This window comes from Brassica napus, chromosome C9, assembly GCF_020379485.1.
Source record: "Brassica napus cultivar Da-Ae chromosome C9, Da-Ae, whole genome shotgun sequence".
In the NCBI taxonomy this organism is placed as follows: domain Eukaryota; kingdom Viridiplantae; phylum Streptophyta; class Magnoliopsida; order Brassicales; family Brassicaceae; genus Brassica; species Brassica napus.
In genome coordinates, this window is record NC_063452.1 from 15995450 (window position 1) to 16139187 (window position 143738).

A 143738-nucleotide genomic window follows, 5' to 3' on the forward strand; every position below is an offset into this window, starting at 1 on the left:
GTCTCTTTACAAGCACAAATGGCATACATTGATCTTTCAAAACAAGCAAGTTATAAAATGACCAATTGAATTTTTTTGTTTGTCAATATGAACTTAAAACCATTTGGAGATCCAAACTGGTGACTTAGCATTTACATGAGCACTGTATTAACTTGTACTAGATCCTGATCCGCGCGCCAGCGCGGATTTAAATTTTTGGTTTTTAGTTATTTATTTAACTAAATAATGTATTTGTAATATTTGATGTATTATATTCACCAAGTAAATAATTTTTTTTGTCATCTTAAACCATCTATTTACGATGAATATTCGATATCATATAAAAAATTGAACAAATAGACGTAATTAGAGAATTGTAGACGATATATAAAAACAATGCTTATTAATGTAAAATATGAAGAAATATTATATCATGACTTAGTATGGCATAAAAGATTATAAATTAGTTATACATGTTTAAAGAAAATAAAATAATTTTTAAACTTCTATGAAAAATTTAACATATAAAAAAAGGCGATGAATTAGTCATCAAATTCTAAATAATTTCATAATTTTATTAATAATAAATTATTTATAGTCTTTGTTTTTTGTCAAGATAATTATTAAATGTCCATAACATTAATATGTTAAAAGACCATATTATGAAAGCCCATGTTGTAACCGTTTTTTTCCGGGAAGTGTAACAAAAAAAAATTACATTTAACTCTTCGTTTTGTTTAAGTTTGTGTCGGTAAAAGATTAAAAAATATCTCTCTATCTTTTTCAATGTTCAATTTGAAGCTTATTATGCGGAAATCATACGCAAATATAGGCAATTGGTTGAAATCTCTATATCTTTATATTCTTATAAATTTTAAATTTATTGTTTCCTCTTCTGCAAGCAAATCAATTACCGAAGTAATAGATCAATTGGTTAGAATCAAATCTATTCTTATAATTGGTGTAATTATGGTTACAATTTCTATATTTAATAGGCACATTAAAGATACGACATTGAAGATATTCTGTTTTGATTAATAGAAGATATTGGATTTTGAGTTTGTATTTATTGATTTATTTTTTTATAAAGTTTAGAAAATCAATGGGGTGATTGGTTGGTTGATACATCCTATAAAGAAAATGAAAACTATATGTGGTTTGAATATTGTACATCTATCGATGCATGATGTAAGTTGACTATATAAAACTTAAACATGATCATTTCAAACTAAAGTATAGGTAGGTTATATGCATTTGTTATATTGTATTTAATATATTTTAAATATTACATAAGTCAAGTGATTCACGTTTTCGTAAAAATAAAATTCAAGTTGATTATTGGGCCGTACTCGTACGTAATAAGCTACGTTAAATATGATGTATTTTTAGGTTCATTTAATGACATTAAGTTTAAATTTGATTAAGGAAAACTCATTAATTTAACTGGAAAAGACAAACATTAAAATAAGTAGGTTTATTTAATGACATTAAGTTTAAATTTGATTAAGGAAAACTCATTAATTTAACTGAAAAAGAGAAACATTAAAATAGGTAGTTTAATTTAATTCTCAGTGGCATGGAAGCGTAAATAAGTTAGAAAACTTAGGGGTATTTTTTAATGGGTGCTTCTCTTTTAATAATAGAGATTATGTCCAAATTTATTTAAGGATATTTCATTAAGGTAACTAAAAAAGACAAACAATAAAATAGGAAGTTTAAATTCATTTAAGCATATTTCATTAATGTAATTGAAAAGATAAGTAATAAATTAGGCAGTTTTATTCGTTTTAGGATATGTCTTAATGCAACTGAAAAAGACAAGCAAAAAAAAATAGGGAGTTTAATTAATGAAGTAAGAACATTTTCAAATGGGTATTTATTTTATTAAATGATGTATTTGTAATATTCGTTTATATTATATTTATTAAGTAAATATTTTTTTTTGCATCTTAAACTATCTATTTTTTTACGAATGTATGATATCATATAAAAAATATAAAAAAAATGAGCATAGAGTTATTTAGATAATTTTAAAAACAGAAATTTTTCTTTCGTGTGCGGTATCAAATTTTACCTTTTCCTTAAAACTATATTAAATTTTACATATTTTAATTAGAATATTTTTAATATCTTTATCTTTTTGTTTGAAATGCAACTCAATAATTCTTTTTAACAATTATAAAAAAATATTTAAAAAATATTTTTAGAATTTGTTTGAAAAATATGAAAATTACATTTTAAATTAAAATTATCCTAAAATATGATAAGTTTTGATGTAAACAAAAACTCAAATTATGTCAAAAATAATGATATTCAATGATAATAACAATTTTAATTGATTATTTTTAAAAAATACATTTACAAAAATATTGTTTGAAAGAAAATTCATTTATCTTTCAAATATAAAATGAAAATATTATAATTAAATAATAAAAAAATATAAATAAAAACCATAAATTTAGCAAATGACAACTGAGTTATATTATGCTAAAATTTTCTTTCTAACAATTTATCAAATGACAAATGAGTTATGAGCAAATAATACCATATAATTTTTAAAAATATAGCCATTCTTAAATATTTTTTGAATAAATAATTATTTTTAAATTTAATCAACTGAAAATAATATCCGTACAATTGTGTGAGTCAAATTCTAGTTTTATTGATGCATGTTATATATTAGTGCTGCATGTTTTAGTTAACATTTTAATGATACACGTTTTTAAAAATCTCCATTATTAAAATTATGCGCGTAAGGATAACTCATGAGTTTTTTTGGTTGATTAAATGACATTATGTCCAAATTTATTTAAGGATATTTCATTAAGGTAACTGAAAAAGACAAACAATAAAATAGGAAGTTTAAATTCATTTAAGCATATTTCATTAATGAACTGAAAAGACAAGTAATAAATTAGGTAGTTTTATTCGTTTTAAGATATGTTATAAATGCATCTGAAAAACACAAGCAAAAAAAATAAGAAGTTTAATTAATGAAGTAAGAATATTTTCAAATAGATATTTCTCTTTTAATAATATAGACGCGCTTTTATGTTGTCTACATATAGATAAATGAGTTTGTGAACCGGTTGAGAAATATTATATACTTTTGGAATTCCTCATAAATTGAGAAAGTATGCTATCAATATGGTTAAGATATCAGCTTCACCAACTCCCACACTATTGCAAAAAAAAAAAATCATGTTTGCTGGAACGTAATCATAGATTTACTTTCTCCAGTTCACACTTCAAATTGAGAATGAATGGTGCTTCCAATGTTATTTTCCTTCACCAGTATTCCGGCAAAAAATCTTTCTGCATACTGAACAGTGAGCTAGGTAACCCATGCAAATCGAACCCAGATGCCGGAAATTACAGCCAGAACTTCTTTACCGCTTGAATCAACACGGTTTGGTTAAATCTACTTCTTTTTATAAACCATCTATATATAGATGATACAAGTTTGGATCAAATAAATGATGGTTTTGGTGATACTATGCTAGAATCAAGAGATCAAGAAAATCAAAGTCATCGTTTTTATTGATTTTAAAATAGGAGTATAGCGTGTAGAGTATAAAATCTTAGTTTTAGCTGCTATTTGTCACATGAATTGCTTATCTTTTTTTTTTTTTTAGAGTTTTGACCTTGTTTATATAGAAGATTATTGGTAAACATGATTTACAATATTTTTCTTTCTTAATTATTCAATTTTATTAAATTTTAATTTACACAATTCAGAATTTTTATATTTACATGATTTCAATTTATTTCCTTGAAAATAAATTTTAAAATCTTACAAATTAGTTATAAAATTAAATTCGAAATTTCTTCTAAAATTCTCAAAGTTTTCTATTTGGTTATAAGGTTATAGTTTAATTTCACTATCCATTAAAATTACATTTACATTTGATTGAATAAGATGCTTATATTTTCCTTCAAACTTAAATTTTGGGTTATTTTGGTAAAAACTATATTTATTTCATGATTTTAATTATTTAAATTTTGTATGATTAAGTGATTTTTTAATAAGCTTGGGAAATACTTCTATTTTTATGCGTTATTTTCATGTTCTTTATATTAGGCCATCGATGTTAAAACAAAATATATTTATCAACTCCTAATGATTTGAGTAGTTGCTATTTGTTTAATTTTATATATTTTGTTTGTGTTTTCACAGTATAAATATTATAAATAATAAATTTTTATATTGGAAAGAACAAATAAAATAAAGTTTTTACCTTTATTATCAACTGGGTAGCTTTTCTTTAAGAAATAGTTTTCTAAGCTTTTAGAAATAAATCTATTTTTGTTGACAAAAGAAAGTAAGAAATCTATTTTTCAAGGCCGAAGTCAGCAGTGACGTCAAAGTTTAAAGACTATTTTTAATTTATTTTGTCATAATTAAAATTAAACAATAATACAGTCATGTCCGAATAGAAAATCCTAGAAAGACTACAAATTTGTTTTGTCCTCTTAATTTTCAGTTTTAACTTTGAACCCTTAAAAACTGGCCGCTGACTCCAGTGCTATAAATACCACTCGCTTCTACTGCTTCCAAATGCTCAAAAAACCCTTTTCTTTTCTGTGTGTTAAGTGTTAACCCATTTTCGCTGCATCTTTTTGCTTAATCTTCAAAAGATTGATTCATCAATGGCCGAAGAAGCTTTCGGAGTTCGTAGGATGAAGCTGGGGAGCCAAGGGCTTGAGGTTTCGGCTCAGGGACTTGGTTGCATGGGTCTCTCCGCTTTCTACGGAGCTCCGACACCTGAGACCAACGCCGTCGCTCTCCTACGTCATGCCATTACAGCTGGAATCACATTCCTTGACACCTCCGACTTCTACGGCCCTGAGACAAACGAGCTGCTCCTCGGCAAGGTAACAAACTGGTGATATGACTTGGGATTGGGGTTTTATGCTGTGAATTAGAGTTTAAGGCTTAAGCTGCATGCCCAATCATCAAACACTTGATCTGTGGATCTGTTTGTGTTTTTTTTCCCCTTGACAGGCTTTGGAAGATGGTTTGAGGGAGAAAGTGGAACTGGCGACAAAGTTTGGGATCACTGCTTCTGAAGATGGAAAATTTGGTTTCAGGGGAGATCCACAGTATGTGAGGTCGACTTGTGAGGCTAGCTTAAGGCGTCTTGGTGTTACCTCCATTGATCTTTATTACCAGCATCGGATTGATACCACTGTCCCCATCGAAGTCACGGTAATGTCTTCTTGGTTTCAGTTTTACTCCAAACTTGTGTCCCAAGTTACTGATATATTTCATAGAGCAACCAAAAATCTGATTAGTAGTAATAATAAGTCTTATGAGAACAACTTAGAGTTTGAGACATGCATTTTAATGTGATGATTGAGAAGACTATTATTATGCTCCTTGAGCTAATTTTTTGTTTATAAATTTTTATTGTTAAACTTATTTTTTTTTTTTTGCTAAAAAGTTAAAAAAGTTAAACTTATTGTTTTGGCAACTTTGTTTTCAAAGATGGGAGAACTGAAGAAGCTTGTTGAAGAAGGTAAAATAAAATACATTGGCTTGTCTGAAGCCTCTGCGTCAACTATCAGAAGAGCGCATGCGGTTCACCCACTAACCGCTGTGCAGATAGAATGGTCTTTATGGTCGAGAGAGGTGGAAGAAGATATCATTCCTACCTGCAGGTGTGTGAGGAGTCAGAATCAGAATCAGCCATTACATTTTTCTCTTCGTTTACATGTTTAATATCTCATCTCTTGTAACATCTTTAGGGAGCTTGGGATTGGAATTGTAGCTTATAGCCCTCTAGGAAGAGGCTTCTTTGCATCAGGACCCAAACTTGCTGAGAATTTGAAGCAAGGTGATATACGAAAGGCAAGTACACGATTGATTCAGTTCTCTCTTCAAGATTTGGAGTCATCGTAGTTATGTTCTGTTTGTTACTATTTTCTCTGTTCACAGAATCTACCAAGATTCCAAAAGGAGAACCTAGACCACAACAAGATTGTCTTCGAGAAAGTCCAAGAGATAGCAAGAACGAAAAGCTGCACTCCTGCACAACTAGCTCTTGCATGGGTTCACCACCAAGGAGATGATGTCTGTCCCATTCCAGGAACCTCCAAGATCGAAAACCTGATCCACAACATTGGCGCTTTATCTGTGAAACTCACTACTGATGAGATGGCTGAGCTTGAAGCCATTGCCAGACCGGATGTAGTGAAAGGGGAACGACATTGGAACATAATGGCTACTTACAAGAACTCTGAAACTCCACAATTGTCTTCTTGGAAAGCAGCATAACCATATTTGGATTGCACAAGTTTATCATATGTTTGGTGACTGGTTTTGAGAATGCATGTGACTGGAGCGCCGCTAAGTTTTATATACCTTTGGTTTATGCCGGTTCAATAACTTTATGAACAAGAAAAATTTTAGACCCTTCAAATTTACTTATAGTTAATTTCTTATAAAAATTTCTATTTTGGAACATTATAAGTTTTGGAAAAAATTTCGGATGAAAATATATTTTTGTATAAAAAAATATGTATTTATAAAAACGATCCCTTAGACAAACAGTGCCGACAAAAATGTGTCTCAAAATAGGACACAAAACCGGAAAAATAACCGATCAAATGGTTTTAAAGAACCATTAAAGCCCTAACCAATCGGTTGGTTACTGAGATATAGGATCGAAACAGTCGGTCGTCGGATCTGATTTGTAGTAAATTTATCACATTGGATGGTAAACCAAATTGTAAACCGCGAATTACTACATAAGAGTTAACAAGATCAAACCAACCGGTTTGGTTACTAATTATAGGATCGACAATCTCGGATTATGTAGTAGAATATCAAAATTGGTGAGACAGTAAAACTAGTGTAGATAGAGATCCAATCTAGAAACCCACCGAGGATCCGAAGATTGGTGAACACAGGTCTAGAAGACGATCTAAAAGGGAAGAGATATCATCTCGAAGATGCTGGATTCGTGTGATGATGATGATGATAGATGTTGAATGATGATTATGATAGAGAGAAGATAAAGTTTATGTTTTTATATTGATTCTTCCCAAAGGGATAAACGTTTACATATAGTTGTTTACTAAACCATAAAGCTAAACCAATTATTAAAGAACTAAACCAAAGAGATTAAATAACTAAACCAAAAGGATAACCAGTTTATCCTGTCACAATTGGATAGTAAATCAGTTTTGTAAACCGTGAAGTTGTCAAATTTAAATTCGGACATATTCTTCATTCACCAACAAAACTACAAATGTCCAGCAATAGCCGAGCTTCAGAGGCTAGACACGATCCAGAGAGAGAGAGAGAGAAAACCATGGCGAAAGCTTGCGAAGTGAGGAGGATGAAGCTGGGAAGCCAAGGCCTTGAGGCCTCGGCTCAGGGCCTCGGTTGCATGGGGATTTCCTCTTTCTACGGTCCTTCCAAGCCCGAAAGTGACGCCATCGCTCTTCTCCACCACGCCATTGATTCCGGCGTTACGTTCTTCGATACCTCCGACGTCTACGGTCCTGAGATCAACGAGTTTCTCCTCGGCAAGGTTCAGATCCGCGATTTTTATCATGTTTTGTTTTGGAGAAATGATTTGTCATTGTTGAGATGTTTGAATCCTCCTCCGTTAGGCTCTTAAGTATGATGGAGTGAGGGAGAGAGTGGAGCTTGCGACCAAGTTTGGAGCCACTTATGCAGAGGGGAAGAGAGAGGTGAGAGGAGATCCTGCCTACGTGAGGCTTGCTTGTGAAGCAAGTTTAAAGAGGCTTGATGTTGCCTGCATTGATCTCTATTATCAGCATCGGGTTGATACCCGTGTACCTATCGAGATCACTGTAAGCCTTCTTTACAATGTCATCCTCCATGACATGCTGTTGCAAAGTTTCCAAGTAGGTCTATCTTTAGTTCCGTATAGAATTGAACTAATAAAAACATGTTTTCGCTTCTGTCGCATGGGTTCGGAACCGGTTCCGAACATAGGTTAGTGAAACATTGGCCATTGGACTCCAAAATTTTAGAAACAATTTACATATATATAGGCCCCAAATCCGTAGAAAAAAAAATCTATAAACAGTTTTTTTTTTGTCACAAAAATCTCTAAACAGTTAATAAATTGTCTTATATCCCCCAAAATCTCAGAACCGGGTCCATTCCTCTGTTTTTGATACTGCTGGGTTATTGTCTGAGGGGTTTCTTCAGTGAGACTCATGAGTTTCTTTCTCTATAAATTCCAAGATGGGAGAACTGAAGAAGCTAGTTGAAGAAGGTAAGATAAAGTACATCGGTTTGTCTGAAGCCTCTGCCTCAACTATCAGAAGAGCACATGCTGTTCACCCAGTTACTGCAATGCAGCTAGAGTGGTCTTTGTGGACGAGAGACGTGGAAGAAGATATTGTCCCGGCATGCAGGTATATTGATTACATCGTTGTTTCTTTGTGCAATATTCATCAATATTGATGTTCATTTTCCTTCTTTAGGGAACTTGGGATAGGGATTGTTTCCTACAGTCCTCTAGGAAGAGGCTTCTTTGCATCAGGACCAAAGCTTGTTGAGAATCTGCACAATGATGACTTCAGAAAGGCAACTACTACTATCTGCTTTGAAAGACTTGATTGATGATGAATTACACCGACTGTACATATGCTCAGAATCTGTTTCTTGTTGCAGACTCTACCAAGATTCCAAGAGGAAAACTTAGACCACAACAAGATTCTATACGACAAGGTTTGTGCAATGTCGGAGAAGAAAGGATGCACTCCTGCACAACTAGCCCTTGCATGGGTTCACCACCAGGGAGATGATGTTTGCCCCATCCCAGGAACCACTAAGATCGACAACCTCAATCAGAACATTGGAGCTTTATCAGTGAAACTCACTCCAGAAGAGATGTCTGAGCTCGAGACCATCGGACAGCCAGAGTCTGTAAAAGGAGAAAGATACACGGCCATGGTCCCCACCTTTAAGAACTCAGATACTCCACCGTTGTCTTCTTGGAAAGCCACCGTTTGAGAGCTCCTCTGGTTCTGGTAATAATATGTTGAAGTTGTGATATTAATTAATTAAATGACGTTGTAATAATGTGTAGCCACCCCAATACGAGATAGGTAATAATATGTTGAAGTTGTTGTGCTGCACTTATGCATATGAGCTTCAACAGGACATTGTCTATGGTTTCAAGAATAAATTATGTGTATAAAGATTAAGAATTTTTTACCCTTTAAAACACATTTCCACTTTCTATTTACACAATGAGACGCATGTTGATGGAGACACACTTTCTGTGTGTCAATTATCTCTTATACCCTTAACTTTGTATTTCCTTGATATCCTTTCTTCCGTATCTAACTTTTCCTAACTAAACAACAATTTGTCCGATTGGACACACATTTCAATTAAAAGTAAAATTAAATCCATCTTTTATTTCTCATATTTCGAGACAAAAATTGAAATCACTTTCGTAATTTCTGACGATCCCCTTTCATCTTCTACCCCCAAACCTTGTTCAGGTTCAAAAAACCGTGGCGAAATCAAAGTCAAAGAAGAAAGGGAAGCTCAATAGTCAACCTTCTTCACCGCATATCGACATTGGGGGTTTGTATTTCGAATTCCTTAACTCTTTTTGACTTGTTGTAATTATTTATGCTGTAATTTCCCAATTGAATCAAATCTTTTAGATTTTGTGGACGGGAGAGATGACGAACAGATCCGAGCTCCGGTAAGGAGAGGACGATGCGACGGCGAGCAGGTCCGAGCTCCGTTGTGGAGAGGACGACGGGACGGCAAGCAGGTCCGAGCTCCGGTGTGGAGAGGACGCGACGACGAGCTCAATTTTGAAATTTACAGGTTCAAATATCAATTTCTTTCTTCGTATTAGAATGTCAATAGGGATGGTCCGTATATTTTGTTAAGAAAAGATATGAGAAGTTGGTAAAAGCTTCTGTTTTCAAATTAGTAATTGTTATGGTTTTGTTCACGAGGTTGTTCATCGTGTCTTGTTGACTTTGTAGTTTCTTAAAGTTTTAAGTTTTAAATTAGTAATCGTTTTGGTTCCGTTCATGAGGTTCTTTATGGTGTCTTGTTGACTTTGTAGATTCTGGTGAAATAGACTACGCCCTTGATGGATTTGGAGTAATATTGCTTGCCCCCACTTATATTTGTTGTAGTTTCATTATTCATCTGAGTCTTTATTGTTTCCCATTGTTTGTTCATGGAACTCAATTTTTGATGAAGGATTTATTTATACTTGTCTTTAATGTTTCCCATTGTTCATGGAACTCAATTTTGATGAATGGTTTATTTATACTTATTGGTCGAGAATGCTTTCTTTCCGCCTTCTTACCTATTTAATCACTATAGATTTTCTTTAGTTCATGAGTTTGAGAAGCCTAATGATGAAACAGCACTCAATCTGATGAATTCATGTCCTGCTGCTGTTTTAGAAGAGTATCCTAATATCAACTTTGCATATGGATACAGTTATTTTCACAGGTAATAGTTGTCCACAAAAAGAATTTTAGGAGATTATAAATTGTATATAAGATTTTTTCATGTTTTTCTCAATCCATCCATGTCCACATCTTTTCTATTAACATTAGTTAACAAGGCTAGCATTTTTGATCTAGTATTACTTGTTTGGCATTTTAATTGATTGTTTGTATGTCGTGTCAATACTCCTTTGTGTTTGGTTACTAGTGGCTCTATTCACAGTTTAGTTTTTTCAATGTCTTGTAGGAGCTCGATCATACGCAAGTGAAGGACCTAAAGACTACAATCTACTTGGTAATGTGAAACCACGTTTCTCAAATCAACATTAATCCTTGTCCACATTTTCTTATATACATTAATTGTGTCCATGTCTACAGCTTACACCTACTTCTCCTGAACTTGATGTGACGAAACCCCAAGATATGGTTCGTCCTGGGAGTTTGAGTTTGCTAGCTGAAGCTTATGATCGATGCGTTCAAGTGTGTGCTGAATATGCTAAAAAAATTTATCTTGGTTAGGATCTTCTTCTTCTTTCTTTGCTGAGTTTTATGTTCACAACATATATGTCCACTTTTTATTTGTCCACATTTTTTGGTGTTAACAGAAATGCACACTGTTTTATTTCAGAGAAAGCACACTTACGAGATGAGAGCATCTTTCAGTACTCATATTTATACACTGGGCAGCTTCAAGAGTTCATATACAAGATGAGAGCATCTTGCAGTACTCATATTTATACACTGGGCAGCTTCAAGAGTTCATATACATTTGATAAACCTCATTCACGTGTACACAACTTTCTCATCCACGTTTTGTTCGACCGCTAAAGCTTTTATCCATATGTTTTATGTCCACGTCCACGAAGACATATTCAATAACTTATACTTTGCAATATTTAATAAAATATTAAAATATAAAGTATATGGATATCAAAATATATATAAAACTCATTTTATACATATATTACATTTGAATTTACATATTAGAAAACAAATAATAAGGAACATAATATGATGGGATATAAAAGATGATCTCCAAATGTTAGCAAAATAAAATAAAATAAAGATAATCTCTAATATGAATTTATACACAACTCTCTTATCAAACATTCCATAAGTCACATCCACATTTTTCATGTACACATGAAACCATTAACTAGTAAAATAAAATTCGAAAATATAATAAAATATTAAAACTATATATATATGGATATCAAAATAAAAAGGAAAAAAAATTAGACATTTATACAGTTATTATATATTTATTTACATATTAGGAAATGAAATAATAATGAATTAAATATGATGGAGGTAAAAAAAAATACTACAACCCTTAGATTATTTTGTATACCCACCATCTAGGTTGCAATTTGTCACTTTTTAGTATACCTACTTTTTTTTCCTCACTAGATTACAAACAGACTTCCCATCGCTTAACTAAACAAAAGAAAATCAATTACACTATCTTATTTCATGTGGTTGGGCAAAGGGTATTTCTGTACAAAAGCTGTCTGGGAAACCGTGAAAGTATGCCTCCATCGTGTTGTGTCTTATAATGTCAAAAAGATAAAAATGTGTCCTATAGAGAAATCAACTCAAAGATTAAGTTATTGGACAAATTTCCAAAATAGCACATTTCTAAGTTTATATCACAAAAATATCACAAAAATAGCACTCAAAAACTAAAATGACCAAAATAACACATTTCTAAGTTTATCCTTTGAAAATTTTAATTTTTTTATTTTTCAAAATTTGAAATCTTATCCCCAAAACCTCATTTCTCAACTCTAAACCCTAAACCCTAAACTCTAAACCCTAAACCCTAAACTCTAAACCCTAAACCCTATACCCTAAACCCTAAACCCTAAACCCTAAACCCTAAACCCTAAACCCTAAACTCTAAACCCTAAACTCTAAACCCTAACCCCTAAACCCTAAATCCTAAACCCCACCCTTTAACTATAAACCCTAAGTTTGTGATTTTTGATAAAACATTAAGTTCTATTTTTGTGACTTTTGACCTTGAGTGCTAATTTGAGAACAAAAACTTGATTTAGTGCTATTTTTGTCTTTTTCTCTAAGTTATTTCACTATGTTATATAATATATTACATTATTTAAATATTAACTTCCAAAAGTTCTACAGTATTTTGAGATGAGTTTGAAGCATATCTGAATGGAATCCAATAGAATTTTTGTTTTCTTCTTGCCTCTTGGAACTACCAAGATACTTAAAAAGCAATATCAATTTCATTTTCTCATTAAACAAAGAAAAATGGCAATCTCTTTTCTGTGTCTCTTTCTCATCACCTTTGCTTCCTTAATCTTTGTCGGAAAGAAGATCAAACGCTCTAAATGGAATCTTCCTCCAAACCCTCCACAGTATCCGATTATCGGAAACTTACACCAAGTTGGAGGGTTGCCTCACACAGGTCACTTCAACGTCTAGCCGAAAGAATGGGACATGTCATGCTTGTTCACTTAGGTTTGGTCCCTGTAACGGTAATTTCATCGAAAGAAGCAGCTGAAGAAGTGCTCAGAACTAGGACAAAGATTGTTGCACCAGGCCTAAGCTTGTCGGGTCGAGGCTAATCTCTCGGGGTTTTAAGGATATCGGCTTTACGCAGTACAGTGAAGAGTGAAAAGAGCGGCGTAAGTTCTTGGTGCGAGAGTTTTTCTCTTTCAAAAAGGTCCAGTCTTTTGGATATATCAGAGAGGAGTGTAATATTAGGGAAACCAATCCATATATGTAAAGGACCTTAGTGTCATTAGAATCATTAGACCTCTAACCTAGTTTCCTACTGTGTATATATATCGTGTACATTTCTAGTGAATATAAGATAAGCTCTCATAATCTCTTTATGGTATCAAGAGCAGCAGATCCTAAAACCTAGAAATCAAAATTTTTCTTTATCAAAATTCTCATGGCCGCCAACATCACTCCCATTGTTCTCAACGACAACACCGTACCAAACACACCAAACCTCCTTTCTATCAATATGGCGAATGTTACCAAGCTTACATCCGATAACTATCTCATGTGGAGTATCCAAACTCAAGCCTTGCTTGATGGTTATGGTCTTGCAGATCATCTTGATGGATCCATTGCTTCGCCTCCACAAACCGTGACTGTCAATGGTGTGGTTACGAAAAATCAAGAACACATTCTCTGGAAGCGTCAAGATCGCCTTATATTCAGTGCTCTCATCGGTGCTATGACCACAAACCTTCAGCCGATTGTGTCCAGGGCTTCTAATGCTTCTCAGATCTTGCAGACTCTATCACACACCTACGCAAAACCGAGCCGTGGTCATGTCAAACAACTCAAGGAACAACTCAGAGTGTGGAAGAAGGAGGATAAGACAATCGACACTTACATTCAGGGCTTTACCACTCGCTTTAACCAGTTGGCTCTTCTCGGTAAGCCGTATTGATCATGAAGATCAGATCGATGCTATTCTAGAAGGATTACCTGAGGAGTACAAGCCTGTGAAGGATCAGATCGAAGCCAGGGACACTCCTCCTACCATCACTGAGATCCATGAGCGTCTTATAAACCATGAAGTCCGTCTCCAGTCTCAAGCTCCATCCCCTGCAGCAACCTTTCCTGTCACCGCAAATGTGGCTCAGCAGCGCTCCAACAATAACAATCGTGGCTATCGCAACAACAACAACAGTGGCTATCGCAACAACAACTCCTCAAACTGGCAAAATCAACAATACAACAACAACAACAGGAACACAAATCGTTCACCAAGACCTTATCTAGGTCGATGTCAGATCTGTGGAACTCAAGGTCATGGTGCTAAGAGATGTCCACAACTTCATTCGTTCCAGTCAGTTCAGACGCCTCCAACCAGCTCTCCTTTTACGCCATGGCAACTTCGTGCTAATCTTGCAAGCAAAAAGAAACACTGCGTACACGGCTGATAGCTGGCTCTTGGACAGTGGTGCAAACCATCATCTCACTGCCGATTTGAACAATCTGTCACTACATCAACAATACCATGGTGGAGATGAGGTTATGATCGCAGATGTATCAAGCATGGCTATAACACATACTGGTTCTAAGATTCTTCTCTCTAATCCCCGTAACTTGTTATTAGATAAAGTCCTTTGTGTTCCTGATGTGCACAAGAACTTGATATCTGTCTACCGCCTATGCAATACTAATAATGTTTCGGTGGAATTCTTTCCTGCCTCCTTTCAGGTGAAGGATCTCAGCACGGGGGTTCCACTTCTTCAAGGCAAAACTAGAGAAGGACTGTATGAGTGGTCGATTTCAAAACACCAGGCGACAGCAATGTTCACCTCCACAAGATCGTTGTCTAGCTTGGCTATTTGGCACTCGAGGCTCGGCCATCCCCATACTTCAGTTCTAAACACAATTATTTCCCAGTTCTCATTACCATTGTCGCATGCTTCTCAAACTTCTTTTTCTTGTTCTGTTTGCCTCTCAAATAAAAGTCACAAACTTCCTTTCTCACAATCCTTCATTGTCTCAACTAAACCTCTGGAATATGTCTTTTCTGATGTCTGGTCTTCACCAATAACCTCAACAGACAGCCACAAATACTATCTTCTTTTTGTAGACCATTATACTCGATATTCTTGGCTCTACCCTATCAAAAGAAAATCCCAAGTTCAAGATATCTTCCAAGCCTTCAAACCACTCGTTGAGAACCATTTCAACACAAAGATCAAAACTTTATATTCTGACAATGGAGGGGAATACATAGCTTTACGAGCATACCTTGCAAGCCAAGGTATTTCCCACATGACGATGCCACCTCACACTCCAGAGCATAACAGTCTCTCGGAACGCAAGCATCGGTATATCGTCGAGACTGGTCTCACACTTCTTTTGACAGCTGGTATACGAAAATCGTATTGGCCCTATGCTTTCTCCATGGCAGTTTATTTGATCAATCGTATGCCAACACCGGTTCTTGGTCATCAATCGCCATATCAGAAACTGTTTGGAGCAGCACCAAAGTACGAGAAGCTCAAAGTTTTTGGGTGTATGTGTTTTCCATGGTTGAGACCTTATAACAACCACAAGCTTGAAGGAAAATCAACTCCTTGTGTCTTCTTGGGATATTCAATCACTCAGAGTGCTATTATTGCCTACACAGGGCGACATGACGAATCTTCACGACACGTCATGTTCAGTTTCTGGAACATGAGTTCCCGTTCAAGAAAGATAATAAATCTGTCTCTGTTGCAACTGAAACGCCTCCGGTTCTTTCTACTACACCACCAGCTTCAGTCATTCCACTGACGTCTCTACAGATGCCACCGCCGCGGAACCCCTGCGAGATTCTTCACCAGCCATCGTCATCAACAACTCCAGCACCGCCATCGACATCTCAGGTATGTTCTCTAAATCCGTCAAACTCTCTCCCTCTCCACTCTGGGCCTTCTGCCCAGCACAATAATGGGCTTCAACCCCAAGCCCAGCCATTAAACCCACAAACACAAGCCCAAAATAACCAACCCATACCCTATTTCTCATGCCCAAAACCCGGCCAACACTTTCTCACAAAATCCAATTCCTCCCTTACAAACAAACCCACCTACGCTCTCTTCTTCACAAACAACAGAAACTCCGCAAAATCCTCCCCAACAAACCACTTCAACTCCAGCGACATCCATCATACCAGATCAAACCAATGCTCCAAATCGTCATTCTATGCAAACCAGATCCAAAAACCAAATTCACAAACCAAACCACAAATTTGGCTACCTTACCAAACAAACAAACCAAAACCGACATCTTTCCCCTGAACCAACTTCTGTAACACAAGCGTTGAAAGATAAGATCTGGCGTGGTGCTATGTATCTTGAATATGATGATCATGCTCGTAATCATATGTGGGATTTAGTTCCGGCTCACCCATCTCAAAACCTTGTTGGATGCCGACGGGTATACACTACAAAGTATCTTCCGAATGGTGAGGTTGAACGACCTAAAGCTCGTTTGGTTGCGAGAGGAAACACAGAACAATATGGTGTTGATTATGCTGAAACTTTTAGTCCCGTAATCAAGACAACTACAATCCGGCTTGTTCTCGATATTGCAGTTCACAAAGATTGGGAAATCAAGCAACTAGATGTCAACAATGCTTTTCTCCAAGGTGAACTCCAAGAAGAAGTCTACATGACACAACCACCAGGTTTTATTGATCAGGATCATCCGTCTCATGTTTGTCGTTTACGTAAGGCGATTTACGGTTTGAAACAAGCCCCTAGGGCATGGTACATGGCTCTGAAACAACATCTTACATCAACGGGGTTCATCAACTCACGAGCAGATGCGTCTCTCTTCAGAAGGAACGTTGCCTCAACATTCACATACGTCCTGATTTACGTAGACGACATCATCGTGACAGGAAATGACTCGTCAACAATTTCCAGAGTTCTTCAGTCGCTTGCGGACAGGTTTTCAATCAAAGACCCTGTTGATCTACATTATTTTCTGGGTATAGTGGCCATCAGAACACAGCAAGATTTACATCTCAATCAAAGGAAATGCATCGTTGATTTACTCACGAGGACAAAGATGCTTGATGCTAAACCCGTTTCTACGCCACTGCCTATAACCCCGAAACTTACTCTGCGTTCAGGTACTCTTCTTGCGAATCCACAAGAGTATCGTTCGGTTGTCGGTAGCCTTCAGTATTTGGCATTCACACGCCCTGACATCTCCTTCGCAGTCAACAGACTATCACAATTTATGCATTCTCCTACGACTGAGCATTGGCAAGCTACAAAGCGAGTTCTGCGATATCTGGCTGGTTCTCATACTTCTGGGATTTTTCTATCCAGGCAGTCTCCGCTTACACTTCATGGCTTCTCCGACGTAAATTGGGCAGGCGACACTGATGACTATGTCTCTAAAAATGTGTATGTTATCTATCTTGGCAGTAACCCGGTTTCATGGTCATCTAAGAAACAGATAGCTGTGGCACGCTCGTCTACTGAGGCAGAATACCGGTCTGTCGCCAATACAGCATCTGAAATATTGTGGCTCTGTTCTCTCCTCCAAGAACTTGGCATCCGACTTCCAAAGCTCCAGTGATCTACTGTGATAATGTGGGTGCTACCTATCTATGTGCCAACCCGGTTTTTCACTCAACGATGAAACACATTCCGCTCGACTATCACTTCATCCACAATCTGATCAGTTCAGGGGCTCTCCGAGTCTCCCATTTTTCCACTCATGATCAGCTTGCTGATGCGTTAACAAAATCATTACCAAGATCAAAGTTTCAACAAGCATGTTCCAAGATTGGACTGACTACACCCCCTCCATCTTGCGGGAGAGTATTAAGGAAACCAATCCATATATGTAAAGGACCTTAGTGTCATTAGAATCATTAGACCTCTAACCTAGTTTCCTACTGTGTATACATATATCGTGTACATTTCTAGTGAATTACATAAGCTCTCATAATCTCTTTATGTAACTTGCTAGCCAAGAAACTGCCTGAATCCTCGGTGGAGCAATCTCCAGTTGATTTGAGCAAAACCCTCTTTTGTCTAACCACGAGTATCTTGTTTAGAGTTGCTTTTGGTGAGAGTTTCCACGAGAGCAAGATTATCGATCAAGAAAAGATCGATGAGCTTGTGTTCGAAGGAGAGACTGCCCTAGCTAGTTTTGCTTTCTCTGATTTCTTCCCCATCGCGGGAGTTGGATGGCTCTTTGACTTGCTTTCGGGACAACGCAAGAGGCTCAATGATGTTTATCTCAAGCTCGATGTCCTGTTTCAACATATGATCGATGATCATTTGAGTCCTCAAAGATCAAAAGATCACTATGACATTATAGATTTAATGTTGAAAGTGATACATAAACAAGGAAAAGATGATTCCTTGAGGTTCACGGTAGATCATATCAAGGGGGTTCTCGCGGTAAATCTAAGAGTTGTTTAAAAACGTTAGTATTCAAATTTAACATAAAGTTTTAATTTACTTTATTGGTTTGTTGGTAGAATATATTTCTTGCTGGGATAGACACTGGGGCCATCACCATGATATGGACAATGACGGAACTTGCAAGAAACATGGAAGTGATGAAGAAATTTCAAGAAGAGATATGTGACCGCCTTGGCAACAGTAAGGAGAGAATCACCGAAGAAGATATCGGTAAATTTCCGCACTTGTACCTCGTGATCAAGGAAACATTTAGATTACACCCAACAGTTCCTCTTCTGCTTCCAAGGGAAACTATGGCTCACATCAAGGTTCAAGGCTATGATATTCCTCCAAAGAGACGAATCTTGGTCAACGCTTGGGCCATAGGACGAGATCCCAAACTCTGGATAAACCCAGAAGAGTTTAACCCCGATAGGTTTATTGATAGTCCAGTGGGATATAAAGGACAAGATTTCGGGCTCTTACCATTTGGCTCTGGTCGAAGGATATGTCCCGGGATGGCTATGGGGATGGCTACTGTTGAATTGGTACTCTTGAACTTACTTTACTTCTTCGACTGGAAGTTGCCTGATGGGATGACGGATAGAGACATCGATATAGAAGAAGCTGGTACTCTTACGGTTGTCAAGAAAGTACCTCTCAAGCTTGTCCCAGTTCTTCATTCACTGGTTACACCAAACTCCAGTTTTAGAAAATGAAGAAGTTTCATATGCACTTTCTCTAAGTAAAAAAGGAAATCTGTGGCTAGTATAAAACTATCAGTAAGATTATGTGTAAAAGCCTGAATAATGGCTCCGTGGAGAATGGAGTCTGTGTTGTAGATATGCTTCATTCACACTCTCAAACTTCTTTAAACCTTACGAATCTTTGATATGCCATCCGATTCAGCTGTGTGACTGCATTGATCACTAAGAGAACATAAAGCAGATAAGAGTTTACCATTTCAAAACGATTATATTCTAAAAAGGAAAAGGACAGAAGAATCTCGTACCTGCGAGGTAACAAAATGATATTTTGTATACCTGCACTCAAACATGTTTTCAATGAACATCTGAGCAACATGATGATCATATTGTAACATCCCGATTTCTAGTGGAAAGACTTAATAGACTTGATTTTACTATCTATGTCACCAAAGTTGACTTACTTTTTCCGTCACACATCCGTTTAGAACTCTAGATTTAAGCGTGCTTTGGATGGAGTAGTGAAAGGATAGGTGACCTATCGGGAAGTGATTCGCGATACCGTGTGAATGAGGCCAAAGCACGGGGAAAAGTCATGTGGTGATTGCAGGGTCAGTAAACAAGACTTTCGAGCCGCCCGTCAGATGGGGTGGAGCCCACGGGCCGAGAGAGCAGATGTGGGTGGCCTATTAGCAGTGGGGGGTCGGGCGTTACACATATGTTCTCAACTGATCACACAATAATCATAGTAGTATATAATACGTAGACATGGGCGTTCAAGAGGCTGTTGGAGAGAAGATCCCACATTGGAAATATGTAAGGCACTTGAATAATATATAAGATACTTCAGCCACTCTACTTCGTCAATTGATTTTAAGTTGAAAGTCCACGGAACTTATCATGGTATCAGAGTGTGTCCACACCCTGACCCATTAATCCGGCCCTGAAAGTGCCCGATCATCCCACTAGCGGACAGCCCATAGAAGACTCAGTTCCGCCGAAATTGCTAGAAAAAGAGCATTGTCTTGGAGGGAATATGATGGATTCTGCGAGATTAATGATTATACGTACCATTGTCTCGAGAGAGAAGATCTCACATTGGAAATATGCAAGATACTTGGGCCACTTCACTTACATTCCCAAATGGAACTTATGACCAAGTTGGAAGCCCAAGAAACTTATCAGGGGCTACTAATTGGAAAATGAATTGAATCTTTCACCCACCTCAGTCACCCTAGCACTCTTGTGCCTCATCGATCTGCCTTCTCACTCCAGGAGAGCCATTTCGCCATTCAAAAAGAACTGTACACGCGCGTATGGATCATCCATCAGAATCAATCAGTCTTTCAGAATAGTCATCAAGCAAGCTATAGAAGTATGTGTAAGGAAAGAGAAAGAAGTGAGTTGGTATGGCGTCAAAGTCAGAAATCAAAATCGTGGTCGATCTTTTTCAGGCTATCGAATCAGCAAGGGTTTTTGAATAGTCAAGGCTACTCGATAAAGGATGGCTGGCATTCATCAGTACGTGGATCCGCCTTAGGGGTTGGTTCAGCCACCCGACGACCGGCACTTGCCATTGAAAAACCGCTTAATCGTGCTTTCTATTCCTATGAATAAAAGAAGAAGATAAGGTAACAAAGTTAGCCCATATTCACTCAACGCCAAATAAAGCTTCTAAAACAAGGTAAAAACTTCACGGATTTCATCAGGATTAATAGTCATAGGAAAGGTATACTCAAACGAAGAAAAGATCTTTTTTGCAAGGTCACCATAGTTCTATTTGAAATTCGACTGTTTACTACATTACTTCCTGAAAGTGTGCCCGTGCCCTCAGAGGGTAAGGGGGTTTTAGAATAGGGGTAGGAAGGACCTTTTATGGGTATAATTCATGTTCGGTCCCCCGCTCAACAAGCACTGGATTAGCTTCCGGCGGAATCCGCTTTGAAGGCCATGGCCTTCCATTGAGACAAGAGATGATGCACGCTGAACTAGGATGCTTGGAAATTGCGTACTTTTTTTCTGACACCTGGCACAAAGAACTCGAGTGCCACCTGATACCACAGTGTATTAGAGTTTGAGCAACAGATCAAGGTTCGAGCTAAAGCTAATTCCGATTTTTCGTGGGAAGAAGTACGGTTTCGGACAGCGCATGATGAACTATTGAATCCTTCTCCATCCGAATTCGTTTCAGTTCCAGGTATTGAAGCGAAAGATGACTCAACCGTAGGAAAAAGCCACTCGGGGATCAATTTTCCACATCAGTCTAAGTGGTGTAGGAGGAACCCCTGGCATAATAAAGGCCGGAGATTAGAATAGAATGCTGACTTCTAGTTTTTAGCCGGGTAGGAGATCGAGGAAGTCTTAAAAGTGAGTGCATCAGTCTTATCCGATTACTTAATAGAAGTCTGTCAGTCTCATCTTTGAATTGCTGAGAGGACTTAGGAGAAGCTTATTCGTGACTATGAGCAAAGACCAGCGGTAGTGATGGCTACAAGTGGGCTACGAGACCAAGGTGGGGTTGCTAGACTGAGTCAGGGGAGAAAGAAGTGGAATCAACGGGAAGACTTCATTGCGAGAATCAATCATATGGAGGCTTGCAGAACTTCTTCCTATGGGAAGCAAGTTAATAATGTATCAGGTAAGGCCGGTCTAGGTACATAGTTACATCATAAATGAATGCTCTTCGTTGAGTTCTGACTTTACAGGCAGTTAGAGGAAATATGTTTTCATTGCGTAGATCGAGGCCGTGATGCAAGAAGACAAGGACTCCTTGGAAGGAAAGAGATTACAAAAACTGGCGCTTGGCTGTCAGGCGCAACCCTTTGACTTGGTTTCCTTGTCGAGTCAATTCGTTCTTCCAGTTCTGCAAGACTGGTTATGTCGCAGAGCTGCAGTTTTCCTTTTTCTTGTTTTTCGCATAAAAGCTGTTGCTGTAATAGAAAGCGCATACAAGCCAGCACTGACAAGTAAGCCTGCTCACAATCGCATCTATTATTAAAGCTTTCTTTCGTATAGAAATATCAGCTGTGACTATACTGGCTAGTTAGAAAAACAATCTGGCACGTAAGCAAACAGTCCTTTCGACGCTTAAGCATATCAGCTTTTCTCACTATCTTTGTATCAGCTGTTCTATCATTCCTTACTGAAAGTCCGGAATAAAGAAAGCGGTTACTGGCGCTGTTACTACTCTTCCTAAAAGCCCTGTTGGCGCATATCATGGGAATGAAAGTTGTTCCTAGTAATTCCTTACTTCGACGACTGAAGGCTGTTGTCGATGTTGCAGTTACTGTCGCAACATCCGCTGCTGATCTATATTCAAAAAGATTGTGTACTAATAGAAGCTGTTCCTGAATCTAGCTTAGTCGCATTTCTCTATCCGCATGTCGTCCAGTGGGAGTGAGAAATTAGGGAAAAAGCCGAAACAGAACTAACGGAGATTGAGGTATACTCCGTGCTGCGAAACGGATTAGTCCAGTACAATACTGAGTATTATTGAGGCCATGAAGACGGACAGCGCCGAGGAACACCTGCCTATAGCGTTCTTTTCGATCTTGTACTCTACCAATTGATAGGTTGATTTCGCACTTTAGAAAAAGTTCGGAAGGCCGGAACGACACCTGCGAACTCGGATAGCATTGTGGCATACCTTTTCATCTGAACTAGGCTACTTTCTTTCTTCTCTTATGAAATTGATAATTTCAGATCATTCTTAAAAGAATCTCTCTCTTATATATGATACCACCAGATGTGCCCCCTCCATCCTCGTCCAATCTTTCTAAGTGCCAGCCTAGCTTCATAGGAAGCTGAACAATACGTCCAGCTCCTTAAGGAATGAATACTTGGGCTTGGACCATCAACGGGCGAAGCAGGTTTCCTGTTTGCATCACCTTTTCTCCGGTATTTTTGAAACTCGATCTTTAAATCATTCAATTCGAAATAGCTTATATAACGAGAAATTGGAATTCGATTGAAAACTCTCTCAACTCAATTGGAAGATAACATAGTAGCTTTCGCCCCAAAAAGCTTCGCCTAGAGTGGATCAGGTCCTTATACGTAAGGCGATCCCGCGAAGCAGGTCACCTCCTGCTTCCTTTTCTTTTTGAGCAGATGTTGCTTGCAAATAAAAAGATAATAAGTGTTTTCTTATTACCCATTTTTTTAAGAGAAAAGATAGTCTAGAATTAGCTCTTAGATATTCCAAGGAAGCTTTTAGGTCAAAATAGATATGATGATATCAGACAGCAGTGAACCCCCTTATCCCCATCTGCATGGACTTGGCTAGTGAAGCACAACCACTCTTCTTTCCATAGAGAGTGCTACCCTAGAGTAAGATGAGCGACCCCAGTGGCAACGTGGGCCTAAAGAGTCATATGACCTTCACTAGTCAACGAAGTGCATCAACGGATGTAGGCACGTTCTTGCTTGATCATTTGCTCTCACTAGACCGCCTAGAGTACGATACTGGTTCACCATAGGTCCGAAGGGCTGTCTCTTGTGTGCGATGGTTGGGCATGAATGGAGCTTGCTCGGTAGAAAGGAGAGTAACCTTTCGGGGAGTAGAGATCTGGCAGAAGGACCAGTAGTTGTAGCCACAGGGAGCGAGATCCCGACGTTCGTAAGCGTGATTCTGACCTCCAGCGCATGGGCGCCCCGTAACACTCCTTCCGATTCGAGAACAAATAGCCCCTCTATTATATAGAAAGCCGGCAGGCGTTCCTCTCAGTCGAGAGACTGGCGTTCCTCGAGGTGAAAGCTAGAAGCAGCCCCGCCTACGAATGAATGGGAGATTGGAGGCCCCCTTCCGTGCTCGTTAAAGCGCACGCCTATTCAAAGTCAAAGAAGAGGTCCCGGGCTTGGTTGATTCATTTTCCTGCCGAACACGATCTACATTAACCAGCACCCAACCTTTAATGCGCTTAGACTTTACTTTTGACCCCCCCCCCTTTTCTTCCCTGTCCACAGCATTCAAACCCTGAACCAACAAAGGCGAGTGACCAGCCACCAATGAGGGAAGAGCTTTCTTCTGTTAAAGAGCTGAAATTTCGTAATGAAAGAAGTCACTCCAGAATCATTTCAATCCAGTGTACAAAAGTCGGACAGAAACAGAAAGATGATAAGACCCGAAGTTGGCTCCGGCGATCTGCTTAATGAATTGAAGGGTGGAACCAAGGAAGACAACTGAATAACCAGAAAATGAGTCCTTCAGGCCACCAGCAAGTTTAGGATTACGTTTTGTCTGAGTTGTTTTTGGGTGGGACGCACTCAGTGCTTTTCCAACCCGGCAGGACAGTCTTCCCACGCGCCCGAGTCAAAGAGAATATGGCCTCAAAGGATGGCTGCTTCCAAGCCCACCTCCTGGTTGTCATCGTCCTTTTCCCATTTTGCGCCAGGAGCCTCCGACAGCCTGGCAGACTGCAAAATCATTGCACTTCCTTCTCACGATGGATGGAACCAGGAGAGCTAGGCACGGGAAGGGAAGCTAGGCTCACTCCCGACAATTATATACCTGCATTCCAGACAATGGTCCAACCCTTTGATATTCCTAAGGTAACAGAGTACATAGGTGAGAAAGGAGCGCTTTTTTAAGCTCAGCAAGACCGAATGGAATTCAAGTATATGGCACTCTAACTACGAAAGGAATGCCAACAAGAAAGCTAATAGGGATATGACTACTAGCTGCTAAGATAGAAATCGAAAAGAACTCCTAATAGCATTGGTTGCCGCTCTATCTATTCTGTTAGTTCCATAGCCGCGCTTCCTACTAGTCGGATAGGAACAGCTAACTGCCTAGCTACAAGAAGAGAGATATGAGGAAAGAAGAGCTACCAGCTAGCAGCTAGGATAGGAACTCTAAACTAGCTACTAGAGGAAGTCAAGCTACTAACAGAGCTCAAAGCGGATAAGAAATCGGAAGAGACAGACGCAAGGAAGATCAGAGGCGTTCCTCGGTGCTATTTCCCTCTTGTCCTAGCAGCCGATCACTCACTAATAGCTACTACCAAGAGGAGAGGAATTTTTTCGAACAAGATCCTTTCCAGTGGATTGGAATTTGACTCAGATTTGCTTAGTCCCCAAGAAGCTCAATCCTCGGTTAATGACAGAGATGCGACCCATTAGTCTTTGCTCAGTCATGTATAAGATCATATCAAAGATCATGGTGGCAAGACTCAAACCGATTCTGCCTTCCCTTGTGTCTCCTACACAGTCTGCATTTGTTTCGGAAAGGCTTATATCTGACAACATTTTAATAGCCCATGAGTTGGTTCACAATCTGCGTACTCACCCCTCATTTCATCAGCTACTCTCCTCTCATTTCATTGGTCACTGGCTTAGTTGCGGAGGAACCCTTCTTCAGCGAAGCTGGAGGAACCTCTATGGCTAACATTGTTCTTGCTTCACTCACTTACATTCCCTTCATTCAAACTTCTTCTAATTCATATTCACTTACCCGGGCTTAATCACCTGGGCATTCTTTCTTCAGTTACCGAGACCTGGACATACAAAGATCTAGGCAGCTCATCTTCTTCTAACGAAGTCAGATCTTTTTCCATACTATAACGTATATAGAATCGATTTTCTTTTCTGATCGCTAGCCTGCCGGGCCGCCCCCGCGATTAAACTATCAATCTCATAAGAGAAGAAATCTCTATGTCCCCTTTTTCTTGGTTTTCTCCCATGCTTTTCATTGGTCAACAATCAAACCAACCACTAATTCTTCCTTCACTACTAATACAGGAAGAAGTCTTGTCTTCTTCTGTTCGGAATCCAATTTTTTTATCAAAAGAAAGACTCAAAAATAATATAAATAATAATATATAGAATATAGAAAGAATTGCTTAAATAACTCAGCGATCTAAAATCATAGTCACGATCTACTAAAAGTCAAGTTGAGCACCCGGACCAGAGGTGGCCGAGAATCTTATGTCAAAAGGACTAACGACGATGAAAGAGGAGAAGGAGGAGTAGGAGGAGTCAGACGGAATCAAATGATTACGAGATAGACAATGAGACCAGGGAGAGCAAGAGCACTTAGACAATTCACTTTGAGAACATGAAATTCTGCTGGTAGGAATTCCTCAGGGCGTATTACGGTTTTTCACCGAGGGGGTGGCTCGAAGCGATTGCTGCGAAGAATTGATCTGAAACGAAGCACTTCCTCTATGGGCATTGTAGAGAGTATAGAATATGACCCTAATCGTTCTTCTCAGATTGCTCCAGTACGATGCATCAAGGGGGGCTGCCAAAAAAAAATGAACACGATCGAGGAGTTAGCTCCGCCGCGCAAGATCCTCGAACCTACCACGAACACCATCAGTGGCCTCTTTTCGTTCTCTTTCCTGCCTGGGAAGGTGGATCAAAGAAAGGTAGCTTGCATCTCTCCTGGACTGATGGCCCGCTTATGTAGTGGTCGGCCTTCCTACCGGAATGCCTCCTTTGTCTTCGTATAAGAGCGCCTTTGCTAGTAAGGGCACAGGAAGCACAAAAACTTTAGTGAAGGACGTCTTCTTCTCTGCCTTCTCCTTTCCAAAGGCCAAGAGAGAGACTGCATCCCTTGCCTTTGCTAGCTCTTTTGGTTTCCCAAGGATAGCGGTAGCTGGGGTTCCTACCGCTTTCTTCGCTCCGCGAATGAGACAGAAAGTGAGAGGAAAAAGCACGTTTTCTCTTTGCGAGGTCCGAAAGTGGAGAACGAATAGCATTCTTTGGGCACATAGGATCAAAGGTAAAGCAGGGCTTTCTTGGCAGAGTTTTAGGCGGCAAGATACTTTAGGGCTTGTTGGAGCTGCTGGGCATAACAAATCGAAGCCGAAGATGGATCAAGGTAGCTTGCCTGCCAAGCCGATAGGCGAAAGGGCGAAGCAACTCAAAGCTCTTCGGGGTTTGAAGGCGAAGGATGGAGCGTGCAAAGTCGATCGTGAACCTGTCGTGTGACCCGTTGGTCCCGCGCGAAGCGACCAAAGAGCTCTCCTTTATCTGGGGGCACTAATAAAATGAAACTTCGATCAGATGCGGGTATCAAATCCCGCCGCTGAGATGTCCAGCGGATTCCTGGGCTTTGATGAAAGGCCGGCCACCTTTTTTTACGGAGAGCAAAAGGCCCGGGGCACAGCAGGATGAACCAATGTGAATGAGTGTAAGCTTCGTTGCCCGAACACGATTGGTGCTGACCACACTAGGTGCTACCGCGGTAGCAAGAGAGGCCAGGCAATGACAACTGAGAGGTTGTCACTGAACATTTCTAGTCACACGGGAAGAGAGGTCCAATGGCAAGGCCATACGCCCGTTTGGCTCCTCGCGGAGTATAGCTCACATCCAAATATCATATCTGATTGGGGAACGGGGCAACACCCATGAAGCTCCGGCAGAAAGGGAAGGACTGCCAGGCCGTATGCCCATGGGTGCAGGATTCTTCGAAAAAACGGGGGCTGACTCGGAGACCTGGGACCTTGGCTTAGCAACGAATGAATATTTCTCCTCAAGCTTTCTTTGCCAGCGGCTTATGTAGTGATCGGCCAGCTCGCTAAGCTTCGCTTCGGAGGAACTTAGCTTCTTCGGCGAAGCTGGAGGAACGGAGTTGGCTTCTCCCGTTGGTCAAGCAGGCTTCGCTCCTTGACTTATTTCATAAGTTCCATTTGGGTTTTACTAGTTTTCAGGTCGGATTCGGTTTGGTTCTTTTCCGGATTCGGTTCAGATCGGATTATAATCAGTGTCTAAAATCGCCTAAAATATAGTTAAAAAGTTTTAAAAATTAACAATAAACTACTTAAAATATATAAATTATTTTAAAATCTAACTAAAAACTTGTTAAACCTAAACTAACTCAAATGTATTTAAAAGAACAAATAAAACAAACTAGATAAATCTTTAAAAGGCTCTAAAATATCTAAATTACCTTAATATATATAGAAATATTAACATATTTAACTATTTTCGGATTCTAATTTGGATTTCGGTTTGGTTCGGGTTGTACGAAAATCCCAAGTACGAAGCTCTAATTAAGTCCCGTTCGGATATTTTTGTATAATGGTTCGGATGAGATATTGGTTTTTTGGTTCGAGTTAAGATAGGGATTCGGTTTAGGATAAAAACGCATAGGCATAATAATACGTCTTCAAGGACACAAGCATGCTTCCAGTCCTTAGATTTCAGCATTGGTTGTGTTTGTCTCCCATTTACTTTTCTTGGACTGCAAACATGTTCTCAGAATTCCTCATGTAAATCTGCCATTAGCACGGCACCATACCACCACATAGAGTCAGAGGTGTCAATTGGTCCGTCCAGCACCCGGGCTGTCCACACATGACTATTATTTTTGAGCCATAATCTGCCGGTCTCTCTTGGACAATGATCCAAAAATGTCTAAATCTAATAAAGACCATGTTCAAAAAATGCTCACGGACCCCCCAATGATATTTATATTTAATTTTTTAATCATTAATGTATCATTTTCCACTAAAATGAGATATTCTATTTTTCCATCAAAACCGCAAAATTATACTGTTCCACAAAAATCCGAAAATTGCATTTTCTCGCCAAAGCTGAAAAATTACGTTTTTCTGCTAAAATTCGAAAGTTGCGTTTTTCCAAGACCTGAATTTTGTTTTTCCGCCAAAAAAAAATGTTTTCTTGTCAAAATCGTAAAATTGTTTTTTCTGTGAAAAACAAAAAATTACACTTTCCCGCCAAAACTGAAAAATTACATTTTCCTGCCAAAACCAAAACATTGCATTTTTCCACCAAACCCATAAAATTATGTTTTTCCACAAAAACTAAAAATTGTGTTTTTCCACCAAAACCAAAAAATTGTGTTTTCACACCAAAACTGTGAAATTGGGTTTTCCCAACTCGAGAGGGATTCAACTGGATTCTACTGGTGTCCAATGTGCTGATGCGGCTGATACAATCTTCCATATTTTCTTCCTTTGTCTTGTAGCCTAAGAAGTTAAGAGACCACAAAGGCTCAGCCATTTTACATAGCAGAGGATCATACGTTCTAAAACTTACGTTCTATCCATGTGGGGAACGTAATCTTTGAATCACCTTATGTGCTTGTTCGTGAAGCGCTGCTGTCTCCACATATTTTTTTCAACTGTCCTTTGTCATTTGGAGTTTAGAACATGCTTGTGAGGATCGTAATGCTGTTGCCACGGCTATAGCTTTCAGCGTCTTCATCTCTCTAAAGCTCCTTAATACTAGTGCTTCGTATGTTGTCGTGTTTGTATCTTTTGATATCATTATGTTGCTCATAATTTGTGTTCTCCTCTCTCTGAGATTAGAGGTTATTACTGCCGTAAGACTCCTCCGGTTGTGGAGATGTAGCATGAAAACTCTGTTTTTTACTTCGCTTGATATAAACAAATTCAGCGTTAGAAAAAGACAGAAATAAAAATATTTTAGGTTACTAGCAAACGGAGTAAGTATTTTGGCAAGTGATAAAAATCTGTTATATATATATAAATTTTTGACCCTAGTCAAGAAACAATTCTGGCTCCGCCTCCGCCACTGATCTCCATTGAAGTGGTGTGTAGCCACCCCAGTACGAGGTAAGTAATATGTTGAAGATGTTGTGCTGCACTTATGCTTTTTTTTTTTTTTTTTTTTTTTTTTTTGATTAACCTGGGGGTATCCCAGGCCGAGGCCCAGACTAATCCCCAAGGGGAGGTGCAGCCCACGGATAGACCCTCTCTCCGGGTTTTCAAATGGGTCCTAAAGCAAACCCATATCCGCGTGGCCACCTAGTGATTTAGCCGTAGTGGGGTGCCTTCGAACCCGGGTCGCTTAGCTCGCCGGTATCCGCCTACCACTAGGCCACCAAGAGGTGCTGCACTTATGCTTTCATGAATAAATTATTTGTATCAAGATAAAGTTATTCACTATGTTATATAATAAATATTTGAGAAATTGCATCTCATATACAAAACTAACTGCATAATTTGCGAGAATGAAAGTTTACCTTTTTTGCTGATCTGTTTTTTATTAATGGCCTTTTTATCCCTACGCTCTCTACAAAACCTATATCGTATACGCTTTTTCAAAACCCCTATATCTCCTACAGCACGCGTGATTCACTATAATCGATGCCTCTTCGGTTTCTCTTCGACCATATCACTCACCATTCGAAAATCACTTTGTGTTCTCCGTCATAACCAAAATTTCTGTTAGGCCGGGGCATAAAATCCGGAACTCGAAATCCGAACCGAATCCAAACCGAAAAATCTGACCCGTTATCTGACCCGAAACGTAAAAATACCCGAACGGATCTTGTAGGGTGGTACAAAAAATATCCGAACCCGAAGTGTTATTAACCGAACCCGAAAAATCCAAAATTAATAGTCAATATAAATATTTTGAAATATATATATAAGTATTCCAATTATTAAATTTAATATTTGTGGTAATATTATATATAATAATAAATATTAAAATTCTAATAAATGCTTTAAGTACACAATTAGTTATAAATAAGTATTTTATAATTTGTTCATTGAAATAAAAAGTCTACTCTCTATAAGGCAATACATATTGTTTACAAATGATGTTTGTTTCCATGCTTGATTTAACATTTTATTGTTATTTTATATGTGACAGATTAATTTTTATTTAATTTAGATGTTTTTCTTTATGTTTTACTTCAAAAATTTTGTTTTTTACTTTGGTTATATCCGAACCGAACCGATATAACCCGAATCCGTACGATATATGATTACTTTATGGGTTTTATAATGCAATACAATTGTGAACCGAACCCGAAGTGTTATTATCCGAACCCGACCCGTACTAATAAAATTTTAGTATGGGACCTAGAAGCGTAAACCCGAAAATCCGAAAACCCGAAAAACCCTATCCGAATGCCAACGGGTACCCGAACGCTCAGGCGTTCATGTACCATTGACACCACCACTAACAGTGGTTAATCTAACAAAGACGGCATCTTCTTATGATTACAGTGGTTAATCTAGCGGAGACGTCACCTTTGGATCCACAACGGTGGACAAGACGTTGATGGAGTCTTGCCACCGGTCCACCGCCTTCGGGAGTCTGATGAGGGAACTGCTCTCAGATAATGGAAAAGGTTAGATCTATCTCAAAGTTGATTGCTTTTAGTTTGAATGCTAATAAAATAATTAATTCTACTGTTAATTTTTTAGCCAGCTAACTCGTTTTTTTGTCTAATTGCAGTAAGTTGCAGTTTATTTCAGGTTCACATAGCTAGTTGATATTTTGAAGACCACTCAGTGAGTTATCTCATAACTCTTTATTTACTTATCTTTGTAGCTGGATACGTGTTATAGTGACCGGTTAAGATAAACATTATACGGCCAAGTAATATTAATACCAACCGAAGCTCATGTACGTTTTGTTTCAGGTTCGGTGGCATTTCAGTTTCCAGCAAAATATCTTGTAGATATTGCAGAGAGAAACCAGGCCCGTTTCAGCCAAGGTATGGGTTTATTTACTTATCTTTATGGCCGGATACGTGTTATAACGACATGTTAAGATAAACATTATACGGCGAAGCAATATTAATACCAACCGAAGCTCATGTACGTTTTGTTTCAGGGTCGGTGGCATTTCAATTTTCAACAAAGATCTTATAGTATTGCGGAGAGAACCAGGCCAGTTTCAGCCAAGATATGGGTTTATTTACTTATATTTATGGCCGGATACGTGTTATAACGACATGTTAAGATAAACATTATACGGCCAAGCAATATTAATACCAACGTTTTGTTTCAGGGTCGGTGGCATTTCAATTTCCAACAAAGATCTTATAGTATTGCGGAGAGAACCAGGCCAGTTTCAGCCAAGATATGGGTTTATTTACTTATCTCCGTGGCCGGATACATGTTATAGTGACCGGTTAAGATAAATATTATACGGCCAAGCAATATTAATACCAAGCAAAGCTCATCTATGTTATGTTTCAGGTCTATTACCGTCGATGGCATTTCAGTTTCCAGCAAAGATCATCTTATAGATTGCGAAGAGGACCAGGCCGAAATTTATACCAATAACAAGTTTTAGTTTAGCCGTTTTTATCTCAAGATATCCGTCTTAGGTGCTTCTGGTTGTAAAGCATAAATTAACCGGCTCCAAATGTATTTATCCAATCATAGTATAGTTTAGCTTCTTATCACATATTCGTAATTACTGGCTAACATTGGATATCATTAAGAGATAGCCTCTCCTTGTATTCAGTACATTCATCTTACAAAATTATCCGGCTATTTATAATTTTATCATGAAGAGATTCAGTGTAGAAATTTTCATTACTCTCATCACCAATATAACCTTTCTATAACTCAGGTATCTTTTCCCATTATCCGGTATCGAACAACATTTAGCAATATAATTATAAAACGTATTAATCAATAAATACTATTATCCATACAATTTGTATTTTAGCCGCTTTTTCAAATCTTTCTAAGTTGTAAAAACTCGAAAGGCCAACTTAATCCAATAAATGTAAGTTAAAACTCACCTGAGTTTTTCTTTGAAAATAAAAAGCGAGAGACGATTTTTAGAGATTCACCTAAGACGATTTAGTGAAAATGTGATGGATAAGTTTTGTGTTTTCTAAACCTCAGAACACTTTGTTTTATAGAACATAATCGATAAGATATATCGATTGTATAACATGTATATTTGTATATGTACATGTGTAATATCAAAAAGATATCGTCGTTTAACGCTGCCGGATTGGTCAGATTTTGGTGGCTATTCTTAGATCTGTAGATGCTACACAAATACTTGCGTGTTTGTATATATATGTTAAGTCATGTAATCATACATGTAATCATTACAAAACTAAAGAAGGAATAGGGGCACCACGGTCATTGTAACGTCTAGAGATGGGCCTGACCTTTGGGCCATCACTTTTTCCAGTTCTGCAAATTTTCTAATATTCTACTATTTTCGGTGCAAATCACTCTAATATTTTGGCAAGTGATAAACATTACAATTTTGACCCATGTTATAAAAAAATTCTGGCTCGGCCATTGACCCTTCGAAATGGTTTGTAACCACCTCAATATGAGGTAGGTAATAATATGTTGATGTTGTTGTGCTGCACGTATGCATTGGGGGGCCTTGGGGGCTTCAACAATGTCAGAGTGTCTATGCTTTCAAGAATAAAACAGTATTCACCGTTATAATATACATTATTTGAACACTAATTTCTAGAAGTTTCACTGTATTTTGAGATGAGTTTGAAGCACATCTCAGTGGACTCCATTCAAGTTTTGTTTTCTTCTTGCCTCTTGGAATTATCAAAGTACTTAAGAACATTTATCAATTTCATTTTCTCAGTCGAAACAAAGAAAAATGGCAATCTCTTTGCTCTGTCTTTTCCTCATCACCATTGCTTCCTTAATCTTTGTCGGAAAGAAGATCAAACGCTCTAAATGGAATCTTCCTCCAAGCCCTCCACAGTTTCCGATAATCGGAAACTTACACCAAGTTGGAGAGTTGCCTCACAGGTCACTCCAACGCCTAGCCGAAAGAACAGGACATGTCATGCTTGTTCACTTAGGGTTGGCCCCTGTAACGGTAGTCTCATCAAAAGAAGCAGCTGAAGAAGTGCTCAGAACTCATGACCTAGACTGTTGCACGAGGCCTAATCTTGCCGGACCGAGGCTAATCTCTCGGGGTTTTAAAGATATCGGTTTTACCCAATACAGTGAAGAATGGAAAGAGCGGCGTAAGTTTTTGGTGCGCGAGCTTTTCTCTTTGAAAAAGGTTCAGTCTTCAAGATATATCAGAGAGGAAGAGTGTAACTTCATGGCCAAGAAACTGTCCGAATCCGCAGTTGATCTATCTACAGTCGATTTGAGCAAAACTCTTTACTGGCTAACCGCGAGTATCTTCTTTAGACTTGCTTTTGGACATAGTTTCCACGAGAGCAAGTTTGTCGATCAAGAAAAGATCGATGAGCTCGTGTTCGAAGCCGAGACTGCCCTAGCTAGTTTCACTTGCTCTGATTTCTTCCCCGTCGCGGGAGTTGGATGGCTTGTTGACTTGCTTTCTGGACAACACAAGAGGCTCAAAAATGTTTTCTTCAAGCTCGATGCCATGTTTCAAAATATGATCGATGATCATTTGAGTCCTGAAAGATCTTCAAAATATCACGATGACATTATAGTTTCAATGTTGGATGTGATCCATACACAAGAAAAGGATGATTCCTTAAAGCTAACAGTAGATCATATGAAGGGGGTTCTCACGGTAAATCTAAGACTTCTTTAAACACATTATTATAGTATTCAAATTTAATCTAAAGTTTAAAACTTATTTTATTGGTTTGTTGGTAGAATATATTTCTTGGTGGGATAGACACAGGGGCCGTCACCATGATATGGACAATGACGGAACTCGCTAGAAACATGGAAGTGATGAAGAAAGTTCAAGGCGAGATCCGTGACCGCTTTGGAAACAGTAAGGAGAGAATCACCGAAGAAGATATTGGTAAGGTTCCTTACTTGTACCTCGTGATCATGGAAACATTCAGGTTGCACCCAGCACTTCCACTTCTGCTTCCAAGGGAAACTATGGCTCACATCAAGGTTCAAGGCTATGATATTCCTCCGAAGAGACGGATCTTGGTCAATGCTTGGGCGATAGCTCGAGATCCCAAAATTTGGAAAAACCCGGAAGAGTTTAATCCCGAGAGGTTTATAGATAATCCTGTGGGCCATAGAGGACAGAATTTTGAATTCTTACCATTTGGCTCTGGTCGAAGGATGTGTCCCGGGATAACAATGGGGATGGCTACGGTTGAACTGGGACTCTTGAACTTACTTTACTTCTTTGACTGGAAGTTGCCTGATGGGATGACGGAGAGAGACATCGATATAGAAGAAGCTGGTACTCTTACGGTCGTCAAGAAAGTACCTCTTAAGCTGGTCCCGGTTCTTAGTTCACTGGTTACACCAAACTCCAGTTTCAGAAAATGACAGAAGTTTCAAATACACTCTCTGGCAAAAAATGGAATGTATGTTATGTATAAGTGTGTCTGTATGATAACGATCCGTGCACTTTTATCTTAAACTGTCTGTATAAGATTTTTGTGAAAAGCCTGAATAATGGCTCCGTGGAGTCTTATATATATATGGAGACTATGTGTTGTAGATATGTTTCATTACACTCAAGTTCTCGTCTCCTTCTTTAAACCTTACATATATTTAACATGCGACTCATTGAGCACTAAGAGAACATTAAACAGATTAGTGTTTAGGATTTCAAAGAGATTAAACCTATAAAAAGAAAATGATAGAATAATCACGTCCCTGAAAGGTAACAAAGCTGTTCTCAGAATTTCTTAGTATAATACGTCATCAACGACACAAGCATGCGCCCACTCCTTAGAATTCAGCATCGATTGTGTCCATTTCCCATTTACTTTTCTCAGAATTCCTCATGTAAATCTTATTCTGCCATCACCATAGCACCATGCCACCACATGTGGCTTTTTAGCTCCATGTCTTTCTTGGTCGTTTCTAAGGCTCCCACATTTGATTTTATGTATAACAGTGGCTGAACCAGAACATTTATCTACTGAAGGCAGAGCATATTTTTGAAAATATAGTTTATAAATTACTTAACTACTATAAATATACTATACGTTTTACCCATACTCATAATTTAAAATATTGTTACATTTTAGATATATTTGTTGATAAAAAATATAATAATCACTAAAAAATTTGATCACCATTGCGATAATATAATAATACTTTTTTAACAATTTTTGTTTTTGAAAACATTTACTGACGCTTGTGATTGTAACACGCAAAATCATAACTTGTTTTAGATAATATATTTTTTGAACAAAAAAATAGATAATATATTTTAAAATTTATAGTATTCAATTTATAAATAATAAACACAACCCCGAATTTTCTATGATTTCAAAACATAATCATTTCAACGTAATAGAAATATATAGTATGATTAAATAAATTAAAATAATATAGATTATTCTACCTTAACTCAATCAAAATTGTTGTTGGGAAGTGCATGCATGTAGACGAAAATTTGTCCAGACATTCATTTTCTTAAAGTTTTAGCCTTCGTATATATTTCTTAAATAGCAACTAACAAATATTCAAATGAAACCAGCGTAACTATAGTTATGGATTATTATTGTGTTTAAATTTGGGCACAATATCCACATTATAGAGGTACACGATTCAGTGCACCACAAAAAGGATCGTATTGCATATAGATCAAGCGAAGTGACTAGGGATATGAAATAAGTAAAAACGCATCTAGGTCACGCGCTAGCCTAGGATATATCGACAACGGTTTCTTTCAGGAGTAACATTATTGGAGATTAAGACTCAGATATCAATACAATCAAAAAGAGATGCAATCACTAGGCCTAACTAACAATCACCTAGAGATGAAAACACAAATCTCTAGATGATTAAGTTTCAGGAAAATTCACCCACTCTTGGCTTTGGTTGATTTGGGAACTCCTTCAGAGTCGCTAGCCTATATGCTCCATGTTCAATAAAAATTTAAGCGTTTTTGACTTTGGAAAATACTATTTTTATTCGTATAAAAATAACTACGTTATTTATTTTAAATTCATTTTATTTAAAATCTAATTTTATTTTACTTGGTTTTTTAATTTTTAATATGTTTTATTTTCGAAAAGGTCATTTTATTTAGGTAAATATATGGAGATTTGAGAAACATATAACTAAGAAAAAATATTGATTTCAATTGGTGACCATATTCTACTAACAGAATATTGGTGACATTCTTATTCCTCAATTTTTATATCAATCATGTTGATTTTTTTTGTCAAATTATGACACATGGGTTCCACTCTATTTCTCTCATTTTTTCGAGGATGAAAAAATTTATGAATAAAAAATTTCTATTCCAATTTTGATGGGGAATGAATTGAACAGAAAATTTACCATGAACAGAAACTACGGGCGGATAGCTTGGCACGTAATGCTAGGAAACAACCGTCTTTCGTCGTTCATATGAATGCAGAGTTACCGATCTGGTTTACAGAGTCAATATGAGTCTGTAAATGTCTTGTTATCAAAAAAAAAAAATTTACCATGAACCATTTTTGTGTATAGCAAACACTGAGTTTTTGCAACATAAAATTGTTTAAACAGGGTAAATTATCGTATAAGTTATACTGTAGTAGGTATTATTAGTGCCAAGTACTCCCTCTGGTTTATTATGTGTGTTATAGATTATTTTTTTTGGGCTCAAAATGTATGTTATAGATAAAAACAAAAGTATTAAGAAATTTAATTTTCTCAAAACAGTAACCATTAAAAACAATTCAACCAAACATAAAAATATAAAATATATTGAAAACTCTTATCAGAATTCCTCATGTAAATCTTATTCTGCCATCATGACAACACCATACCACCACACCACATGTGGCTTTTTAGCTCAGGTCTTGCTTTGTCGTCTTAAGGCTCCCACATTTGATTTTATGTATCAAACAGTGCTTCAACCACAGCGTTTAGCCACCGAGCAAACATTTTTGTTTACAAACAGCACTGTTTGTGTATCAAACAGTGCTCACATGTAACTACAAAAATGTTTTGTTTTGTTTACAAAAAAAATTATTTTTGTAGTGTTCCAACCGTCTAAGCCTCCTACGGCTTCTACTCGGTTAGTACATATCATCTTGCACTATAGGCTGTGCATTAATCTTTTAGAATATTTTATGTGCTCTGCCGTAATTCGTACAACATGATAAGTCACTCATCGTTCTATTATTTCAGCTCAACACGTTTAACTTTGAAAATCTTTTGGAAGGTATGATCCGGAAGATAAGTGCATGCATTTCAACATATACCACAAACCAAGATATTATGGTCACCACATAATGCAACGTTGTCATTGCGCTCCAGTATTGTCATCAATGTTAGTGTGAACCTACACATGATTACTTACTCGTTTAAATTTGGATCTAACACTATTCGTAACGCCCATCCACCTACAGTTAATGAACCTCTCACGCCCGCTCACTCAATTTATGGGCCTCATCCCGTGCGACGGGCAATGCATTAATTTTTTGGAAGCTGGAAATCTTTGCTAGTGACCCTGCAATCACCAGATGAGCTTTTCGTTTTTTAGCCTCACTCGCACGATATGGTGAATCACTTTCTGATATATCATTCATCCTTCTACTACTTCAGCTAAAACATGATTAAATCTGGAGTCTTTCATGATGTTAACCAAAAAAATAAATGTACTTTAATGATATAAGTATTCAAATCGATTCTCTTATACCTTTTCAACCTATACCACAAGCTGAAATATTAAAAAAAAAATCTGCAAATATAATTTATAAATTACTTAACGACTATAATATATTATACATTTTATCCATACTCTAATTAAAAATATTTTATAATATATTATTTGTTACATTTTACATATATTTGTTGATAAAAATAAATAACCACTAAAACTTTTGATACTATAATATTTATTTGAATATTTTGTTATTAAGATACTTATAGACGCCTATGATAGTAACATTTAAAATCATAACAAATTTGGCATAAAATGGTCAAAATGACCAAAATAAATTTTATTAAAAAGATAAAAGACACTTATGCCCCTAATGATAGTAACATTCAAAGAATGGAGTTTTGGAAGGTGGAGTTTAAAATTTAGAAAATCACATTTTAAACATTCAGACTCACACTTACACACACTTTAACTTTTAATTTTTTTCATTAACACTTCTTACCTTCAAAGTAACAATTTTAACATATCAAACCAAAAATTTTTTTCCTGCCAAAATTTTGATGACATAAAAGTATCAAGTGTCAAAAAAAGATGATTGGGCGAAAAAACTAGATAAATAACGATGACGTGTAAAATAAATAATTTTTATATCTTTTTTCAATTAAAATAATAAAACTAAAAATTAAAATTTTACCAACACTATATTTATAAAGTTAGAAACTTTAAATATTAATCTTTGGAAATTTAGACAAAAAATTAAAAAAAATTAATCTTTGGAAGAAAAGATGTTATGTTATAAAATTATATATATATATATATATATACAAACAAAATTAAAATTCAAAATCATATCAAAAATATATAGCAGGATTTGTAAATATATTAAAAAAAATTCTTATAGTATAAAATTTTTATGGTTGACAAAGGATCAAGCCGAGAATTAGAATCAACAAAAATAAAGTATATTGGTTATAATTGAGAAGTCCGTGCTAAGTCTTTGATTGAATACCCTTTGACATCGGGAAAAATGTTACAATATCACAATTTGTGTTTACAATATTTACAAATCCAGTTATATATTTTTGATATGATTTTGAATTTAAATATATATTTATATATCTATTTTTCTCTTTTTATAATTTTATAACATGACATCTTTTTCTTCCAAAGATTAAAATTTCCATTTTTTTGTTTTCTTGTTAAATTTCCAAAAGATTAAAACTTTAAAGTTTTAACTTTATAATATAGTTTTGGTAAAATTTTAATTTTTATTTATTTGAAGAACTTTAACTGGAAATAAATTATAAATATTTTTTTAAAAAATATATTACATACCATCGCTATTTATCTAGTCATTTTGCGCAACCATCACTTATTAACACTTCATACTTCCATGTCTCCATATTTTGGCGGGAAAAAAATTATAAGGTTTGATATGGGAAATTGTTAATTTGAAGGTTAGAAGTGTTAGTAAAAACAATTCAAGGTTTTAAAAACATATAAATGTCAGTCTGAATGTTTAAAATGCGACTTTTAGAATTTAAATAATAATAATTAATATTTTAAATTTAAAATAACAATTTTAAAAATAGTTTCAAAAATAATTTCGGGATTTCAAAGAAAAGAATTAAAAAAAAAACAAAAAGAAAATTCGAATTGAAAAATGTATTTTTCAAAAAAAATATATTTATTTTTATTATTTATTTAAATTTTTATTTATATTTATAGAATACATGTATAAGCGTATTTTACCTTTTTAATGAAATCTCTTTGGTCATTTTCTATTATGTGTTTTTTTTTTGGTTAAACATGGGCGTCTGGGTCTTACCCATGTCCACGTAGTCTAACCCGTACCGGGTTCAACTTTCTTACGAACCGCGCAGATTGGTACATTGTGGGTTACGGTTTGTATATATATGTCCAAGTCCATCCCGCATAGCTAATTGGTTATGCGGGCTAATCCACGAGTCTCCACTCATAATATTTAAAATATGCTACGTAGTTTTCATGCTATTTGAATGTCATTATAGAATGAGTGTACCCTATAAAAAAAATAAATCATGGAATTTTTCAGTAAATGATATGCATTAGAGTGAAAACGTTCATTTTCAAAAAGAAACAATAAAAGAATCATAGACAAACGAGAGCATAAACAAATTAATTTACATTGCTCTTATTAGGCCTGGGCATTTCGGGTATCGGTTCGGTTCGGTTCGGATATTTCAGATTTCGGGTAGTTCGGATAGGGGCTAGAGGATCCATTTAGTACTTGACCTATTTTCGGTTCGGTTCGGTTCGGATAGTTTCGGGTTCTGTTCGGTTTGGATAGTAAATGTAGGAACCGGAAAATATCCGGAAAAAGTTTGGTTCTCATTTGGATCCGGTTCGGGTTCAGATAGTTCGGATAATTTGGATAAAATATCGGTTATTTAGGGTAAAATATCAAATAATTAGGATGATTTAGATAAAAAGTTTGGACATTTCAGATTACTTTTGATATTTCGGATAAAACTATCCGGATAGTTTCGGATACTTTATAATAATTTAGTTATCCTCAACTATTTTCAGATCCTTTTAATAGAATTTTAAATTAAAAATATATATTTAGTGATGTTATATGTATATGTAATTAATATTTTTATATATTCGGGTACCCATTCGGTTCTCGGTTCGGTTCCGGTTTGGTTATTTCAGATATAAAAATATAGGAACCGTTCGGATATTTGATTGTATTGGTCCGGTTTCGATTTCGGGTATTTCGATTCGGTTCCGGTTCGGTTCTTCGGTTCCGGTTATTTTGCCCAGGCCTAGCTCTTATCATTTAAATTATTTGCGTATAGTAAGTTATTTTTTAATAATTATCTAACACTTGTGGCAAGGAATTAACATAGTTGAGAATAGCGAATATATAATAAACTAAGATACAAAAGGCAAAGATCACTCAATAGCCTACTATATCAACTGATACAAATATGAATGTTAAAGTGTTGAGATAGTTGATTACAAAATTCAATTCATTGTATTTGATGCAATAATTGGCTTCTAAAGTTTATAAAAAAAAAACATAAAACCTAATTTATGTTGTGTAAATATGAAATGTGATTTTTTAGATGTGTTGTTTGTTCTTGTTTTTTTTTTCTATTTTTCTCTTTATTTGTATTTTAAATGGCTCAAATTATTTTTTTATAGATAATAAAATATTTAAGAAAACATTTTTGTTTCAGGTTATTCATAATCTTTCTATTGCATCAACCTCTTAATTTTAGAAATGTTAAATGAGCCAACTCGCGTCCAATTAGTCCAACCCGATGCAAACTCAATTTTATTTTGGTATGTGCGGGCCGGCCTACCGCAGGTTGCGGTTTATATACTTATACATAATCTGCAGGTTGCGGTCCACTTTGACATCTCTAGGTTTGGCTCGGCTCCTTACGGATCCGGGTCTTTTGGGTCTTCTTTTGGGTCCTAGAGATTTGGACCCAAATAGGTACTTTGAAAATTTTGGTTCGTGTTCGGATTGGCTCCTCGCGGATCCGGGTTGGTTCAGACCTATAATTGAAATACATGCAAAATACATGTAACTTTCAGGTCTGTAGCAAATCCGGGTTGGATTCAGGTATTTATGATAGGAAAAAAACTTGAAGTACCCAAATTCTATCAAAATTTAGCCAAAATTCATCACATTTATCTAAAATTTTACAAAATAACCAAAAGTAAACTATTAATAGTTGAAATTAAACATTTTCAAAATCTAAATTTGACATTTAATATTCATATTACTTGAAAATGTTATAAAATAATAAAAAATGGTAACAAAAAGACATTTTAACTAAATCATGAGCTAAAATATAGAAAATAGAACATATGTAATCATAGTTTTGGATATTCATATTTTTAGGTCGGGTATCAATCAGTTTTTTTTTATTGGGTCTATTTGGTTGGTTCTTTTCGGATCCATGTCGGTTCTTTTCGATTCCGGTTTAGAATTTTGAATGTGGATAAAATGCCGAGGCCTAATTTTGATAAAAAAAAAAACTGCACGTTAATGAATATGATTTTGAGAATTTTTCTCTACTTAATTTTGAATAAAAAATAAATTAATATTATTGAAGGATATATTTTTTTATAAGGGAATTTTCAGTGGATAACCATGATAACAAATTTAATTTGGTGAATGACTATGACACTATTTGATAATTTTAATTCCACAATTGCCCATATATGCTTACGTTAGTTCTCTGACACATATGTTCATAACTTGATTTTCCTTTTTTTTTGTTCCAGATTTTTTTTTTGGTTGTTACGAAAGCATCTTCTTTGATTTTTCTTAGTCTTTTATTCAACATTTTTTCCTTCTGAATGGTATGAATCCCACTCATCTCCTTCATTTTTTTCTATTTGTTCATATTTCAGATCTACACATACTTTCTGAGATTAGAGACTAAAAAGTTTAAAACCAAGATCCATCTTCGTTTTTCCTTCCCTATCTGTACAATTCTGATTGTAACTGTTTGTTGGCTCCAATACAATTAGATCTAGGTGTGGATCTGGAAAATATATTTTTTTAAACTGATGTTTCTTTTTTTTTCTTGCTGTATTTCTCAAGCATCTTTGTTCCTTCTTCATTCATCTTTGTGATTCTGATTATAATCTCTATGTTGTGTGTCTGTAGCAGCTAAAGGAAAGAGAAGAAGTGAGCAATATGGATGGTCGACACGTGTTCCACAAGAGGTGACTAGAGGGATGGTTTAGTTCTTGTTCACTTGATTTGGTATTGTCTTGTCATTGTTTTAGATTGATATTATCACCGGAGGAAAGAGCAAGAAGACCAAAAGACAGCTTCAAAGTTCGATGATGTCTACCTCAAGATTTCCGTTAAGGTAATACTATGGGGTATCTATTACATCATTGTGTTTGTTCCATTAGTTGAATCTCCATGACTTGTTGTCTGAATAGTATGTCACAATGAATTAACTTGGCAGATATACAAATGGTAAGGAGAACTGACAGCAAGTTCGATGTTGTGATTTTTAAGAGAATTTTCATGAGCAAAGTCAACAAAGCCCCTCTTACATGTGCTAAGATGGTTTCTGGTTATCAGTCAAGATATCCGTCTGTTCCCTAAACATCAAGTTATTTTTGTTGCTATCCAGTTGCTCAACGTGCAAGACATTGTTTCTTGTATTTTATTAGATTGTGTAATGAAGATGTTTTTAAGTTATGATCTACTAAATAGTTACCCTCTGCATCCTCTCTTGGTGCTGCAGTTTAGGTAAATGAGTCACTGAAAAAGAATATTTTAGTCTTTGTATGGAGTAAGAATGCTAAAGTTAAGAAGTGGATCACGTAGAATCAGACATTCTAGAACTCAGGTTATTGAACATGCATAAAATATTGAGCTCCCCCCTCAGTCTACAACAAGTAGAAGAGGTGGTGGTGGCAGAGTAAGGGGAAAAGCTGCTCCTCCTAGACCCACCGGTGCGGCCAGTTATTGAATAGTTATCCGGTTATTGGATAAGTTATCCGGATATGCATTGTAGAATTATGTTATTTGAGTTATGCCGTTGTGTATTTCTAGTACTCATTAAAGTGGCTAAATCTAAAAATGACACTTAATCGAAATGTAGTCATTCTTCGTTGTTTTATAGAGATTGTTATAGTCATGAGAAAGCATTTGTTTAGACATATGTACTTACCAATTCACACAATAGATAGTTTCAATTGAAAGCCCGTTATTAACTCAGTTAACCTGATATACAACTTTTATTTATTGTGTTCATATTCTATTGATATAGTTCGTAATTGTGTTGGACCAAGTGTTGAATGCAATTTTGAGTCGCACTTATTTTACAATTGACAAAGTTATTCCACTCATCTTTTTTTTTCCAATAGATAACATTACTTAAAGATGGATATTAAAAACAATATCCGGTTATTTAAATAATAATATATTTTAACTAATTCTAAACCCTAAACCCAAAGGTTAACCATAAACCTAAGGATTAATCTTAAATCTCAGGGTTTAGTGTTTAGAATTTAGAGTTTTTAGGGTTTATTCTCTAGAGTGAATCTCTAGGTTTAAGGTTTTGAGTTTAGAGGTTTTTAAGATTGAGGATGAATCCTAGGGTTTAGGATTTAGTGTTTAGAATTGAAATTGCAAAACAAAAAAATTGATTTGCTAACGCTGCCAGCAAAACTTTAAATCATAAACACCATAGTCTAAGCCCTAAAAAACTCTAAATTCTAAACTGTAAACCCTAGGATTTAGGATTGACCCTTTGGTTTAGAGTTTAGAGTTTAGGATTGACCTTTGGGTTTAAATTTTAGGGTTTAGTGTTTATCATCTCGTTAGAGAATTATCTCATTAGAGAATTATCAAATCTTATAAGTATATCTGGTTATAAAGTAACTTATCTTATTATATCAATTGAAGTCCGTTATTAATTCAGTAAACCGGATATATATTTTTTATTTATTGTATTTGTATTCTATCGATATACTTCGTAATTGTGTTAGACCAAGTGTTGAATGCAATTTTGAGTCACACTTAATTTACAATAAAGAAAGCTATTTCATTCGTAATTTTAATCATATCATATTCTATCGGTATAGTTCGTAATTGTGTTAGGCTAAGTGTTGAATGCAATTTTGAGTCACACTTAATTTACAACTAGGATAAGACATGCGCCTTGCGCAGAGTAAATTTATATGAAAATTATTTAAGAAATATCGTATGGAAAAAAATTTATATCATTGATTGAATTAATATATTTTGCCCTTAAAATTTTTTTAAAATTTTTTTTTGTTAATCACATAATTTGTTTACTAATGAACTGATCTCATTTTTAAAAATATTTTAGGTCAAAAATTTATTTATCGCATAAAAACCTAATATTTAGGCCGAAGAATCTCATGTCTACTATTTGGTTACAATGAAACTATATCAGCTTGGTTTCATATCATAATTTAGCAATTTAAAAGTTAATTATGGTTATGAGAAGTTTACGTTCACGTGTCAATCCTATCTATCTTCGATATTTTTCTCTTTTTTGTGTCATTTTGGTTATTGCTTGATATAAATATTGATTTTTGAGTTTATTCTCATTTTTTTTTATTTTGTCATGAGATTTAGAATATGTTTAAGATTCAAAATTATTAAAGAGATACATACTTAGGTTAAGATTTGCGCCTTGTGCAGAATAAATACTTATTTTATATTATTCTGCATATTATGAAATATTAAAATAATAATTATATATATTAAATAACTAAGAAATCAGTTACTATTGGCTTGTACATATAAATCAAATGACCACTCTTGTTTATTCGCAATCATTTTAGAATAAATAAATCAAAACAATCAATCTTATCTATTGTATATGATATATAATTAAATTTAAACGATATGAAGTATATATATATATATATTAACATAAATACCTATTAAAATAAAATTATTTATTTATATGATTTTATTATCATTGTATCTTATTATAGAAAAATATTTAAACATTGATCACAAAAGTTTATGTGAGACTTTTAACAGTTTAGTTAATTTATACTCGTTTTAAAAAATTCAAAATACAACAACATATACAAAAAAATCTAAATTTTTAATATATGATTAATGTAATTATGTAATTTATTTTAATAGTAAAGAATTAAACAAAAATGATAGAAAGCATACAGATTATTAGCAAATCTCTATTATTTAAAATCATTAATTAATATATATATCATAATAACATTAGGTAATTCCGTAGGTTTTATTTAAGGAAATAATATATAATAAATAGCCACCTTGCTTTAGTTAATATTATATGATATCATATAGTTGGTATTAAATGTTTCTAGTGAGATATAAAAATCAAATTACATGTTTTTCAATTTCAATGTGAAGCTGACACGTAGGACTAATTAACTACTTAATTGATTGATACATAAACAATGAGTCTTTTTTAATTATCACAAAATTGAAGTTAGATCTTTTCAAATGTTTCTCAAATAATATATAGGGGATTGAGAAAACTATTTCATTCATATTTTTCTTTCAATAGATAATGTTACTTAAAATGGATATTAAAAACGATATCCGGTTTGGTATTAATTTGCTTGGGAAGTAAATCTGGTTAACAATTTGCATTGGTTTTTAATCTTTAATGGATGGCAGAATGGTAATTTTAATACCATCTTCTTCTTTTCAACCCTGCAACTTTTCTTGTTCAAAAATAGCTATTTCTATTTTTTTTTTCCAGATCTTTTACTCTTTCCATCACGTTTCTTTTCATTTTGATTTAGACTTTATAGATATAAGGTAGATTTGAATAATTTTGATTTAGTTTCATTAAACGAGTTGAGTTAAATCTCCACGTTTCACTATACCTCGTCGCCGTTCACTATAAAGCGGACATCGCAGCCATAACATCAATCTTGCCACGACCAAGCTTCGATAGTTATACGGCCAAGCTCCACTGGTTCCCTGTGTTACTCATCCTATTTGTTCCTTCTTGTCATGGCCAAACTCCAATAATCACAGGCACCACTTAAATCCATATATTTGGACTTCAAAGCGTTAAATTGAATTTTGGTGAATTTTCCTCAACAAATATCTATCACACAATTCTCTGACACAAAATCTCACGAGTTGATCTCCTTATCTACCTACAAAGCTGATTTTCGAAAAGACTATCTTCAAACAGTCACTAATTTGGACAGAAATGTAATCTCACCATCTTCGTACACTTGGTTCCGCAAATATATAAAAAATATGCACACTTACGCAATTTCAACACAGAATATATGTATATTCACCTAATTAACCCATATTTTTTTAATATAAAAATCCACTTTTATTTTTTTAAAAAATCAATTTTATTCATTTCGTAGAGAGAGTTACGGGTATATCTTCTTTTGGCATGCATCACCAGTCAAGTCAGACAGACACCAATCCAATTGCGATAATCCACACTCAAATTACAACAGAGAGAGAGAAGCTAGAGTGAGAGACGTCGTGGCAAAGAGAGAATCCATGTCAGATTGTGGAGTGAGGAGGATGAAGCTGGGAAGCCAAGGCCTCGAAGTATCGGCGCAAGGCCTTGGCTGCATGAGCCTCTCCGCCTTATTCGGTGTTCCCGCTCCCAAAACTGATCCCATCGCTCTTCTTCACCACGCTATCGGCTCCGGCGTAACTTTCCTTGACACCGCCGACAGCTACGGTCCTCAGACCAACGAGTTGCTCCTCGCCAAGGTTCGGTTTGATCAATCTCTGCTTGGTTTTCGCTAATTAGAGTTAAGTTTTCTGAGAAAGGAACAATCTTTATAGGTTTTGGGTTTGTTTTCTGGTTCTTTGAGCTTATGTTGGATTTTTTCAGGCTCTAAAGAATAATGGGATGAGGGAGAAAGTGGAGCTTGCGTCCAAATTTGGGATCATTTACGGAGAGGGGAAGAGAGAGATAAAGGGAGATCCTTTCTATGTTAGAGCTGCTTGTGAAGCTAGTTTAAAGCGCCTTGATGTTGACTGCATTGATCTTTATTATCAGCATCGGATTGATACTCGTGTCCCTATCGAAATCACTGTAAGCCCTTCCTCTTGCAAGTCCTACTTCATCCTTTGGTTTTCTACCATTTTCAAAATTTAGTGGAAGTTACAGTTCAGTGACTATGAGGGTGTCACTTTTTTGGAGTGAGATATGTTCTGACTAATAGAGTCGAATAAGATATAGATATTAGGAATCACTGTAAGCTCTTCCTGTTGGTAGCTAGCTTATTCCTATCGAAATCACTGTAAGCTCTTCCTGTTGGTAGCTAGCTTTTTCCTGAAGTTGGTTGCTTCTGAGCTCTTATCACATACACAAGGTGACTTTTATCGAAAGCAGGCACCTTTTGCTGAACTTAACAGTTTATTTTGTCCTTTTTTTTTTTTTTAATTTCAAGATGGGGGAAATGAAGAAGCTAGTTGAAGAGGGTAAGATAAAGTACATTGGTTTGTCTGAAGCCTCTGCCTCAACTATCAGAAGAGCACATGCTGTTCACCCAATTACTGCAGTCCAGTTAGAATGGTCCCTGTGGACGAGAGACGTGGAAGAAGAAGTCGTCCCTACCTGCAGGTATCATCCTATTTTCTTGGTGCATTATCATCCGTTAATCATGTAACGTCTTCTCTTTCCTTCATTGAGAATGAAGTTTAGAAGTTGAAACTTTTTTTTTCACCCAACGCAAATCTTGACTTGTAAATGGCTTACTTACTGTTTTGAAGTTTGCTCATTGACTTTTGGACTCTTTCTACTTAAGAGTATCAAATAATATAATGTCTTATATCATTCAATCATCAGGGAACTTGGGATTGGGATTGTTGCTTACAGTCCTCTAGGAAGAGGCTTCTTCGCTGCTGGACCAAAGCTTCTTGAGAACATAGAGAACAATGACTACAGGAAGGCAAGTACATAGGCTGCTCTGTATGCCTTGTTTGTGTGATGAACTCTTGATAAAAAATTGTAGGTAAATCAATCAACCAACCGTTTATCTACTCTAATCGCAGACTCTACCAAGATTCCAACCGGAAAACTTAGGCCACAACAAGATTCTCTATGAGAAAGTTTATGCAATGTCCGAGAAGAAAGGATGCACTCCTGCACAACTAGCCCTCGCATGGCTTCACCATCAGGGAGACGATGTTTGCCCCATCCCGGGAACTACTAAGATCGAAAACCTCAATCAGAATATTGGTGCTTTATCAGTGAAACTCACTCCCGAAGAGATGTCTGAGCTGGAGAGCATTGGTCACCCAGAGTCTGTGAAAGGAGAAAGATTCAGTAACATGGTGCCCAACTTTAAGAACTCAGACACTCCACCATTGTCTTCTTGGAAAGCCGCTTAAACCCCACCTGAAAGTTTCTCGGGCTATGGTGGTAGGGTGGCATTGATGTGGTGTAACTTGTGCTAGATAAGTCGAGGTAATTATATGTAGAAGCTGCGGTCTTATATTGCATCTTCGTGAGTTCCACCTATGCATGGCCCGTCTTTAGTCTCTCAGGGTTTACACCTTTTAAGAATAAAATATGCATATTCAGGAGTTCGCCGAGATATCTACAAAACTTTGAACATTTTCCTGATTTGGAATATTCTACTTGAGGTTTCTTATTATTACCATTCAGATTAGTCCAAGGCATTTTACCTCAACTTGGAAATCTCAACTGGAAATGACCCAACCAAAAACTGAACAGAACTGACCTGAAACCAAACTTAACTTTATGAGTATTTATATGAGTTTCAAACCGGTTCTTATACATTACTTTTATTAAATTAAATATTAAAATATTAATTTAACATAGGGATTACCATAACAATGTTTTATTATATAAGAAAGTAGTTTTGAAAAATGAATAAAAGATTTATTTTGAAAATTTTAAATCATAATAACCTACTTTTAGGTATTTTGAAAGTAGTTTTATGTTTTTAGGTAGGTGTTCTAATCAGGTGTTCAGGTTTAGTCGGGTTTCAGTTCTTGAAATTTAACGACATTTAGATATTAGGATAATATGGCATATCACAAATCCGGTTGAATATATTTTAAATTGGGGTACAGTTTTAGTTTGTGTTTTAGTTATCCAAATTAATATTTGCTTGTGATTCAAGATTTGCACATTTTAATTCAGAAACTTCGTAAGTTTAAACAATTTCTACTAACAAATATTTGGTGGCAAAATTTAGAAATAGTTGTAAAGAAAAGTAAACATGAATAAGTTAAAGCTGTCAACTAACAAGTTTATAAAGATATGATATTATTTAAATTTCAAAAACCCAAATAACATCATTCAAACTTTATAATCGAACTTATTAATAATCACTTCCAGTGCAACTGTAAAAAAAAAAGTAAAACCTCAATATTTATATTTAAAATGCTCAAAATAGTGAAAACGAATAAAAAGTTGTATTTTCAAATTATCCTTATAATAAATAAATAGTTTTCCCTCATTATTAGCATTCACCAACTCCAACGACCACTCTGTTCAAAACTCTACACAGAGTCAGAGAGATAGAAAGAAAGAGGTGTGTGATCGAAATCCATGGCGGAAGCTTGCGTTGTGAAGAGGATGAAGCTTGGAAGCCAAGGTTTCGAGGTATCAGCAGTGCCGGTCCTAGATACTGAGGGTCCAATACTAAATACAAAACCGAGGCCCTTACATGAAAAGTTTCTCGATAAAAAATTAATTTTATAATAAAAATTTTACAACATCTTCAAAACTATTAAAATTTGATCTTTTTGTAAAAATAACACATTTTAATTTTTTTCTAAAAATTATCTATCAAACTTTCAGAATCAAGGTTTTTCTGATCATATTTTTCTTAGTTGATAACGTAGCCAAACTATTAAATATTTATTGTAATATAGTTAATCGTGAGTAATATTTTTACAATTGCAGTTTTGAGAAGCTTCTTTCGGTTGGAGCATCTGAAACCTGGATTGTAAACAATACTCCCTCCGTTTCATATTGTAATTAGTTTTAGGAAAATGTTTTTATTTCAAAATGTAAGTAGTTTTCGTATTTCTAGGTAACTTTTACATTTATTGAATACAGTGTGACCAATCAAATTAAATAGACTTATTTTTTATTGGTTAAATTAAATCTAACCTATTTATTATAAAATACTTTTTAAAAACATAATAATTTTCTTAATCTTCGTGTTTTTACCCAAAACTACTTATATTATGAAACGTATGGAGTATATTATAGACAATCTATATATTTTGATAATTCTTTTTAAATTTTTGTCTTGTAACTCGTAAGAAGAGGTAGTAGAAAAAGAGTGAAACACAATTTCCTATGAAAAAGGAGTAATTTTGCCTGAAAAATAATTATTTTTAATCAGGTATGTTATTTTTTGACCTAAACAAATTCAGCCATGTTCTTTTTAATCCACTCATATTAAATAACATAAAAGAATATGTACGATTTAATTGTGTTTGTATATAAAAGTTGTCTCGTCACTTTTTTTAACTTTTCTACAATACACATTGATCCATCTAAGTAACAACAATAGAAAAAATAGACCTTGTTTGTTTTTGATAAATCATGGGCCCCATACGATTGTTTCACGTGTATGGGGTCAAGCCCGGGCCTGTATCAGCTCAAGGCCTTGGCTGCCTGGGCCTCTCCTCCTTCCATGGTGATCCTGCACGGGAAACTGACGCCATCACTCTTCTCCACCACGCTGTCGACTCCGGCGTTACTTTCTTTGACACCTCCGATATCTACGGTCCTGAGACCAACGAGTTTATCCTCTCCAGGGTGCCATTTGATCATGTTCACGACACGTTGATCAAACCGGTTTAGATCAAATAACATGCCATTTGATCAATCCCAACCTGCAGGTACCATCCTCTTTTCTTGGTGCATTAATATTCATCAAACCATGTAAAATCATCTTCACTTTCACTTCTTCAGGGAGCTTGGGATTGGGATTGTTGCTTACAGTCCTCTAGGAAAAGGCTTCTTCGCATCTGGACCAAAGCTTCTTGACAACCTAGGCCAAAATGACTTCAGAAAGGCAAGTTCATAGTTTTTGTTTGATTCTATCTAAAATGAGCTGTGGAATAAACCAACTCCCTGTATTTTTTTCCTTAATTCTGTTTCTTGTTATAGGCTCTACCAAGATTCCAACAGGAAAACGTAGACCAAAACAAGATTCTTTTCGAGAATGTTTGTGCAATGTCAGAGAAGAAAGGGTGCACTCCCGGACAACTAGCCCTGGCATGGGTTCACCACCAGGGAGATGATGTTTGCCCAATCCCAGGAACCACTAAGATCGACAACCTCAATCAGAACATTGGAGCTTTATCTGTGAAACTCACTCCCGAAGAGATGACTGAGCTCGAGGCCATTGTCCGACCAGAGTCTGTGAAAGGAGAAAGATATTGTAGCAACATGCCCACTTTCAAGAACACTGAGTCTCCATCATTGTCTTCTTGGAAAGCCGCTTAAACTGGCTTTGGTGGTGCATGATATTGAAGCTAGACAACTTATGTCAGCCAGATCAAGGTCTTAAATGTGCTGCTTCTTCCGGGGGAAACCCAATTGTCAATGTGTAATTGCATTTGTAAAATAATTTTTGTATAGAGTTCCCAAGTGAAAACTTCAATGTAAGTTACGCTGAAAAGCACGGCCATGGTGCACACTTTCAAGAACTCTTGACACTCCACCACCTCTTGGAAAGCCGCTTAAACTCACCTGAAAGTTTCTCTGGTTATCGTGGTACATTGGCCACTTATGAATGCCAAATTGAGGTAACAATATGTTGTTGAAGTTGCCGACGTATGCTGCTATGCATATATAAGAGCTTTAGAGCACCCTCAACGCAAATACCCAACTTGGTTTCCTATTTTTTTTTTTTTTTCCTTTTTTTTTTTGCTGATTTAAAAAAAAAATTAAAAATGAACCAATCGTGGACTGCCACGTGTCAGTGGAATCCGCGAAACAGTGCAAAAGACGTCCCTAATTTCGAGAACAGAAGACAACGGTCTCCCCCTTTTTGGTGGGGCCCACACCACATTTTCCCCTAAAACCCACCTTGCATCCCCCGTTAATCATGGCCTTATTAAGGTCAAATATTTATTATTGGTTGATTAGCATATACATCAGTAGTCTAATACTAAATTAATTATATTAAAATATTATATTTTATAAAAATAAAAAATATATATAATAATAATAATAAAATATAATTATTAATTTAATATAGTTAATAATAAAAAAAATTTGTTTAGATGAAAGTTATAAAAAAAAATTATTTTATGAATATTATATCTACTTAAAAAAAATATAATTAATGATTATAATTTTTTGTTGAGATGAAAATTATAATTTTTAGTGAATAGTCTTTTATCAATGAAGATTAGATTATACTTTTAAAATAAAATTAATAATAATATTATGTTTGTTGTTAGATGAAAATTTTAACTTTTAGTGATGAAATTCTTTTTTGTTTTATGAAAATTAGTATTATACGTTTTAAAACATTTTGTTTAATTTCTATATATGTATATAAATCAGTGATTAAGGAAAATCGGTACAGAATATTTTAGTTTAAATCTCTTATAAATATAGATTATGATACTGATTAGTGAATGTATACGCACGCTTCTTTTGCTGGTGGTACAGCAGAACAGTGAAGACGCACGCGTCTTTTAGGTTTGGTCATCACTCAACATTACCATTCTCATTCACCAACCCAATTCCAACTCCACCAACCTCTCCACTCAATTCAAAACTCTCTCTCTCACAACAAAAGTATCAAAGAGAGATAGAAAGAAAGAAAGAGGTGGGTGAGGGAAATCAATGGCGGAAGCTAGCGGAGTGAAGAGAATGAAGCTGGGAAGCCAAGGCCTTGAGGTATCTGCACAGGGCCTCGGTTGCATGGGCCTCTCCTCCTTCTACGGTACTCCCAAGCCTGAAAGTGACGCCATGGCTCTTCTCCACCACGCTATCGAATCCGGCGTCACTTTCCTAGACACTTCCGACATCTACGGTCCTCAGACCAACGAGCTGCTCCTCGGCAAGGTTCGATTCCCAAACTTCTTAATCTGCGATTTGATCTTCTTTTTGCTAGTCGAGATGACTTAGATGGTTGATTCTCTACGAGATTGTCCTCAGATTCTTTAGAAATGATTGTGTCAGGCGCTGAAGAATGGGTTTAGGGAGAAAGTGGAGCTCGCTTCAAAATTTGGGATCAGCTACGGAGAGGGGAAGAGAGAGATAAAGGGAGATCCTTTCTATGTTAGGGCTGCTTGTGAGGCTAGTTTGAAGCGTCTTGATGTGGATTGCATTGATCTTTATTACCAGCATCGCATCGATACTCGTGTCCCTATCGAAATCACTGTAAGCCATTCTTACTCACTCTCAAATGAAATGGAGGACGATGTTGTCTGCTTATTCATTAAGAACCAATCTCTGGTGTGCAATGATCTTCGACTGAGAAGAATCTACTGCTTCTGTGTCTCTAATTGGTTTGCAGGCCATTTTAGAAAGCTGGCACCTTTTTTTTTTTTTGCTGACATTAACAATTTCTTGTGTATGTTATTTCTAAGATGGGAGAACTAAAGAAGCTAGTTGAAGAGGGTAAAATAAAGTACATTGGTTTGTCTGAAGCCTCTGCCTCAACTATCAGAAGAGCGCATGCTGTTCACCCCATAACTGCAGTGCAGTTGGAGTGGTCTTTGTGGTCTAGAGACGTGGAAGAAGAAATCACCCCAACCTGCAGGTAAGAGAGATTCAATCCAGATTTGCTCCTTATTTTCTTGGTGTGTGCCACTATCCATCTACGTGTAATATGATGTTCACTTTCCTCTTTTCAGGGAGCTTGGAATTGGAATTGTTGCTTACAGTCCCCTAGGACGAGGTTTCTTTGCATCAGGACCTAAGCTTGTTGAGAAGCTTGACCAAAATGACTTCAGAAAGGCAAGTTCATAAGTTTTGTCTGCTTGGTGAACCTAATAGATTAGCTGAAGATGTGACTCTATATTTTCTCAATTCTGTTTCTTATTGCAGACTCTACCGAGATTCCAACAGGAAAACCTAGACCACAACAAGATTCTGTATGAGAAAGTTTGTGCAATGTCTGAGAAGAAAGGGTGCACTCCGGGACAACTAGCCCTCGCGTGGGTTCACCACCAGGGAGATGATGTTTGCCCCATCCCAGGAACTACTAAGATCCAAAACCTCAATCTGAACATTGGAGCTCTATCTGTGAAACTCACTCCTGATGAGATGCTTGAGCTCGAGACCATTGTCCAAGCAGAGTCTGTGAAAGGAGAAAGATATGGTAACATGTTGGCCACTTTCAAGAACTCTGACACTCCACCATTGTCTTCCTGGAAACCTGCATAAACCAGCTGAGTTGACATTGAAGCAGTCTTAACTTCTGTGTCAGTATGATGAAAGTAATTGATCTGTTGTGTCTTGAGAGTAGGTTATCAAACCCAAATATCAGTGTGAATGTATTGTATAATAAACTATCTATAGAGTTCCCCAAGTGAAACTTCAATCTACAACTCCATACACTGTGTCCAAACTCTATAAATAAACGTCTCTTCTATTCAAACTTCTGAGTCGTTACCGGTGACGCTTTTTAACTAATATGTTAGAATTGAGACAAAATGTTCACAACACAAGCAAAGAGAAGCCGAATCATGTCATCATTTGACAGGTATAAGGTTAGCATAAAATAAATTATGAAATGCCTATGACGATTGAAGACCAAACCTTACAAAGATGCGTTCTTAATAACTCTCATCTAAAACCTTAGAAACAGCTTATCTATACAACCAAATCTACCAAGGATCTGTGTTATTTTTTTTTGCTGTAGCTTCAAAAGAAAAAAGCTAAAGCATAATTGGTGAAAATTAATAGGAATTTGACATAGGCTTTATCATATTATCATAGCATTTCTATTTCATATTCATATTAACGTCTTAAACTTTGGTCTATATATCATATATATGTTTTAAACATCAAATTGTGTATATTCATCTGTAGATAAAAAAGAGTGAGATGAAATATTAGGTATACAAATGAATATGGAGAGATAACAAAAGAGTTGTAATTTAATATGTTAAGTTGTAATTTATTTATTTATTTATTTTTAATTTAAATTTACTTAACAAGTTTTGATAGGTTTTAGTTTCAGTAGTAGGGGAATTTTTGTCCAAAAATGTTCAATAATTCACATTTCCATCCTTGCAAATATTTTACTTATTCTTGTATATGGACTTATGCAGCGAAAATTCTCAAGAAAAAAATATAAACCCTTTATACTATTAAAATGGCTTGATCTTAAATGGATTCAGGGCGAGTGCACTGTTTGACTTCCCAACTAAGCAGGCCCTAATAAGTAGTAAAGATCCACATACTCATTCAGGATGGAACTGATGTTATTTCTTGCCAGATGAAATAGGCTGATGTTGGGGATGATTGGTTGGGATATATCAAGTGGCTTTAGCTTTAGTTTCTATCTACAACCATAAAAGCTACCAATTGTGTTTTATGTAGTTTTTAAAGTTAAAGCCAATTTTTTTTTGTAAAATGGTTGTAGAAGCTTATCTTCTAAAGCAAAAGAAAAAAATTTTGGTGTAGGAATTTTTTTCCTTTATTGGTGATGATTGATTCCACTGTGGCTTTAAAAATTAAGCTGGAAAAATTTAGACATGGGTAAGTTAATTGTAGCTGTAAATATGTTAATGTAGACTTTTGTACAGATGTTTTTGGTCTAGTTAAATTTGTTGTAGGTATAAGATATATGATGTAGATATTTAAAATAAAATATGTGAAATATGTGATGTATATATAAATTTTTTTTTTATCAATTAATATAATTTGGGTGATTGTTTGGGTTGTACCATGAAAGTCTGTGATGTAAAATTTAGTATGTAGAATTTTTTGTTGTAGATGTACTGACTGTAACTGGAAAAAATAAATAGAAAAAATAAAGATATCCCTTATATACTAAAGCACAAGTCACTTAAGCAATTAAATTTTGACATGTGTCATTGTTTTACAATTTTAAAAAAACAAATACACTGCATTCCTTTATTTTCAATAAAATTTGTAACTGCCAAAAAAAGTAAAATTCCTTTTTTTCCAACTACCACAATCACACGTTGGATTGGAAGATGAATTTTATAACCCTCAAACGGTTTCCTACTTTCCTATATATAACTAAATCAACTATTTTCTGTATATTTCCCCTCTTCTTCTTAATAGTTTCATATTTTATAGTTTTATTCGAGTTTTGTCTTATATTTTGTAGTTATTTTTTCAACAAAAAAATTTAGACATTTCGAATAAGGTACAACAAAAAAATAAACGGTCTAATAACTAAATTCCTAAATTTTCTCAGATTATTAAAGCTTCTTTCAAAAAAATCATCAACACCGCGTTCTAAAGTAATGATAATGATTTGAAACTGTTTTGTCTTCTACATTCTTAACATGATCTTTTCTCTCACATATTTTCTTTTGGTCTTCTTCTCCATCGCTTCAGTTTTAAGGCATTCATATTAAATAAGATAAAAATTAAAACTACAGAACCAAAAAGAAGAAGAAAACATATAACAGACTTAGAAAGAGATGCTTGGAATGGAGTGCCAGCCAAGGTAAAAGAGCAGATAACAATATTTTTTTAATATTTATAGCTTTATATTCATCGGTTTTTGGATTGAAATTTTTGACTGTGCAAAATAAAAGGCCAAATTTTTGGATGCTCAAAACTTTGGCTAGAGCGTATTGGACAACTGAAAAATTTAAAAACCCAGGTTAACTGAAAAAGAAATTCAACACGGTAAAAATTCTAATTTGAGCATTTTAGAGTTTGGCTCTTCTAAGTTTCATTAACCTAGGTTTTTAAACTTTTCAGTTGTCCGTTGTCCAAAAAAAAAAGGACAACTGAAAAGTTTAAAAACCCAGGTTAATGAAACTTAGAAGAGCCAAACTCTAAAATGCTCAAATTATAATTTTCACCGTGTTGAATTTCTTTTTCATGAATTATTTCTATTCTAACATTTTAAAACTTTTTCTTTAGATATTGGAAAACTATATATGGTCAAAAAAAACAAAAAGGTAAACGGAAACAAACTATGTCAATAACATATTCACAATGGAGTAAATCAATTTTCAATTTGCTAGAACGTGTTTATTAGTTCGGGGTGGTGATAATTCAAAATAGTATTAAACTCTTTTTATTATAAATTCTATACATATTATATTTTTTAAAAAAATGTAACATATAAAACAATGGCCGTGCGTGTAGCACGGGAACATATACTAGTTAGTAATATACTTCTGCAGCCATATATTGTTTTACATCACAAAAATATGGCTTTGGTAAATAAAGGGTTTACATCCATTTTTAATTTTTTTTGTAGCTTTAAAAATTGACTTAAATTATGAATGGAAATTTTAAAGGTTGTATATAGAGTTAAAGCTAAAGCATGTATCTACATCCGAACCAATCACTCCAAATGTATATATTAATATCTTTTATAAATTATCAAAGTTTATTGTTATTTAAAATGTGATATGTAAATAATTTTTATGTTATTTAAAATATTTCAATAATTTAAAAAACACCCAAAATTAAATTAAAGTATTTATAAATGTTATTATTATGATCATCTAATTTATTTAATATTATAGATAATTTTTTTTTATTTTACAGATTCTACAGCCTATTAAAAGAAAATGTAGGTTTTTTTCCTAAAATACATAAAAAATTGTTTTTTTTATGTAGCTTTAAAAAAAACTAAATCATGATTGGTAAAATTAATAGAAACTTGATATAGACTTTAACTTTTAAAAATAAAGCTACAACATGATTAGTAAAATTTTAGTGATTTACAAATAAATAAAGCTAAAAGTAGGGAGATAAAACTCAACCAATCACCCCCATTATTCTTTTCTCATTTAATTTTTACAGTTAAATTAGTTACAGCTAAATAAAAAATTTATAGACTAAGGGCCTGACTGGTTCAAACGCAGTGGTTGCGGTAGCTGTTGCGGGAGTTTGCTGATGCGGATGGTTACGGTTTCTAGCGGTTTTAAGAGATTTGTACGACTGGTTCTACGGTTAGAAATTGGTGCGTTTGCGGGATACTTATGACTGGTTAACTACCAAATGCAGCAGCGGTTAAATAATAAATTAATAATATTTACATTTATATAATTATAAAAATATCAAAAATCATAATATTATAATAAATATAAAAATTATATTTAGAAAGTTATAGTTTTAAATTTTTAAAAATTATAGAAAATATTTTTATTTTAAAATTTTATAATATTAATTAAAATATAATAGATATAATTTATTATTATTATAATTCCAATTTAAAAATTGTATTGAATATTTTTATTTTTGTATTTATATTGTGTTTTTTAATAGAAAAAAATTTATCCTCTTTCAACCACCCGCAGCCGCAAACGCTAGCTGGAACCAGTTTTTGAATTTATGAAGTTGAGAACGGTTTAAAGCGGTCTAGAGCGATTTGAGTGATTGTTGCAAAACGCCAACAACCGCTACCAAACGCAAAAGCTGCGTTTGCGGGTGATAGAGGGGAAACCAGTCATACCCCAAATCTTGTAGGAAAGTTTCTACTGCAACAATCCAACCAATCACCCCCGTTATCTTGTGGTTGTATACAGAAAATAGACTATCAGGATGGGAAAGGTTTATTGAGAAAGGACAGCCAAACAAAAAGTTACACTGGATAAACACTTGCATGAGAAAATCTTTCTTAGTCAATTTTCCGCTCATGTCAATCTTTTTTCTACCAGCTAGCACTTGGATCAGATTCACACACGTACGATTGCAAAGACAAAAAAATTAGAAATCAATCAGCTTGGACACATAAAGGGTTGAAGAAATTTGACTGAAAGCATGAGCATTCTGCCATAGAAGCTCCATGCTGCATCACTCGAACCTAAGAAAACATGAGTTTGTAAAGTATAAATTATTTTATTTATAGAGTAAATCTATTTTTTTAATCATAGAGTGAAATAGAGTTAAGTTGAAACATTTTCATTTTAAAATCTGTTTTAAAAGTAAAAAGAGAGTAGAGTTGAATCTAGTCCAAGGATAAAGAGCCTACTATTTCAACGTATTATTGGCTAGCGCTTTTTTTGTTTTGTTTTTTTTTTGAACACTGTGTAGTGCTTTTTTTCTTCATAAATTTTGCTGGTAGTAGTACTACAGCAAAACAATCAAAAGACACACACGGCTTCTTTTAGAGTATCCTCGTCATTACCAATTGATTCACCAACCCACCCCACCCCACCCCACCCACCTCTCCACTGAAAAGAAGAAAAAAAAAGGTTCAAAACTCTATACAAAAGAGGCAAAGCGAGATTAAAAAGAAAAGAAAGAGGTGTGCGAGGGAAATCAATGGCGGAAGCTAGCGGAGTGAAGAGAATGAAGCTAGGAAGCCAAGGGGTTGAGGTCTCGGCTCAAGGCCTTGGTTGCATGGGCCTCTCAACCTTGTACGGTGCTCCCAAGCCCGAAACTGACGCTATCACTCTTCTCCACCACGCAATTGATACCGGCGTTACTTTCCTAGATACCTCCGACATCTACGGTCCTGAGACCAACGAGCTGCTTCTCGGAAAGGTTCGCTTCCCATCATTTCAGATTCTTTAGAAATGATGTTCATTGTTTGAAGTTTGAACTCTCTCTGTCAGGCTCTGAAGAATGGGTTTAGGGAAAAAATAGAGCTTGCTACCAAATTTGGAATCATTTACGGAGAGGGGGAGAGAGAGATAAAGGGAGATCCTGCTTATGTTAGGGCTGCTTGTGAAGCAAGTTTGAAGCGTCTTGATGTGGATTGCATTGATCTTTATTACCAGCATCGGATTGATACTCGTGTCCCTATCGAAATCACTGTAAGCCAGTTTCACATCTTTGGCTTGGGTTGTGTTAGATTCTTTTAGGAGGATGCTTTCTGGTGTGAACCTGGCACCTTTTGCTCAAGTTAAAAGAGTTTCTTTTATGTTTGGTTAATTCTTAGATGGGAGAACTGAAGAAGCTAGTTGAAGAAGGTAAGATAAAGTACATTGGTTTGTCTGAAGCCTCTGCCTCAACTATCAGAAGAGCACATGCTGTTCACCCCATAACAGCGGTTCAGCTAGAGTGGTCTTTGTGGACAAGAGACGGGGAAGAAGATATCATTCCTACCTGCAGGTATCATCTACTCCTTTCTTTGCGCACTATCCATCAAATCATATAACGTCATCTTCACTTTCCTTTTCTTCAGGGAGCTTGGGATTGGGATTGTTGCTTACAGTCCTCTAGGACGTGGCTTCTTCGCTGCTGGACCAAAACTTGTTGAGAAGCTGGACAATGATGACTTCAGAAAGGCAAGGCAACTACTACTACTCTCTGCATTGAATAGTCTTGGCTTGCTTAACTCTGTTTCTGGTTGCAGAGACTACCAAGATTCAAACAGGAAAACTTAGACCACAATAAGATTCTCTACGACAAGGTTTGTGCAATGTCTGAGAAGAAAGGTTGCACTCCTGCACAACTAGCCCTGGCTTGGGTTCACCACCAGGGAGATGATGTTTGCCCCATCCCAGGAACCACTAAGATAGAAAACCTCAATCAGAACATTGGAGCTTTATCTGTGAAACTCACTCCTGATGAGATGGCTGAGCTCGAGACCATCGTCCAGCTAGAGTCTGTGAAAGGAGAAAGATACGCTAACATGACGGCCACTTTCAAGAACTCAGATACTCCACCATTGTCTTCTTGGAAAACCACATAAACCAGTTTGAGTGCATTACACTGAAGCTGCGTCAGATGAAGGTAACTGATGTGTTGCGTCTTTCAGAGTGGATTATCAAACCCAAATGTCAGGGTGAATGTATTGCAAAATAAATAAATTATGTATAGCGTAGTTCCCCATGTGAAAACTTCAATCTACATCTCCATACATTGTGACCAAGCTCTATAAATAAACGTCTGTTCTATGCAAACTTTTACTGCCGCCACTATTAAACCACTAAGGAAAAAGAATGAATGACAAATATGTTTGAATTGAGACATAAAATGGTCACAACACACGCAAAGAGAGAAGCCGAATCATGTGAGACAAGACCACTAATCTAAGCATAAAGTAAATTATGAATGGGCTATGAAGATTGAAGACCAAACCTTACAAAGATGTGTTCTCATCTAAAACCTTAGAAACAGTTTGTCTATACAACCAACTCTACCACGGATCTGTGCAATGAATTCATATCTTGAATTGACAACCTAAACATTTTCAAACCCGAAAAAAAAAAAAATCAATTTTGAGGGCTAGCAAGCGGTTAACCCTTTCCGCAGAAAAATTAGCCGACAGCACAAAGGGAACCACAAGATCCAATCTTTGTTCAATATTGTGTCTCACAGTTGAAAACCCCATCTTCTCTCAGTCCAGTTCACACCAAACAACTGCCATTTTTTCGTTTCTTCTTGTGCTCATCTCCTTTAGCATTGGTCAAAATCAAGCGTTTCCTCCTCCATCAGTTTCATGGTTCCTGCTTCAGATGGATGCTCGAAGGAATTATATAAGATCTCGGCTGAGAGACAGACAAAAAAAAAAACATTGTACTTTTAACATCAAATGCGAAGTAACCAAACTATTTAAGGGTCTTATCCAAAAACCATCTGCAGAGTTAATGCAAGATTGCTTACCTGTCGTGTACTCGTCGTCATTAACCTGCTTGCAAGATCATTGTTAATTGAAACAGGCAGTGGTGGCATCCGGCTTATGATACCAGGCATCTCCTTCATGCTGCAGCAATGAATTAGCAAATCAAGCTTTTATAAAAGACAAGGAGCCAAGACATCAGATGAAATGTATCGTTAGTGTTGTGCTAATGAATTCACATACTCATTCAGGATGGAGCTGATGTTATTTCTTGCCAGATGAAACAGGCTGATGTTATCTTGTGGCTGTATACAGAAAATAGAATATCAGGATGGGAAAAGTTCATCGAGAAAGGACAACCAAACAAAAAGTTGCACTGGATAAACACTGCACGAGAAAATCTTTTTTTTTTAGTAAAGTTTCCGCTCATGCCAATCTTTTTTCTACCAGCTAGCATTTGGATCAGATTCACCCACGTACGATTGCAAAAACAAAAAAATTACAAATCAATCACCTTGGACACAGAAAGGTTTGAAGAAATTTGACTGAAAGCATGAGCATTCTGCCGTAGAAGCTCCATAACCGCATCACTTGAGCCTAAGAAATCAAGAGTTTGGAAAATATATGAAATCTGAAAATGTAACAGCTGAGGAAATAATCCTTCTTTTACAGTAATATAGTTTCAGGACAGAGAGAAGAGACTGTGACCCAAATAGCACTAACCTTCAAAAGGTATGCGTGCACTCTGGCACATATGGTTCATGACGTATGTAGAATTTTGGTGTGGCATGGTGGACAACATGTTCAGTTTTGGGGGTAAATCCACAACCTTAATCAATTTAAAAAAATAACCAGTTAGTTGCATGATGGGTTTCTCAAGGAGAACAACATTGTAGCCGTTTGAACAAAAAATTCATATGCAGCCAATAATCACTTTTACAGCAAAATATAAAATAGGCCATCTATTATATGTTTACTTATTTACAGAAGAAGATATACTATACGGTTCAGTTAAGCAAGCATACCTTTCTATAGCTAACCTTCGTGCTGGCACTGTGTTCTTCCCCTTTTCTCCGTTTTTGCTGTAAGAAAATGGATTCCATTCTTAGCCAGGAAACTTTAAAGCCATTGATTTATATAGTTAAAAATAAAATAATAGCAAACTATCAGTTGTTATAAATTTCAAAAAGTAGTTATGTTGAAACTTTCTGTTAGAACGAGTCATAAAAACATCTATTCATTTCTTCAGTCCAACTCCATAGAGGCTACATGTCAAACTTAATTTCAGAAAGTTTAAAAACAGTTATGTAGAGACAGTACGGTTAAGCTGAGAAGGTAATAATCAGCACTATAACTTGTTTCTCTAAATTTTACTACACACCATACTGCAAGCAGTACAAATACTAATATCATTCATTAAAGGTAACATCTCAAAATCAGTTTCAGAAAGTTCGAAAAGACCAAGGATTATCTTGACACCATCTATAAAGCGAAATTAGTTTCAAAGTAACTACAGATATCAAATCAAACTTATCGTCTTAGGGTCAAATCAAGTTCCAACATGACTCGAGAGCTAACAGAAAGCCAGATCTATCGTCAGCAATACTTGTAATTTCTCTCCTCCTAGCACACCTTAACCATATCTTTAGACAACCTTTTATGATATGGTAGTGGCGTCTTTTGATCAATATAGGAAACGAACTTTAAGGCTACCTTAAAAAGAATAACTTTTCATATAGGGGACTTTATCTTTAACAAAGTATCATCACCATATTGGTTTACCTTATACATTGCATGTGCTTTAATAGTTATAAGAATATCTCTCGCTCGCACCACTATTTTCATGACAGCCACATACAGACAGTATAACTACCGAATTGTGTTTTTCTCTCACACGCAAAAGGACACGACCAATAACAAGAAGTATGCAAGCGAGAAACTGAAACCTAATGACAAGGTTTTAGGAGCTTACCGTCATCCATTTACACCTCATTGCTACGTCCCGTACACTTTTATCTGGTAGAGTTGATGCGATCTTTACATACTTGGTAACTTGTGGTTCATCTTTAAATCTACAAAAGGCAAAAAGACAAAGATTTGTAAGCAACAAAAAAAAATAAGAACATGAATCTGCTATTACAACAGTTCATGAGACACGCAAAGGCAAAACCTTTTTTCATTACATCTAAATCCTTAAACCATCAAATATAATTAAACATAAAATTTATCTACTTTTGCAGAGAAGAACAAAAGAACAAGACTTACTTTGCGAGACCTTTGTCCAATATATACTGCTCCTCAACAGACCACTCGACAGCCAAAGAAGGTTCATGTTTGAGTCCAGACGGAGAAGTTACAGTGAAGTGGAATCCTGAGGAAGCAGTCATGCTCGAATTCGCCCGATATACTAAACCGGTCGTGCTGGTGCTCGGTACGCGGTAATTATCCATCGGAATCATTCCCGGTTAGCTGGTTACGCCCAAAGACATGTTCGATTTAGGGTTTTAGCAATTCAAGAGCCAGAAATTGAGAATTGATTGAAATAAAGAGAAACCCACCTCGAATTTAGCTAAAAGGCAGATGATTGATTATGCTTCGCCGGAGCTAAAAATTGGCTTCGATGCAAAACCCTAAACCCCAACGATTGGTGCTACAAATAGAGAGATGCGCGATCGTGAAGCAACACGCTAGGAACCCCGAGAGATCGCAAAGAGAGATAGTGAGCTGGAGATTAAGAGAAGTGATTCGCGAAGAGCTTCGGCGAGATGCGAACTTTGAATTTCTCAAGCCAGCGAGAGAGGAGAGAGAGTAAAATGGTGGTTGTTGTTTGTTTTGGTTTTTCCTTTTCTTCTGAGCAGAATCACTTTTTATTCCATTGTGGTTTTGCTTTTGTTCGTGAATAATTATTTAATCTTAATACGCAATTTGTGAATAACACAGTCACACACACTTTGGAACATTTTATCCATTTTTTACTACAACTAGGTATTTGAATAGTATGAATCTGACAATACTTCTTCTCTCTCTAAACACTTCACCTTCTCTCTATTCCGCCTAAAGAGATCTCGTTTCCGGTGGCCGGTGTGTTTATCGCCGCCGGTCGCCACCACCCCTTTTTGTTTTTTTTTTTGTCATGTTCTTGTATAATATTTTCGATCTCTTAGATCGATTTAAAGTTTCCGGTAGCGGATCTCGTTTTCGCAACGCGGCTTTTTGTTGTGCTTTAGTTAAGTTAATCATTCTCCTTTTCCCTGATCTTCTCAAATTATGTTGGTTATTCATAGAAGATTGTTTTCCTTCGGTCATCCTTATGGCTAAAGTTTGAAAAGAATCAATCTTTGCCTTTTGAAAATTATTGGCCATGGGCCTTTGGGCAGAGTATCTAGAGTATCTGATCAAACTCTGTCTGTGAGTTATTTGATTAAGCTTGGAAGTTTTGGAAGACTCACTAGAGTTGAAACTTCTCATATAGAGAAGTGTTTCAGCAAAGCCTCTTTCTATAACTGTTCTGACGCTATTCACTGAGATTAACATCCGGAGAAGACATGATCACTTTTAATATCAACGGCTGATGTGGGGGAAAAGGTCAAACAAGTGGATTAAACCGATAAATCCTTGTCGCAGTCAGAGATTTGTTTACTGCTTTTAAGAGGAGAAGAAGATCGGCGAGATCTTCGGCAACACCATGCAGCAGCTCGTTTCTCAACAGACTTTTAGCGTGACACGTGGAAGGGCATGCAAGCTTCAGGCTACAACCACGTGTTTTGAACTTATCAGTATTTGTTGGCCTTGAATGGGCTTGTTGTAATTGGGATATGTTTATAAAAATCCACTTGTACTTTGTATGGGTTGACAAAAAAAAAAGAAAAGTATGAAATATATTTTTCATTGAGATCTGGCATTTTGCCATTTCCTATACACCATATGCCATTTGTTTTTTTTTATCTTTCTAAAACAATAAAAAATAAGTCATGTTTAGTTATTAGTACATTTTCCTCAAGATCCATTTCAAACGATTAATTATTATTTATATAAGAAAACAAGTTATTCATACTCTCTTTTTTTTTTGGAAAAATGTTTGCCAGATACATGACGTATACACTAATATGGTGAAAACCATCCGATGTATCTAAATGTTTCAATAACTACGCGAAGTTTATGATAATACATGCCATATATACAATGTAAATGATTATATGGTGGGAGCATCAAAATGAAGTTTAATTGATTTTAAAATTAGTTAATGGGGTCAATCTGTAATTAATCAGAAAATCAATATTAAACTAAAAACCCGACCCAACCCAAGTAATAACCCGACCCAGTCTGAACCCAGAAATTAGAAGACGAAAATGTTAGGGTTCGTCGATTTGGGGAGTTCTAACTAAGAGACAGGGAGATCGAGAAAAAGAGATCGAGAGAAAGAGACAAAGTAAGAGACTGAAATATAGGGCTAATCATACTGGGAATCACGATGAGGTAAAATTTCTTTGGTTTTCTACTTTCAAAAAATATGCAGATAAGTTGTTCGATAGAATGCTCACGAATTTTTCGGTTTGTTTATGGTTAAATTATATGTTTCTAACAGTTTCTTATATGATTTCTTTGATGCAGTGATCCTATTTCAGTGAAAATTAATTGTTTTCATTCGAGAGTATTTAAACTTGAAGAAGATGGGAAGTTGAATTTTGTGGATGGTCTTTTGGAGCAGCTAGAAGTTGACAGAATAGCAATCTTTGAAGATATGACGAAGGAGATGGTTCAGAAAAAATATTACATGGAAAATGTGGTACAAGTTACCATATGAGAACATTTTGGAGAAGAGGTCTCTCTTTGATAATGCAGATGCAACAAAAGGAAGATGACTGCTAATGGTCGTTGGTATAAGGACCTTGATGTTTTCATAGAGAGAGATGGGTCTGATGCTATTTGTCGGATAGAGACAGATACTCATGAGATTGAGGGCGAGCAACATGCTGATGAGATTGAGGGTGAGCAACAACTTCTTGAAGACAATGAAGATGAAACTTATGATGGTGATCGTGAAGCAAAAGAGAATGAAGAAGAGTATGATAAAAGTGATAAATCTGATAAGAAAGATGAAATTGACAAAATTTTTGAAGAGGATCTTGAGATGTTTAGGAATTAGAACTATGAGGATGAGATTCTAGACGAGGATGAGGTATATCCTGAGACTGAGCAGTCATCTGATGATGAGGAGGAGCAAGCTGAGAGGATGGCTAAAAGGGGAAAATTAGATGGGATTTTTAGTCTTATGCATACTTTTTACATTGGTGAAGAATTTAAGCAGCAAGTCATCAAATATATCCTCAAGACAAGAAGAAATGGAGTCTTTGACAGATGGGTGCTAATGCAGTGGTAAAGGGTGTGTGTGGCGCATATATTTCTCGGTTGAGACACCAATCAAGCAGTGGATGGTCAAAGTCTATGTTAGTACACACACTTGCCATCCCACAAGGAAGTGTAAGCTCATCAAAAGTCATGCCAATGCTGAAATTATGTTGGAACAAATCAGGAAGGAACCTGAAATGAGTGTTCCGGTGATTAAAGAAGAGTTTAGGAACATGTTCAACATCATCATCTTTCTTGAGCAGGCAAAGATTGCTAGGCGTATTGTTCTTGATAAGCTACATGCCGAATGCAATGAGCATTTTGCAAGGCTAAGGGACTATGAGATGAAGCTATTACGGTAATCTTTTCATTTTCTATCTTTCCTATTGTTGCTTATATTTTAATGTACTTATGAGTAATTGTTTTCAAATGCTGTTCAAATGTTGATAGCAAAATCGAGATCAATACAATAATAAAACCAAACGGAGCAAAAGCATTCCACTCCATGTATATCTGCTTTAACAAACTACGTGTGTCATGGAAGGAATATTGCAGGCCGGTTATTGGATTAGATGAGACGTTCCTCAAGCACAGCTCTCTGCAAGGGATGATTCTAACTGTGATAGGAAGGGATCCCAATAACCAGATATACCCAATTGCATGGGCTGGGGTCAACTCTGAGAGAAATGATAATTGCCAATGGTTTATCCACAGGTTGAAGACTGATTTGGATTTAGGCATGGGTGATCTTGTGACAATGATATCTGTTGGGATCGAAAACGGTTACGACGAAGTTAACGTCCAAATCCCCGCAAAATACAAGTATGTCATTTCGCAAAAAATCATGTTCGATCAAGAGAACGTCACGTATGTTCCCGGGATAAAATTTCATTCGAATTCTGTTTAGATCAAACATAAGTTATTGGAAACAAACCCAGACCAGTTACGGATAGGTCCAAGTATGACGATCGGAACACGGACGAACCAAGCTCGGTCATTACACTACTACCGCACATGCACGCTGTCCGGTCGCTACATAGTGACCGAGCTTCGGCTCGAGCTCGGTCACTACATAGCGACCGAGCTCTTCTGAAACGTCGATACAACATTAGTCCATGCATTCTCGTCTACCCTTCGATGCTATCTCCCGAAGACCGTAGCGAACCCATTTCACGTTTCCCGCCATTCTAAGCCATCGATCAAACTTTATCGTAAAAACCGCGGAAAGTTCGTTCTTTATCGAAAGAAGCCGTAATGAACGCTTCGAGTCAGAAGACGGCCCAAAGGGACCTAAGACATGACTCGAGGCCCAACTTATGATTTCATAACCAACAGCCCGTAAGCCGCATGACGGTTTACGCTTGGTTCGCAAGGAAAGATAAATGTCATGTTTCCGCGGATAAATACGAAATTTTGAAGATAATTACGAAGATCGGAAAAAGTAGAATATCTCCATTTTTACGCTATGACGGCTTAAGGGCAGAAGAGGAAAAGCGCAAACCGACCTAGGAGCCAGTATATAAGGAGTCTTAGGCGAGAAGCATGAGGATGACTTTTCTCAGAGCAAACTTAGCACTTAGAGCAATTAGGCATATTTCTGTTTTTGTTATTCGAGCTGCGACTCAACTAGGTTATTGCCGTCTTAGGGTTTTAGAACTAGAAATCTCGCCGACAGCTCTCATAGCCCAGGCTCTTACCTTGTTGTAATGCTCAAACGCGAATTCGGAATAAGATCTACTTTGCTCTCTTTTCGATTTCTTATACTTTATCGTTGTTATTTTTGTGTTCTGATTGCTTGGCGTGTGGTATTAGCAGATATCCGGGACCTCTGGGAAATTAGGGTTTTCCTAGTTTCCTAATTTAAACAGAAATCGACAGTGAGAATTTCGGTTCCCACAGTTTGGCGCTAGAAGGAGGGGGGGGGGGGGGTACGGATCAATCTAACTCTCAACCACATCACGCTCAACCAAACATGTCAACTGACGACGCGGATAACGTGCAGACTCCTCTTAACGGAAGCAGTGGCACTGACCTCCACACTCCCGCAGCGGACAACGCACCAGCCAACGCACCAGACAACGCCGCGGCACTCGAGGAGTTTAAAAAGATGTTCGCCACCTACGAAAAAAGGTCGGAAGAACAGGATAAGCTCGTGAGCACCTTGACCAAACAAGTTCAAAATTTAACAGCAAGGACTCGAGAAATCCGCCCCCGTGGAACCACTAAAGTCCGCGGGAAAAGACTCGACTTCGCAACCCCACTCGACAGGCCTGGAGCCGCACACGAACGACCTTCGGGTCAAAACCCTAGCGAGAAATCTCCCATCGAAAAGGGAAACCCTGAAAGTCCTCCGCCTCCCGCGAAGGCTTCGGAGGACAACGGAGTCGAGCACGTCGACCTGGATCCTAGCGATGTCTCCAACGATATTGATGAGGACGTCGACAGACATCCAAGGAGGACCAGAAGCCGATTCGCTCGGGAAAGCTCTCCGTTCGACAAACCAATGATAGAAGAAGAGGAAATCCTCTATTGGAACGAACAAGAAGAGCTAGCTGAAAAGCAAACCGAGCTCACTCGCAGTAAACGCTGACAGGCTCGGAAATCTGCTGGCGAGACGTCGGATATCCGCGATCTTCGCGACTATATCACCAAGACTGCGGCAGAAGTAAGAGCCGTGAAATTCCAAATCCATCACGCTACCAGCGCTGCACCCGAGATCGACAGACTGCTAGAAGGGGCTCAGAAGACCCCCTTCACCACTCGCATCTCATATATGAGGGTATCCGATCCGGAAAAACTCAAAGTACCAAGGTATGATGGTACGACCGATCCGAAGGCGCACCTTCAGGCTTTCCACATCACGATGGGAAGAGCGAGGCTGAAGGACGGCGAAAAAGACGCCGGCTACTGCCGCCTGTTTGTCGAGAATCTGGAAGGGGCAGCCCTCGAATGGTTTGCTCGCCTTAAACGAAACTCTATCGGAAGTTTCTGACAGCTCGCATCGGAATTTCTCAAGCAATACTCTATGTTCATAGATAGAGAAACTTCAGATGTCAATCTCTGGAGTCTGTCCCAGAGGGAAGACGAACCCCTCCGCGAGTTCATCAGCCGATTCAAGTTGGTAATGTCCAGGGTCAGCGGGATAAGCGACAAGGTGGCCATTGATGCGCTCAGAAAGGCACTCTGGTACAAGTCGAAATTCAGAAAATGGATAGCCCTCGACAAACCGCGGACGATCCAGGACGGCCTCCACAAAGCGACGGACTACATCATGATCGAGGAAGAAACGAAAGTTTTATCGCAAAAGCATAAGTCGACGAGACCATCCTCGAAAGATGTAGATCCAAAAACGAAGAAGAAGAACCCTCGTAACGACAAGTATGTTCATCACGAGGGGGAAGATCTCCAAGGAGTGCACAATTACGCGATCAGCTCGGACCAGGGCCGAACCACGGGTAATACGTGGACTCGTAATCAAGGATATGATGAAAACACCTTCTGCGAGTTCCACCAGTCCCGAGGACACTCCACGACTAACTGCAAAGTCTTGGGAGCAAGGCTGGCCGCGAAGCTACTAGCTGGAGAGCTCTCGGAAGTGACCAGCGTGAAAGATCTCATCCTCGAGACCGATTGCCCCCCGAAGGTGGACAGAAATCCTCCCGTGGAAAAATCACCTCAAAGAAACCAATCTGGGGATAAACGCGGCAGAAGGCCGGACGACAAGGAGAACTATAACAATCGCCGCAGAGTCAACATGATCATTGGAGGATCGCAATTCTGCAACGATACGGTTTCGGCCATCAAGGCTTACCAGCAGAAGGCGGAGTTGAGCGCAAACTGGCCTACATGGTCTCCTACCCGAGATGATCAGAATTGCTCAATCACCTTCAGGAAGGAGGAAGCCGGCAGGATCGATCAACCTCACTGCGATCCGCTCGTCATAGATCTCGTCATACGAGATCTGGAAGTCGGCAGAGTACTCATTGACACGGGAAGCACGGTCAATGTAATCTTCCGTGACACTCTCAATCGGATGAGCATCGAACTGGGAGAAGTAACTCCAACGCCAAAACCGCTCACGGGTTTTTCAGGCGAAGTATCGATGACCCTCGGGTCAATCCAGCTGCCAGTCATGGCCAAGGAGATCATGAAAATCGTCGAATTCGCGGTGGTCGATCATACTGCTATCTACAACGTGATCATGGGAACCCCATGGCTCAACGCCATGCAAGCCGTTCCATCAACGTACCACCTGGGCGTCAAGTTCCCGACCCCAAACGGAGTCGCAGCTATCTGGAGACGTCAGAAACAGTCGCGACTATGCTTCCTCGCAGAGCACAAGTTAAGGCAGATGACGACCTCTGCAACGGCAAATCGCAAGCGCACGAAGATAGACAAATGTTCGGCCAAAAACGTTTCAAGAAAAGACGATTTAACATCGTCTGCTGACGCAAACGCTTCGGGTGTCGAAACTCAACACAAGTCCGAAGCCGACACTACGACTCAACCGGAACATACGGAAGAGAACGCTGACCCGGCCACGGTCATCACGATCAAGGCGGTCAGCACGGCAACAATCGCCGAGTAAAAATGCTCGCGGCATAAATTAGAACTAAGATGGCTTGATCCTCGAAAGAGGTACATAGGCAGCTCGTCGAAACACGAGTTCAGCTATCCCCCTCTCTAAAATGGGGGGGGGGGGAGTGGGTGTGTATACTCGTATACTCCCACATAGGAAAATATGCGTTATTGTAATCGAGTTTTTTAGAGATTTCAAATTTTTTTACTACAATATGCATCGCTCCTTTTTAAGACACTTGCGCTTCAGCAGCCTCATACGGCCCAAAATCGCAAAACAATCCCTCTTCAGCACCGAAAATATATGTATAGTCTTCGAAATAACTGCGAGACGTTGCCAAGTTAAAAGTCGAGACGATGCGAACAAATTGTCCGAACGCGACCACAAAAACCTTACACTCCGTTCGTCGATTGGCCCCGACGAACACATCAGCCGTCTTAGACAAACGCAACTTGATCACTCTTTTGATCTTCGAACGTCCAACACAAGGACGAAAGCGCGCTACAAAAAAAAAATACGAACTTTTGGTCTAGCACTTCCAGTTGGCTTAAAAATTATCTCTGGAAAGATGCTCGATTCGTACCATACAAGTCATATAAGCCGAGAACCTATCGCGGACTTTAAATCGGTACGAATCAGGTAGAAATCGCAACAGGAAAATCTATAGCCGGCTAGTCACCGCACAAACCTTAAAACCGAGAGTAAACCTAGGTCTTGCCCTAAAACCATCGCATTGGTCTCAGACATCTCAAAGACATGATATCTAAACGATACGAGATCCTAAAACATGTCTCTCCGTTCATATCTCAGCGTTCCAGAAAGTTCGTAAGAATAAATAATTTTTACGAAAACTCACGTCACGAACAAACCAACAGATCGAACGCCTCAACGAAGTTAAATATGAGAAGACAACTCATGTTTACTTCAAACCCACTCGAAACAAAGTAACTCAAACAAACATCCATTATATATAAACCGCATAGCGGTAGGGGTTCAAAGCCACCAACGACCAGTCCCGATAAAAATAAAAGCGGCCAAAACAGGCCCATACAAACTTCGAAGGCCACACTCGGCCGGACATATATGAACGAAGGCCACACTTGGCCGCAGAATACTAGATAAGGGAAAAACTTCTTCCCATCAAACACTCACCTCTCATAGATATAAGTTAAAATTCCCGGACAAAGAAGCTCCGAATGCATCCGCAAGATAGTTCACTTCCTTATCGCCACCGGCAAACTCGGTCGTGGTCTCTACGGTGTCAGGAGAAACCGGGATGGGATCCCAGAATCCCAGAGTCCTCCCGTCGATCGGAGAAATGAGCGTCTCAGCGTGAGCATGATCCTTCATGCCGCCTTTCATTAAGTCCATCTCCCTCTCGAAAACGTAGTCATCCGCCCGCACCTTCCAAAGGCTCCGGACTGAACCGCGACACTCACGGAAGTCACCCAGCGAGTTGAAAGCATCCTTGAGGTTCCCGTACTCAACCTGGAATTGAGAGGCGCGAGTCTTCATCACCACGACAATCTCCCTCTTGCCCTTCCGTGCCGCCCTACGAAAAGCCCTGGCATGATCACGAGCGAGTTGAGCATATCGCGCCAACATCTCGTCTCGCATGCGAGCAAGATCCTTCTCCACCTTCTCCGCTTTAAAGCGATAGATCATGGCTTCTCTATGGCTCGCCTCAATGGCCGATCCAAGCAAGTTCAAGCCCTGTAAAACCGTTTGACACGTTATAAGCAAAAAAAATATATATATATACACTTGAAACGATCGTCAAAATTCTTAAAGCCTATAGCCCGTTGATGATACGAGATCCTTCCGCGACGACTTTCGGCCTCCCCGACTCGTTCATGGCCGGAGGAGCAACGAAGCCCGAGGGAAGATCAGCGAAGAAATCATCAAAGTCCAGAATAGGGACCTCGCTCGTACCGCTTCCATCGCCGAAAGCAAGGTCCATATCCCATCCCGGAAGCATGCAATCGTCCACCGAAAACTCCAAGTTACCGAGGTCAATATCTTTCCCCTTCGAAGAATTCAGCCTCGTCGCAACCGTGGGAGCAGCGTCGGGACCTTGGTCATCAGGCTCGGAATCACTCCCTGTTTCCCCGCCCAAAGAAGGACTAGGATGCATAAACCTCAACGCCTTTCGAACTCTCTTCGGCGTAAAGGAAGTCCAGAAAAAAGGACCGTTCCTGAGCAGATCCCTCACCGCGATAATGTCCTCAGGAAACGGAGCAAGGGGATTGATGAAGGGACGATCGTTTGACAACCTCCGGAACAATGGGATACAACTCTTTTCGACAGACGCAGAGTCCACACGAACGAAGAAGAAAAACTTCTGCCACGAGTCGAAGTTAGAAGTAAACCCCTAAACCACTGACATGAAGTTCCGAGGGACCAGCTTGTACTTGTTCGTATCCTTGATGATCTGCAACCTAAGAAGCGCTTCGAAATGATCGACGGTAAGAGAGAGACCATGCTCGTAGCTCAGGATCAGAACTCCAATGAGGTGCTGGATGCCAAGGGAATTCAGTTGGCTTATCGCCACCCCGAAAAGATCCAACACACGGACGATAATTTCGAGAATCGGGAACCACAAACGACAGCGCACTACGAATGCTTCATAACAAGTAAAGTAACCCTCTGGGGGACTACTAGCGCGCTCTCCTTGACGAGGAACCCTGAACTCCACCGCATCCGAAATATGGTAGAACGACAACATAACCTCGAGGAATTCGCTAGTACTCCTACTTGGTGCACCTTCCTCGACCGGGCGACGGTTCATGACCGGGAACGATTTCTTTTGGGAGGCGTGATCGAACCATAACACGCCACCCACCATGCCTCATTCTCGGCCGGGTCTACCGAATGAGGAACGAATTCTATCTTTGGCACACAGAGCTCTTCAGAAACATTCGCGGGCAAGGACCCTTTCTTCGAACTCCTCTTCTTACTCGACATCTCGTGTTTTCTTTTTTAATCAAGAAGGAAATGATAGAGAGAAAGAAAAAGAAGAAAGAATTTTTCAAGAAACCTCTCTATGAGAATGAGTAAGTGTAAAGGTTGTGAAGAAATTATCTCTCTTCTTATAGGCATGAGAAATTACTATTTACTTACGGATTTTCGGATACGAACTTCGCCCAAATACACCAATCTCGTCCGAACTCGCCATACCGCACATTGGAATCTCACTAGAAATCCACGATCCTAACGAGATGGGGGGCTAACTGTTGGGGTCGTTTTACGTCCAAATCCCCGCAAAATACAAGTATGTCTTTTCGCAACAAATCATGTTCGATCAAGAGAACGTAGCAACGTATGTTCCCGGGATAAAATTTCGTTCGAATTCTGTTTAGATCAAACAAAAGCCATCGTAAACATACCCAGACCAGTTACGGATAGGTCCGAGTATGACGATCGGAACACGGATGAACCAAGCTCGGTCATTACGCTACTACCGCACATGCACGCTGTCTGGTTGCTACGTAGCGACCGAGCTCGAGGCGAAGCCCGGTCGCTACGTAGCGACCGAGCGTTCCTTCCGCTCAGTCGCTACGTTGCGACCGAGCTCAAGCCGAAGCTCGGTCGCTACGTTCGTTCCGCTCGGTCGCTACGTAGCGACCGAGCGTCCATTCTGCTCGATCGCTACGCAGTGACCGAGCTCTTCCGAAACGTCGATACAACATTAGTCCATGCATTCTCGTCTACCCTTCGATGCTATCTCCCGAAGACCGTAGCGAACCCATTTCACGTTTCCCGCCATTCTAAGCCATCGATCAAACTTTACCGTAAAAACCGCGGAAAGTTCATTCTTTATCGAAAGAAGCCGTAATGAACGCTTCGAGTCAGAAGACGGCCCAAAGGGACCTAAGATAAATGTCAAGTTTCCGCGGATAAATACGAAATTTTGAAGATAATTATGAAGATCGGAAAAAATGGAATATCTCCTTTTTTACGCTATGACGGCTTAAGCGCAGAAGAGGAAAAGCGCAAACTGACCTAGGAGCCTGTATATAAGGAGTCTTAGGCGAGAAGCATGAGGAGTACTTTTCTCAGAGCAAACTTAGCACTTAGAGCAATTAGGCATATTTCTGTTTTTGTTATTCGAGCTGCGACTCAACTAGGTTATTGCCGTCTTAGGGTTTTAGAACTAGGAATCTCGCCGACAGCTCTCGTAGCCCAGGCTCTTACCTTGTTGTAACGCTCAAACGCGAATCGGAATAAGAGCTACTTTGCTCTTTTTTCAATTTCTTATACTTTATCGTTGTTATTTTTGTGTTCTGATTGCTTGGCGTGTGGTATTAGCAGATATCCGGGACCTCTGGGAAATTGGGGTTTTCTTAGTTTCCTAATTTAAACGGAAATCGACAGTGCGAATTTTGGTTCCCACAATATCCGATCAGCATAAGGGACAGATTCATGGAGTTGCAGTTACAGTTGAGTTGCCAAGAGCTGAATATAGAGCCTGTGCTAGACACATCTACTCTAATCTAACATAGAGCGAGTAGCAACAACGTGGCTGACTATTGATATATGGTGTTTTAGACATCTTGTATATATGGTTTTCAAGTCTTTATCGAGTCTTCCTAGTCATTTACGAGTCATTACAGGTCTGGAGTTGCATTGGATGGGAGATGGACCAGCTGGAACAAAAAAGACAGAAAACAATGCAATTTGGTGATTTTCACGCAAAACATTCGAGTGGAGCAACCTGAGTGCCTTTTCCAGCGGCAGAGATATTTAAGGAAGTTTCCAAATATTTCGGGATTTTACCTAGGGCTTTCCCTTTTTACTCCCAGGCCGCCATAGACCTGCATATATATATATATGTATATATATATGTATATATATATGTATATATATATCTTTTCTTATTTTTTATTATCATTCTACGCTAGTTTTTACACAAGAAACCATTGGAGTCTTTTGTACTTGAAGATTTATCAACTGATCATAGGTTTAATCTAATAATCAAAAGTGTTTTAGATTGCTAGAACAAGCATAGATAGGCGATTTGTCCTTAGCCAACGAAAGCTGATGTTAAGGCAAATCGTGAACCAATTGAATCCAAACTTAATGCTTGTCATCATTCTCTAATCCAAACGACAGTTTAGACATTAGGATTGCTTGATAAATTGGTAGACACCACGACAGTGGGTTTATCTAATCTTGTTGTTCAAGTTCTATATTGATTTGAATTGTATTCCTGAATAGTTGTGTGGCTTATGATCCTAAGTATCCCGATGAATCACCCTGAACTTAGCTCTCTTAATCATCTAAAATCCTTTAATTAATCTTGTTATTTGCTTGTCACGAAACCCTCAAATCTAAAAACCCCCATATTGTTTTAGCTTGATATTGATCCTATAGAAATAAAGTGTAATCGTTGGTCTCTGTGGATTCGATCCTAAAGTGCTACATCGACATACCATTTGATTGTAGTAGTGTGCACATTAGGTTAATTGGTGTGCGTATACACGTAATATCAATTTGGCGTCGTTGCCGGGGACCATCTTTTTACCTTTATTTTTCGGTTATTTATTTAGTCTAAGACCTCTAACTTGCTCAATCCTTTTTGTTGCAGCTAATTTTTCAGGTGCATGACCAGTAGACATACTCAGAAAAACGCACAAGGAGAGTTAGTTATATTTAGCAACCAGGAGCTAGCAAGGTTAGAAAGAACAAACCATCAACAATCAGGGCCGAACAACGCCATAATGGGTGACTACGGCAATCAAGAGCAACTCACTGCTCAGTTGCAAGAGATGCAACAACAGATGCTTCAAATACAGCAGACCATCCAAGCTCAGCAGGATGCTGCTGAATAGGCTGCTCTCGCGCGGCAGGAACAACAGGCGCAGACTGCTTTAATCGGGTAGAGAAACCTTCCTTGCCACATTTCTACTACTCGTTCTGCCATATTTCCTCCACCATGTACCAGGCAGGACTTCGAGATCAAGCCTGCTTTGATCGGTCTAGTACAGAGAAAGGTGGTTTCTGGTCTCTTTACAGAAATTCCAATGGAGCATATTGAGAGCTTCGAAAAAGTATGCAGTTTCACTCGCGCAAATGGTGTTCCACCCGACTACATCAGGTGCATGTTATTCTCATTCTCTCTTGATGGAAAAGCTGCACGGTGGTTGAACTCTCTCCCTACCGGCTCTCTCACTTCATGGGAACATGTGCGATCAGCGTTCCTCAGTCATTTCTACTCTAAGGCGAGAACAACTGCATTGAGGAACAAGATCACCTCCTTCAGACAGCTCACTGATGAGCCTTTCTGCGATGCATGGGAGCGCTTCAATGACTATCGCAGAGAATCTCCTCACCATGGATTTGATGATGACTACCTCTTGGGAATTTTCTATGATGGAGTTGACTGGAAATTTCAGAGTGCTATGAACTCTGCCAGCAACGGAGACTTCATGACTCAGACCACTGATGGAGCGTTTGAGCTGATTGAGAACATGGCTGCCACCTCAGCCAATAAGAACGAGGATAGTGATTGCTCCAAGAAAGGGAACAGTTCTGACACCCAGAAGATAGAGGAGCTGACTGCCAAGGTAGATCAGCTACTGAAAAACAACCAAGGGCACGTCTTCAGAATGGAGCAAGCTACGGCCGGACAGGTTCAGAACCAGAACCAGCGACAACCGCAGAGCAATCGGCAAGCTGTTCCAGCTATCGGGAACCGTCAACCAGATGAGCTGAAGGGTATGGGTATGATGATGCAACAACTGTTGCAGGGTATGCAGATTCATGGCAAGGCATTGAATCAGGTTTCTACAGACATCAACACTAGGATGGACAACATGTTCACTAAACTGAATACAAAGTATGATACTGTGAGTAACCACAAAAAGAGGATTGATGTTCAACTTGCTCAAGCAACTGAGAGTATCAAGAGTCAGCAAGGTACCCTTCCTGGAAAGAATGTGATGAATCCTATGGTTGAGCACTGTAATGCAGCAGAGCTGAGATGTGAGAAATCTGAGGGAAAGGAACCGGAGCAACTGTCTGTTGAAACTGTTTCTGACGCAGAAGAGAGAACAAAGCACTCTGCTAGCTCTAAAGTGACTGCTCCCGACGAACTTGTTGAGACTCCACCAGTTCGAGTCTATGTTCCTATGGTTCCATATCCAATTCCACCTAGACATTTTGATGGATCCTATTAGTGCAGAGCAGCTAGCTGGGTTTAGGAAGATGGTGAGAAGACTTCCTCAAAATATCTCATTTGAACATGCTTGGGATATTCGGCCATTGCATATGTTCTTCAAAAATTGCAGAGAATCTCAGGAGGATATCAAGGCACTCTTTACTGAAGCACTGACACCATCGCTAAAGGTAATGCCTAAGGTTGATGACCCTGGAAAGTTTGTTTTCCTTGTTCCATTGCTGGAGTGGAATTCAAGGAAACTCTTTGTGATTCTGGGTCTAGTGTAAACCTTATCTGAAAAGCGATTGTAGACGAGTTGGGCATTGTTGATGTTGAGCCTTCTCTGGTGACTTTGGCTTATGCAAACTCTTCCATGGCAGTCCCTTATGGCACAATTCGCAACCTTCCTGTCCAAGTTGGGAACTGTATTCTCCATACCGAATTTCAGGTTGTTGAGATGAGCAAGGATCATGAGATGCCTTTAATCTTTGGAATGTAATTTATGGCTACAGTGGGAGCAGACGTCGACATGCCTAATAAGAGAGTCTCCTTCTCCAACATCAACAAGAAGGTTTTCTACATGGCTGTCCCAACCAGATCACAAATCCGCTACGCCTCTTGCATCTCAGTGGTTAGTGGAGAACATCTGGAAATTTTTCCTAAGAAGGAACTTAGTAAAAAGGATGAGATCAAAGAAGCCATGGATGGCGATCCTCTTACTGATACCAAGAAACTCAGTCAGAATGCAAGGTGAAAGAAAAAGTCCAAAAGAAAAGGGTCAAGGGTGACCCTATGATGAATTTGATACCTCGCGTGTGTGATGAGAAATCCATTGAGTATGAGGTAAAGTGCAAGGGTACCTCTAAACCTTTCTCTAAAGTCAGAGTAATTCTCACACATAAGCTGAAAGAGAAAGGAGAAGCTGTTGTGAAGGGGTTGCTGAGCAGAGTTCTAAAGTTGAACATGTCTGATTGTGGAGCTTATTTTGGAACAAGCCCTCATGATCAATCCGACTGATCCATGTCACCAAGTCAAGCTAGTGACTTAACCCAAGCGCTTGGTAGGAGGCAACACACTGGTAAGTGTAAATATAAGTTGGTTTTGTTTTTGTTTACTTATTTTTTGTTTTAGTTTATTGAGTCTCAGGTTAAAAAGCAAAAAAATTTGAGATACTTCAAAAATTCTAGGTGGCAGCAACGGAACAACCTGCCCTCTGAAAAGAGCGGCTGTTCCAGGCGACCATCTAACGATAGAACACCCAGAATTTTCATGGAGTGCCCGCTCCACTCAGGTAAGTATCTCAACCAAAAAAAATGTTTATTCTTGTTTTCACCTTCTTTCTGATTTATTTTCACACCAGGGACGGTGTGAAGTAAGTCTGTGGGAGGGTTTTCGTCGTTTACTAACTTGTTTCTTTCTTTCGTTTTTCTTTTTAGATAGTTTGAGTAAGTTTTTATAATCGAGTCAGTCAAAACTTTGTGGGAATTAGGACCTTATTCTGTGTTGATCACTGACCACCTCGTGCTTTAGTTATCTTATTCAGTGACCTTAGCAGTGGCGAAAGACACACATGAGGACCTGGAACACCCTGACATTATCTCATTTGGTTCTCCAGAAGATTTCGGCTTGTCGAGGTTACACTAGAAAGACGTAGCTTCATTTAACTTGAACCTAATCTTGACTGCAATTCTTCTTATTATGGGCATTAGATCAGGGAAACGAAAATACACTCAGGACTTCTTATTCTTTTTATCCATCTTGCTGATCCTGAATGGCTAGCTCATCTTTAGCTAGTTCTCACCTTGCACCTTAGCCTTTATTCCACCTTCATGCATTTGTTTTTCAGTGTCATATGTGCAGATATGTGCAAAAAGGTCGGAGAAGAAAGGATCAACGCAGCCCTTTACTGCTGCAGAAATTCAGTCAGAAAGGAGAACAAGCAGATTAAGGGAGCAACCGCTCCATAACCAATGAACTGCGCCAGGGGTGGAGAACCAGAATGGTTGCGAAATCAGAACCACTAGTGGCACTCAGAACCATCATGTATTACCTCCTTCTTCGTCACATCACCATATCAGTCTTCACAAAAAAAAAAGGTGATGGAGAAGGGGAAGAAAGAAAAGAAACATGGAGCCATTGGGAAGGTCGAGCGAGAAGTTGGTACCAAGTGTTGAAGAGTATGCAGAGGAAAGTGGAAAGCAGAACAATCAGTGTCTGTTCCATCATCAGAACAGTCGCACCAGATATAGCAAAAACGAGTAGAGGCTGTGGACATCAATGGATATATCCTCTCTTGCCATTTTGTGCGATATCCTGCATCCTCTACAATGAAAAGGTAGCCCTTAAACACTCTTAACTCCACCATTAAATAGCCTGTTCCACACCTAGACCGTCTACCCTAAATAGTGCATGTGATGAGAAGCTCACGCTACTCGTAATTGAATGTAAGGAGCTTTGTCTGGAAAGTGTAGCTTTTGCAGGTTTGAGATGTAGAGTATGGAGCCGATCTTGAACAACAGTCAGTGGGGTTTTGGTAAGGGTGTGTTGTCCTAGTTTTACAAATTGTATGGTTTAGAGATTCGTGGTTAAAGTATGGTTGCTGAGAATAGGAGAGTTCCCACACTTTCAAACATTTCTCCATGTTCTTGATACTTGACATTATTTGAGGACAAACAAGGATCTAAGTCTGGGAGAATTGATATATGGTGTTTTAGACATCTTGTATATATGCTTTTCAATTGGTTTTCAAGTCTTTATCGAGACTTCCTTGTCCTTTTCGAGTCATTACAGGTCTGGAGTTGCATTGGATGAGAGATGGACCAGCTGGAACAAAAGATGCAGAAAACAGTGCAATGTGGTGATTTTCATGCATAATAGTCGAGCGGAGCAACCTAAGTGCATGTTCCAGCGGCAGAGATTTTTAAAGAAGTTTCCAAATATTTCGGGATTTTACCTAGGGCTTCCCCCCTTTTACTCCCAGGCCGCCATAGACCTGCATATATATCTTTTCTTATTTTTTATTATCATTCTACGCTATTTTTTACACAAGAAACCATTGGAGACTTTTGTGCTTGAAGATTTGCTACCTTGAAAGGGAGAAAGCTTCATCTTTCTCACCTTAGGAAGATTCCTGAACCTATCTTATTTATATATTGATTCAACATGTTTTCTTCATATATTGTCTCCGTGATTTCTCTGCTCATGGCTGAGTAATCGCTTGTTAGGTTTAGAGTGTTAGGGATCATGGATCAATGAGCTAGACACAAATAGGATTGTTATTCCTTGATATCTCTGTCTATTGCTAATCTTAATGCTTGTGTTAAACTGGTTGTGGGAACCGAAATTCGCACTGTCGATTACCGTTTAAATAAGGAAACTAGGAAAACCCTAACTTCCCAGAGGACCCGGATCTCTGCGAGAGCCAACGACAAGTAACCAAATAAATGCGGAAAATATGAGAAAACATGATAAAACGAATTTACAAAGAAAGTAGATCTTATTTCGAATTCGCGTAAGAGCGTTGCGATCATTACAAGAGAATACAAAGGCTTTGGCCGCAGGGGCCGTCAGCGAGTTACCTAGTTCTAGCAACATAAACCCTAATCCTAGTTGAGTCGCAGCTCGATAACAAAAGACGAAAAATATATCTAAAAGGCTTTGATTGATTTCGGACTGAACCTTATGAAAGGCTGCCTACGTACCCATTTCGAGGATCAAGCCGAACGTAGTTCAATTGGTAGAGCTGGACAAGAGATCGAACTGCCTAGGCGAGTTCGTCTAGTGATTGAGTGCCAGTCATAGAAATCGAACTTGTCGAGAAATAAGCCTAAGTTTCTAAGTGCAGAGAGTTCTGAGTCTAAAAGAGTCCTCCTCTCATGCTCCTCGCCTAGGACTCCTTATATACTAGCTCCAAGGTCGGTTTACGCATTTACTCTTCTGCCCTTAAGCCGTCATAGCATAAAAATGGAGATATTCCATTTTTCCCGATCTTCACATTTATCTTCAAAACTTCTGTATTTATCCGCGGAAATTTGACATTTATCCTTCCTTGTGGACCAAGCGTAAAACGTGCTGTGGTTTATGGGCTTTTGGTTAAGAAATCGTAGGATGGGCCTCGAGTCGTGTTTTAGGTCACTTTGGGCCGTCTTCCGACCCGACACGTTTACTACGAATTCTTTCGATAAAGAATGAACTTTCCGTGGTTTTTAATTCGCAAAGTTTGATCGATGATTTAGAATAGCGGAACATAGACTGAGCTTGCTACGGTCTTCGGGAGATAGCATTTGATGGTTTGACGAGAATGCATGGATTGATGTCTGCCGATGTTCGGAAGGGTTCAATCGCTACACAGCGACCGAACTTTGGCTCGAGCCCGGTTGCTACGTAGCGACCGAGCTTTGGCTCGAGCTCGGTCGCTACGTAGCGACCGAGCGGGACGATCGCTCGGTCGCTACGTAGCGACCGAGCTTTGTCTCGAGCTCTGTCGTTACGTAGCGACCGAGATTTGGCTCGAGCTCGGTCGCTACGTAGCGACCGAGCGGGATGAGCGCTCGGTCGCTACGTAGCGACCGAGCTTTGGTTCGAGCACGGTCGCTACGTAGCGACTGAGCGGGACCTTTGGCTCGAGCTCGGTTGCTACGTAGCGACCGAGCGGGATGAGCGCTCGGTCGCTACGTAGCGACCAAGCTTGGGCTCGAGCTCGGTCGCTACGTAGCGACCAAGCTTGGGCTCGAGCTCGGTCGCTACGTAGCGACCGAGCGGGACGGACGTTCGGTCGCTGCGTAACGACCCGTTTCGAGCTTTCGTCGGACGTCTCGATTCTTTCTTCCGTAAAGCTTTTTCGTAAGGAAGAATCTATTTCGAAAAATACCCTTCGGAGAAATTCTTATTTTTTTCCTCGGACGTTTTGAATGTTAAATTTGTCGTAACCGTTTTTGACGCCAACACTCTTCGTAAAGATATCTTTACAAAGATTACTTTTCGTAAAAACATTTATGCTGATTTTTACGGACTTTCAGACATTGATTCCGTCGTGACCGATTTTGACCCCAACAGTTAGCCCCCCAGCTCGTTAGAACCATGAGCTTCTAGCGTGAGGTTCTAGCGAGTGGCTTGGCAAGTTAGGCAAGTTAGGTGAGTTAGGCGGAATTAATGGTTGAAAAGGTCTGTGGTAATTGATCTTCTCGCTCTCCTAAAAGTAGAAAACGCGATAAGATTGGGGCTGCGCCTTATGACGGCTGCCTACGTACCCTTGTTGAAAGGATCAAGCCTTTCGTAGTTCGTCTTGGAGTTAAGGTTCTTATGACTAGTTTTCCAGTAGGACCTTTATGGTCTAGTTTTTATGTAGCGGTTATAAGGCGTGTTGCTGCCGATGGCATTTTGTACGGGTGTAGAGGGAAGACTACGAGTTTTCGTCTCGTAATCTAACTCTGTGTGAATTGTCATATCCATAATCTGTTTCGAGAGTTTTCCGCAGTGTGTAAACTTGCGGGATTTTCTGAAGACGTTCGAATATTGGCAAAGAGACAAATTTTGGGATCTCGTATCAGGGTGTTTGATACTATGCCTAGAGATGTTAGAGACCAGTGCGCTGGGTTTAGGGCAAGACCTAGGTTTCCTTTCGGTTTAAGGATCGTGCGGTGACTGGCCGGCTATCGTTTTTTCTGTTGCGATTTCTTCCTGATTCGTATCGATTTAAAGTCCGCGATAGGTTCTCGGCTTATACGACTTGTTTGATACGAATCGAGCATCTCTCCAGAGACCGGAAGTGCTGGACCAAAATTTTGGATTTCTTTTATAGCGCTATTATCCTTGTGTCGGATGTAAGAGAGTCATCTTCGTGAGATGGCTATGTCTGTTTAGGACGTTGAGAGTTTGTTGTGATCAGCAACAAACTTAATGGTAAAAAATACCGTTTCGAGTCTTCGCGAAGAGTATTTTTTGAGAAGATGTTAGTGCGTATGACTGTTTGGTCTTCCATGAAGGTGTTTTTATCGAGGAAGGAAATTTCGTCGAAGAACTAATCTTCAGGCGTCTGCGACGTCTCACGATGCTGAAGATTTGTTATTCTTTCGTATGCCACGTTTCGTGCTTGAAATGTTCGCGGGCTTGAAGATATTTCGCGATGTTGCAAGGGTTTAGTCTTAGCCATGCGTTTGAAAAACATTCTAGTTTGACTACGAATGTTCGCAGCCAATATTGTTGTTCATGTTTGGATGCTAATAGTTTTATTTGCGATCGAGGAATTATGACTGAGGTGTCGTGTAAATTTGTCCATGGGAACAAGCGTTTTCTTTCATAGTGCTTTGTGAAGTGTTGGCCTTCGGAGATGTATTTCGTGCATTTTTTAGGATGTTTCGTATAGCTCTAGAAGCTTTGTTACGAATTTTTCCTTACATGCCGCGTATTATGGTTAAAACGTTGCGGGCTTAAAGTGAATTGTGGAGCGTATTGAACTTGGTCAATTTTCGAAAAGTTTAGATTTTCCGTTAACCGTTTGGTTGTTAGGACTTAGTTTCGTTACAAAGAATTTATCATATGATTTCCGACTGTGGGCTATACGATAATTTATCATATCACATAACCGATTTTACGAAGGTCGTAAATCAGTGACATGTATACATATGTCAAAGTAGCATTGTTTCTGCGGGTTTTACGAGAAACGTTCCCGCTGTGATTTTGATCTCATGTGAAAGTTGCTTGGAGTTACTCATGGAGTATTACCGAAGTTTATTTCAATACGATCTAGTCGCGGAACATTTTTCATAGGTTTTTCGAGAGGATTCTAATGACACATTCGTTTCTTGAACGAATTGGTCAACCAGAGGTGGATCTAGCTAACCATCGGGAGGAAAGTGTTCCTTTTAATGTGCACGATGCTACATATATTCTCGAGTTTTCTTCGTCGCAAATGTTTTCGATGCTTTTCCGTGACTTACTTGGTACAACGGAAACTGAAAGAAATGCTTTGGTGATTGAAGATTTCTCGTAGAAATTTTTAAAACGAAACTGGCTTTCTGAAGCCGGAAAAGGCTTCAATACTTTGGCTAATCGTCGAGTTTCAGTTTGATATTGGTACAAGTTTTCTGTACGCATGATTGCGACAAGAAATGATGTATAGTTTTTGAGATTATGTTCATGATCGTTTGGATATGTTGCTAGCGTTTTGACGAATATTAAGATTGTCGTTTGCCTATTCTTGACGATTTGCAGAAGCTTTTTGAAGTTTTGGGAGTATACGAGTATAATATACGTACCTACTCCCCCCTTTTTTTTTACGAAAGAAAATGGTTGAACCGATACTTTGAAGGGTTGTGTACGTTTCCTCTTCTGATGTTTGGAATGATCGATAATTCGGGACGATTTATAGACGACGCCTGGACTGTGATTTGGTTGTTTCCATGTTGACGACTTGGGATATGTCGGTTCCGAGAAAATTGCCAGAAACGAATCGGCTTTAAGACGACGTTCATGTCTCTAACTTTTTCTCTCTTTAGGAAGTGAGCTTGATATGTGTGGCGATCGTTTCTCGACTTTCGGAGAGTTTAGATCGGTTTGCAAGATCTGGATGAACAATTATGGAACAATATATCGAGACAGGAAAAATCGCTTAAAACTTAGTGCGCTAGACTATACGCCTAGGTTTTACGTTCCCTAAAGTTCTATGGCAGCCTCAAAGTAATTTCCTACGAAAATTCCAAGTCTGATTTCAAAAATTTCAAGTCGGAAATACCTTAGCTCTCTCGAAGATGCAGTTTTGTCCCTTCTCAGTTTTGCGTGCTCATTTCTGTTTCCTATTCTCGTGTATGTTCGCCATTTCCGATATTGGTGTTTATCCTTTGAAACTTGACATTTATCTTCCGAACTTGACTGTTATCTTCTCCTTAGATAAGACGTCGATTTTTGTAAAAAGGTTCAACGTAATCGTATAGTTAAGGCGGCTAAGGTGTTAAGTTAACCGTTGTCGTTTTATACGATTAATCTGAATCCATGCGAGAAAAGAGGTCCTTGCGGTTTTTTTAATATCATAAAGTCTCAATGGCAACTTCAATCGAGGCGAAACAAGAGACGTTTCGATCGAGATTCGAAAGTGAACGCAAAGATGGAGGTAGGGCGAGCAGGAACAAGCCAAGGAGTTCAGGATGAGTTTTACTTGTTTTTCTCGTAAAATCTCAACGGAAACTCCGATTGAGACGAAACAAAAAGCGTTTCGATGAGGATTCAAAGGAGAACGCAAAGAAGGACCTTTCTGAGGCCTTACAGGTCGCTATGTAGCGGCTGACGTCCTGACAGGTCGCTACGTAGCGAGTGGAAGCAAGCCAAGAAGAGTCCTACTTGTTTTCGTCGTAAAATCTCAACGGAAACTCCGATTGAGACGAAACGAAAAGCGTTTCGATGAGGATTCAAAATAGAACCCAAAGAAGGACCTTTCTGAGGCCTTACAGGTCGCTATGTAGCAACTGACGGCCTGACAGGTCGCTACGTAGTGAGTGGAAGCAAGCCAAGAAGAGTCCTACTTGTTTTCGTCGTATAATCTCAACGGAAACTCCGATTGAGACGAAACGAAAAGCGTGGCGATGAGGATTCACAAGATAACCCAAAGGAGGACCTTTCTGAGGCCTTACAGGTCGCTATGTAGCGACTGACGGCCTGACAGGTCGCTACGTAGCGAGTGGAAGCAAGCCAAGAAGAGTCCTACTTGTTTCGCCGTAAAATCTCAACGGAAACTCCGATTGAGACGAAATGAAAAGCGTGGCGATGAGGATTCACAAGAGAACCCAAAGGAGGACCTTTCTGAGGCCTTACAGGTCGCTATGTAGTGACTGACGGCCTGACAGGTCGCTACGTAGCGAGTGGAAGCAAGCCAAGAAGAGTCCTACTTGTTTTCGTCGTAAAATCTCAACGAAAACTCCGATTGAGACGAAACGAAAAGCGTGGCGATGAGGATTCACAAGAGAACCCAAAGGAGTACCTTTCTGAGGCCTTACAGGTCGCTATGTAGCGACTGACGGCCTGACAGGTCGCTACGTAGCGAGTGGAAGCAAGCCAAGAAGAGTCCTACTTGTTTCGCCGTAAAATCTCAACGGAAACTCCGATTGAGACGAAATGAAAAGCGTGGCGATGAGGATTCACAAGAGAACCCAAAGGAGGACCTTTCTGAGGCCTTACAGGTCGCTATGTAGTGACTGACGGCCTGACAGGTCGCTACGTAGCGAGTGGAAGCAAGCCAAGAAGAGTCCTACTTGTTTTCGTCGTAAAATCTCAACGAAAACTCCGATTGAGACGAAACGAAAAGCGTGGCGATGAGGATTCACAAGAGAACCCAAAGGAGTACCTTTCTGAGGCCTTACAGGTCGCTATGTAGCGACTGACGGCCTGACAGGTCGCTACGTAGCGAGTGGAAGCAAGCCAAGAAGAGTCCTACTTGTTTTCGTCGTAAAATCTCAACAGAAACTCCGATTGAGACGAAACGAAAAGCGTTTCGATGAGGATTCAAAATAGAACCCAAAGAAGGACCTTTCTGAGGCCTTACAGGTCGCTATGTAGCGACTGACGGCCTGACAGGTCGCTACGTAGCTAGTGGAAGCAAGCCAAGAGGAGTCCTACTTGTTTTCGTCGTAAAATCTCAACGGAAACTCTGATTGAGACGAAACGAAAAGCGTTTCAATGAGGATTCAAAATAGAACCCAAAGAAGGACCTTTCTGAGGCCTTACAGGTCGCTATGTAGCGACTGACGGCCTGACAGGTCGCTACGTAGCGAGTGGAAGCAAGCCAAGAAGAGTCCTACTTGTTTTCGTCGTAAAATCTCAACGGAAACTCCGATTGAGACGAAACGAAAAGCGTTTCGATGAGGATTCAAAATAGAACCCAAAGAAGGACCTTTCTGAGGCCTTACAGGTCGCTATGTAGCGACTGACGGCCTGACAGGTCGCTACGTAGCGAGTGGAAGCAAACCAAGAGGAGTCCTACTTGTTTTCGTCGTAAAATCTCAACGGAAACTCTGATTGAGACGAAACGAAAAGCGTTTCAATGAGGATTCAAAATAGAACCCAAAGAAGGACCTTTCTGAGGCCTTAGAGGTCGCTATGTAGCGACTGACGGCCTGACAGGTCGCTACGTAGCGAGTGGAAGCAAGCCAAGAAGAGTCCTACTTGTTTTCGTCGTAAAATCTCAACGGAAACTCCGATTGAGACGAAACGAAAAGCGTGGCGATGAGGATTCACAAGAGAACCGAAAGGAGGACCTTTCTGAGGCCTTACCGGTCGCTACGTAGAGAGTGGAGAGTTGGCTTGAGCTCGGTCGCTACGTAGCGACCGAGTAGTGCGTGCTCGGTCGCTACGTAGCGACCGAGTGGTGTGCGTGCTCGGTCGATCCGTAGCGACCGAGCAGTGTGCGTGCTCGGTCGCTACGTAGCGACCGAGCGGTGTGTGCTCGGTTGCTGCGTAGCGACCGAGCGGTGTGCGTGCTCGGTCGCTACGTAGCGACCGAACGGTGTAATCGATTTGTTGCGTTTCCTTTTTCCGCGATTAACCTAGGGGGTTTTCAGCGGTTTTTTTGGGAGAACAAGTTTTACTTTTCCAAAATGTTTTCGGAAAACGTGTTTTGGTAAAACCCTCACACGTTGAGATTTCTCCGATTTGGTTACGGGGTTTGATAGGTTTTATCGTTTCCCTTTTGTTTAGACGGAGAAATCGCGAGCTCGTTTCGTGCTCTTTACGTGGTGAAGAGTCTCGATTAGGTTTTCGATTTAGTTAAGTACTACAGCGTTTGCATGAGCGTTGGCTATAGGAGTAGTCGCTGCTGGACTTGTTTTACCAACGTTTTTGCGAGCTGTGACTTTGTCTTTCATATATCCAGACATCGTTTTGATCAAGCGTTTTGCGGCTATAAGTAAGAGTAATCCGCCCCCCCCTCCTTCTAGCGCCAAACTGTGGGAACCGAAATTCGCACTGTCGATTTCCGTTTAAATAAGGAAACTAGGAAAACCCTAACTTCCCAGAGGACCCGGATCTCTGCGAGAGCCAACGACAAGTAACCAAATAAATGCGGAAAATATGAGAATACATGATAAAACGAATTTACAAAGAAAGTAGATCTTATTTCGAATTCGTGTAAGAGCGTTGCGATCATTACAAGAGAATACAAAGGCTTTGGCCGCAGGGGCCGTCAGCGAGTTACCTAGTTCTAGCAACATAAAACCCTAATCCTAGTTGAGTCGCAGCTCGATAACAAAAGACGAAAAAGATATCTAAAAGGCTTTGATTGAGTTTGGACTGAACCTTATGAAAGGCTGCCTACGTACCCCTTTCAGGATCAAGCCGAACGTAGTTCAATTGGTAGAGCTGGACAAGAGATCGAACTGCCTAGGCGAGTTCGTCTAGTGATTGAGTGCCAGTCATAGAAACCGAACTTGTCGAGAAATAAGCCTAAGTTTCTAAGTGCAGAGAGTTCTGAGTCTAAAAGAGTCCTCCTCTCATGCTCCTCGCCTAAGACTCCTTATATACTAGCTCCAAGGTCGGTTTACGCGTTTACTCTTCTGCCCTTAAGCCGTCATAGCATAAAAATGGAGATATTCCATTTTTCCCGATCTTCACAATTATCTTCAAAACTTCTGTATTTATCCGCGGAAACTTGACATTTATCCTTCCTTGTGGACCAAGCGTAAACCGTGCTGTGGTTTATGGGCTTTTGGTTAAGAAATCGTAGGATGGGCCTCGAGTCGTGTTTTAGGTCACTTTGGGCCGTCTTCCGACTCGACACGTTTACTACGAATTCTTTCGATAAAGAACGAACTTTCCGTGGTTTTTAATTCGCAAAGTTTGATTGATGATTTAGAATAGCGGAAACATAGACTGAGCTTGCTACGGTCTTCGGGAGATAGCATTTAATGGTTTGACGAGAATGCATGGATTGATGTCTGTCGATGTTCGGAAGGAATCGCTACACAGCGACCGAACTTTGGCCCGAGCCCGGTTGCTACGTAGCGACCGAGCGGGACGATCGCTCGGTCGCTACATAGCGACCGAGCGGGACAAGTGCTCGGTCGCTACGTAGCGACCGAGCGGGACGAGCGCTCGGTTGCTATGTAGCGACCGAGCGGGACGATCGCTCGGTCGCTACGTAGCGACCGAGCTTGGCCGAGCTCGGTCGCTGGTCGCTACGTAGCGACCGAGCGGGACGATCGTAGCGACCGAGCTTTGGCTCGAGCTCGGTCGCTACATAGCGACCGAGCGGGACGAGCGCTCGGTCGCTACGTAGCGACCGAGCTTTGGCTTGAGCTCGGTCGCTACGTAGCGACCGAGCGGGACGAGCGCTCGGTCGCTACGTAGCGACCGAGCTTTGGCTTGAGCTCTGTCGCTACGTAGCGACCGAGCGGGACCTTTGGCTCGAGCTCGGTTGCTACGTAGAGATCGAGCGGGACGAGCGTTCGGTCGCTGTGTAACGACCCGTTTCGAGCTTTCGTCGGACGTCTCGATTCTTTCTTCTGTAAAGCTTTTTCGTAAGGAAGAATCTATTTCGAAAAATACCCTTCGGAGAAATTTTTATTTTCTTCCTCGGACGTTTTGAATGTTAAATTTGTCGTAAGCATTTTTGACGCCAACACTCTTCGTAAAGATATCTTTACGAAGATTACTTTTCGTAAAAACATTTATGCTGATTTTTACGGACCTTCAGACATTGATTCCGTCGTGACCGATTTTGACCCCAACACTGGTCATTTATCATCTGATCATAGGTTTAATCTAATCATCAAAAGTGTTTTAGATTGCTAGAAAAAGCATAGATAGGCGATTTTTCCTTAGCCAACGAAAGCTGATGTTAAGGCAAATCGTGAACCAATTGAATCCAAACTTAATGATTGTCATCATTCTCTAATCCAAACAACAGTTTAGGCATTAGGATTGCTTGATAAATTGGTAAACACCACGATAGTGGGTTTATCTAATCTTGTTGTTCAAGTTCTAGATTAGCTTGTATTGTCTTCCTGAATAGTTGTGTGACATAAGATCCTAAGTATCCCGATGAATCACCTTGAACTTAGCTCTCTTAATCATCTGAAAACCTTTAATTAATCTTGTTATTTGCTTGTCACGAAACCCTCAAATCTTAAAACCCCCATATTGTTTTAACTTGATATTGATCCTATAGAAATAAAGTGTAATCGTTGGTCTCTGTGGATTCGATCATAAAGTGCTACATCGACATACCATTCGATTGTGGTAGTGTGCACATTAGGTTAATTGGTGTGCGTATATACGTAATATCAACTATGAGAAGAATTTAGAGGTTTTCAAACAACTTAATCCACTAGCAGCTGATGATCTTCTGAAGAAGGATCCGTCTACTTGGTGCAGAGCTTTTTTTCGGGTAGGTTCATGTTGTGCTGATACACGCAACAACTTCACTGAGTCTTTCAATAGGATGTTGAAGATAGCTAGAAAGAAGCCATTTATTCAGATGCATGAGTTGATTAGAAGGGATGTTATGATGAGGATATCTACTAGATGAAAGACAACTAGTAACGAGACGGGTCTCGTTACAAAGAAGGCGAGAAAGAAGGTTGAAAAGTCTTGTGATGAAGCTCAGCATTGCTATTCTTACCCTAGAACAGATGGTGATTATGAGTGCGTTGAATTTGGAAATGGTTACACGGTGAAATTTCCTTCTCGTAGCTGAACTTGTAGGAAATGGGACTTGTCTGGAATTCCATGTCGCCATGTTGTATCTGTTATCTATGAGAATAGTCTCGAGGTTGATGATTATATTTCGGATTATTATCTGACATCAAAGTAGCAAGGATTGTACTCGAACGGTTTGAAGCCCGTAAATGGTCCAAGTTTTTGGGAGAAATCTGGTGGAGAACGTATTGAAGCACCTCCTTACAAGAGACCTCTTGGAAAACCAAATGGAAGGCGAGGATTAAAGGACTGAATGAATCCCCCAAGAAAAATGCAACCAAAGTTGATCGAAAAGAAAGAATAGGTTGTGGTCTATGTGGTGGTGAAGGCCACAACTCAAGGAAGTGTCCTCTTGAGGTACATCTCATTTGAAATTGTCAATCTTTTGTCTTTGTTGTGTTTGATTTATTCAATTTTGTTGCAGTCTGAAGAAAGCAGAACGCATAGGCGTCTCAACATGCAACAACAAGCTCAGGAACAAGCAATCGAGGACATTTCCTCAACTGCACCACATGCCACACAAACTTAATTTTTATCTGATATGTCTTTTTCAAACTTCTATGGCATTACTCAGATATGTATTTATTTTGAATGCTTATGTATGATGAATCGCCTCTTTTGAATGTTAAACTAGTGAGATGAAACTCTATTTTGAATGAAATACTTGATGTTCAAAGCATTACAAAGATGTCCAAACCATTACAAAGATTTATAAGGACATAACATATCTAAAGCATTATAATAAGAAGGAACTTTATAGCTTAAGAAAGCTGTTAATGATCTCTTATTCTGCCTCTTCTTTCTTGACCAAATTACTTCTAAGCTCAGAAATTGTCTTCTTCAGTTTCGCAATAATCATGTTTTTCTGGCGAATTTCGTTTCTAGCTTCAATCAAAGCTTCTTTTTTCCATCCAAAAGCTTCTTCCTCACAAACCACTGATAAAATTTGCATCCACCTCCCCGCTAACAAAAACGAAATTAAGAACTTAGTAAGGAACACTCCAATTCAACATATCAGAAAGCACAATCGTTGTACCTTGTATCGTTCACATCCACAGAACCTTCGACCCGGATTTTTGTTTGTCCAAGCTTGAGATATCTTCGCTGGTATCCCACATTAACAAAGCACATTGCCTTCACTTGCCTTGCTCTTTCGTTTATTGCTAGATCCTCCACCGAATTCCATCTCTCTTTCTCTCTGTCTTGCTTTTTGTTTTAAAACAATATGAACCATAAAAGAAGAAAGGAAATCAATTTGATGAAGAAGGGTTATGCCGGGTCGGGTTTACGGGATGGATCGGGTCGGATATTGTTAATTGGAGTTTAACTTTAAAATATTATGGATTGATCCTAACAACTAGGGTTAAAAAATCAATAAAACTTGATTATGTTGTTGTTAACATGTATCTTATTAAAGTAGAAGTACATTTAGAATTGAAAACATGAATAGCAGCAAAAAATGAATATAATATTGTTTGGAAACATAGATAGCATTATTTTAAGAAAAATAAGCAATGGGCTTATGTTATTAAGAAAAACCGGAAGTCCATTATATTATGAGAAACTATATATCTTGGCCAACTTTAAAATATACGAAAATGGCCCAATCTAATTATCTTAAAAACATCTTTTGTCTAAAATAATCATAAAACAAAACTTAAACTTTATATACATATTTCAAATCAAAATATTAATTTAAAATTGATTTATATCAAAAATTGATTAAAATATACATATATTCAATAATTGATTTTTACTTTCAATAATTGATTTTTACTAAAATATTTTCCAATAACCATTATTAAAAAATGTTTTAAATATCTATAAGAAAATACAATATGATCGTACGTATAAAATACTATTAATTATATAAAAATTAATAGTATTTTAAATTTTTAAATATATATATATATATATATATGATTATTTATATGATCGTAAGTATAAAATATTATTAATTATATGATTACCTATATGATGGTACGTATAAAATACGATTAGTTATACGATGATACATACATGATATATGGAATATTATATAATATGTATCAGAAATAAAATAACATTTAATACAAAATAATCTACTTATAACAAATATATATTTATATAAAAGATAAAGTAAATATATGTGCGGGTGCACAAGTCAAAATCTAGTATTAAATTATACAACGTATATGTCATGTATTATCATAAACTTCATGTAGTTATTGACACATTAAGATACATCGAATGGTTTTCACTATATATATACGTTGTGCAGGTGACAAACTTTTTTCCTTTTCTCTTAAGGGAAATCGGCATAGACATTTGAGTTATACAGCAGACTTCACAATCGCATCTCTCAATTTGGCTGCTTTTGCACAAACTGGTTCAAATTCAGTTCCCAACCTCAGTGACAAAATTACTATAAGAGCACCTCCATCAATTAGAACCCATTAGGGATTCTTTAGTTTAAATTAGTGTTTAATTGTGTGATTTGAAAGCTTTAGAACCCCTGTTAATCTATTTAATTTTTTCATCCTCCATTGGTAGAACCTCCATTGAGGTTCTTAAAATTATAATTTTTTTAAAAAATTTCCTTAAGTAAAATGATTTAAAATAAAAGCATACATAAAATTTTTAATAAAAATGACATGAAAACATATTATAAAAACAAATACAAATCGTGAACGAGAAAAAACTGATTAGTTGAAATGTTGATGTGTTCCAAATTTTTGCCATATATTCTCAACCAAATCAGCTTTCAATCGTTGATGTATTTTGTTATCTCGGACTTCATTCCGAATGGTCAGCATGCTCATAATATTCTCGACATTTGAAGGCATCCCCGATGTAAAGTTGAGATCGACTTGAGAACTTCAGCTTGATTCCGGTTGTTCGAAAACTGATAGATCATACAGAGTGTGCCCATCTCGTTCGTCTTCCACGATCATATTATGTAGAATGATACATGCTCGCATTATCTTTCCAATTTTTATTTTGTCCCACAAAAGAGCATGATTTTTGACTATAGCAAATCGAGCTTGCAGGACCCCAAAAGCACGCTCGACATCTTTACGAACACCTTCTTGACGTGTAGCAAATAAGGATGCTTTCGGATCTTGCGGTTCTCGAATAGATTGGACAAAAGTAGTCCAGTTTGGATAAATACCATCTATGAGATAGTAAGCCAAACGGTAGTTATGTCCGTTGACAGTGTAATTAACTTTTGGAGCTCGACCTTGTAATATATCATCAAAAACCGGTGATCGATCAAGAACATTGATATCGTTTAAGGTACCTGGAGGTCCGAAAAATGCATGCCATATCCAGAGATCGTGTGAAGCTACAGCCTCTAAAAAAATTGTTGGCTTTCCTGATCCACGTGTATATTGACCTTTCCATGTGGTCGGATAATTCTTCCACTCCCAATGCATACAATCGATGCTTCCTATCATCCCGAGAAATCCGCGTACCTCTCCAATATCGAGTAGTCGTTGAAGATCTTCTGGTGTGGGTCTTCTTAGATACTCATCTCCAAATACATTAATGACTCCTTCAACAAAATGTTCCAAGCATAAAAGCACGGTGGTCTCACCAAGTCAGAGATATTCGTCTACCGCATCAGCTGGGCAACCATATGCCATCATACGAATTGCTGCCGTTGCTTTTTGTAAAGGAGAGTGACCGAACCGTCCAATAGCATCTCTTCTTTGTTGAAAGTATGGGATTTCAGCGGAGAGGCGATCAACAATACGAATGAACAAGGGCTTGTTCATTCGAAAACGGTGTCGAAACATGTGAGAAGGATATGTTGCATCTTCACTAAAATAATCTTTCCATAGTTGTATGTGTCCTTGTTCTCGTTGTCTTTCTATGTAGGCTCGTTTCTTTTTGGACGTTGGTGCTTCTTGGCGATCTTCATTACGAATGAGAAGGTTTTCAAATTGTTGATCAAAAATTTGATCAAATCTTTCATCCATAAAGGCTTCAAAATTATCGGAAGAAGAAGCCATTAGAGAAAATGATAAAAAGCAACCGTAATTAAGCAACCAAGAGAAATGATAAGCCCAAAAGAAAAAAAAATGGTAAAGCAAATGGCAGAGAAATGGTAAAGCAAACGGTTTGTAAATTTTGGTATTGGAAGAGAAATGACAAAGAATTTTGCAACGAGAGGTATATAAAGACAGACACAGCTGTTTTGGTATTGGAAGCGTAATGGCAACCTTTATAAAGAAAAACTATGAAACACAAGTTGCGAACTGGCGTTTGTCACATGGAGACACAGCTGTTTCTGCTTGGCTTCTTCTCTCACATGGAAACAGGCGTTTGTCTTCTTTTTCACATGGCCAGCCAACTGTTTCTTCTTGCCTTCTTCTGTCACATGGAAACACAACTTGACTAACAGGGTCTTCTCGCTTCACCTGCAAGAACACGTGACTGAATTAAATGCATTTATACACAGAACAACAAGAAAGTCTTAATGTCAATTATTTCACATACCTGTATCAGCACCATGTGACAGAAAAAAACAAGAAACAAGCAGCAACATGAGTCACATGTACTCTACAAAAGTAAGAAAATTGAATAAGCAAAAGCAAGGGTTAATTTGACATAGATATCATGTGTAACAAATTCGGTCAGAACGGAAGTGAGAACCAAATTCATACAGAAAGAACCAAATTCAACAAACAAAGACACAAAGCTATTTCAAGTTCAGAGAAACAAACTTAGAGACAAAGACACAAAGATCTGAATTAAACTAAAGAGCAAACATTTCCTTAATAAGCTTATTTTTCAAAGCTATTTCTAGTTCATTCAGTGGCTCTGTCTTGGCAATGAGGCTGTCAAGCAATTTTTTATCCTTAAGCTTATCCTGCAAAGCAAAGTCTTTTTGCCTTATCTCCCACATGCTGTGAAACTCCACCCTCTCCTTCACTTCCTCTTCCACATTCGCTTGCTTGCTTACTGACCTTTTTCCTTTGGCCTTTGAAGCTTTTACACCAACAGGCCGAGCTTTATCCTCACCAACATGGATTGATGACTGAGCAGATTCACCATCTAACTTCCTTTTTTTAGACTGGACTTTATCAGAAGAAGCTCCACGCCATTTTGATCATGGCGAAGCTCCAACCATGCATGCTCCAGTGTGAATTTAACCTTGTAATCATTGTAGAAAATCTCATGCGCCATCTTCAGAACGTCATCCTCACTCTGTCCACTCGATCTCTGCTTCGTTGCAGCATGATAACTGCCAACAAACTTGCACACTCCCTCATTAATCTTCCCCCACCTCTGTTTACACTGCGTTCGCTCCCTCTTTGGCAAACCAGCCAGCTTAGGACTCTCACCACAATAAGCTGCAATCCGTTTCCAAAACGAGATTGCTTTCTGCTCATTTCCTACAATTGGGTCTTTGGAAGTGTTTAACCAAGCACTTATGAGCACACCATCTTCTGTTGGTGACCATTTACGTCTCCCTTTGGCTTCGGACACAGCCTCAGCCTCTGCACTGTCGTTGCCATCTTCAGTCCATTGTGAACCGAAGACAGAGGCATCTGATGCAGAGAACGTGTTACCAACAGGGTGTACATAAGGGTGTTGGGTGTTAGGTTGTTGACTGTTTAAAAGGTTTTGAAAGCTACAGTTTTCACTATATGGATCCATAAACTTGTCTAAAGGAGAATGAAAGAACAAAAGAGAAAGAAAAAGCTATTGAGAAATGGTGTGTTTTGTTCACAATTTAAAGGAAAGTTTTAAAGCTTTTAAAGTTTGTCTTAATGGAAGTTTTTGGTTGTTGAAGTTTCAGATTTATGTTAATGGCAATCAATGTCTTTACCTACAACTAAAACAACCACGTAATACTACACCAAAGCAAAGCATATACAATTAAATACATATCACATCAACGCAAAGCAACTAACAAAAGCAATACTAATGTCAATTTAATTTCATACCTAATCAATATCTAACACACATTCAACTAACTAAAGCAATACTAAAGTCTACTTACCTCTTGTCAACTGTGAAATGGAAGAGTGTGCTCTGTAATGAATGCTTTGTTGATGTTGCATCCGTTTCTGAGAGAGAGTGTTTTTGGTAATGAATGCACATCACCCATCCTTGCACAACAAACAACGAAATTAACATTAAAAGCTCATTTGACCAAAGCGAATATCACTAAATTACTACACAACTCAATTCAGTTCCAATTGCTAATATTAATAACCATCTCGCCCAAAGCTAATATCAGTAACCAATGCTAATCACTAGTTTGTAATTTAACTATGAGATCAAATAATATTAACAAACCTTGAGCAGACACAATACGCATGTAACCATTTCCTCTCCACAATGGAATAACAAAGTAATGGCTGCAATTGATACATCATCAAACATAAGAAAAAAATTTAAGAGAAGAAAAACAAGTCAAAGATTCATTTGGACAATAAACAAAGCTGATGATATTGTTATTACCAATCGGCTGCTCGTTGAATGACCAAACGATGAAGTGAGAAGCTTTCATAGTGATCCCAATATGCCCTCGTCCCAAGTGATACTGCCAAAATAAAACCATCAGCAAATCTGAAAGACATCAAAGACGCTTTAGAGGACAGAGGGGTGAAGTAAACATCGTACCAGATCGTTGTGAGTTCCTTCGGAGATTTGGTTTTCGATCTATCCAAATCCATGATCGAATCTAACGGTTTCGTCTTCAACGGTGAGAAGAAGAAGAAGACCGTTCGGTGAAGATCCGTCGAGACGGGCAACGAGAGGACGAAGAGAGCTTTTATCCTTGCAAAATGAGAAGAAGAAGATGACCGATCATTCGCCGGAGTTTCATCCTTCCAGAGATCGCCAGAGAATCGCCATAGACGGAGGAAAAAGGAAGAAAGAAAAGAAAATATGGGTTTCGACGGAAACCCCGAAGAAGGAGAAAGAGTTGTAGAATCGGTCCAATTAGAAGTAGCCACATAGGGGTTCCAACAAATCCTAAAAATGCCAAGTTAATTACCGGTTCTCTTCTTTCTTTCTATTTTTCATTTATTTTTGGGCCTTTAATTTTTTGAAACCCATTGCTAGAACTCCCGACGGAGCTGCTCTGAGCTTCAACAGACAAGCTTTATTATAATGAGGGAAAGAACATTAGACAATGACTTTTCTGCCCTCGTCCTTAGCTGGATCTAATCCCACCACTCTCTCCAGCTGTGAACCCAATTGCATCTCCTCTGTCGAAACCCAATCTGTTTATTCGAGTTGAGAAGAAGAAGAAGAAGATGATAGCTGTGATTGGATTGCTTCTGGGTTTTCTACTTTCAGCATTGTTCTCGATCCAAGCGAAGCGAAGAAGATCAAACGACCATCAAGAGACGAAGCGATATCCTGTAGATTTAATTCCTAAAAGCTACAGCAAGAGTGAAGTCGCAGAGCATAACAAAAGAGACGATTGTTGGATCATAATCAAAGACAAAGTCTACGACGTTACTTCTTATGTGGAAGAGCATCCTGGTGGTGACGCCATTCTAGATCACGCTGGTGATGATTCTACTGATGGGTTTTTCGGACCGCAACACGCGACTCGTGTTTTCGACATGATCGAGGATTTCTACATCGGACAACTTCGCAAGTAAGAGAGGAAAAAAACAAGAACATAACTTGAGATTTGTGTCGTGTTTCTTTGTCTGTTTGTGTTTTTAGTAGTTTCATTGTAATGCAAAGTTTCATCCTTTCTGTGTTGGGTTTAAGCTGAGAGTGAGCTTCTGACCTATGCTCTGTTTCAATTGTTCTGAATCTATCAGTTTTGGTACGTTGGTTTAGAGTTAAAGAGACTGCTCAGAAAGCTTATGTGATGACTTCTCCTATCTGAGAGGAAACAAGTCTTTAGAAGTTCCATTGTAATGAAAAGACTCCTCCTTTCTGTTAATTTTCATGGTGAATCTCGAGTTTTTAACTTCAGGGTTTAAGCTGAGAGTGAGCTTCTGATCTATGCTCTGTTTCAAGTGTTATGTTTAGAGTTAAAGAGACTGTTCAGGAAGCTTATGTGATGACTTATCTGAGAGGAAACAAGTCTGATATATCCCTAAATCCAAAAGCAGAAGCATGGATATCCCTTCACCAAACAAACTACCAACATTCATATGAAGAAGACATGCCTTAAGCTCGGCTAGGACGGTCATAAGGACCCAGTCTGCTCCTATAGGCTCTTCCCTCATCACTTAACGGTCCCATAGATACATACCAATCACTTGCACCCCTTGTGTATGTGTCTCTGTCAAAGCCTCTATCTCTCTTGCCATAATTATCCTCAAGATGATGATGGTGTTCAGGTATCCCATACCTCTATCACTCACCAAACGGCGTAAACCTAGACTGATTAATGCATCAAAAGATCAGGACTTTCTTAAACTATAATATACATGTTGGAAACCAATAATAGAGCTACAAATTACAAACCTCTCAACTGGATAAAGATCACCAGTTTCATACTTGTCTCCACCCTCAAAGCGGTCTCTGTAGCTATATCCATGTAGCGGTCACGCTCCAGCTCACCAATCTCTATAGCATCTCGGTGTCCATGGAACTTTTCAACTAGTTGAGGGACCATGGCGTCCACACTTAAATGCACTCATCTAAAGCAGCTCCTCCTCCATGGCTTCCCTTTCCTCGGGATGGATAGCCTCCCCTGTAATGAAGATGGTCTACATCAACATCATCTCCCCCACCCTTGGGCTCAGCCTTGTTCACCGATATCACCCTATCACCTAACTCCCTCATCAGCTCCTCGGCGATAACTGCATGCAATAAACCCAAAACCACGTGGACGGCCAGTGTCTTTCCCCACCATGATCTACAATTACACAAGAGCAATATTACATGCACATGCATGTAGCTTTTCTGTGCTTGCATCACTTTGAATCAGATGTTACATAAGAGTTAAGAAACAAGCTGACATATTACATTACTATCTCTTATATATAGCATGTTGAAGAAGTGGCAAAACAGAAAATTTCCAAGAAAAGAGAAGACAATAAGACTTGGGAACATTCCTTACACAAAACTAAACCTGGACTATGTATTTCTGATGCATACAAAGCTTCATAAAAGCATCGAAATATTATTTTTATATGCTCGATATACGCTTTCAATACGTACCCCTTCTTAATTTTTTTTTTTAAAATATCGCTTCTAGGCTGATTCTGATCCTGAGGAGTCAGAAGAATCCGAAGAGGAAGTTTCTGAGGAAGGTGATGAATCCCCAGGTTTGCTTGCTTTCTTATCTCTTTGTGTTACTCTCTACTCGATGAGAAATGTTTTCAGAAGTTAGCAAAGGTAAGTGACACAACCTTGGCTTGAGTTGCTCTTATAGCTGATGTTGATGATGATGAGCCATCGGAAGAGGAGGACGAGCACTATATTCTAGGCTGTATGATTAAATGCCAATCGGGTTACGAATGCAGATACTGTCCTTTCATGACTTGTCCGAATGAGAGAACAATGCGAGCACATGTCTCATGAAGGGTAAAGTTGTTTGCTTTTATCATTATATATGCATCGGATTTGAAACGTGAGGTATTATAGTATATTAAGCATGATGATTGTTTTTGATGATGTGGCTCTTACTTCAGAGGCACGCTCGTTTGGAGAGAATAATGAAAGGAGAAAGCCCTGGACGCGATGATGTTGATTATGATGAAGATGGCTATGATCTAGAGACCCCACCATCTCAGGTTTTCTTTTTTTGACATTTCGAGAAAAATGACGAATGTGTTCTTATGGTGAGTCTTAACCAAAAGTTCTTGCAATATCATAAAATGTAGGAGAAGCAGGGAATAAAGGAAAGCTCGGAATTGATGATGATCCAGAAACGCCATCCCAGGTTTGGTTCTTTGACTTCTTCAGATGAGTCCTAACCAAATTCTTTAAATGTTTTTATATGGAACATCCAGGACGGAGAAAAGTCAGATGATTCAACGCAAAACTCTAGGAAGAAAATGCGTCAAACTAAGGATTGAAACCAGTATGAGAGGCCTGAAAGATTCTTCTTCTTCTTTTTTTTTTTTTTTTTCACTTAGGAAAATCGATGGACTGATGGATGATTTTGAATGTTGATTTAATTGAGATGTTTGAGTTATACAATTCTTGTGTTTTTGTTTTGTGCAGTTTATAATAACAGAGGACCATGAGGGAAGTTTTGATTGTACCTTCTCCATTGTTGAATACATTGACTCTAATCCTATCTTGTTTATAGATCTTAACATACAATAACGTAGCAAAACCTACTTGAACGATCTAGAGGATAAAACAAAACAAAACAAAACAAAACATAATAATAGTCTATAGATGAGTGCGTTACTTCTTTTTTGGGCGGCAAAAGTGACTCTTTCCCGCTCATCTGCGACCGTTTAAGCTTTTCTAGTCCTTATTACAGTGTTAGTGTGAAGCAAGACAAACTTTCCCTCTCTCAAGACACACACATTCTTTGAAGTTTCAATGGCGACAGAGTACGAACGCAAAAGACTGGAGAACATTAGACGGAACGATGAGATGATGGCTTCTCTCAACGTCCACGCCAAAGCTTCTCTCCTCTCCGCCTCAACCAAACGCTCCCGAGACCACCCTAAATCACTCAAGAAGCAGCAGCAGAAGAAGAAGGAATCCGAAGCCCCCATTGTAAAACGACAGTCTCTACGCACCAGAGGCTTAACCCCAGATTCCGATGGCTTACCCCACGGTGTTTCAGAGTGTCCGAAAGGTCTCCCTTTTCCCCAATACGTATCTCTTCGTGTATTAGCTCCTCTTCCTCTAGATGATGGAGATGGCTCCCATTCTCAGTTCGTTGATACTCTTTCCGGTATTACCAGAAAACCCAACGGAGAAACTTCAACGGTTACCGAGAATGATGATGATAGTTTTGATCTTGGATCCTTGTGTTTAGAACCACATGATGTAAAACGTGTTGTGCCTGAGAGAGTTCTGGTTGTAAAGTTCTTACCTTGCGAGGGTGTTAAGCTGGTTGCTGCAGGAGACAAGGATGGGAACGTTGGCTTTTGGAATCTTGATTGTCAGAACGAGGAAGAGGATGGTGGTGTATCTCTCTTCAAGCCTCACACTTATTCAGTTACATCTCTTGTCTTTCAACAAAACTCTTTCTCAAAGGTATAATAAAGTCTTTATCTTGAAACTTTGGTCGGAGAGAAAAAAGAAAAAAGAAAAAAGAAAAAAGAAGAAAGTTCACATCTTTTTTTTTTTTTTTTTTTTTTTATTCATGTCAGGTTATTACCAGCAGCTACGATGGTCTAATCAGGTTGATGGATGTTGAAAAGATGGTTTTTGATCGGACAAAAATCTCTTATAGACCAAATGGTCAAAAAAAAATCTAGAGCATCCAAAAATAATCTACATGGACCAATTAAAGGGAAATGACGATTTTGCCATTAATAAAAGAGTAATATGAGCCATTGGATCGTCACATCTATGTTTTAATCTTGGTCATACAACTTCATACATATCTAATTCTCCCTCCTTCTCTTTCTTTAATCTCAGCCACTCACATCCACACAATCTTCGTTATCTCATTCTCTCATTCGAGTTGGTAAAACTAGTATAACTCGTAAAACTAAACATTTTAAAAAATTATATAATTAGTATACAAATGTTATAATTTACACATGAAAAAAAAAAAAATTCTAATTGGTATATGATGACAAAAATGTCATCTAATTCATTTAAGATTTTTCAATTCTTTGTTAAATTATTGCATTACAAATTTAATTTTATATTATGTATTGTATACTTTTAAGGTTATTAACTATATTAGCCATATTTTTATGATAATCAAACATCGAACATATTTTATAAAGCTATGATGTGAAAATATTGGGACAACCCTTATAACTAGACATATAAACAATATATATATATATGTATATAACTTTTATTATATATTAGACGAGTATTACTAGTATAACTAGTACAACTTCGACGTTTCAGAAATTAACAAAACCAATTTGGTATTTCATATGAGAAAAACAATCATATATCCCAGTTGGTATGTACTCATAAAGTTTCTCTTAATTTAATTTGAAGTTTTAAAAAAAAATATAAAAACTATTACACAATTCCATAAGTTTACATGATTTACCTTATACTTTTAATGTTTGTTAACTTATTTGTCCACATAATTTTTGGAAAACATACATGAAATGTAGTTTTACAAAATTGATGATTTCATTGTAACCGGGCAAAGACTTGTAAACATAAATAAGTGATACAACTGAGGTAAATGTATTTATTATGTGGTACAACTAATATTTTATGATTTCACTGCCAAAGTACAACTATGCACAAACTGGTACAACTCAAAAACTAGTACAACTATCTACAGTCGGTACAACTAGAAAACTGGTACAACTACTTGTTATTTTATTTAGTATTATTTTAAATATGCATCATGTTGTAACTTAAATATATCATCCCATTTAAATATGTAAAAATATAAATTATTTGCATCATTTCATTTTACACAAAATTAGTATCAATTTTAAGAAGTTATTCAAAAATATGAATCATTTACAACTGCTGATTTATATCATTTACTAATTAAATGCAATTTAAAAAAAATATTTGATTAAAATGATTTATTTTGGTAAGTAATTCTTAATTAATATTTTTACCGATTATTTGTATTATTTGTTGCAATTTTTTTTCTTTCTAATAGCTATTATTATCTTGATAAACAAATTAAAATTGTACAATTGTCGATAACAATTGTATTAATACATCACGATTAAAACAATTATTTGCAAAAAAAACAAAAATCATACATCAAACCCAATCTTTTTCTTCTTTCCGGTGATTCGTGTCTTTAGAGCAATGGTTGAAGAATTTTCTGGCTCCGCATCTAGCTTTTTCACCTCGAAACTAAAAAAATAAAGATGATTTTTTTTCCGAAAATCATACAACTAGTATAACTTATAAACGTATCAATTCCAAATCAAATATTATTAAAAATATACTATTCATATATTTGACACATGCAAGCAGAAGAGATTAGACCAGTATGTCTTATTGGTTCTACATCATTCTCTTTTCTAGCATTTTCATATGCTAGAAACAATCAATAAAGGAAATTATACATCTCATAATTAAGTGATGCCATTTTCTTGATGGAGGTATATTACTATTGATAACATTAAAATATTCTCCAAATATGTGTAATGTCTATAGAAAATCATAGTTGATAAATTATTTTAATAAAACTAAAACTATAGTTGAAAGAAAGCAAAATAATAATCTTCTATAGAAATTTTAATAATTAAATAAGTTTTACGATTTTTAAAATAAATAATAAAATAACTTGATAAATTATTTTAGTAAAAACATGAAAATTAATTTAATTGAAGTTGAGAATAAGTTAAACATTTTAAATACATTTATATTATATGTTCATTTGTTTATTACGGGCGGGTCTACATGCATAAGCACCACTTGCACTTGCCCAAAGACGGGCCTGAACCTACTATAACTTTTTCTGGCTTTGCTAGGGTTGGGCAAAAAATCCGAGAACCCGAATAACCGAACCAAATACGATCCAAAAAGTAGTACCGTACCCGAACCGAAATTAGTTAAATATCCGAACGGGTTCAAAATTTTGGTATCTAAAGAACCATAACCGAACCCGATCCAAACTGAAATATTATAGATACCCGAATATATCCAAATTAGAATTATGTACCTGAATATGTTAGCTATTTTTAGATATAATATCCAAAAAAATATCTAAAATGTATAAGATATTTTGAAATTGTCTAAAATATTTAAAAATATATACAAATAGTCAAAAATAAATATCTAAAATAGCTAACTCAAAACACCAAAATACTTAAAATGTCTATTGATTGATTCTCCATCCAAATTTTCAAGCTAAACTAATTTTTAGGTTAAGTATAGGTATTTTAGCATACATTATTCAAAATTTTATGTTATATATTATTTTTATTTATAGATTTTGAGAAATTTAAATTATATATGAATTTAAAATTTATTTGAATAATTTAAACGGAGACAGAATCTTTAAACCCGAAAACACAAAATCCAAATAGATACGAACTGAATCCGAATGGGTACCCGAACGTCCACCCCTAAGCTTTGCAGCCGCCTTCTTTTGCTACTAGAACATAAAGAATGAAGATACATTTTTTTCCTAAATAGTACACTAGTATAACTAGTAAAACAAAGTCATTATCCAAATTAAATATTATCGAAAAAAAATTATTAACATATTTTGACACATATAAGCAGGAGGATTATACCAATATTTTTATTGATTCTGCATTATCATCTTCTATAGCACTGACAACAAAAACCAAATATCATCATATTAATTGCAAAGTTGTACTAGTTATATGCATTGTATTTGTACCAGTTATATTAGTTATACTCAATCTATTTGTACTAGTTATACTTGTTTTAGTTATACTAGTTGTACTAATTTGAGTTGTACTAGTTATACTAGTAATACTCTGCGTTTTTTTTATTTTGAATCTAGTACGTAAAAGATGAAATTTGATTCTGGGTAAGTTATAATTGATTGAATATGATTATGGGTTGATCGATTTGGTATAAGAAAGAGAAAATTAGCGGATAATTGAAATTTTTTTTTGATTTTATTTTAAAAAATAAAAACTATCGATGGAGAAGAAAGGGGGAAGAAGAAGAAGAAGATTTAGGTTAGTTGGGTCGGGTTTCGGGTGGGTCGGATTCTGGATCGGATAATAATGGCATGGTTAAGTAAATATGTTTAAGTCTTTAGGTTTTTTAGTTATTTTACTTAAATTTCTATTTAAATTTAAATACAAAATGAAAAGAAAAAAGGACGGGTCTAAATGAGATTTTTTGGACCCCAAATGGTCCATAGTAGCATTTGATCCTTTTTGATCTGGTTTATTCGCGGGACGAGTACGAGCCTATACATTCCCTCTCTCAGAGACCAAACGATGAGCAAAGCTTGTACTTTGGTGGAGGAGAAGGGATGTTCAATGTATGGGATCTCCGAGCAGGGAAGTCAGTTTTCAACTGGGAGTTACATAAATACAGGATACACACTGTTGACTTCAACCCGCGAAACCCGCATCTCATGGCTACAAGCTCTCAAGATCGTACTGCTTGCCTTTGGGACTTGAGGACCATGGGAGCCAAGAAACCAAAAGCACTGGCGACTGTAGATCATGCCAAGGCTGTGTACTCTGCTTACTTCTCACCTTCTGGTCTCTCACTTGCAACTACAAGGTATATCTTGTTTTGTTTTTTCCCCTCGGCCTGTTTCATTATACATCTCTGAGGTTTTGTTTTCCTTGTAGCCGTGACAACTATGTTGGTGTTCTAAGTGGGGCTAACTTTGAGGATACTTCCATGATCTATCACTGTAATAACACTGTTCGTAAGATCTCCAGTTTCAGGTATGCTTCAGCATCTTGGAGTACTGATAATAAGTTCTCTTTTTGCATCTCTTCAGCATCTTGTGTTAACTTTCATTTGTCTTTGTTTCAGGGGGGTATGGGGTTGGGATGATTCAAATATCTTTGTCGGCAATGTGGCAAAAGGAATTGGCGTCAATCAGACAAAAGGAATTGATGTGATCTCTACAAAACTAAAGCGAACAGTGAAGAAGCTGCAGAGCCCTCTTGTGAAAGATGTTATAAGCAGACTCCACTGCCATCCTCTTAATGTTGGGATGCTTGCTGGTTCCACAGCTGGAGGACATGTCTATGTTTGGACCACAAAGTAGCATATACTTCAACCATTCTCAAATCACATTTTTGTAATCAGCATGAGGGTTTCTTTTGTTTTGGGAGCATGTCTTGAAGGTTTCTTTGTGTTCCACAACAATCTCTTTTCATTGTCTCTTGGAAAATCGCAAGTGTCTCTTTCATCTCCACTAGCTCTTCGTGAGACTTGGTCACATCTCGCTCTTCTTTTTTCTTCTCCAACTTTCTGTTCAGCTTCTTGACTCCAGCTGGGATTGACTCCAAGAAGTTAGCAGTTACTAGCTTACTGCCATAAACCATGTCGTTAACTGAACTGGCGTTTAAAAAATGTTTTAGATGTCTCCAGGTGCAATTTGTAAAACAGAGAAGCACATTGAAACGACAAAAAAAGTAAAGAGATAATTGAGTAAACAAACATTTACTGAGAGTCAAGCACAGGTATAACAAGCCAATTAGATAAAGTCAATCAGAAAAAACGTATGTGTTTGTGTAAGTCTCTTTGTATAATAAAACAGTTGCTTTGTTTTATTAATTTTTCTTCTCTTAACTGTTTTAAGATCTCTCTTACATTGGATCTATTTATATATGCAATAGAAAACTTAGCTTTATCCTATTACAATATGATCTAGGAATCTTAACTTAATCCTAAACCTATTAGGCTTTAGTTATTCAAATTTCCTTTTTGAATAACTTGTTTCCTAAGTAACAATTTTGAAGCTTATCCAACATTCTCCCTCTTAAGCTTCATATCTTCTTTGCTTAAATTGAGAACTTGAATTCGAACCCTCATTTCCTTGAACTGGATCTTCGCTAAAGCTTTAGTCAATATGTCCGCAAGTTGATCTTTTCCAGGAACATATTCAACGTCAATCAGACCTCTTTCAACACATTCTCGTATAAAGTGATACTTCTTATGAATGTGTTTGCTTCGTCGGTGAAAGACTGGATTCTTGGTTAAGGCAATAGCAGACTTGTTGTCCACTCGGATCAGTGTTTTTGCGACCTTCTTCCCTGTAATCTCGCTCATCAAGTCTTGAAGCCAGATGGCTTGTTTCGCTGCTTCAGTTGCAGCCATAAACTCGGCTTCACAGGACGAGAGAGCCACAGTTTCTTGCTTTTGAGAACACCACGTTATAGGAGTTGATCCGAAACAGAACAAGTGTCCGGTGGTGCTCTTGCCATCATCAGGATCTGTGTTATGACTACTGTCGCTAAAGCCGGTGAGGATTTGTGGTCCATCTTTCTTGAACTTTAGACCATACCCCATAGTTCCTTGTAGGTATTTTAACACTTGCTTCAGCGCGTTTCCATGCGATACACGAGGAGAGTGCATGTATCTGCTGAGTATGCCAACAGAAAATGCAAGATCCGGTCTCGTATGCATGAGATACCTTAAACTTCCGATCCTTCTTCTATAGACTGTTGCATCGAACTCGGCCTCCTCTGTTGCTTTGGACAGCTTCAAACCAAATTCCATAGGTATTTCTGTTGAGTTACAGACGTCCATCCTTGCTTCTTCTAGTATACGCCGTGCGTATGCTTCTTGTTTGATTTCTATTCCATCTGCGCCTTGTCTTACTTCAATGCCGAGGTAATAGTTTAACTTTCCAAGATCTGACATCTCAAACTTCTTTGACATTGAAGTTTTAAACTCCATGATCGAGCTTAGTGAGTTTCCTGTGATGAATAAATCGTCTACGTAGATGGCCACAATCAGGAGCTGCTTTTCTTCTTCTTTACGATAGACTGAACTTTCTTTAGAACACTTCTTGAAGTTCAAACCTTTTAAAATCTGATCTAGTTTTGTATTCCACGCCCTTGGAGCTTGTCGTAGGCCATATAATGCTTTAGAGAGTTTGTAGACTTTGTGCTCTTCATCCTTTTTCTCAAACCCTTCGGGTTGTGATACATATACATCTTCGTTGAGCTCTCCATGAAGAAAAGCTGTTTTGACATCTAAATGGTGAATTTCCCATCCTCTTGCAGCTGCTAAACCGATCAGAAGTCTGATTGTCTCTATGCGTGCTACAGGGGCAAACACCTCATCGAAGTCAATACCAAGTTCTTGAACATATCCCTTAGCTACTAATCTTGCTTTGAACTTGATTATCTTGCCATCTGCATCACGTTTAATCTTAAAGACCCAACGAAGACCAATAACTTTTACTCCAGGTGGCTTATCAATCAAAACCCATGTTTCATTCTTGTTAATTGACTCAATCTCATCTGAGCATGCTACTCTCCATCGCTTGTTTTTTCTAGCTTCTTGGTAGCTTCGAGGTTCATCGCAGAGTGATAGAAGGAGCATCTCACACTCTAGATTAGCCATAAGAAGATAATCATCTAGATAGCTTGGACGAGAAGTTAGCCGTGTTGATCTTCTAGGTTCAGGGATCTCTGTTTCTTCGGACCCTGCGTTTACTTCTACTTGATCATGATCATCTATAGTTGCTGAATTACTTGTGTCTGCAACTCCATCCGTAGCCACTTCAGTAACTTCTTCTTGCTGCGGTGTGATGCTGAAAGGACCATGACCAACATCCATTGTTGTTCCCCACGATAGTTGGAACATACCAGGCTCGTGAGTCTTTTCTTTTTCATCTCCCTTCCACTTCCAGCAAGCCTTCTCGTTAAAGATCACGTCGCGGCTTACAACTACACGTCTTGTTGTAGGATTATACAGTCTATAAGCCTTGGATCCTGGTTCAGTTCCGAGATGAACTAGGGTCTGTGATCTATCGTCAAGTTTTCTCACGAGAGTAGCGTCTATCTTTGCGTGAGCAATGCAACCAAATACCTTTAGGTGACCGATGCTCGGCTTTCTTTTCTTTAGACTCTCATATGGTGTCTGATTCTTTAGTGCCCTTGTAGGAACACGGTTGATCAGATAAGTAGCGTGACGTACAGCCTCACCCCACATATAATTTGGAACGTTCATAGCTTTTAGAAGACTACGAGACATCTCCATTAATGTGCGATTCCTCCTTTCAACCACACCGTTCTGCTGTGGTGTGTATGGAGCGGTAAGATGACGTTTAATGCCACTTTTATTACAGAAATCCTGAAACTCTCTTGATGTGAACTCTCCACCTCTGTCCGTTCGAAGTGTCTGAATCTCTTTGTTAACGTCCTTCTCAACAAGTTTCTTAAATTCTTTAAACTTCTCAAACGCCTCACTTTTATCCTTTAACAAGATCGACCACATGTATCTGGTACAGTCATCGATTATAACAAAAATATATTTGTTAAGTGAAGGTGTTGATGGTGAGATAGGACCACAAAGATCAGCATGTAGGAGCTCCAAAGCATGTGATGATCTGTAAGTCGTTGCCTTTGGAAACATATGTCGGGTTTGCTTTCCGACCAAGAAAGACTCACAAATCTCTTTTTCTTCTTGAATTTCTGGAAGTCCACGAACCATATCTTGTGTAGCCATTGATCTTATGGTTCTGAAGCTAATATGCCCAAGCCTTGCGTGCCATCTCCAAGCTTCTTCATCAACTTTTGCAAGAAAACAGGCCGGCTTGCCTATCTTAAGAGAGATTTTATATAATCGGTTAGGAGCTCTTAAGACTTTTATCAGTAACTTCCCATTAGGATCTCTTAACGTCAGATAATTGTCTTTCATTCTGACGTCGCAACCTTGCTCGGTGGCTTGCCCTAGACTGAGTATATTGCTCTTTAACTCTGGAATATAGTAGATATCATTTAGAAGCTTTTGTTCTCCTGTCTTTGCTTCAAACAAAATTGTACCCTTCCCATTAATATCTACATATGATCCATCGCCAAACTTAACCTTTCCTTTGATGTTTTGATTCAGCTCCGCAAAGTACGAGACCTCTCCTGTCATGTGATTACTAGCACCATTATCTAAGTACCAAACCCCTTCTTCTTTCTTGTTGGCTTCGTACTTCTTTGGCATCACATTTTCTTCATTAAGGAAGACAGTTTCATGAAGATATAAAGCAGCATCAGCTTCCTCTGTATCGGCTTTGTTGAGCTCGTGATCATCTTGTTTCTTCTCAGGACATACAGACGCAAAGTGACCTTTCCTTTTGCAACTAAAACACACGATCTGCGAGTAATCTCGCTTATCTTTTCCTTTTTCGTGTGTGTTACTTCTTCCTCTGCCTCTTCCTCTGTTTCCTTGTCCACGACCTCTGCCTCTCCCTCTGTTTCCTGCTTTTCCTTCAGAACTTGCGTAGAGGAGATTGTTTTGAGGCTCATGTGTAACTTCATCTTGAATCCTTTCTTCGAAAGCTTTAAGTCTACCAACTATATCTTCATAACTTGTCTTATTTAAGTCAAGAATTTGCTCAATAGATGCTGTCATGTGAATAAACTTTGATCTTGGTAAGCAATTCAAGAACTTCTTCACAAGTTTAGGTTGGTCAAATACTTGACCTAGTGCGGCTGACTTTGCGGCGATCTCAGTTAACTTCCCGGAGAAGCTATCAACAGATTCAGAATCTTGCATTCTTAAGCGTTCAAAATCGTTCATTAGAGTTTGCAGGCGTGCTTCTTTTACGCGTTCAGCTCCAACGTTTCTGGATGCAATAGCTTCCCAAATTTCTTTAGGGGAGTCATCTTCTCCAGCCTGTAGAATGAAACTTTCAGGTACTGACTGAAACAAAAGTGCTGTTGCGAGATCGTTCTTCTCTTCATTGGTTGATCCAGGATCGATTGTCTCCCAAACTTTATGAACCTTTAGCAATACTTTCATCCTCTTCACCCATACAGTATAATTTGATGAAGACAGCATCGGACAAACAATAGTGGATGGAACGTTTGATTTCGTCGGAATTTTAACGTCACCCATTGTAGCTGTGTCTTGACTTTGGATTCTTTAACTCACCTAGTTGCTCTGATACCAAATAAAGTCAAACAGAAAAAACGTATGTGTTTGTGTAAGTCTCTTTGTATAATAAAACAGTTGCTTTGTTTTATTAATCTTTCTTCTCTTAACTGTTTTAAGATCTCTCTTACATTGGATCTATTTATATATGCAATAGAAAACTTAGCTTTATCCTATTACAATATGATCTAGGAATCTTAACTTAATCCTAAACCTATTAGGCTTTAGTTATTCAAATTTCCTTTTTGAATAACTTGTTTCCTAAGTAACAATTTTGAAGCTTATCCAACATTAGACACCAAAAACTTCAAACCACTGCATAAAAATTGCAAAAACATAAGTAATATATGTAAACAGAAGAAAGCCACTGATGCAGTTTAGAAATTTTGAAACCAAAGAGGGCAAAAGATAGACTTATTTCTCTTGTTCTTCTAATAACGCAAAAAAAAACAAATGTAACTGGTCCCAAATCAATAACATTTATTCCACAAATGCTATCAAATTAGAATGTCCATTCAGACAAAGTCCTGATAATGGCATGGAGTAAGTATTAGGGACAAAGTTCCCACATCAGTAGTCGTAAGGGATCTTTAGTAATATATAAGATAAATGAACCACTCTACTTATCACCAATTGGTTTTAGGTTGGAAGCCCATTTAGCTTAACATGGTATCAGAGCTCGATCCACGCAGTCCAACCCGATCCACATCGACCCCGCCCAAAGTTGGCCCTCGATCCTTGCCCAAACATTCCAAGATTGACGCTTAAAGAGCCATCATCTCGAGGGGGCGTATTAGGGACAAAGGTCCCACATCGGTAGTTGAAAGGGATCTTTAGTAATATATAAGATAGATGGACCACTCCACTTATCACCAATTGGTTTTAGGTTGTAAGCCCTAATTTTTTTTTTTTGAATATCCAAAGATTTCCAACAAGATAAAAAGATTTTTCCGAAACATTCTGGTTTGTGATATATCTAGAATGATTTAAGAGAAGTGATTTAGTTACTCGTATTAATAAAGTGCACTTTTTCGGTGAAATATCGATCTAGAAAGAATTCCAGAGTTAAGTATACTTGATCTAGAGTAAGGGAAAGAATATCGAAAAAATGATTTGTGATATCGCAAGTCACTATTTTAAATCATTGAAAAAATTAACGGTTAAAATTAAATTTTGTCACAGGTCACGGATACATTCATCAACAAAACAAACAACATATAATCACAAGTCGCAAGTTACAGTCGCATGTCAAGTTTCAGGATCTGCGTCAACAAAACATATAAAATTTTTATTGCATGTTCAGAGAGGGTTCGATTCACCTTGGCCACATAGCTGATAGCCGTGCCACATTGATGGATTAGTTGTGTACCCAGATGCAATGCTTTGTGGGATTAGTCTTTGGACATATAAAATTTTTAGGATCCCTGTTATAAAAAAAATATATCTATTGTATTCTATTGAACTTTTTCTTAAATAATTTGCATCTGTTATCAAGTTTTTGGCTGGATCAGGACATCTTTCAAACCAAGAACAAGAAATGATATATAGAAATAGAAGCAGTTTGAACAAAAAAAAAGAAAGAAATAGAAGCCGATTATGGGACAGTCACAGAAGGGCTGAACGGTAATTTTCCAGCTAACTCACGGGAACGTTAATGGATTATACAACACAAATATTAGTTAAAAACAATCACAAGCATGTCTTCGCAGAAAGACGGCATAGATAAAGACGAGAAGGCATTTTTTAATATTGTAAAGCCATACGGGAAACGCAAAAGACAATTAAATAAATCAGACGAATGATAGCCACATGAAAACAAAAAAGAAAACAAAAGGGAAATACCCTAGAATCTATACTATATAAAAATATCTATACTATATAAAAATTGAGGCATCAGATCTTTAAAATCTCCAGTCGTGTTTTGACACATCAGATCTTTAATTTGCTATTTTTAATTATGTCAATGTTTCCAAAAACTGTTTATTTCATAACAGAATAGAAATCAATTTAAATAAGACAAACTTACAAAATTCAAAGAATTATATATAATTTAACTTAATATATAATATATTTTTGGAAGTTAAATAAAATATCTTATAAATATAATAATTAAGTTAAAATGCAAGATATTTTAACAATAAGAAATATATAAATTTAAGACACATGATTTTTAAAGTTTATGTTATATACTATTGAAAATATTCAATAATATGATATAAAACACATAGGATTTAAAACAACTAATCATAATATGAAGAACTATATAAATTTAAGACACATGATTTTTAAAATTTAGGTTATATGCTATTGAAAATATTCAATAATATGATTTAAAACATATAGGATTTAAAACAACTAATCATAATATGACAAATCATTATTTTCGTTTAATACTTTCAAAAAAGTCAATATTTCCAAAATTTTGTTTACTTTAAAATAAAATATAAATCAATATCAAATAAGAAAATCTAACAAAAGTAAAAAGATTATATATATAAGTTAACTGAATGTATAATTAATTTTCGAAAATTAAAAAAAAATGCAAGACTTTCAAAAAATTATAACTATAAAAATTAAAACATGTAATTTTAATTTTTGGGTTATATGCTATTGGAAATATTCACAAATAATATATAGTATCAATATAAAAAGTTCAACTTAAAAAAATAAAAATATTATATATAAGTTACTTAATCTTAAACTGATTTTTTAAATTTAACATAAAAATAACTAACAAAGATAATTATTAAATAAAAATTGAAGTACTTTCAAATAATAAAATAGAAATCAATATCAGTAAGATAATTTAACAAAATTAAAATTAAATAAAAATTAACTTAATATATATAATATTTTCGAAATTTAATATAAAATTTAAAATGCTTGATTCTGAAATAATTATTTCTTTGGCTATTTCTAAAAAGTCAATATTACCAAAAATGTTTATTTCAAAATAAAATATAAATCAATATAAATATTTAAACTTACAAAATTTTAACATTAAATACAAGTACTTAATCTTAAACTGATTTTTGTAAAAGTAAGTTAACAAAAGTAAAACATTATATTAAAATAACTTAATGTTTATAATATTTTACAAAAATATAAAAATGCAATACTTTCAAACAATTATAGCTATATAGGTTTAAAATACGTAGTTTCAAATTTTAGGTTATATGTTATTGACAATATTCACAAATAACATATACTATATAAAAGTTGAAGTTGTAAATTATTGAAAATGTCCAATAAGCTATGTCTCTCAAAAATAAACATAAAAATATTGATAAAAATTATATCATAAATTTTGTCAAGTTATACAAATAACATATACATCAAAATAAAATAGATAGTTAAAATAATCTTAGTTATATAGGTATCAGCTTAAAAATAGTATGCGTTAATACTCAATTACACAAGTTTTTTTAAAAAAATAATGGTTTATTTTGGTCTTTTTTTTACTGAGCAAATTCAGTTTTTGATTACAATAAGAATAAAGAGTTTTATTATAGATAAATGAAGATAAAAATATTTCAATTGTGTAAGAAACATATTGTTAACTAGCCCATTTATCTATATATTTTTAAACTGCCGTTTATCAATCAAATAAATTAATATAGTTATTTACTCTTTTTTTGTGAAAATATAGTTATTTACTTATCAACAGTTAAAACTATAATAACACTGCTATATTATTTTCTGGAACAACATTTTTTAGAAAATTATAAACAACTTCATTAATCTATTCAAATAGTTTTTTTGAAATAAACCTAAAGATATTTTTAATCTACAATTTTTTTTTAGGATAAGGTCATTCATAATAAAAAAAAATACATGGTGATTTTTCATAAGTATTTAATGTAATTCATCAGTAAAAGTTATAGGATCCATACATATGAAACTTTATTAAATTAATTAACAAAAGATATACAATTAAAAATAATTTCAAACGAGTTTATCAAAAAAAAATATATGAAGAATTAATAAAATATAGGAAAAGATAATAAAATCTAAAGACATTACAAGAAAACATGACCTTAACGACTACAGTATTAGTAGCCTATTGGTCGTAATATAGGCTTTACGACCAAAATGCTTCGAAAAATGATTGGTCGTTAGAAGCTGGTTGTAAATAATTATTCGAGGCACATTGGTCGTAAAGTTACGACTAAAGACTTTATCGTAAAACAGACGTAAATGTACGACTAAGTAAATTGATCGTAAGTTCAACGTAAAAGTATTAGTCGTACATGTGACGCACATTTACTTCTCGCAAATTAGATATATATAGGTCGTAAACTTACGACCAATTTGCTTCTATGTCGATGTTTATTTGTCGAAATATAACGACTACTTTACATCGACGTTAGATGTTCATTGGTTGTAAATTAAGCCTTTTATTTATTTATTTTAGAATTTTGTATTTGATTACAAATTTAATATATTAATTAAAATCAAATATTTAAATTTATTTTGATTTTAATTTTTAAAATTTGATAAAATTAAAAGAAAATATCTAACATTCAGAAACATAATAGTATCCATAATATAAAACATTCATAATACTAATTAATTAAAACCGAAAAAACTAAGTGTTAAAGTTTATTTCGTCGAAGAGGTCGGAGCTATGCTCATCCGCACGTCGCTCTAAATCTGCCTGCTATGCCGGAGTGGGCTCGGGGACAAAGCTCGGACGTAGAGACTGCCACCTAGAGGCAAAAACCGGGTTGATGTTTGGGGTTGTCTCTTTCATCAAATCGAACATATTTGCCATAAATGCAAATTTGTCCCTGTGATCAGCTATGACTTCTTTGGACGCAGTCAAATCCTTACGGAAAGAAGATTCTTCTTTCATTCTTGCAGCGTGTTGAGCTCTTGCCCTCGGGACATCGTTGACAGACCCGATCCCGATAATACGTACCATTTTCTTCGGGGCAACCTTCAATTAATAAATAGATATTTAATTAGTACATATGTAAAACTAACTTAAAGAATAAAAAATGTAAATAAACATCTATATTTAAGAGATCAAATTTTTAACCTGCTCAAAAGTTTTGTCTTGTTCGACGGTGGACAGCTGGACCGGCGGACCGGCGGACCTTCCGGATTTTGTTGCGACAACTGAGTCTGGACCTCCTGGATGCGAGCCTCAACAGTGTTGTAGAGCATATCTGCTCGAGGATGCGAGAAGGTGCCATCAGAATGCTGGTGTGTCGTCTTGTAAATTCGGGCCAGAGATGATGGTCCTTCTTGGGCAGCCTGTATAAAAAAAAAATTAAATTAAATTAAACTCACGAATTAAAAGGGCAAATCTCCAAAATAGCACATTTCTAAGTTTATATCACAAAAATAGCACTCAAAAACTAAAATGACCAAAATAGCATTTTATCTTTTGAAAATTTTAATTTTTTTATTTTTCAAAATTTGAAATCTTATCCCCAAAACCTCATTTCTCAACTCTAAATTCTAAACCCTAAACTCTAAACCCTAAACCCTAAACTCTAAACCCTAAACCCTAAACTCTAAACCCTAAACCCTAAACCCTAAACCCTAAACTCTAAACCCTAAACTCTAAACCCTAAACCCTAAACCCTAAACTTTAAACCCTAAACCCTAAACCCTAAACCCTAAACTCTAAACCCTAAACCCTAAATCCTAAACCCCACCCTTTAACTCTAAACCCTAAGTTTGTGACTTTTGATAAAACATTAAGTGCTATTTTTGTGACTTTTGACCTTGAGTGCTAGTTTGGGATCAAAAACTTGATTTAGTGCTATTTTTGTCTTTTTCTCTTAAATAAATAGTCAATTAATATATATTTAATAAAAATTAAGAAAGATCGAAGACTTACAATTTGTAGTGCCCTCCTAGCGTGTGGAATCTGTCCGGAAGTATGAGGTACTGGCAGGTTACCATTATCATCGCGGGTCTACCGAGCCGTAAAGCAAGTGAGAGACCTCTGAACTGACTTCGGCAAATTCCAATAAGCCTTCAAGCCCTTCCAAATGTCATTGCTGAGGTATGCTTCTTTTGCGTCGTCCCCCAAAACCCTCCACTTCTCCTTCCAATCACCAACAATGTTCTTTAGGCGAGCCATCCCCTTTTTGTAGAACTCTTCCTTCACCTTTTCGTTGACAGCAATGGACCAATTCCATTTTTGCTACAATAAAAAAAAAATTAAATAAATAATTATTTTAAAAATAAACAATAAAAAATGATACTTAAAACTAACCGCGAAGCACTTGAACCAAGTCCTCCGAACATGGTCAGGTGTAAGAGACCAGTTCGGATGCGCTTCCCGGAAGTTTGTCCTGATGATATCTCCAACGCTCTGACCAACACAATTGTCCGTCGAAAACCTACAAAATTTGAAAGAATACATATATTTAGAGCAATTGTATAATTAGTATATTTAAATGCAATTAAAACTTTAATAAATTAAAAATTACCAGTAAGTGTTGGGTGGTCGATCTGGGTTGATGATTCGTAAACCTTCTCGTCCCGGCATCTGGAGAAGGTCTTCCACTGTATATCTTGCATATGATGCATTCGGTGGCACCATCAAATCTGGATGAACAAATGCAGGAGCCGGAGCAGCTTCGGGTACGGTGTACTGCTGCTGAGGATGGTGTGGAGGATGATGCTGCTCATTCCGAGGCTGCTGTGGAGGCTCATCGTACTGGGGAAAGAATTGAGCAGGGTTATCGGACCGCGGATAGTAAGCTTCAGGGTCATATGCCTGTGGAGGCACATACGGATCAGCATATTGGCTATCAGGCACATTCTCTTGGCCGGATGCAGTGCCGGAAGTAGAAGCCGATGGATCCGACTGTGGAAGAAAGTTACTCGCGTAAGAGTTTCTAGGCGTAAGGTTCCTAATTCTCTGTCTACCGCTAGCCATAGCAATATCGTCAATCTGAAAAAACAAACATAAAAAATACATGGTTATAAACAATTCAAATTTATCATATAAAAATAATCTAAACCTATTCTAATTTGATCATAATCTAACTCCATCCTAATATAATTTCATCCTAAACTAATTCCAAACCTAAACTAATTCCAAACCTAAACTAACTAACACCTAAATATAAAAAAAAAAAAAACCTAGAGAGAGATGGGAGGTCGTTGTTAGAGAGAGGGTAATGAGCAACTAAATGGCTTCGCGAGGTCTGCCTATATATAGAGTTTTGCTGTTAGTCGTAAATTCGTTGTAAATGTACGACCAATGAGAGACGAGCAGTCGTAAATAAGTCGTAAGTTTACGACCAATGGGGGACCAAGACTAATAACGACCAATGAGAGACTACTTTTTTTTTACGACCAATCAGATACTAGTGGTCGTAAATAAGTCGTACATTACGACCAATAAGGGACGCAGTCTTTACGACTAATTAGGGACTACCGTTGAAAATTTGAATAAAAAAAAAGAAGAGAAGAAAGATACCTAGAAACACAGGTGGAAAGAGACAAAGCGAAACCTACGTAAAACATACGTAAGTCTCGCCTTGTCTCCAACTACATGTTTTCTAGGATCTTTCTTCTCCTTTTTTTTATTCAAATCTTTATGATTTGATGAGGAAATTGGTTTGGAATTGTGTTTGATTTGGGGAGCAAAGTGGTGAGCTTTTATAGAAAACTGCCGGAGGCTTTACGACTAATAAGCGTCGTCTCGTTTTCATTTAGTCGTAAATTAGAAGTAGGTAACGACTAATTAGCTTCATTATCTTTTAGACTAGTTGTAACGGAGCCGTAATTTTTGACTACTTAGCTTCGATACCTTTTATATTAGTCGTAAATTAGTAGTAGTTAACGACTACTTAGCTTCGTTATCTTTTAGACTAGTCGTAATTTACGACTAATTAGCTTTGTTATCTTTTAGACTAGCCGTAAGAGAGTCGTAATTTACGACTAATTAGCTTCGATTTTTGTTTTAACCCTAAAACCGAAACTCCAAACCCCAAACCCCAAATCACAAACATCATAAGTTATACACTTCCAAACCCCAAACCACAAACCTCAAACATCCTAATTGAACAAACATGATCGGATAAGTTATATAAATATTATATGTAATACAAAGTGTTTAATAATACAATAGAAACTCGATCACTCATCATCAGAAACATCATCCACTTCATCGTTTTCTTCAAATTCATCTTCGTGGGCTTCGTCTGTTGCATCGTCTGGAATTTCTTCATATCCCTGGTTGTATGGATCAACAAGTAAGATATCATTTGTAGCTTGCTCTGGTACTTCTACTTCATTTACGGTATCTTCTTGTAAAGGTGGTTGTTCATCAGTCAAGACTCGACCCCGAGGTGTAACTTTTATAGCGGCTAACCAAGATATTCCAGATTGTCTAATCCTCGGATATGGAATAAAACAAACTTGGTCTGCTTGAGATGCCAATATGTAGGGTTCAAATTTGTTGTACCTCCGTGTAGCATTTATATCAACAACTCCAAACTTGCTATACCGAACACCTCTATTGACGGTGGGGTCAAACCAGTCACATTTGAAGAGAACGCATTTTAGCTTCACCAGGCCGGGGCACTCTACTTCGATGATCTCTTGTAAGATTCCATAGAAATCAGTTTCACCTTTCACACATACTCCATAGTTCATTGTTGCTCGCCGACTTCCATATCCGTAAGTGTGAAAAGTGTAGCCTCGTGTGAAATACATTGATGCTGTGGTGACCTTAGCGACTGGACCTTGTATCATTTTGTGAAACCACTGAGGATAGAATGGATCATCATAATCAACCTGGATCATCAACATATATATATATATATATATATATATATATATAATATATAACTTCATAATCAACCTTAAATATTATATTGTGATGTGTATACCTGCGTTTTCAACCACTTCACAAAATGTTGGTCTTTCCTTTTGTTGAGATCATTGGTTGATATACCTGGTATAGCTTCTTCGACTTGGACAACGAAATCGCTGTTTTATGCCAATATATATCATTAAAGAGTACTATATATATATATATATATATATATATATTTCATATACATATATATGTGTGGTAAAAATATGTAACAGCCAAATTAATTTTAATTACCTTTCAAATGCCTCAATCTCCTCGCAGTTAAGAAGTATATATGTTTGGGCACTGTGAGCATCATCTTCACTCGACCACCAAACTTCTTTCAATTTCCCACCTAGACGTCCAATCTGACAGAATATGTCTGGAACATCTTCAACAATATATGTCGGCATAACACCACCATCATCATATCTGCTCGTAGTTGTTTTCCGTGTTCAGACTTGGGACCCAAAGTAGTATGACGTGAAGTGAGATGTTTCCTCGTTCAAACTCCCAGCAACTATTGAACCTTCAACCCTAGCCAGATTTTTGGCTTTCCCTTTCAAATATTTCATGGCTCGCTCGTAAGGATACATCCATCCGTTATGAACAGGTCCACGAAGCAATGCCTCGTATGGAAGGTGGACAACTAAATGTTCCATGACGTCAAAAAATGACTGAGGAAAAATCTACTCCAAGTTGCACATCAAGATCGGGATATTCTCATCAAGTTGTCTGATGACATCTACAGTTAAGGTGCGTGCGCTAATATCTTTGAAAAAATTTCCGATGCCTGCAAATGTACAAGCCAACGTAAGATACTTTTCATAAGTTTTTTTCCAAGAAGAAGTAATAATAGCTTTATTTGTTACCTGCAAGTGCCTCGTGAACATTTTTTGGAAGCAACTCCGCAAATGCAAATGGTAGAAGTCGTTGCATAAACACATGACAGTCATGGCTCTTCATCCCTGAAAACTTATGTCCCTGCTGATCAACACATCTTGATAGATTTGAAACATATCCATCAGAAAACTTCACATCTGATGCCACCCACTTGAACAACGCTGCTTTTGCTTCTGCTGACAATCTGAAAATGGGAACCAGAATTTTCCCATCGTTTCTAATATGCAGCTCAATCCTAGAACATAATGCAGGCAAATCCAACCTTTAGTTCTTGTTATCTTTTGTCTTCCCGGGGACGTTCAACAATGTGTTGATGATGTTGTCAAAGAAGTTCTTCTCTATATGCATCACATCAAGATTGTGGCGTAGAAGTAGATTTTTCCAATATGGAAGTTTTCAAAATATACTCTTCTTGTGCCAATTATGTTGTGTCCCGTAACCAGCAGACATATTTGCAGTAGTATGCCAATTACCCCCTTTCTTGACTGTGTCTTGTGCACCATAGTAATCAATATCCTTCTCGATTTCCTCTCCAGATAAATATGGTGGAGCGGTGTCTCGTACAACCCTTTTTGACCGAAACAATTTCTTGTTCCTTCGGTACGGATGATTAATGGGAAGAAATCTCCGATGACAATCAAACCAGGACGTCTTCCTACCATTTTTCAGCTGAAATGCGTCTGTGCTTCCCATACAATAAGGACAAGATAGCCTTCCATTCGTCGTCCAACCTGACAACATCCCGTATGCTGGAAAGTCACTAATGGTCCACAAAAGAACTGCTCGCACTGTAAAGTTTGTTCTCGTTGAACAATCATATGTTTGCACGTCTGTTGACCATAATTCCTTCAATTCTTCTATCAAAGGCTGTAGAAAAACATCAAGGGACTTCTTCGGATGCTTTGGCCCAGGTATCAATATACTCATGAAAAGCAATTCCTTTCCCATACACATCTCTGGTGGAAGGTTGTATGGCGTTAAGAAAACTGGCCAAATCGAATATTGTCTTCAAGACATTCCAAATGGACTAAAACCATCTGTGCAGAGCCCAAGATAAACGTTGCGGGGGTTGCTTGCAAAATCAGGGTACACCGAATTCAAGTGTTTCCACGCTTTTGCATCAGAGGGATGATTGATCTCGCCTTCGTTCTGAGTATGTTCTGCATGCCATCTCATCGCTGCTGCAGTCTTTTCAGATTGATATAATCTCTACAGTCTATCCTTGATAGGTAAGTACCACATCCGCTGGTACGACACCCTATTCCGCCCACATCCTTGCGGTTTATATCGTGGCTTCTTGCAAAATTTACACTCTAACAATTCTGCATTTTCTCCCCAGTATATCATACAGTTGTCTATACACACATCAATCATCTCCGAAGGTAAACCAAGGCTATGAACCAGTTTTTGAATCTCATAATAAGATTCAGCACACTGATTATCTTCAGGCAAATACTCTTTAAACAACTCAGCCTATGCATCCATACAAACTTCAGGTAAGTTATGATCAGTTTTGATATTCATCATCCTAGCTGCCAATGATAATTTAGAAAGACCTTCTCTACAACCTTCATAAATTGGCTCATTAGCTGCTGCTAACATCTCATAAAATCTTTTTGCATCCAAATTAAGCCCCTCTACATTTTCTACCTCCTCTATTACTGATCTTGTTTCACTAAATGCATTTGTAACCATATCATGCATCCTATCATGATCTACCATATGATCCTCTTGAAGGTTAAAAATTTCAGAAGGTAAATGTGGTTCCTCTTTGTTACGAACATTTTCAACTTGATTACTACTACTAGCTTCATTCCTATTATCAGCTTCTCCGTGGTTAAACCAGATATAGTAATGTGGAGTAAATCCTCTATTTACTATATGTTTCCAAACCGTTTCACTAGCAGCAAACTTGGTATTGTTGCATTTACGACATGGACAAAACATTTTACCTGTTTCTAGTGTGAGAGACGTCTGTCCGGCGTGGTACATGAACATCTCTGCTCCGTTGAGAAATTCTTCTGTTACTCTTCCGCTTGAATCTTTATGCGCATACATCCAACTCCGAAGCTCATAGATATTTCTAGACATTTTTTTTACTCTTTCTCATTTTTTTTTGTGCATCTTAAGCATGAGGGAGAATATCATATTTATAGGGAAATTTCGATTTTGGGTTTACAACGAATTTACGTTTGATAATAACGTAACCACCAATGTGCAACTGCATTCCTCGTAAATTGGTCATTAATCAGATGGTGCAGCGTTGATGTTTCTTAGTCGTATATTTACGACTACTTTACGACTACATGAAAGTATAGTCGTAAACGAGAAGTTAGTTTACGACCAATTTGCGATGAAAACTATTAGTTGCAAAATTACGTCTAAGTTACGACGAACATTTAGGTAGTCGTAACTTAGTCGTAAAGTCGAAGGTAATTTACGACTACACATTTGTAGTCATAAATAGTAGTCGTTATTCCCACGTTTTCTTGTAGTGAGAGGTTTACCAAATAAATTAGTTGAAATTTATAACATTATTCACAAATAATATTGACATCAGAGTATAGTCTCAGCGACAAGAAAAATAATAAATATGGGGTATATTCATTATATATTCGGCAGTGAAAATTATATTATCTAAGAAATATTAATCAATAAATTAGAAACAATGAATTTGTGACAAACATCTAAAAATTAGAAAAATACATGTGAACTAATAAAACATCATAGCCCCGAGATTAATTTATACTCTAACTAGATCAAGTAGAAGATATATCTAATATTTTATATTTTTTATAAATTAATAAATAAAACATTAATTAATGTTTGTTTAAAATTCTATATATTTATTTCCTCTTTTCTTGCATCTAAAAAAACTATTTAATATTGTTTAAATATCATCAAAATTGTTATTATGATCAAAACCTAAATCTAAATATTATAATATTTGATTTGAATTTTAAACAATTAAATAAGATTATTTCAAATATATATATACAATAAGTTCATAATTTCATTGTAATATTTTGGTAAATACAATGAAAAAAATCGACATTATGCATATGGATTAATCCTTTATGTCATTCAAAAAACGATAGATACAAAATTATAATAAAATTATTTATAACAGTATAGTATTAGTTAATACACATTAAACAATCAATTTTCTTAAAACTATGATTATATAAGCACATTTATAAATACACATATACAAGACAAAATATACCTAAATATTAATTATTTAAAAGGTATAATTTAATAAAATTTTATATAGGAAAAATAAAATGGAAATTTTGCTTTTACATCATTTTGGTACCATTATTCATGTTTTCATTAGAGAGATTCTTACAAATACATAAAGTGTGATGTTTCATTAAATAGTCGAAAGACTCTTCTACCCTTATTTTTAATATATATAAAAACAAATAATTATTTAAATAAAAAGATATTTTTTAGTTTTAGAATTATACATTTTTAAATTCTAACCTTCTTATAAAAATGTTTCAAATTTGTTTTCTCGATTTGTTTTTTGCATATTTATTTTGAAATTCGAAAATTATTTTGTTAACTATTAAAAAAAAAAATTTTAAATTTTAAGTATTTTTTTAAAAAAAAAAATCTTAAACCCCACCCTACAAAAGTCCACCCCTCAAATCTAAACCTTAAATCTATATTAGTTAACATTAGGGATATAAGTGTTATTTTTTTAAAACTAAATGTAAATGTGATTAACGTAAATATGAAAATAGTATTATAAATGTGGTAGTTTAAACAATTCCTCAAAATAATAAAGCATATTTTGTATATGATTTCACATAAAATGTAAATAAACCATATACCTGTTATGTTGAAATTATTATGAAATTAAACCGCGCGAGTTAAAAATCTAGTCTATACTATATAAAAGTTGAGGCTATAAGCCATTGTGTGCGTTCACGTAGGATTTAAACGATCAATCGTTGTAAGACAAATCATTATTTAAGTTTACTATTTTTAAAAATATTAATATTACCAAAAAATGTTTATTTCAAACTAAAATATAAATCAATACCAAATAAGATAAATTTACAAAAATATAAATAATATATTAAGTTAACATAATGTTTAATATTTTTCGAAAATAAAAAAAAATAACGAAAAAATAATTAATTTAAGAATACAAGACTTTCAAACAAGTATAGCTATATAAATATAAATTTAAATTCATGGTCTTCAAAGTTTAGGTTATATACTATTGAAAATATTCAAAATAACATATACTATATATAAGTTGATATTATAAATCATTCAGAATGTTCACATATTATTTTAAAGTACCAAAAATATACCAAATCATTTTTTTAATTTGGTATTTCTAAAAATGTTAATATTACGAAAATTTTTATTTCAAAATAAAATATAAATATTTATCAAATAAGTTAAACTTACAAAATTAAAAACATCATGTAGAAATCTATACTATATAAAATAAAATTTCGAAAATTAACATAAAAATAACAAACAAATATAATAGTTAGTTTCAAAATGCAATACTTTCAAACAATTATAACTATATAAATCTAAAATACGTGATTTACAAAAATATTCAACAAAAATATGTACTATATGTAATTTGATGCAATAAATCATTGAGAATATCCGCACATTATTTTAAAGCACCAAAATATGTCAAATTACCATTTTAATTATTATTTTAAAAATTTCAAGATTTTCAAAAAATGTGTATTTCAAAATAAAAATGAAACTACTATTCAGTTTAGTGAAAAGGCAAAATTATTAAAAGAATCAATTTGATATATAAAATAAACCTTTGAAAGACCAACATAAAATTAACTAACAAAAAAAATCTTAAAGAATACAAGAATTTCAAATAATAAAAACAATATGAATCTAAAGCACTTTTCATTACATATGAATCTAACAAAATATAATTTCAAAATGGAAGCTATTTCTTTCAAAAAAAATATCAATAATAAATTTAGTAAACAAAATTGCTTTATACCTAAAAGAAACATTTTATTATAAAAAAAATAAATGTTTGGAAGATCAACGTAAAATTAACTAACAAAAAAAATCTTAAAGAATACAAGAATTTCAAATAATAAAAACAATATGAATCTAAAGCACTTTTCATTACATATGAATCTAACAAAATATGATTTCAAAATGGAAGCTATTTCTTTCAAAAAAATATATCAATAATATATTTAGTAAACAAAATTGCTTTATACCTAAAAGAAACAGTTTATTATAAAAAATAAATGTTTGGAAGATCAACGTAAAATTAAGTGACAAATTTAATCTTAAAAATATAAGGATTTCAAATAATAAAGACAATGTAAATGTAAATCACTTTTTCATTACATATGAATCTAAATAACATATGGTTTCAAAATTGAGGATATATATTATTTAAGTGTTCACATAGAATTTAAAAATATCATTATAATAATATAAAAAGCAGCATCTTAATTTGATAAAGTATATAAAAAGATTATTTTATTAAAAATAATTAACTTGATATATAAAAAAGTATATATTTGAAATTAAACAAAAAATTAACAAAAATAATAATATTCAAAAAGAAATAAAGTTTTTTAAAAAATATTTATAAATAATCACGTGTGTAAAAAATAAATAAAAATCAGCACAAAACTATACAAAGATAAATTAAAATTTGTAAAAATTATCTTTAAAGTTAGATTGATATTTTATAGCTAATTATTGAAAACTTAATATAATAAGAGATTGTGAAGAAAAAATTCTAATTATATCTGTAACCTTTCATACGATATGGACTATATGCTTTAAAAATCAGAAATAACTGAAAATACGAATAAAAAAATTTAAAGTCAGCATTTTTAGTTAATATTCGTATAAATCTTAAATTTTCTAAAAAAATGAAAAAAAAACAAAACGAAAATAAAAAATGATTACTTGATATATATGATAACTCTTCATTAATTAAAGTCAGAATTATAAAATTATGTCTTAAAATATGTCAAAACATACAAATAGCTTATAAATAAAAACAAAATAAATAATTAATATCATAATACTTAATATGAACAAATAAATATAAAGGTAAACTGAAATTTAGTATTTGTAATATGTTATATGAGTTTCTTAGAAAGATAATGGTTGATTGTGATTCTTTTTTTACCGAGCCAATTTATTATCTAGTTTACAATAAGTTACAATGCTCTATTAGAAATAAGTGATGGTAGCAATAATTTACTTATGTAAAATATATATTGTTAAACATGTCGTTTATCTATATTTTTTCAAATCATTTATCTATGTGTTCTCGGACTATTTTTATCAATAAATGAATAAACATAGTTATATAGTAATCAACAATTAAAATTTAATAAATTTTGAAATATATGTTTTTAAGAAAATCATTATAAAAATAATCATTAAACTAATCAAATATGTTTTTAAGAAAAAAACTCTAAATATTCTATAATCAATAAGTTTTTTTTTAAATATGGTCATTAAAAATTATGCAAACTATATGGTGACTTTTCATAAGTCTTTAGTGTAACTCACCGATAAAATTTGTAGGACATATGCTTATGAAGCTTTATTAAAGCAATTTACATAACATATAAAACTAAAAATGATATCACATGAGTTCTATCAATGAAAGATATTTGAAACAGAATGTTATTAATATATATGACACATAAGAAAAAATAAAAGAGGCTAAAAATTAAAATAAATTAGTTGAAAATTCAAATACTATTTACAAATAATATTGACATTAATTAGAGTATAGTCTCAGGCTCTCGACAACAGAAAATAAAGATATGAAAAATATTCATTATACATTCGTCAATTGAAAAATATGTTATCTAAGTTTATGAAATATGATATGAACTAATAAAACATCATGATTACGCCATTAATTAATATTGTAACTAGATCAAGTAGAAGATGTATCTAATATTTTTATTTCTATGTGTTTATTTTAATAAATAAAAAATTATTTAACATTAGTTTAAACTTGTATATATTTATTTCTCTTTTTATTATATCTAAAATAAAATTACTATTTAAATTTCATAAAAATATTAATTATGATTGAACTCTAACTAAAATACTAACACATATGTATTTAAGCGACTTCGGTATGATTATTTCAAATACCGATATTCACAAAAATATATAATACTTTTACTTTCATTGTAAAAAATTGGTAAATACAAAGTAAAGCTAGATATTGTGCATATGCATTAATTTTCTTATGTTTTTTCAAATAGAAAGATAGATAAAAATTATAATAAAAATAATTATAAAGTGTACTATTTTTTATTATGAATAGAATGATCAATAAATTTTTTTAAATAAGATTAATATATAATATAAACACGATTATAAATACACTTACACATTTACATATACAAAAAAGATATCTAAATATTAGTTTTTAAAAGAGTATAATTGCATAAAAATCTAAATAGAAAAAATAATAAAGCATACTTTGAAGAAAACTTCTTATAAAATGTATATAAACCGATTATACTTCATTATCTTAAAATTAATATAAAATGATATAAATTATTAAAATAATCTCGCGCGTAGTGCCAGTTGAAAATCCAGCAGAACTAAAAACGTTTTTGTCACAAATATAGACTCTAAGGATCAAAATGACCGAAATGTTTCATTAAAAAAGTAAATATACAATTATACCCCTAGGGTTAACTAATTCAAACCCTAGGATTTAGAATTAAGAGGTGGAGATTTGAGATTGAGATTTAAAATTTTATAAAATAAAAAATAAATATTAAAAATTTGAAAATAAAAATTTTTAAAATAGTTTCAAAAATTATTTTCGAATTACAAAAAAAAATTGAAAAAAAAAATAAAAAAGAATTTCGAAAACAAAATTTCAAAAAAAAATATATTTTTTAAAAAAATTCGAATTTGAAAACATATAATCTAAAACTATAAAAAAAATATTTTTTTAATTTTAATTTTTTTAATTTAAATATCTAGGGTATTATGGTCCTTTTACCTATTAAATGAAACATTTTGGTCATTTTCTTTCTTGTAGTCTATTTTTGTGACCAAAACTTGAAAATTGTCTATTTAGGAGAATTGCCCAAAACAAAAACTCTACCGACTTTTTATTATGTCTCATATTCTTTATTTGTATTTATAGTTCGATGTTTCAGAATGAAACTAACTGATGAAATAAATATTATTCCCTTTATTTCATATTATAATTAGTTTTAGCAAAAAACCGTTTTGTCTCACGATATAAGTGGTTTTAATTTTTCAATGTAACTTTTGTATTTATGAACATTGTGTGACCAATTAAATTATGTAGATTTTTTATAATTGGTTGAAATTTATATTAAATGATACTTTAACAAACATCCATTTTGGGCCTTAAACTAAAGCTATCTACTAGCTTGTAAACATTTTATCATCCTTTTGCATTTTAATTTGAAAGCCAAGTTACAAAAAAAATATCCATTTTTTTAATATTGGAACTTTTAACTAAAATTACTTATAAACTTTTTTTGAACATGTAATTACCTATAATTTAAAACAGAGGGATCTAGTGATTATTTTGTTATAAAGACTCCAGCTTTATATGAGCCTTAAGTTTTGAAAATTGAACATCCCAACAACTTTAATACATGTTAAAATAAAAACTACAAAAAGTCTTGTAATTTAAATTTAATATATCTTAAAATAAAAATTTCAAATAAAAATTTGTCAAATAAAGTTTCCGTTAAAATATGTATGAAGCTGCTACTTAGGGTGTTCAAACGCAGCGGCTGCGGTTGCGAAAGTTTGCGAATGCTGGTGGTTGCAGTTTCTAGCGATTTTAAGAGATTTGTACGACTGGTTTGACGGCTAGAACTTGGTGCGTTTGCAGGATACTTATGACTTTATGACTGGTTAACTACCAAATACATCAGCGGTTAAATAATAAATTAACAATATTTACATTTATATAATTATAAAATTTTCAAAATTATAATATTATAATAAATATAATAATTATATTTAGAAAGTTATAGTTTTAAATTTTAAAAAATTATAGAAAATATTTTTATTTTAAAATTTTAAAATATTAATTAAAATATAATAGATATATTTTAGTATTTTTATAATTCCAATTTAAAAAGTTTATTGAATATTTTTATTTTTGTATTTATATTGTTTAAAAGAAAAAGAAAAAAATTATCCTCCCGCAACCGCAAACGCTAACTGGAACCAACTTTTAAATTTATGATGTTTAGAGCCGTTTGAAGCGGTTTACAGCGGTTTGAGTGATTGTTGCAAAACGCCAACAACCGTTACCAACCGCAAAAGCTGCGTTTGCGGGTGGTAGCGGAGAAACCAGTCATACCCTTAGTTTAGATTCTAAAAAAATAGAAATGTTAATTCATTTAGAACAAAAGAATAGATAATTGAAAAAAAAATATAATGAATGTTCGTGTATGTATACAGCACACACCGTGCTATATACACATATGTACAGACATGCAGTTACGTGCATGAGTGCATGTACGCATACATCTAATATATTATTATTTATTATTAATGTTGGAATTTATATGAAAACCTCGAAGTCAGGTAACATATATATGATGATAATATGACAGAGGCGTATCGAGAAAATGTACGATCCACATATTTTTGAATTTTTCACATGATCAAGGGTTTGCACAATATCACAAAGAGTCGACCTGTGAATTAGTCAACGTGGCTAATATTGTACGTGTATACGTCACGTTATCCAATTTATCTCTTTTAGCTAATTTCTAATGAAACTACTAAATGCTAATTATGAGTGGAAGGATAAAGCAAACTGAATCAAATCCTACAGATAATAAAACCAAATCAAGCTAAATCGAAATGCATATGGATAACTGAAGGTAAAAATAATATATCCAAGCCAGGATATGAAGCCAGACAGGACTTAATACAGTTTGACTTTAGAGATCTTTAGAAAATGAAATAACTAAAACTTAACCTAATCAAAAGTCAAAAATATGTGCTATTAAACATCCTCTGCTATTACAGCATCTCCAAAAAGACTCTCTAATATAGAGTTTTGCAAACTCTGTATTTGAAGTTTCAAGGTGTTCTTATCAAAAAACAAAACTTCAAATTTAACTTTAAAATTATTTGTAATTTACATTATGCTCTTTATATCTGTCATAAGTAATATAAATCCATAAATATTTTATAGATAACTAGCACATATATAAAAATATTATAGTAATATTAATTAATAAAATCTTATATTAAAATATAAATTATAAATAAAAATACTTAATTATTTTTTTATTAAGTTTCTTTTGTAATATTTTTGTTGTCTATTCTACTTTTAAAATATTATAAATCTTATTTTAGTTTTTTTTTAAACTGATGTGTAAATTTTAAATTTATAAAAATAAATTTGAATTATTTAAAATATACAAAAGTTTTAAAGATTAAAACTAAGAATGAGAAAATACTTAAGAATTATAAATGTGAGATATAATTAATTATAAGGACCAATATGCAAATAAAAAGTGAAACTTCAAATTTAGAGTTTTAAAAAGTGAAACTTCATATTTGAAGTTTCACTACTCAAAACTCTAAAATTGAAATTCCTTTTTGAATGGAGAGCAAAAAACTCTAAATTTGAAGTTATAGAATTTATTTTGGAGATTCTCTTAGCAACCGCCTATGTTTTATTTGTTTGCCAGAAAATCATGCAACTGCATTTCCAATGGTGGTTAATATTCTTCATTAACCTAAGTTTTCTAAATTATGTATAAGTGTAAGTATGAAAAAATATTTATAGTTCATTATAAGTATTTCCAAATACTTTGAAGTGAGTTTCTCATAATTTTAAGGTAGCCAATTTATTAATATTTATAATCTAATATAGTTAGAATTTTTTTTGTGAGACTTTTATATTGAAAGTGCTCTAAGGAAAACTATTTATGATCTCTACTGAAAGATATTTGTTAATCTAACAGAAAATAAAATTATTAGAAATTGAAAGTAGTATCTTTTTTTTTTTGAGAAAGCAAATAGTATCTAGTCGTGCATTTTTTTGCAGTTACAACCATTTTCGCATTAGTTTTTTTTTTTTAGTAAAATGTTAAGCAAATTAGTTTTTTTTTTTTTGAACATATAAACGACCAATACAAACTTGAAAACGGCGTGAACTCATGGGATGGGCAAATTTGTCTATTTAAGAAAAAACAGTTGTGCTAAATGAATGTGACAAAACTCCTGATTCTTCGAGATTCTACCAATTACAAAATTGGTGATATAAAACAAGCGTTCTTGTTTCTTGTACTTAAATTACTTATACGGCTCGTGTAACATTGAACAGTGGCATTTTCTAATAATGAGAACTGAACAATTGAAGGCTGAAAAGCATCTTGATTCGTGAACACACAAATGAGGATATGCCCCTTGGAATACCTCCCTTTACTTATATTCACACGTTCAGTAAAGTTTACTTTCTTTAAAAAGGAAAAAGGAAAAAGGAAAAAGGAAAAAGGAAAAAGAGAAAGAGTTTACTTTCTTTTTGTATTATTCTTTGTAGCATTATTCTAACATAGTTAAATGTAAATGTTGTTTCTCTAGATAACGAATCAGGGACCGGAATGACATCATTTGTCTTTTCTGACGAGTACTCTAGAATCGGAATTCATGGCTCTACATTTAGTTTCACCAGCTTGTCCCCTGCAAATCTGTCTCAGTCATCTCCTCCGTTGCATTTCAGTGTCCAGCCCAAAACTGTTCCGATAAGTCTCCTTAGTCAAGTTCAAAAAAAAGTTCTCGTAGTCGACTGGAATTAGCATCTTTTGTTCTCTTCGATGAGTACTTCAAAACCGGAGTTCATTGCCCACCTCTTCCTTCATCAGGAAGTTTTATTGGAGGAACCATTATATCTTCCTCTCCTATGATGCGAGCTTCACCAAAGATGGCTGCCAACTGCTATCAAACCCTGTTTGGGTATTTCAACATCGGTATTCAACCCGACTTCATTATGCTCTTTGGACATGGGTTTTAGGGTTTCAAGTGAAATTTCTCTTTCCAGTCCCTTTTTCTTTATCACATCTAGCTTTCGTTATGCTTTAGCTACTTTCGTGTATCTCGTAATCGTCGAATATACTTTAATCCTCTTAGGCATTTTAATTTTAATAAGAAAAGAGGACAATATGGTACGAGGACAAGATGACTGTTTTTTGTTCTATTTTAGCAATTTCCCATTTTAATATAAGTGTTTGGCGTTAAAAAAAAGTTTATATCAGGGACACCAGTTCCTAAGATGCTTCTATAAGTGCACATTAAATTAAAAGCATGGCCTCTAGTTTGTAGTGTGCACTTAATCTGATTGTCTCTCCTCGGATCGTACCCATACACTGTTTTGTTTTCCGTTATTAAGTATTCTTCTGTTTTGCAAAAAAATGTCGTTTCGAAGTTTTATTTTTGTTATTTTCTCCGTTTTGCAAAGAATGTCAGTTTTGAAATTTTAGTTTTATATTTTTAGTGCATTTTTTTTTAAATCAGTTTTATTCCTATTGTTCTAATATATTATTTAGAAAGAAAAATTTATTTAAATGTGTAAATAAATCATAAAATAGAGATTTTAAAATGATTTTTTAATATGTGAAAATTTTCAAATGACATTTTTTATGAAACTGACGGAGTATTGTATTTTTCCATAATTTAGTCCTTTATAACTCTTCAATCCACAACATTTGTCTGCTCTTGTTAGCTGCACCTTTAAAAAAGGTAATCACCCTTAACAGTATAATTTTTTTTTAAACAGTATAATCTTCACCCTGCGATTTTTCTTGACATAAACGTGAGGTAGAAACCGTTGGTCTGTTAGTCTCGCCAGAGGAAGCTGAAGACTGTTTTCCTGTTGGGGGAATGTTGAGGCAGATTTAAAACGATTCCAATTTGTGATGAGTTAATACTATATTTTAAGCTCATCATGCATTATTATAGTTTGAATACATATATGCGATGAATTAATACAATAGGTGCAGTTGTCATATATTTTTCTTTAATCAAAAAGAATCATCAGTAAGTTTGACTTTTGAAGCATATGACAATAATATCTTTTATGTTGGAGCACATCCATTATTAAATAATTAAATGATTTAATTTATATATATATATATATATATTTGATCATTTAATTAAGGAACTAGGTGTTTTATCTGCGTTTGAGAACATAATAAATTTACAAATATATTAAAATTAATTATGATCCAACATATCCAATACAAACCTAAAAACAATTTATATATTACCCAATATATAATCTTATAGTATTAAAAACATTATCAACAAGTAATAACATAGATATATGATATATAATGATTCATTAATGATAATGATGATCTTAACCTTTATACCATGTAACATTAAATACAATTTTTTTCATTGAATAGCAGATTCCAAACCCTCCATTAAAATCTTTTTTTTTGTCCCACCAAAAACCATAAACGAAAAACCTTTCACATTGTTCGTGATATAAAGTGTGAAACTTTTATTTGTATATACAATTTTTTTCTCCGTTATTGTTGCTATATTTCGCCACCATAAAGAATCAAACTCAAATTTATCATCTTTGTGAAAAACACAAATATTTATACATGATAACATAATACCTTTTTAATTTTAATTTTCGATTTTGTAGTAGCCGCCTATCATTCCTCTTCTCTCCCTGTTTTTGTAAATAGAAACAATTATAAAAAAAAAAAAAAAACAAACGATTTGGAGATGAAAGAAGTACTTCTGATATGTAATGATTGCGTTAATGCTCCCTGTTTCACAATAAAATCACATAAGATATTAGAAGCAATATAACATTGACTCATATGTAAAGGTATAAACTAAACTAAGACCTCAACAAATAAACACGACAAAGATAAATAGGGATTAGAAATAGTTCAGAAATTTCATCTTTTTGAATCGAAGATAATATTCAGTTAAATTAATGGAAAATTATATAAACTAAACTAAAAGCTAAACATATGAGCGGCCGCCATACACGACAAAGATAAATAGAGTTTAGTATAGGCCTTTTTTAGTATATATTGTTTCAAAATTCATCTTTTTGAATCAAAGATAATATTCAATTAAATTGATGGTAACTTATCAGCTTAAAACAGTAATCACATAGATTATTAAGAATTTAATTAGAAATATATTGAGTCAATATCACGATTTATAAACTAATTACAGATAAATCTATTTTTAATTAAAATTATTACATATAAATTTAATTATTTATTAAGGACATTGAGATTAACCGATCTAATTTTTAACGTGAGAGTTCGAATGCAGGAAATCACTTCTAAAAGTTTCACATCCATGACCTCACCAATGACATCCAAAACATAAAACATTAGAATGAGAAAATGGTGAAAAAGAAAATATAAATAGGACACATCAATGAAAAATCACAATATGATATAAAATTAAATATTAACCAACGTATATCAAAAAAATTAAATATTAATAAATAAGATAATATATAGACCTGATTGTCTGAAAGTCACATCTTTGCCGTTTTAAATAAAGTTACTAGATTTTGACCCGCGCTTCGAAAGCGCGGGATTTTCCCGTTAATAAAAATGTGATTGAATTAGTGTTTTGATTATAATATATATTATTAAGTTATAAATTCATATTATATAGATGATCTTTTGTTTAAAATTATATAATTTTATCATTTTTTTCTACTTGAGATTTTGTATGTAAACTCTTATGTTACAACATCATCTTTATATTTTGTAAGTATTTTGTAAGAGTTACATTGGTTGAGTTAATGAGACATAAGATTTACTTGGCATATTTTAGACTAATTTAATAGTATTTGTAGGGGTTTTAATAATTTTTACCAATATTTTTATATTCGACCCAGACCCGCGGACAAACTTACAAATCTGGTGATCATATTATCTAGTTCAGATTTAGTTAAAATCCGATATTTAAAAACTAAATAACCCGTTAAACTCCTAAAATCCTTCATTACTGGTTGATCCGATAAAAACCCATATAAATTTGATGATATTTGTTTTTAAAATGATTCACCTTTTATATATTTTAATAGTACATAAATTTGAATAAACTATATGATTTGTTTTCTTTTTTAATTTTTATGATACCTTACTATATCATTTAAATTTAATGAAGAAAATGGTGATAGAAAAACTAAAATTTATTGTTAAAAATATCTTTTAGATATCTTTTTCTGAATATTTAAATAATGTGTTAGGTTACGGTGTATATTTTGGTTGTTATCTGAAAATATTTCTTTTATTTTAATATTTTGGTTGTTACCATTTTGAAGGGCTAAAAATATTAACCTAATATGGTAAAGGATTCCAAAAATTCTGGTATAAATGTACCAGTGTTTTTTTTTTATAGATTTCTTTTTACTATAATTGGTTTATATTAAGAAAATATTTAGTAAATAATACTGAGAAAATAAAAATATATTCTCAAATGTGCAGTTGATGATTTTGAACTTTAATATATTCAATTTAATCTGCTACAATTATATTTTAAATTGTATAGATCATTTTCATATGTGGAAGACATGAACGTACCGCAGAGAACTTTTTTCAAAGTTTTATCATGTCCACTTGAATAGTTTTCTCCACCAAAATCCCTTTCTAATGTAGCATGTTTGTCAATTGTCATCTACATTAGAGCTCTAATATAAGAAAAAAGTAATATGCTATGTAAGCAAATAGTGTATGAGAATGATGTAATTCAAACTATAACTATGAATCAATCTAAATCATGTTGCAGGATTCTAAAAGAATGTAGTTGCAAGTCTGAAATCGTCGAACGTAAATACATTAATAAAGAAAATTGGTGATATCACTTTACAAAGTATCATTGTGTTTCCAATCAACATGTGTAACCGAACAATTCATTTGTAGAGGTTTGTACTTTAATATTAGGTGAACTTTGATATTTGACTATGATATTATTTCGGTTTCATGTATAATATTAGTCTTCTGATGTTATTAGAATAGAGACAAATTTAAAAATTTATTGGAATAAATATGTATTACGGGACAAATGTTATGTGTACAATAACTGTTGAGCGAAAATATGGGTAACAATAGTCGATTACATATAGATTACATATAACGTATAAGAGTATCTATATTGTTTTAATGTTATTATAGAACTTGGTTGTTTATAATAAGTTAAGCTAAAAATGAAAGGGTCCAACAACCTCATATAAGTAGATTTTTTAAGACTCATTCCCTTTTAATAGTATAGATTAATAATAATATGGATTATACAGACTCAGCTAAAAATAATTAAAGTATGGAAAATAAGGAAAATATTAATTAAAATCATAGAAAACATGACAAATAATAAAAATACCAAAAATCATGGATAACATGATAAATAATTAAAATCACAAAATATAAAAAAATATAAAAAAAATTTTGTAAGTACTTGACCAGTTTTTTATATTTTCTTATTTGAAGAATATTTTCTTATAAATTTAATCAATTCCACTATAAAGCATAAAATATTTTTTATTACAAAATAACAAAAAAATATTTTATCGTAAATAGCACACAAAATAGAGACTATATAACAAAATAATATTTATTAAAAATACAAACACTAAGCTACTCTTAATAAAAAAAATACATTTAACATCAATAAATATTTTTAAATATTTATTTAAAATAAAATAAATATCAAAAATAAAATAAATATCAATACCCAAAATTTTATATCCTAAGCTCTAAACCTGATATTAAACTCTAGACCCTAAACTTTCACTCCCAAACATTAAACTCTAATTCATTACATTACTATATATACATATGTACAAATTTATTTACATCCTTTACTGAATGCTAATTTTGTCATTTTATGCATTATTTTGAAAACACAACATCTTTTATCGTTATCGTATGTATATATCTATAATTTTATCTATATCTTGTATTTATTATTTTTTTATATTTAAATGATTAATTGAGAAAATGTTTCAGAAATTATCTGTGAAAAATATCTTATATATAATTTTGGCGAAATATAAAAACATATTATTCTCGACGATCATATTTGGTGGAAAGTCATCTGGAATGCATGTTCCGGCGGATTCCCAATACACAGTTTCAATGGTCTACCTCACCTAAGAAAATAATACGTCGAGAACCTGTCGTGAGATGGACTCCCAAAGACTGTAGTTGTCAAAACTCGGGATCCATCAAGAGTTATTCGCGATGAATTTCTAACGAAATTATATCTATAATTCAGTTAAATCATATATTTTTTTAAAATATGTAAATAACTAAAACTTCTAATTTAAAATAATAAAGTAAAATAAATTAATGTTTATAGAAAACCAAGTATTTAAATGTAAGTAAGAATGAAAACATAAAACTAAAAGATGACAAACTTGCGGTGCATCGCTTCCATGAACTTTCTTTTTTTTGCGATTTGCCAGGTAGCTAGATTCGGTGTTCTGAGCCATGATTGATGCATTTTCCTCTTGAACCTCTCTGTTTCACATCTCCAACAACTTCCGATGGATTCTCGACGAGTTTCAACAGATTGTATTTTGTCGATTAGTCTGTAGGGAATTCATCAAATATTCCGTCAGAAGTTATCAATGTTTTCTTATAGTGTTCACTATTTCCATTCATTCATTTGCTCACCATTGAGAGCCTTAATGTCTGTATTCAAGCGTTGGCTCTAGGAATGTCAAACAGGTTGATCCGTCCCGTCCCGTACCGCAGCAGACTCGTCTTTGAGCGGGCTGCGTTCTCAAAATGGCTGACCAAACTCGTACCGCAAAACATGTAGGCCTTTGCGGTCTTCACCATCAACTTCATCTTCTGCAAATAAGAATAATAGAAGTCAGTTAAAGATATATTGAAACCTAAAACTCCAAAATGTATGATAATGTGAACAAATACATATAGGCAAAACTATGAAGAACTCATGGCGGAAACTAGATCTTGTTCTTCGGTGGAAAGTGAGTTTTCAAACTTCTTATGATGACTTGAAGAAGCTTCATCGGTGCAGAGTGAAGGCGCTTGGGAGACCGGAAGCATCATCGACCCTGAAACCACCATCACCGGAGCTACATAACGTCGAATCACTCTCTCTCTCTCTCTCTCTCTCTCTCTCTCTCTCTCTCTCTCTCTCTCAATGTTTTAGGCGAAAGCAGAAATAGGGACTTAGGGCTGCGGGTCTTCAAAATCCCGCAGGTTAAGCCCATCCCGCTTTCGATCTGTCCCGCTTTCGATCCGTCCCGCTTTGAACCAGTCCCGCGAGGCCCGCAATTTTGCAGACTTACCAAATGGAGGCTCAATCCCGCCCCGCAGCAAGCCTTTACGGGCCAGGCCCGCAGTCCAGGTCCTTGATTGCCATCTCTAATTGGCTCAGGGTATGTATGTTATTTAGCATGGGATCTTTTGAAATTTGGACTTTTATCATCATTAATTTATACAATTTACATACGGAAAGCATTTGAACATGGGTTTATATTAATTATTGTTACTGTGTATCTAGTCGTTTCTGTAAAAAAAAGACGAGACGTAATTTAAGTTTTCTATTTCTAGCAGGCTAGCAGCCATGAAAAGTAAAAGAACTAACCAATAAGTTAGTGTCACCAGAAAATGACGATTTATATTAGATATGAATATATAAAAAACAAAGAAAAGATAATACAATTTTAAGAACACACAGATTGGTGGAGCTGTGGAGACAAAAGCAAAGGCCGTGAACTGGTGCATGTGAGCACTAAAAGAGATGTTACCATCACTGCCCATTGACAAAATATAGACCTAATCACATGTCTCATCCGTTTTTACATGCACAAACACACACATACATTCACTATATATAACTGTGTATATGTTTTCTCTTGGAAGAAACTAACACGACAAAATGTCACCCAAGAAACTGTCGAGGTTTGCTCATCATTAAAAAAAATGATTTAGTTATTACAAACTAATTGACTAATTGAGATCCTCCATGAATGATTTATTTAAGTTAACATATTGATGTAACCTATAATGGACAACGAAACTACCTAAAACTTCTCGACTAATTAAACATATAATTAGATATAATTCGGATCAGATTTTTGATCTTTTGTAGGAGTTGTTTTGTATTTTTTAGCGCTACCCCTAAGCCATTATTAATAATAGCGGGCCACCATAAGGTAAAAGTTATGCCCTCTGAAAGAGTTAAGTCCAAGATAAAATTGATGTCTTTTCACTACAAGAAAACACGCCGAATTCCGACGGAGGTTCCGACGGACATCAATGTCGTCGGACGTTTGTGACGGATTACCGACCAATTTCCGACGAATCCAAAAATTTGAAGTCGTCGGAATTCCGTCGGACATCAATGTCGTCGGACGTTTGTGACGGATTACCGACCAATTTTCGACGAAATCCAAAAATTTGAAGTCGTCGGAAATTCCGACGGAATTCCGACGAAACAAAGGTCGTCGGAATTTTCCGACGACTTTTCGACGACATTCCGATAAAATATGTAACCGTTGTAGTCGTCGGAAGTTCGTCGGTATATTCCGACGAATTTCCGACGACATTCCGATTAACAGTACAGTCGTCGGAATTCCGTCGGAATTTTCCGACGAATTTCCGACGAACCATGTGACCGTTGCCGACAAATGTATATGACCGTTATATAGCCGTTTGAGATTGGACAATACAGACGGAATTCCGACGGACTGCTTTACATCCGTCGGAATTTCGTCGGAAAGTCGTCGGAGGGCCGTAAGCAATTTCCTATAAATACAACCCCTCCTCATTCAACTCATTCACACTTCAATCTCTCTTCATTCTCTTTAGTCATAACAATTCCGTGAAAATCATGTCTTCAGAAGTTTATTATCGTTCGTGGATGGATAAACCTCATTTGGATCCGAACACCAATTTGCTTACGGAAGAATACGTTCAAGGGATTGGAGAATTCATGAGGCTTGTTCAACAGCAACCGGATGCAAAAAGTGGTATGTTAAGATGTCCCTGCTCTACTTGCAATAATAATAAGGTTATAAAAGAATTTGATGTTTGGACTCATTTGTATATGAAAGGGTTTTCACGTAATTATAAAGTTTGGTACCTTCATGGGGAAACTGGTT

At 36.1% G+C, this 143738-nt stretch overlaps 14 protein-coding genes, 1 long non-coding RNA gene, 1 other non-coding gene and 1 pseudogene across 18 annotated transcripts; 14 read left to right on the forward strand and 3 right to left on the reverse strand.

Annotated features, from left to right (window-relative positions):
- The first annotated feature begins 4533 nt into the window (after positions 1–4533).
- LOC106429092 (probable aldo-keto reductase 6) lies at positions 4534–6390 on the forward strand. The gene is made up of 5 exons (XM_013869835.3): positions 4534–4854; positions 4985–5188; positions 5468–5640; positions 5728–5830; positions 5918–6390. The coding sequence occupies exons 1-5, from the start codon at positions 4630–4632 to the stop codon at positions 6254–6256; spliced, it is 1044 nt and encodes a 347-aa protein (XP_013725289.1). The 5' UTR covers positions 4534–4629; the 3' UTR covers positions 6257–6390.
- Positions 6391–7032: 642 nt separating this feature from the next.
- On the forward strand, positions 7033–9192 carry LOC106429093 (probable aldo-keto reductase 3). The gene is made up of 5 exons (XM_013869836.3): positions 7033–7517; positions 7600–7803; positions 8204–8376; positions 8446–8548; positions 8636–9192. Exons 1-5 carry the CDS (start codon positions 7233–7235, stop codon positions 8975–8977), a joined length of 1107 nt encoding a protein of 368 aa, XP_013725290.2. The 5' UTR covers positions 7033–7232; the 3' UTR covers positions 8978–9192.
- Positions 9193–12566: 3374 nt separating this feature from the next.
- On the forward strand, positions 12567–20151 carry LOC106429102 (annotated as a pseudogene).
- Positions 20152–20273: 122 nt separating this feature from the next.
- LOC111205668 lies at positions 20274–20552 on the forward strand (the record flags this gene model as incomplete). The annotated part of the gene is made up of 1 exon (XM_048770106.1): positions 20274–20552. A coding segment is annotated over one exon (279 nt), but the record flags the coding sequence as incomplete, so codon positions are not given.
- A 1004-nt stretch (positions 20553–21556) lies between these two features.
- LOC111205204 lies at positions 21557–22070 on the forward strand. The gene is made up of 2 exons (XM_022700683.1): positions 21557–21694; positions 21810–22070. The coding sequence occupies exons 1-2, from the start codon at positions 21557–21559 to the stop codon at positions 22068–22070; spliced, it is 399 nt and encodes a 132-aa protein (XP_022556404.1).
- Positions 22071–25521: 3451 nt separating this feature from the next.
- Positions 25522–27709, forward strand: LOC111205203 (60S ribosomal protein L2, mitochondrial). Its single transcript, XM_048770108.1, is given in 3 exon segments — positions 25522–26466; positions 26468–26984; positions 27313–27709. Coding segments are annotated over 3 exon segments (1170 nt in total). The 5' UTR covers positions 25522–26076; the 3' UTR covers positions 27576–27709.
- A 5514-nt stretch (positions 27710–33223) lies between these two features.
- LOC106429115 (cytochrome P450 71B17) lies at positions 33224–35227 on the forward strand. Its single transcript, XM_013869853.3, has 2 exons — positions 33224–34294; positions 34381–35227. The coding sequence occupies exons 1-2, from the start codon at positions 33395–33397 to the stop codon at positions 35020–35022; spliced, it is 1542 nt and encodes a 513-aa protein (XP_013725307.1). The 5' UTR covers positions 33224–33394; the 3' UTR covers positions 35023–35227.
- A 2621-nt stretch (positions 35228–37848) lies between these two features.
- LOC125593455 lies at positions 37849–46940 on the reverse strand. The gene is made up of 2 exons (XR_007329357.1): positions 46691–46940; positions 37849–38155 (listed from the first exon to the last, which is right to left on the reverse strand). It is a non-coding gene; the product is annotated as an uncharacterized LOC125593455 (long non-coding RNA).
- A 221-nt stretch (positions 46941–47161) lies between these two features.
- Positions 47162–49456, forward strand: LOC106429123 (probable aldo-keto reductase 3). Its single transcript, XM_013869859.3, has 5 exons — positions 47162–47555; positions 47680–47883; positions 48242–48414; positions 48640–48742; positions 48846–49456. Exons 1-5 carry the CDS (start codon positions 47337–47339, stop codon positions 49182–49184), a joined length of 1038 nt encoding a protein of 345 aa, XP_013725313.1. The 5' UTR covers positions 47162–47336; the 3' UTR covers positions 49185–49456.
- A 1925-nt stretch (positions 49457–51381) lies between these two features.
- On the forward strand, positions 51382–52512 carry LOC106429101 (probable aldo-keto reductase 4). Its single transcript, XM_013869843.2, has 3 exons — positions 51382–51623; positions 51754–51856; positions 51952–52512. Exons 1-3 carry the CDS (start codon positions 51382–51384, stop codon positions 52288–52290), a joined length of 684 nt encoding a protein of 227 aa, XP_013725297.1. The 3' UTR covers positions 52291–52512.
- A 927-nt stretch (positions 52513–53439) lies between these two features.
- LOC106429119 (probable aldo-keto reductase 4) lies at positions 53440–55405 on the forward strand. Its single transcript, XM_013869855.3, has 5 exons — positions 53440–53865; positions 53983–54183; positions 54393–54565; positions 54660–54762; positions 54853–55405. Exons 1-5 carry the CDS (start codon positions 53644–53646, stop codon positions 55189–55191), a joined length of 1038 nt encoding a protein of 345 aa, XP_013725309.1. The 5' UTR covers positions 53440–53643; the 3' UTR covers positions 55192–55405.
- A 756-nt stretch (positions 55406–56161) lies between these two features.
- Positions 56162–65339, reverse strand: BNAC09G14170D. Of its 3 annotated transcripts, none has more exons than XM_013869857.3 (9): positions 65041–65339; positions 64748–64951; positions 64455–64554; positions 63508–63564; positions 63206–63311; positions 62997–63079; positions 62726–62787; positions 62527–62626; positions 61949–62411 (listed from the first exon to the last, which is right to left on the reverse strand). In XM_013869857.3, exons 2-9 carry the CDS (start codon positions 64939–64941, stop codon positions 62361–62363), a joined length of 753 nt encoding a protein of 250 aa, XP_013725311.1. In that variant the 5' UTR covers positions 64942–64951; positions 65041–65339; the 3' UTR covers positions 61949–62360. The 3 variants fall into 3 exon arrangements, with proteins under 3 accessions (XP_048626064.1, XP_013725311.1, XP_013725312.1); XM_013869858.3 differs by having other exon boundaries at positions 61949–62369; positions 65041–65334; XM_048770107.1 differs by lacking the exons at positions 61949–62411; positions 62527–62626 and adding an exon at positions 56162–56263 and having other exon boundaries at positions 62776–62787; positions 65041–65335.
- LOC106429120 (probable aldo-keto reductase 3) lies at positions 60119–61823 on the forward strand. Its single transcript, XM_013869856.3, has 5 exons — positions 60119–60459; positions 60531–60731; positions 60857–61029; positions 61103–61205; positions 61274–61823. Exons 1-5 carry the CDS (start codon positions 60238–60240, stop codon positions 61610–61612), a joined length of 1038 nt encoding a protein of 345 aa, XP_013725310.1. The 5' UTR covers positions 60119–60237; the 3' UTR covers positions 61613–61823.
- Positions 65340–78643: 13304 nt separating the features above from the next.
- On the reverse strand, positions 78644–78750 carry LOC125593672. The gene has a single exon (XR_007329572.1). It is a non-coding gene; the product is annotated as a small nucleolar RNA R71 (small nucleolar RNA).
- A 21593-nt stretch (positions 78751–100343) lies between these two features.
- On the forward strand, positions 100344–101152 carry LOC106429087 (cytochrome B5-like protein). Its single transcript, XM_013869831.3, has one exon. It carries the CDS (start codon positions 100506–100508, stop codon positions 100857–100859), a length of 354 nt encoding a protein of 117 aa, XP_013725285.1. The 5' UTR covers positions 100344–100505; the 3' UTR covers positions 100860–101152.
- Positions 101153–101368: 216 nt separating this feature from the next.
- On the forward strand, positions 101369–104609 carry LOC125592491 (WD repeat-containing protein 76-like). Its single transcript, XM_048767690.1, has 2 exons — positions 101369–104385; positions 104502–104609. The coding sequence occupies exons 1-2, from the start codon at positions 103720–103722 to the stop codon at positions 104607–104609; spliced, it is 774 nt and encodes a 257-aa protein (XP_048623647.1). The 5' UTR covers positions 101369–103719.
- Positions 104610–108164: 3555 nt separating this feature from the next.
- On the forward strand, positions 108165–109163 carry LOC106429100 (DNA damage-binding protein 2). The gene is made up of 3 exons (XM_048770109.1): positions 108165–108516; positions 108588–108686; positions 108778–109163. The coding sequence occupies exons 1-3, from the start codon at positions 108260–108262 to the stop codon at positions 109013–109015; spliced, it is 594 nt and encodes a 197-aa protein (XP_048626066.1). The 5' UTR covers positions 108165–108259; the 3' UTR covers positions 109016–109163.
- Positions 109164–143738: the final 34575 nt, after the last annotated feature.

Excerpts from the sequence above, each read along its gene's own strand:
- LOC106429092 (XM_013869835.3), top strand. The coding sequence starts at position 4,630 with ATGGCCGAAGAAGCTTTCGGAGTTCGTAGGATGAAGCTGGGGAGCCAA. Across the intron at positions 5,189-5,467 it reads CTGTCCCCATCGAAGTCACG|ATGGGAGAACTGAAGAAGCT; the intron begins GTAATGTCTTCT and ends TTGTTTTCAAAG. Across the intron at positions 5,641-5,727 it reads GATATCATTCCTACCTGCAG|GGAGCTTGGGATTGGAATTG; the intron begins GTGTGTGAGGAG and ends TAACATCTTTAG.
- LOC106429093 (XM_013869836.3), top strand. The coding sequence starts at position 7,233 with ATGTCCAGCAATAGCCGAGCTTCAGAGGCTAGACACGATCCAGAGAGA. Across the intron at positions 7,518-7,599 it reads ACGAGTTTCTCCTCGGCAAG|GCTCTTAAGTATGATGGAGT; the intron begins GTTCAGATCCGC and ends CTCCTCCGTTAG. Across the intron at positions 7,804-8,203 it reads GTGTACCTATCGAGATCACT|ATGGGAGAACTGAAGAAGCT; the intron begins GTAAGCCTTCTT and ends ATAAATTCCAAG.
- LOC111205204 (XM_022700683.1), top strand. The coding sequence starts at position 21,557 with ATGGCTACAAGTGGGCTACGAGACCAAGGTGGGGTTGCTAGACTGAGT. Across the intron at positions 21,695-21,809 it reads CTTCTTCCTATGGGAAGCAA|ATCGAGGCCGTGATGCAAGA; the intron begins GTTAATAATGTA and ends TTCATTGCGTAG.
- LOC106429115 (XM_013869853.3), top strand. The coding sequence starts at position 33,395 with ATGGCAATCTCTTTGCTCTGTCTTTTCCTCATCACCATTGCTTCCTTA. Across the intron at positions 34,295-34,380 it reads ATATGAAGGGGGTTCTCACG|AATATATTTCTTGGTGGGAT; the intron begins GTAAATCTAAGA and ends GTTTGTTGGTAG.
- LOC106429123 (XM_013869859.3), top strand. The coding sequence starts at position 47,337 with ATGTCAGATTGTGGAGTGAGGAGGATGAAGCTGGGAAGCCAAGGCCTC. Across the intron at positions 47,556-47,679 it reads ACGAGTTGCTCCTCGCCAAG|GCTCTAAAGAATAATGGGAT; the intron begins GTTCGGTTTGAT and ends GGATTTTTTCAG. Across the intron at positions 47,884-48,241 it reads GTGTCCCTATCGAAATCACT|ATGGGGGAAATGAAGAAGCT; the intron begins GTAAGCCCTTCC and ends TTTAATTTCAAG.
- LOC106429101 (XM_013869843.2), top strand. The coding sequence starts at position 51,382 with ATGGGCCCCATACGATTGTTTCACGTGTATGGGGTCAAGCCCGGGCCT. Across the intron at positions 51,624-51,753 it reads TTTGATCATGTTCACGACAC|GGAGCTTGGGATTGGGATTG; the intron begins GTTGATCAAACC and ends TCACTTCTTCAG. Across the intron at positions 51,857-51,951 it reads GCCAAAATGACTTCAGAAAG|GCTCTACCAAGATTCCAACA; the intron begins GCAAGTTCATAG and ends TTCTTGTTATAG.
- LOC106429119 (XM_013869855.3), top strand. The coding sequence starts at position 53,644 with ATGGCGGAAGCTAGCGGAGTGAAGAGAATGAAGCTGGGAAGCCAAGGC. Across the intron at positions 54,566-54,659 it reads GAAATCACCCCAACCTGCAG|GGAGCTTGGAATTGGAATTG; the intron begins GTAAGAGAGATT and ends TCCTCTTTTCAG. Across the intron at positions 54,763-54,852 it reads ACCAAAATGACTTCAGAAAG|ACTCTACCGAGATTCCAACA; the intron begins GCAAGTTCATAA and ends TTCTTATTGCAG.
- LOC106429120 (XM_013869856.3), top strand. The coding sequence starts at position 60,238 with ATGGCGGAAGCTAGCGGAGTGAAGAGAATGAAGCTAGGAAGCCAAGGG. Across the intron at positions 60,460-60,530 it reads ACGAGCTGCTTCTCGGAAAG|GCTCTGAAGAATGGGTTTAG; the intron begins GTTCGCTTCCCA and ends TCTCTCTGTCAG. Across the intron at positions 61,030-61,102 it reads GATATCATTCCTACCTGCAG|GGAGCTTGGGATTGGGATTG; the intron begins GTATCATCTACT and ends CCTTTTCTTCAG.
- BNAC09G14170D (XM_013869857.3), bottom strand. The coding sequence starts at position 64,941 with ATGATTCCGATGGATAATTACCGCGTACCGAGCACCAGCACGACCGGT. Across the intron at positions 63,080-63,205 it reads TGCACGCATACCTTTTGAAG|GCTCAAGTGATGCGGTTATG; the intron begins GTTAGTGCTATT and ends TTGATTTCTTAG. Across the intron at positions 62,788-62,996 it reads CAAACCTTTCTGTGTCCAAG|CCACAAGATAACATCAGCCT; the intron begins GTGATTGATTTG and ends TTCTGTATACAG.
- LOC106429087 (XM_013869831.3), top strand. The coding sequence starts at position 100,506 with ATGATAGCTGTGATTGGATTGCTTCTGGGTTTTCTACTTTCAGCATTG.
- LOC125592491 (XM_048767690.1), top strand. The coding sequence starts at position 103,720 with ATGGCGACAGAGTACGAACGCAAAAGACTGGAGAACATTAGACGGAAC. Across the intron at positions 104,386-104,501 it reads AACAAAACTCTTTCTCAAAG|GTTATTACCAGCAGCTACGA; the intron begins GTATAATAAAGT and ends TATTCATGTCAG.
- LOC106429100 (XM_048770109.1), top strand. The coding sequence starts at position 108,260 with ATGTTCAATGTATGGGATCTCCGAGCAGGGAAGTCAGTTTTCAACTGG. Across the intron at positions 108,517-108,587 it reads CTCTCACTTGCAACTACAAG|CCGTGACAACTATGTTGGTG; the intron begins GTATATCTTGTT and ends TTTTCCTTGTAG. Across the intron at positions 108,687-108,777 it reads CGTAAGATCTCCAGTTTCAG|GGGGGTATGGGGTTGGGATG; the intron begins GTATGCTTCAGC and ends TCTTTGTTTCAG.